The following is a 144,179-nucleotide window of genomic DNA, read 5'->3' as shown; positions in this document are numbered from 1 at the left end:
TGAAACAAGGAGACATGAGGATGGTTCTTTTATTAGTCAACCTCATTAAAAAATGAAACAAATCCCCTTTTCAAAATTCAAAGGTAAACCTTCATTCCAACCACCAAGTTGAATGCAATGAAGCTTCGGGGGCACCCTCCTTTGACATGCGTTATTATGATGCTGGGGGCATGCAAAAGACCGAGCAGTTTTAGCAAGAGTTCATGCTCGTTAAAAAATAAATGCACCTGTGAGCAAGCTTCTTCCAGAGTTCAAGCTCATCCAAAAAAAATGAACCGGTAAATAACCATTTGAGACCATAGATTCATCAGCCATAAAAGCCTTGGTCGTGTTTGTGCACCGTCACCTCCACTTTTCATTTGGCCGATCATTCACATCCACTTGATTGTTCACCTATTTTGAGGAACAGCTGCGAAGAGTGATCCCACTTAGCCATCCTTGTAATACTGCCGTGATTGGAAAATTCCAACCTGTACCTGGAATCTGCTGCTATCCCTGTTTATCACTCGTTCCTCAAAAGACGAGTCTTCTTTGAGCTCTTTTCACTGACTCGTAAAATATGAAAAGTTTGCCGAGTTTTGGCCTTCTAGCTCGTTAAAAGGACCGGAAGAGCTATCCCTCCTCTAGATTTTAATCTTTTTGGACCTGAGGGATTAGTGCACAAAAAGATCGAGCGCTTGTCTAGTTCGACTCGATAAAGATATCGAACATTCATCCCTTCTATATTGTTTTATACTTTTTCGGACTTAAGGGATTAGATGACGAAAAAGGACCCCTGGAGTCCACTTTATGTACCCTTTTCAGACTCTCTAAAAATGAAAAGGACCGAGTTGTCGTTGTCGCTGGGCTCGTTAAAAATATTAGATAGCGACAAACTTGTCTTTAGACGAGAACGAGTTTCCCTATCGCTAAGCTCATTAAAAACATAGCCATGGGCTTGCCCGAAGGGCAGGTTATAGAACAAGCATATGTTATCCTCCTCAAGCTTGACAAAAATAAAGAGGTACTGGTCAGAAATGACTGGGGAAAAATTGGGAAGAACCTCAAAGCTTAATGGTAGCAGGTCGCTCTTGAACATGACACTTTTGCCTCCGTAAATATCGGGTTGGGTTATTATCATTCACCGGTCCCTTCACCATGGTCTCGCCATACCATCCATACATGGGGTAATGCTACTGATCCATCACATCAGTGTCGTTATATGTTCAAGAGATGTCATTCAGAAAGTGTCAACCGGGTCCCATCGACTACCATACATCATCTTTCATCCTTCCATGACCGCCACCCTGAATCATATTTCACAGATCGTTTTCACCATCATCACTAGCTCTGTTCCATGTCACTGATGTGGGATTCATTAAGGCCCTCCTTTGACGGATCACTTCTTGTCGACATCAGCTCATTATCCAAGAAGTTGATCTAGGAACACCCCCTCAGTACTTTGAAGCTTGCATGCCTCAATGGCAAGTTTCTCACTTCCGGCGATAGGTATACAGTAATGACCTTCGACCGGAAGACTTTGCGTGGTGTTCGACGTCAGATCCTATATTCACGCCACGTGAATTGTGCTGCAGTACCTTGAGGGTCATCATCATTATCGGTGATTCCTCTCGCGCTTGTTAACGGTTTACATTATTGACTGGTAATCAAGCGATGTCTTTCCATGTTCGACTTCAAGAAATTCTCACATGGATCGACTTGTACTTAGAGTGAAGGTCGGAAGTTTGAAGACCCCGAATCTAGTTTCATCCATCCGGGCTGCGATATATATTCAGGAGATAAAAACATAGACATGTGCAGCAGATGATCATCCTACTAAAAGGATGATAATTAAAAGCAGAGAATTATCAGTCTATTATCAGACGATCGTCTGTTTATGTACAGCAAATGTATTTATAAAGCTGAGCATGGGAAATGCCCGCATCAGCTAGATCATGAAAAGAAAGTATGAAAAGATAATGTATTGTATTGTATTTTGTTACAGGTCACCTCCCGACGATTGAATGAACTTCGGATCCTCCTAATAAAGCATTTCACCCGATAAACGACCTCATACTTTAGGGGGCAACTGTTATAGACATTTTTGTGCCTAACAGCATGGAGCATGAAATGTCAATAATCTGAGGGATCCAAAGTCCCTAAACATGTTGTTCTTACCCTTAGAGGAACAAGGTCAGCAAACCACAGCACTACAGTTCAGTTCTCCACTAAAAACACTCAAAAACAGGTCAGTTTTGGATCATTGCAGCTGCTCCACTAGGCATCTGCGCTGCATAGCAGGTACAACAAAGGCTACCTGCGTTGCAGAGCAAGTAGGACAAAGGCTACCTGCGCTGAGCGTACTTGGACATGTGGAGGAATCTTTTCTCAATGTGCCAGTGCCCAGGAAGCTTCTAAATTGACACTTGGATCAGAAGATTCGCCTAATGATGAGTTAAGAGGTTCTAAAACTCCAAGTGGAAGGCAGAAACTCTGAGTGAAGGACTGAAGAACAACTGGAGTTGAAGAGGACAACAAGTCACACATCAAGCTGACTTATCTTCACTCCAAAACTCTATATAAGGATCTCATCCCATGGGATCTGGAGGCCAGAATTTTGTGCAGAGAATTGCTGTTGGTTTACAGTTGAGAGTATTGGGTGATTGCTTGAGGGAGGTGAAGAAGAGATTTCTCTCCGTCGGGAAGGTGATGCTGGATTGGACCTCTCATGGTTGTATCACCGCCTGAACCTTACTTCCATATATTAATAAAGCATTTGAGGTTTCTTCTATTCGCATGTGTTTCAATGGTGTATTGTCTTACTTGCGTCTTTGATTTATGCTAATCCTTGAATCGATTATGAATGCATGCTTCTTGTAGTTTCCTTTTCTTGTCTTATTTGCAGGATCTCGTGTAGCTGGGCCCGTGAAAAGACTTGGAGCTGGGAGCAAGCGGCAATCAAAGGAGATTGGATCGACCATTTGCGCAAGACATCGGTAAGTGGATCTCTTCCTTTTATCTCTTGCATGTCATAAAGAAGAAACTTTAGATAGCTTTTCTTTCAGCTGTTGCTAAGGAACTGTCACCCTTAGAGTGGGTTAGGGTCATTCCGAGTTGGATACTTTTCCCCACAACACATGGCATCCTAGGTCCATGTGTCACACTAGAAGTGGTGTCGAGCCAACGTCAAGGCAACCTAGCCCTACCATGTCATCCAGTGGATCTATTTAAATTTATTTTTATGTTTAATTATATATATACACACACACACCTAGACACACACCCACATATATATTTATCTCAAAAATCACATGTAAACAATACCCACGTACAAATTGCGAAAATACTAACAGAATAGCCAATGTGTTGATGGTTTCATTGGTCATCGATCAAAAGTAAAATTTGATCAATATAAAATTGTATCCATTTCCTTGGCTATTCATGGCCTCATTGTCCTTGTCAAAGACATAATTTGTACATTATGAATTCATTTACTAAAAATCCCACTTCCTTGAAGAAGATTTACCCTAGCATTGAAATTAGTCCAAGGAATTTTATGAGCACCAAAAGAATTAAATTCCCTTTAAGAACTCTTAAATTTATGATAAACACATCCTCTACACCAAGATTATTAAATTTTGGCAATGAATACATTCTTACCCAAATGGATTGAAACTTGATCGTATATGCAAATCCTTGAACACACACATGTAATGTGTAAAACAATTCTTACTTCTAAAAAGGGAGTTAATATATATATATATATATATATATATATATATATATATATATATATATATATATATATAGATATATATATATGTATGTATGTATGTATGTATTTATGTATGTATGTATGTATGTATATATCGAGAGAGAGAAAAATAGGCATACACTTCCCTAAATAATTGATCAAGCTACAAAAAATGAAGAACTTACCCATGTTGATGAAGAGATAGGGAAAAATTAAATGACAATCTTTTAGGATTTAAAATCAATATATCAAGGATTTTAAAATTGATTTTCATTGAGACCATATAATAAAAAGGGCACTAGGGCTAGCCAGTCTTGAAAACACAATTATAAAGAAGACCTTCAAGACCTCTTGACCTCAAATTAAAATATATTCTAGTTGTATGATCACCATCATTATCCCCATAAGGTTATTCATAGTAAGCATCATATTAGCAAGGATTCAAGGTGTTTAATTCAATTTTTCAAATAGTCTATACAAGTTCATAGATTCCTTAAAAATTAATTCAAATGTTGAATATGTGAAGACTTGTTTAATACTCATCATGAATCTTAGGATTTTCTCTTGTATTCACATTTTAAAGTCCATTTGAATAGGTTTCCCTTCAGCAACATGTCTAATAATTCTTTAGTGTGGCTAGTGCAAGTCCATCCCTCAAATTTGAGACCCACTAGGGTCTTCCATTATAATTCAAACATCAAGGGTGCTCAAAAGGTTAAGAGACAAAGTTTTCTCTATCCTTATTGCTATACATTCACATTTAAGATGCTTGTTACATACTTATCTCCAAGGACAATAGGTGGACAAGACACCTTAAAATCCTCTATCATCATTTTCCATTTAGAAATTTTTCTGCATAAACCACATATGTAAATTCATTAAGTAGTATGACTACTCATTAGAAACCACATTTCTCAATCATCATTTCCATGTCAACAAATAAATAATCACATTTCCAAGTTAAAAATTCAAATACTTATCTTAAAATTACTTACTTTAGGAAACTAGTCTAGGAAGGAGCCTTTTCCACCCACCCATAGGCTTAACTGCACCTCTGCACTCTATAGTTGGCCACCCTCTAGCTAGGCCATGATACCACATGTGTAAAGCTATAAACACTCAAAAAAATTGGGTTTGTAGAAAATTATCCTTCATTTATGTGAAAACATTAAAAAAAAATGGAATAAAACTATGTATGATAACAATAGCACAAGAATCATAAAGTAGATCACATCAACAACACATATGACACATAAAGTTTTAAGGTGGAAACCCTTCAATGGAGAAAACAACCATTCTTATTCTTCTCTTCTTAATTTCGTTTTTACAAAAGTTCGTTGAAGCCCACTAGAAAGAAGCACCCACTCCCTTGTCTATTTTGCTAACACCTGCAAGCAGGAAGCACCCGTTGCCTTCTCTATTTCATTAACAACCACCAATAGGAAGAACCTACTCCCTTCTTCAATTTGTTGTAACCCACTAGATTTAGGAACTGACCCCTTTTAATCAATGTGGACCTCCCTTTCATCAATTTTCAAACTAGCTCAACTATTTTCTAAATAACTTCAAAAATTAGTATAGGCTTCTTCAACTGTGTGACATAATCACTGGAACAATAACATCAAGATAATCTGGTCACTGTATTACCAAACGCTATCATCAACATACATTAACAATCAATGACCAATTTTCTATGAATCCTATACTCAATAAGGAACCATCAGCATACTCTTACTCTACCAATATTAGTAGCCTCAACCATACATAATAAAACTTAGTGACTAGAAACAAGTCTAGGTAATGTAGTGTTCAACAATACATCTCTCTCTATCTCTCTCTCTCTCTTTCTCTCTCTCCCTCTCTAGAGAAGATCATTCAGAACATAAATACTATAACATAATAAACAAGAACACTTTAATATCTAATCTCTATCATCAACAATAAATCTAATCCATATAACACTCAGGAACACAAATAATCTACAATAAATCCTTCACAAATACCCAACTCGGAAACATAAGAATCAACATTGTTTAGCCCTACAAAATCAACATATATATAAGCATCATAAAAGCATATATACTCTCTGAACAACAATACAAATGCTCTGAAATCAAGAAAATTAAAATCTAGGCCACAACAACTCTATCCAACACTTCTTCAAATCATAATATCAATGCATCTAGTACAAACCAAAATTTTATTCAATGCACCACACTATACTCAGGATTTCCACATCAATCACTAGACCAAATCAACTCATATGCACATGTATTTAGCCATTCACCATATTGAAGGCATTAGAAATCATTATTAGATAGATTCAATCCCACAACACACAATCTATGAGAAGTTAACCATTGGGAAATTACTCAACATAGAGAAAGGGTGACCATCACACAAGTTTAGGGCTAATTCCCACTTAATTACCATGTAATCAATCTGATCATCAAACCAAGTGCTTGATCTCACCTTCAAACACCAATAATTAAACCATATGGCTTTGATTGCTCTAGAGCACATCTTTTTTAATCATAGAATTGCCTCTCTAGACATAGAAGAAAATATACTTTTGCATACACCATCACCTCTGCGCACAATAAAGTATGAACAAACACAAAAAAAGTATTATGCTAGAACACATTCACAAAAATGTTGTGCCAAGAAAGTCCACAAGCGTGTTATGTCATAATTAATCAAAATATTTTCCACACTAGTATAAGCCAAACAATGCATTGCTCATATTGAACCAGAGGAAATACCTTTGTGCACCAACTCAAAGAAAATGAATATTCAATTCTTGGGAAGCATCATGTGTTTACATAAAGGCTGAGTTATATTAATTCATATCTTCTAACACAAATGTAAAATGAAGGGATCATTCTTGGAATAAACCAAATCAACTATTACAAACACATTAAGGATTTAATCTCCATATGTGCACTCGATCCCTCACAATCACCACTACTATGTGACCAAGTTTATGAGTATGCTTTCGCAAGACGAAGTTATGACAAAGATTGGATCCAATACCTATTCCAAAACAAAAGATGAGACAGTAGTTCACAATGACATCAACAGAGAGTTAGACCACAATATAACTCAATCTCAGATACATATGCCAGAACAAAATAAATGATTCAAACATTGATTACACCATCATCTCAATCATTCTGGTAGATTTCTTTAGAACCTTTTCTCCTTGTAAAACAAAGAAAAGAATTGGTCCACATATAACTACCACATAACCACTTAGTTGGATGCCATTTTGATGTGTGATGGGGTTATTTATATACAGCCTTTGTTAACCAGATCAGAAGAACCTAATGATTTACCACTGGAAAAAACCAAAGTAAAATTTGATGGTATTATGAACCAACACATAGCTACTAAGAGAAGGACCAAATCAAAATATATTAATTACATTCCATTATGTTCCTGAAGACCAAATCAAATAATTTAATCACTTCCAATTACACTGGGATATTTCTATGGGAGCGTTCGTTGATTTTATTTTTGTTTGCTACAAGATGTGAATACGAATTACCCATTGGTAATCTAGGTTGTGGACATTAATTTTCGATTGCTAATCCATGCTGCAGACTTTGATTTCTAGTGAATAACTAGCGTATGTTGCCTAATTTTGGGGAAACTCAAAATGTTTCCTCCTATATCATGAACACTTGCTTCAAGCCATCTGCAAACATCCTTCCAAGCACCTTTAGCATCAACATCATCTCAATCATACATCAAAATAATGTAGAAGCACCCGCAGTTGTTGACATCAATTCCCATCACACATCTAACTCAATTGTTGAGATTAATTCCAAAATCATGTTGTTAAAAATCTCCCCATCTCACATTGTTGGAAACGACCATTATCAGGTCATGTGAAACTAGTTGTTTCTCCCCCTTTGAAATTAATGACAAAGAATCAATGGTGAAGGCTCCCCCTGAGACTGCGCACCTAAAAGAGAACTCCCGTTGAGTCCGTGCAACTGAAACTCCTATGAGGTGATTATGGAAGAGAAGAAGAAAAGATTATCCTTTATAATTTTCTAATATACTCAAAAGATTCTCGGGAAAGACATTTTGTAAAGATATCTATGATTTGTTCATGTGTAGGGACATTTTCTAGGTTCACCTTATGATCCACGACTTTCTCTCTAAGAAAATGATATTTAATAGGGATGTGCTTTGTCTTGGAATGCATTGCAAGATTCTTGGATATACCAATGGAACTGGTGTTATCACATAAGATAGAGATAGGTTGAGGGAAGTCCACCTAAATGTCCTATATATTTTGAATCATACATAACAATTGTGTACAATATGTTGTAGATGTAATATATTATGCTTCAACAATAGAAAAAGAAATAGAGTTGTGTTTCTTGCTAATCCAAGAAACTAAGAATTATCCTAGAAAGAAATCTCCACCATTGGTACATTTTCCATCATCAATGATCTCGACCCAATATGCATCAATATAGGATTTAAGAGTCAAATATATATTCTTTAGATACCATATTTAAAAATCCAAATTCCCTTGTAGATATTTGAGTACTCTATTGACTTCTTTGAGATGTGTTTCCATAGGATTACCTTGACGGAGCCCCACCAAGCCAACTACATGCATAATATCGAGTGTTATTCTTGTGAGATATAGTACACTCAAAATCATGGATCTATATTCAAATGATTGACCTTTAGAGATTCATCATCCTTGTTAAGATTGCAACATGATACCATGGTTGTACATACATGTTTACAATCTTCCATCCCAAATTTTCTTAAGAGCTCCATGAGATCCTTTTTTCAAGAAAGAATTATATCGTCCTTTGTTTGATGTACCTATAATCCAAGGAAAAATGGAAATTCACAAAGTACAAAAATTTCAAATTCCCTTTGAATGGATTTTGAAAACCCTTGACTCATTGAGTCAACATTACAACCAAAGATGATGCCATAAACATATACAACTACTACCAAAATTTACCATCTTTCTTGATATATAAATTGTTATCAGTTGGACCTTTCTTGAAGCCATGTTGCTGCAAGTATTTGCCTAATCGATAATACCAAGCCTTGGGAGCTTGCTTTAATCCATACAAGGATTTCTTCAACATACATACAAGGTGTTTATCATTTACTAGTTTTAATCCTTTATTTTTCTCGATGTAAAATTACTCATCTATGTCCACATTCTTGAATGTAGACTTAACATCCATCTCATATAGTTTGAATTTGGGGAAACTAGAAAATGCTAAGAAAATTATGATGGCTTAAAATCATTCAACTTGAGAAATATTTTCTTCTAAATATATCCCCTCTTGTTGTGCATATCCCTTACATACAAGTCTAACCTTGTTTTGAATTACATTTCCATATTCATTTAACTTGTTCATGAATATCCATTTAATTCCAATTACATGTTTATTCTATGGCATTGGAACAAGATCACAAGTATGAATTTTCTCTATTTGATTAAGTTATTAATTGTATAGCTTCAATCCAGCATTCATCTTGACTTGCCTTATGAAAAAATTGAGGTTCAACTATAGATAAAAAAACTACATTTGTATGATAACATGAACTAATAAAATTCCTTCAAAATTTCACACCAACTTCTTTATTTTCTATAATTTGTCTTTTAGGGTGATTTCTCTACATATATCTAGATGGGTTATTTTATGAATCAACACCTTCTTTGTATTCTTCCTATGATGCTTCATGTTATTATTCCCATTCATTCTCTTTGATCGCATTTTTTGGAGATTCATCATTGTTGAATTCATCAAATTGTATTTGTCATTTGGAACATATGTACCCTTCATCTACTTTTATATCTAGACTTTCAACAATTTTCTGAAGTCTTTTGTTATAGAACTTATTGTAGGCATTCTAATATTTCGATTGATGTCAACCAGTTCTTAGTAGTGTTTTAAATTTGTAAGCATCCTTTCTATGTTATGTATAGGTTTATTGTGTCTTCTCTTGTGTTTGGATTAATGGCTCAAAGTTGCATTTACATACCTTGAATTTGAGATGAAAATTGAAAGGTGAAGGCTTATGAGGTGCATATGATGATGTCCTTACACCTACATAGGGAGATTGGTTATGCTTGGACGCTTTGTTATGATCATTAGAGACTTGACATGTGTTTTCAAAGGACCTACAAGCTCGGGAGGTGAGTGAATACTAGTATGAATAGTTTCTTGAAGTATGGAGCTAAACAAATTGAGGAAATTGAAGTCGTGTGGGGCTTATGGAGGTTTCCTTTACAAAAGTTGAGTATACATAGGTTTGCTTCACAAGAGTCACGTATATATCTTAAAAGTGATTTTCTCTATATTACGTGCACTCTTTAGATGTTTTATTGGTTTTTCCAATGGTTACTATACAAGACTCTTATTGCAAAGGTCAGAAAAAGGTTAACCATCATCTAGAAGGTGGTTAAAGAGGAAAAATATCTCTCATTCAATTGATATAGTGGCAGATAGAGTCAAGGACGAGAAATGTTCAAAATACTGGACCAATTCATGACTATATGAATAGAGATTTGTTGAGCTTGGTACTCCTTGCTAATTATTTTCTTAATCATTTCAGATCATCTATATATTGAATAGAGCTTCATGTTGGAGATGTTGGTTATTATATTGTTTAAGTGTGCATGGGAGAGGAGAAGGGTGTGCATGTTGTGAGAAACATGACGGAAAAATTCTGAAGTAGTTTCTAGGTGTTGGAGAAGGTAAAAAAAATCATTTTTTAGGTATATTTATGAGTGTAGATTGAGGAGACGGAGTAATAATAAGAGAACAGGTGTTTTTTCTCCACTTGAGGGTTTGCACCAGAAATACTTGTATCTCACGTGTTGAATTTTTTCATGGTATTGTGATTATGTTTGATGCTTTGATCTCTCCTTATGTTTTTTATATTGTTAATGGTTAAAAGGTTAATTAATTGATGAAAATTTTATAAGCGATCACTACTGATTCACCCCTCCCCCCTCTTAGTAGTGATATAAATTTCTAACACTTGTACCCTTTACATCTGAAAGAGTAACCAAGTAGAATATTTATGTCTACCCTTTCTTCGAAGTTGCCAAGTTTTTCATCATTTCTATTGATATAGCATTTTCACCAAATTATTTTGAAATACTTTACAAAAGCAGGTCCTCCATACAACAGTTCATCAAGCTTTTTATCTTTTTTTACCCTCACGTGAGATTTATTGAGGATATTAAAATGTGTTTTCACGTTTTACCCCCAAAAGGTGTGAGGTACCACTTATTCATCAAGCATTACATGAGCCATTTGATGAATTATATGATTCATTCTTTCAATAAGCCCATTTTTCTGAGAATAATTAGCTATGGAAAACTATCTTTTCATGTCATTCCATTCACAAATATTAAGGAAATCATCTAATATGAATTCACCTCCTTTTTCATAACTTAAGTACTTCATTTTTAGATCCATTTGGTTTTCAACTAAGGACTTCGATATATTGAATTTTTTAAATGCTTCATCCTTAAATTTCATCAAACAAAATTAGCACATTCTGTGTGGTCATCAACTAATATCGTTAAATATTGCTAACCTCGGGGGGATATTTTCCTCATTGGACACAATAAGTATGTATGGATTAGCTCAAGAGGTCCTTTTGATGAATATTCTTTGGCCTTGAATTTAACCCTTGATTTCTCACTGAATTGACATGATTTGTGGATATCATATTTAGGTGGGATAATATTGGGTATGTCACAAACAACACCCCTCTTGCTTATTTTAACTAGTTGATTGAAACTAAGATGTCCTAGCATCTTCTGCCATTTTCAACTTTCTTTAATATTTCCCAAATAACAATTTTCATTGTTACCTTCTAACACATATACATTATCTAAAGTTTTGGTTTCTTTGATCATGGTTTCCCATGTGTGCATCTATTTGACCACACATTCTTGTGACCTAATAATTACCATGTGTCCGGTTAAACATTTAGCTATCACTCTATTGATTATGCTTTAAGCTATCTATAAAAAATACATTTTGAACCTTGGTTTTTCCTATTAAGACAGTAATTCCTTTACCTCTCATATTTGTAGAAGAATTATTAGCAAAAGTAACATTTCCTTTCTTGATTTCATTAAAGGAAATAAATTTATTTCTATCACATGTCAATTTTTTTGAGCAGCCATTATTCACATGCCAATGGTTTTCTTGAATTATGGCTTATAAAGCCAACCCACACCTTTCTGATGATGAAGTATTAGTTTTCCATATTTTGGGGGGATTTGTATTCCTTTCATGCTAATGGGAAGATACCAATATGTGCTTTCATTCACTTGTCTCATGGCCATAATTATTGCATATAGAACATTAAACTTCATCAATAATAGGAGAAAATGCATTATTGAATCACTTCTTAGAATCTGTTGACTTATTCAGATCAAACTTGAGCCTTGCTTCTCTAGTCTTGATAGTTATGTATGTTAAGTAGTGAATAACCTTGTGGCCAAAATTATGACAGGAAAAATAGTGACCATAGAAGAAGTATGTGTACTTGGGAATATAGACTCTCCTTTTAGGGTTTGGTCCTTGGCTATAGAAATTATGCATAAAAGTTGGCACTAAACCTTGAAGTTAGTGATCTTAATACCTTTTGAAAACTTAGAGTATCCTAAAACTTATCACTAAGACCTTTCATAGTATTTACCATTTCATCTACTCTGAGAAAAACGTTAGCAACACTTTTATCCTCATGCATCTTCATATTTTCATAGTGAGTAAAATATGTTTGTATTTTTGCATTTTTTAGCTTTGTGTCTCATTCATAGCTATTAACCATCTTGTCCCACATCTCTTTAGAAATTTCATACTGGATTACATTTACAAATGCATATTTAGCAAGTCCTTCTCGGATAACATTGATGCCCTTAGCATTATTTTCGTACTTCTTCTTACCTTCCTCCTCTTTTGGATTGGTTCCCAAGAATCGATTCCCACTCTCTACCACTTCCAAAATATCTAATCCTTTAGACCTTAGATAATATTTCATTCTTACATTCTAGAATGTGAACTTTTTTCTATTGAATAAAAATATCTTGGTTGAAAATCCTTTGTTTTGACCACCCATTTTGTTGGATCTTCCTCCAAGTGATTAACCTATGTTTAGATGACACCTACTCTAATACCAATTGTAGAAAGACTAAGAAGGTGTTTGGGCGAGGGCATTGTTGAATCAATATTTAGTTACTTGTCAATAATTTTCAATCAATACTTAAGATCTTTTTCAATCCATAATTAGAAATTCAACATTAAAACTATGCATGAGAATAACAATAGAAGAATCATAACAAATATCACATCAGCAACACATAATACACACAAATTTTTAAGGTGAAAACCCATCAAGGGAAAAAACCACCATTCTTCTTCTTCTTTTCTTATTTTTTTCTTTAGAATATTTAGTTTTCACCCACCATCAAGAGGCATCCACTACCTTCTCTATTTGGTTGGAACCGACCAACGAGAAGAACTCACTCCCTTCTTTTTTTCGCTGGTATCCATTAGCATGAAGAACCTACTCCCTTATTTAATGTGTTTCCACCCACAAAATGGATACACCAACCCCCTTTAATCAACATGGACTTCCCTTTCATCCATTTTCAAACTAGATCCACTCCTTTTTCAATAAATAAAAAAAATAAGATATAGACTTCTTCAACTTTACAACACAATCACTAAAAAAATAACATTAAGATAATTTGGTCACTATATTGCCAAATTCTAGAAGTAGAATACATCAGTAATAAACAACAAATTTGGTATGAATCCTCTACTCAAAAAACAACCCTCAACACACTCTCTCTCTCTCTCTCTCTCTCTCTCTCTCTCTCTCTCTCTCTCTCTCTCTCTCTCTCTCTCTCTCTCTCTCTCTCTCTCTCTCTCTCTCTCTCTCTCTCTCTCTCTCTCTCTCTTCCCTTTCATCCATTTTCAAACTAGATCCACTCCTTTTTCAATAAATAAAAAAAATAAGATATAGACTTCTTCAACTTTACAACACAATCACTAAAAAAATAACATTAAGATAATTTGGTCACTATATTGCCAAATTCTAGAAGTAGAATACATCAGTAATAAACAACAAATTTGGTATGAATCCTCTACTCAAAAAACAACCCTCAACACACTCTCTCTCTCTCTCTCTCTCTCTCTCTCTCTCTCTCTCTCTCTCTCTCTCTCTCTCTCTCTCTCTCTCTCTCTCTCTCTCTCTCTCTCTCTCTCTCTCTCTCTCTCTCTCTCTCTCTCTCTCTCTCTCTCTCTCTCTCTCTCTCTCTCTCTCTCTCTCTCTCTCTCTCTCTCTCTCTCTCTCTCTCTCTCTCTCTCTCTCTCTCTCTCTCTCTCTCTCTCTCTCTCTCTCTCTCTCTCTCTCTCTCTCTCTCTCTCTCTCTCTCTCTCTCTCTCTCTCTCTCTCATAACATAAATACTCTCTTAGAAAAATAATAAACAATAACACTTACATCTCTGATTTTTATCATCGATAATTAATTTAATTTGAGATATATAGCACTTGGTAACAAAAATAGTCATAAATACCCAATTTAGTAGCATAAGAACCAAAATTGTTCACCGCTACAACATCAACATATATAAGGCTCATAGAAGCATACATACTCTTTGAACAACAATACAAATGCTCTACAACCAAGAAAATTAAATTCTAGGCCACAATAACTCTATCTAGTGCTTCTTCAAATCTAAACATCCCTCAATCCAATATAGCCCACAATTTGATTCATTCCACCATATTGTACTTCAGTGTATCTTAACAAAAAATATTCAACTATTTGAAAGCATCACATGTTTATATAGAGCTAAGTTAGATCAATGCATATCAACTAACAAAGATTTAAAATGAATCAAAATAAGGCATACTATCTATTGCAAATGTTCTAAGGAATTAATCTCGACTTTAGCACTCAATCCATCACAATAACCACTACCATGCGGAACTTTCTGTAATTATTCCCTCACAAGACCAAATTATGATTGAGATCAGATCCAAAACTTGTGCCAAAACAAAAGACACATCACAAATGTTGATTTTTAGGATCTTCTACTTTGATAATTACTTCCAATAATTACTTCATTAATTCATCTTGGTGTCGCATTCATCATTAAAAAATTTTACATAGAAAATATTCAATAATAAAACAATAATGAGAGTAGGATCATGAAGAGATAACCAAACCAAAGAGACACAAATTTTTACCCTAGGAAACCCCTCTTTTACGGAAAAAACAAACAACCCTATCTTAGAAAATAATTCCATTTGAATAAGATCTACCATCTAATTTTCTGAGTCAAATAAATTCAAACTTCCTAGAAAACAACCACAAGTCAAACCTGGTGAAACTGAGAAATTCTGATCTCCTAAAATTTCAGCATCTTGAAATTTCAAACTCATGTAGTTTCAACTTCCTAAAATTTGGGACTACCTCAGAGAACTTGGTTTGCCTTAGAAGAAACTTTGGTCTACCCATAAACTTGGTTTCTTATCTCTCTCTTTCCTTGACATGAATAGAAGAATATGTATATGAGATGAGTGATCTAAGTTGGTCTCAAATGAGGAAAGAAGTTTCCTTTATATAATAAATAAATGAGCCCAAATAGGTGTGTCAAAGGGTCAAATCAACTTGAACCTTTGGGACTAGCTAACTTAATCTTAGAGGCAAGAATAATTTGAATTTCAAAAATTCCTTTTTCATATTTTTGAAGCTGACTTGAAGTGTACATTTATATTTTATTTCCTTTCATATTTTGAGGGCTAAATCAATTTATGAAGAATGCGCATAGCTAAAAAAATTCAACACTCCCTCTTAGCTAGGGAGGTATTAATAATAACTACTTCAAACAATCTCTTATGGAAAAGTTTCTCTATCTCAAGAAATAGTTGAATGAGCTAGCTATGTTGATGTATCCATCTACAACATGTGGAAAACATATTACATTGGCATCATGGAAAGTAATCTAGTCACCAAATACATCCCCTTTGCAAATGGATCTTGTGACTTGTTGGCCAAAGGCCTTCTGTGGTCCCTCTAGCTAAATACCTTTTAGCCTTCTAAGGTAAAGACAAGCCCTTATTTCACCAATCCACCATGTTTTCACTTATAATTAGGAACCCCTTGAAACATGGTGAAACATTTGTCCCATTTACCATTCCCACATGTCATCACATGGTATTGAATGATAAATCACTTTCCCATTGATAAAGGCACTCACTCAAACCACCTCTGGAGAACTCTAGGCCTTGATGCTCTTTGGGACATTCTTCCTAGCCACATTACATGGCCCCTGGTCAATACCTTGACCTGTCAATATCTTGGCCTATGGAGAATATTTTCCCCTTGATGCTACAACATAGACCCTCCCTCTACTTGAGGGAAGCATTCTCAACTAATCTAAGCATGTCCCTGAAGTATACAAACTTCACCCTTAGAAAAAGGCTTTGTGAGAATGTCAACATCCTAGTCATCTATATAAATGCATTGGAGCCCCACTGATGCATTCTATATTATGTCCCAGTGTGGTGGTACCATTCCCTTGATGTGATTTGACCTATCATAATGGACATCTCCTACACCTGATCAAAATATCTCATGAATAACTTCCGAAGCCACGTTGCTTCAAAAATCGCCAAACTAACAACAATAAATTCAACCCTTGTAGTTCTAAGTGTGACAAATGTATACTTAATTCCTAGGTATAATCCAAACTAAATCATCATCTCAATGTTCTCTTCCTATGTTCAAAACTCTCTTCCCAATGTGAAATTGTATATCCATGTAGCTTCTTTCTTCACTGGAACCATCACCACACCTACTCAACATTCAAGAAACTCTTATTATGGTAGTCCTAGATTTTGCCACATTTCTAGTTCCAAGAAGTAATGATCCAACCAAGATCCTTCATCCTAAACTCAAAGGTCAGGTCCCTCTAACACTAAAGCAGGGCTTGACTACTCCCTCTATCACTAAGGAAAATCCTCCTACCATTATTACTCCCTTTGTCACATGAGTCCTTTTTCTCCCATATGAAACAATTTGTACGATAAAAAGATCAACCAATATTCTTTAGATATGCATATATCCAATAATACAATGCCTGAGGTCCATACAAATCCTTCTTTACTCTGTAAACATCATCTTCCCCCTCATATCTCAAAGGCCCGAGGTATCTCTATGAACACTTATTATTCCTCAAATAATCCATTGAGGAAGTGGTCTCCACATCCACCTGATGTAACTTCCAACTCATAGTATAATAAACAAAAATAATAGTTCTAATAGAAGTGTACCTGGCAATTGGAGCACATGTTTTTACATATCCCTCTCCCTCTTTCTAGGAGAATCCTCACGATTATTTATTTGTACTTTTATCTATTTTCATCTACCACATACTTGTATGTCTACTTGGATGTAACCACTAAATTTCCTTAAATGTCTACACAACCTTCTCCATGGCCTTCTTCAAGCTTGTTTTCCTACTTGCGCCCTCTGAACTAAAAGTTCTTCTCAGCATTATGCATGATAACAGTACAACTTATCCCTCTTGAAAATGGATAATTCTTGGAGAATCCTCTTGTCACAATATTTGATTCATTCTTCCTAATTATTTTTTCTATTTCCAAAGTCTTGGCGACCCTTACGATGTACGTACAACCCTCACTTGGAGGCCATGGAAGAAACTATTATAACCTAACAAACGAAACAAGGACAAGAGGATAACTAATCATAAAACAATAATGATCAAGGAAGATAGATAAAAATAACCTATATTTGGGGAATTTTCAACTTTACTTCCTTGTATAAGTTATTAAATTCCATCTGCAAACTCATCCTCCTCCTCCTCCTCCTCATAAGCATGTTTCTTTTCTTCCCTTCCTTCCATGAGCTAGTATTTCTTCATTTACCAGAATCATTGACTTTCAATACTTTAGTGATAGCTCTATGGTTTTATCCAAAAACCCTAAGGCTTTCTCAAATTTTATCCTTCAATATTTTTCTAGGGTTTACAAAGCCCTAAGACTATCATATCTTCCAAGAAAATGAAGTTATCAACAAAGTGATGTTATCAGTTAATCAAGGAATACTCTATTTCTCTCTTTGTTGACTAGTATTAAAAACAAAATATATAAGGGTTTATTTATAAATATAAGATGTTTCAATGTCTTCCATAGAAGTCTTCCAAGAGTACTCACTCCATCAACTAAGGAAAACAAATAATCTTGAATTAAATATTCCATCACCATGTCAAATATATGTATGTGCTAGTACTTTGAATCACATCATATCCAATGCTTTAATTATCCAAATTGTAAACAATCTTAGATTCTAGTAAGAATATAGTAAACACGATTTTTGAATCCATATAGATTTTAGGTTTGTTCTTAAATTTATTGAAGGAGGTTTGGAATTTTTTGTCAAGTTTTTTGTCATCTTAGAAAGTGCATCACAAAAATTTCATAGTATTCTTAGAAAGAAAGCCTAATCGAATCCTTTGTAATCTATAGATTCAATGTTTCTTCCAACCAATCTTGAAGAAATAACATTCATTAATAGTACTAATATATTTTCCTCAGTGATAGCCTCACTTGATTTTCCACAAGTTTGAGGAAACATTGGACTGACTGAGGTACTTTGGACTAAGGCATTTATGATTGAGGCACTTCAAAATCTTTTGTGGTATAGTCCTGAGGCCCTTTGACACTCTAATAGATGGATTGAGGCCTTTCACTCCTTTCTAGGTCTAACAATTATCCTCTTAATAGGTCATGGCCTTCATTCTTCTTATCTCAATTGCTTCAAAACAAGCTAACTTGGCATGCTCTTTCACCCATCCTCTGATACCATGTTGATTTTTAGGATCTTCTAGTCTGAAAATTACTTCTTGATTTCTTCATTAATTCATCTTGTGGCACATTCATCAATAAGTAATTATATATAAATTATTCAACAATAAAACAATAATAATAGTAGGACCATGAGGAGACAACCAAACACAAGATACACAAATTTTTACCTTTGGAAAATCCGCTTCTGGGGAAAAACCCAACAACCTTTTCTTAGTGAAATTTTCCAATTCAAAAAGAGATGCAATCTGATTTTTCAAGTCAAATAAAGTCAAACATTCCTAGAAAAATATCATATGTCAAACTTGGTCAAACTTAGAAATTCAACCTCCTATGGTTTCATCCTTCTAAAATTGTGTTCTTCCTTAGATGACTTGGACTACCTCAGAGAAATTTGATCAACCTCAGAAGAAACTTTCATGTGCCCATAAACTCAATCTTTAATCTCTCTTTCCTTCAAATAAATAGAAGAATATGTATATGAGACAAGTGATCTGAATTGGTGTCAAATGAATAAAATGAGTTGCCTTTATATATTAAATCAATGAGACCAAATAGGTGTGTCAAAGGGTTAGGTTGACTTCAACCCTTGGGACTAGCCAAGTTGTTCTTGGAGGCAAGAATAATTTGAATTTCAAAAATTCAATTTTCCTCATTTTAAATCCAAATTGAAGTGTACATTTATATTTATTTTTATTTCATACTTTGAGGGATAAATCGATTTATGAATATTGGCCATAGCTATAAAAAAAATTGAGCAACATAAACTTATTTCACCATGGTATCAACCATTGGGGTTGCATGCATTAGGTATGAAGTGTAAAATATAGTTATATCCACCCATATCCACAATCACATCAATACAAAGTCATATCAAAACATAACGTGATCTCCTATACCTATGAAAAACAAAATAAATAATTCAAAATATAATTACAACATTATCTTAATAATTATGGTTTTTTCCTTCAAGATTTTCCACCTTGTACCGGAAGAAACTACAAAACAAATTGACCCATGGATAACTAGCACATAATCACTCAATTGGATTCCGTTTTGATGTGTGTTGTAGTTATTTATATAATACCCTTTATTTCCTATATTAGACCAAACCAATGATTTACCATGGAAAAACCAAAGTAAAATTTGATGATATTACGAGCCAACACACAACCATTAAGAGGAGAACCAAATAAAAATATATTAATTTAATTCCATTATGTTCTTGAATACCAAATAAAATTTCTTCATCGCTACCAATTACCATGGGAAATTTCCATTGGAAATGTTATAGGTTATTTTGTCATATCTAGTCAATACGTGTTAAAACTAGATCAATCAACATCCATGAACACCTTGTCATCATCCCTACATAAAGCCCTAAGCATGAATCTCCCAAGTACCTTAGTCTCTAGGCTTAGCTACCTCATTTCAGTGCTTTAAAGCCCCATCACACTTTATCCCTTTAGGGACTTGCATTCAACAACATGTTGTTCCCTTTTGCACCTACTCTGACGAGTAGTAGGTTGTCCCTTGTTGGGGGTGCACTAATTCTAGAAATTCGGGAAAAATAAAAAAAATCACAAAGATTCCTCTTCTATAAGCTTCTAGGAGTTGTTACAACCATTTACCTTGGGTAAGAACTTCGAATCTTATGTCATCCTACCTTGGAGATTTCACCTCTTATCCCTTGAGCTCATCCTCCCATCAAGAGTGCATCTCAAGCCTAGATTGGTAAATGGATAATAATTCCTAAACTACCACACTCTCCTATAAATCTACAACCATCTACAACATTGGGGTTTGCTTTTCAAGACTAATCATACCCTTATGTTGTTTCTTTGATCATAAGAGAGATCATTTCCATGCATTAGGGTGACCTTGAGGTGGGCATTGTGACAAGGAAGGAAAAGTCAACTTGGGAAGATCTCTACAAGATAAATTTCCACTTTTGACTCTCTCCCTTTCATATTAATACAAAGGGTATTTATTTTTCCTATATGTGTTATGTTATTTTAAATTCATATGTTTCAATGTTATGTTGATCCATTGAATAGAGTGATTAAATACTTCTACATAGATGTCATAGATATTTGGCTTATGTTGATTGTTTATGCAAGTTCTAATTATAGCGATCGGAGCTACGATTAGATCTTACAAGAAAACAGGAGAGAAGAGCTTGTGATGAATCATAATTGATCATATTTATATTCTGTAATTTCTCTAAGGAGAACTTTATAGTATTTTCTTTTTGTTGTTCTAGACTATGCAACTAGGTCTAGGGAAGATACTTTTGTCTATAGTCGTAAACTTCGTATAACAAATTGGTGGCCATACTGGGGAATGATTCATTACCTTCGTGGTTTCCTTCACTTTATCACATGTTACACCTCTTGAATAGACCTCTAATGTCTCACTCAGTTTCAATTGACCCTAGGAATACCTTTCATTGAGCTGCATTTGATTTGGTTTATCAGAAACTCAATTTTCCTTGATCAATGCTCCCCCTAGTTTGTTGATAGAGCATTGTAGAGAATTTTGGATAACTGCCTACCTGCACTATAGCTCACCTTCTCTTATGTTTCACCTTCTATGATTCCTCTTTACCTGCACTGTAGAGCACCTTAGCCCTTTCTGCACCTGTTCTGCAGAGCACCGGTGCCCTTGAACCACCTGTGTTGATCCTTGTTTCATGTAAAAACCTGCCTTTTGTTGAATTTCTCTTTAATTAGCTTTGTTCCAGCTAGTTCTCCTTGTGTCTCTAAGTGTGTTTTAGTCTCTCAATAACCTTCATCTTTTTTCCTTTTGGTTTTTATAGCCTTTGTTGAGAATTTGTTTGGATTTTGCTTTGTTCTTGTCATTAGGTCATTAGAAAACTAATTGTTTGATCATTGGGTTGCTTGAAGGAATTGGTGATTCACTCATAGTTTTGAATAGTTTATGTTATCAATGATTAAGAATACATCTTAGTTTTCGTGTCATTTTGAAAATTAAGTGGAATTGAAAAGAAAAATCACCTTCCATTGCATATAAGGTTTTGGTTTTTATTAAAATAGTGAAGATGAGGAGATCGATTGTTGCATCATTTTTTTGTTGCATTGTTGATTGATTTATTCTTCCCCTAATTAGTTAGGACATTCATTGTTAAAAGGAAAATTAAAAGAGTTATTTTTATCACATTAGTTGCTTCATAGGTGTGTTCAAGTGACATCGAGTTTTGAGCCTTGAAATCTCAATCTAATTCAAGATCAATTCTAAAATTCACCTCAATTAGCCTAAAGATAATTTGAAACTTAACAACACACATAGAGTTCTAGGCTTGAGAGGTGTTCTGTCATCTTTAAATGTAAGAGATGTCACTTTTTTCTAGAATTTCATTCTTGGGGTGGTATTTCATTCCATGTACATAAGTGTATTTAATCATTCTCCATGTACCTCTAGGTATGTTGGATGGTGCTCCAGGCATGAAATGTATATGGGAACACTCGAATTGTATGGTTACACATTAGACAACACTCACACAGACTGCACTTCCACATACCATCGAGTATATTTTGGAAGTCCACCATAGGTTTATATTCCCGCCTTAGGTAACCGAGTCGATCAGCTTGTAAAATGTGATACATCGAACATAACATTCAGGGAGATTTCATGCACGTGCATAAATCATTAGTTTACCAAGGTGGTATATTGTATTGCATGGTGACCTAGTGATACTTTTTTCCTATTTTACTACTTTTTATATTTATCTTGTGTCTTTAATTTCTAAAATCAATTAATTGATAGTGGAATAACATCCTCCTCATGGAAGAATTCCTTACTTGATATTAGGTTGATATTAATGGAAATAGTTCCCTAGTCCACTAATCAAGGAAACCCCCCTGATGGGAATCCTCACCCTTTTCCTCCTTTCGGAAATATTGGTGCTCCATATATGGAAATGTTGTCCCTTCTCGGATTTAACATTATTTTTCTAGTTTGGTTGTTTTCGTCCCCTAGGGTTTCGAATGTCCAAACTGATCCTCAACCAAGAATTCCTCCACTTGAATAGCATCAACTTCAATTTGATCCTAAATTTGACCCTTTTCCTTCTTCACTTGTTGTTTCTTCATCCCTTTCTTCCTCATTTCCTGGTGAAAGGCTTGATACTAGTAACCAAGAAGCTAAGAAGAAGAAGAAAAGGATGACGAAGAAGAAGTAAAATAAGCAAGGGGCAATGAAGAAACCATTACTATGAATGCAACTAGTATGGTGGAACCTTCTAATCAATCCTGCAAAGTTAAATTCCCTTGCAAGTTATGTAAGGGTGACCACCTTCTTATAGATTATCCTGGTATTCACAATGTCTTAGAAGTGTGGTCGACCGGTTCACATTGGCTTTTTTCGTTAGCTTTTGGAGATCACGTTGGTGACAAACCATTGAATAGTGATCATAAGGTTCACAGAAACAAAGGTAAAGTCAAGTTTCACTATAGGTTATGTGAAGGGAATCGTCCTAATCATGTTTTTCCTTATATGGATGAAGCCTAAAAAGTGGTGGAAAACCTTATGACTTATCAACCTAATCTTCTGACTTGTTATCGAAATATTTCCCCTAATCCTCCACTAGTTGGTGAAGTGATTGATCAGAATCCATCTTCAGTCAATCTCACTCTCTCTGAAAGGAATCCCATGAGTCCATTCTTGACCAACCATCAGTTGAGAAAATGGTTGAATCGATTCCACCTTCAGTTGATCATACCTTTCTCATCGAGAGTGAAGTTCATACTACTTAGGTTCTTCTTGTTTCTTCACGTTCCAATGAACTGGGGGGGAGTTGCTCCCATTCCAATGGCATCAGGGGACAATTATCCTGTTCCCATAGCACATGAGGGAAATTATCACCTTCACAGAGTACAGGGGAGTAGTTCTCCCATTCCCATAGAACAAGGGGGAAATTCTCCTATTCCCACGACACCCATTCCAAGTAGTATGGTCGCTTCCTTTGATTGGAGTCAACTGGCAGGATATCGTCTTCCTCCTTACGTTCCTTTCCAAATCATAGTACATGCTTATAATCTTCCCGTACATGACACATTTATAGATGAAGATGTGTATGTTAGAATTTTGTCCTTAACTTCTTGGTAAGATTTTGGTTCTTCACAACTTGTGCCTATTAGCCAAAATAGGTTGGCCTTTAATAGAGGAATCAATCAATTTTTAGGGATCCTTCCCTATTTTCCTATTATGTTGGGAGGAAATACTATCTATATCAATGTGATGGTAGTCCAAGGCCCTTTGAATTTTAATTTACTCCTTGGGCGTGACTATTCTTATGAAATTGGAGCTCTTTTCTCTTCACTCTTTGGTGTCATGTGTTTCCCACGTGAAGGAAGAATCGTGACCATTTACCAAATTTCATTTGTTATTCCTAATTTGACTCCCAATCAACCAAATTCCCTAAATGTTCCTCATATGAATGTTGTATCTCCCCCACCACATATTAATTATGAGGCGACATGTTCCATGCCCACATCTACTGATGATCTAGTAGGTGTTGTAGTGCATCATTTACTGGGGGAATTGGAATATGATCTATCCATTAGATACTTTGATACCTTCCATATAGTTTTTCTCCCATCTATTGAGAACCTATTAGAATCCATGGCCTTTTGGGGGCCATGATTAGGTCACAGATCAAAGTTCCTTTTCTTGTGTCAATCTCATTAAAAAATGAAACAAGGTTCCATGAGATGAGTTCCTCTTCTTATGTCAAGCTTGTTAAAAAATGAAACAAGGTCTATGAGAAGAGTTATTTTGATGTGTAAATCTTGTTAAAAAATGAAATAAAGCCCCTTCAAATTCGAGCCTTTGATTAGATCTTGTAAATTCACAGTTGTGTCTTTCACTTGATCTTGTAGATGAACCTTCATTCCATCTTCCTATTAGTAAACAATAGTCTGCTTACGTGAATGGATGAACACTTGGGGGAATGTACCTTGAATTGACTCATTATTTTGGAGGCATGCAAACTTATATCAAGAATAATTTTTCCTTATTTCAAGCTTGTGTAAAAATGATACCATTCTCATCCTATTCTCGTGATTGCAACTTTTATCAGCCTTACTCTACTATATGAACATTGGTTTTCTCATTCCGTCATCGCCATCAATTGGCTGATCATATCGTTTCACTTGGTTGTTTTACCGTTTCTTGATGATACGACGTGATGAGTGGTCTTATTAGCCAAGATCTTGACCTTTACATGTTTTGAGCAGTTCCATGATGACTGGAACCAATTACTACCCTTTATACCACTTGTTCTTCTAGGAAGATTGATCTTTCAAATATTTTCAAACTCCTTAAACATGAAAAGATTGCCAAGAACTTACCTTTTCGAACTCGTTAAAGTAAATGAAAATATGTCTACTCAATATAAGTTTAACCCTTTTTTGGACTGAGATAAACTAATTATGAAAAAGGAATACCTTAGTCGAACATGGCTAAGAGGTTCCCTTCATCATTTTTTTCTGTCGTTTTGGACTCAAGGAACTATTTACGAAAAGGAACCTTTGGATTCTTCTTTTTCACTTCTTTTTTAAACTCTCTAAACATGAAAATTATGTTGAGTTGGACCTTCATTGGACTCGTAAAAACATCACACAGCAATGGAATCATCGAAAATCACAAGACCAAACCACTCATTCTCAGGGTTCATTAAAATATACTTAGAGTGGATTCATCTGAAGGATGAACTTACATATCAAGCATATGTTACCCTCCCCAAGCTTGTTAAAAAATAAAGAGGTAGCGACGATAAATGGTTGGGGAAATTTTGAAAATGGGATACTACACCTATTAATGGCAGCGAGTCACTCTTAAACATGACACTCTTTCACTTCATCTCAGTGGTTGTTGGGTTGGGAAATCTTCTTTTTCTTTTGATTCATCACACTATTTCAAAGCCTTAGCTTCCAGTTTTAGGTTAATTCTTCCAATTCCATTCAGTTTCGTTGATGTGTTCAAGAGAAGTCATTCAGTTGATATCTGCTACAATACTCTTAATCCTTCATCCCATTCTTGTCGTTCTTAAATAGTTCCACATCAACATCATGCTGTCTCAAATTAGATACCTATTTCATTTCATTAATGGGGGATACATCAAGGCCCTCCTGTGATAGGTCACTTCCTATAAACATCAACTCATTATCTAGGAACTTGACTTAGAAACTATTCCTTAAGTACATTGTAGCTTGCATACATCAACGGAAAGTTTCTTCGCTCTCGATGACGTGTTCACATCATTATCCTTCAGCAGATAGATTTTTTGTGGTGTTCAACTTCAAATCATTCATTCACAACATATGGATTCTACTGCAATACCTAGAGAGCCATTAACATCACTAGACAATAATAAGATGGTGTCTACCATGCTCAACTCCAGCTTCTTTATTTGAATCGTTAGACTCGTACATTGGGGGATCAAGTGAATGAGATAGCAGACCCGAGATCTAGTTCCATCCATCCAGGCTACGATTTCATGATTACTGCAAGATTACAAAGCATGATGGCTATGATCACACAAATAGTCATTCAATCATGGATTCACAATTCATCATTACCAAACACAAATTCTTGATCATTTTACATGTAATGTTAACTTATGTGTTGAGTATGGGTATGCCTCCCTCAGCAAAGAAGTATCATGATGAAAATGTATTCTAACAGATGATAATATTGACCAGTTTTTCTTGATCCGAACTTGTCACAAGATAAAGCACTTCAGTCATTAATTGTAATTTCTAACTTTGTGCTTGAGGGGGAAATTTTTATAGGACATTTTTTCACATCTACTCAATAGGAATATAAACTAGATCAATTAGCATCCATGAACACCTTGTCATCATCTCTACACAAATCCCTAAGCATGACTCTCCCAAATCCCTGAGTGTTTGTGCCTAACTACCTCATTTCCATTATTTTAAGGCCCAACGCACTCAGGCCCTTTAGGGGCCTGCATTCAGCAACAAGTTTCTCCCTTCTACACTTTTTCTTATGAGCAAAAGTTGTCCCTTGCTGGGGGTGCATTGATTCTATAAATTCAGAAAAAATAAAAAGAATCTTGAAGCTTCCTCTTCTACACACTTCCAGGATTTGTTACAACCATTTACCTTGGATAATAACTTTGAATCCTATTTGATCCTACCATGGAGATTTCACCTATTATCCCTTGAGCTCATCCTCCCACCAAGAGTGGATCTCAAGCCTAGATTGGTAAATGGATAAGAATTCCTAAACTACCACACTCTCCTATAAATATACAACCATCTACAACATTGGGGTTGGCATTTGAAGACTAATCCTACCCTTATGTTGCTGCTTTGATCATAAGAGAGTTATCATTTCCATGCATTACGGTGACCTTCAGGTGTGTGTTGTGACAAGGAAGGACAAATCAACTTGGGGAGATCTCTACAATATGAGCTTCCACTTTTGGTTGTAAAGTCTCTCTCTTTCATATTAATACAAAGAGTATACCATTTTCATATATGTGTTATGTTATGTTTACATTCATATATTAATGTTATGTTGATCCATTGAATAGAGTGATCTGATAATTCTATAAAGGTGTCATAGATATTTGGCTTATGTTGATTGTTTTTGCAGGTTCTAATTGTAGTGATGAGAGCTGCAGTTGGAGATTATAAGCCATGAGGATAGAAGATCTTGTGATTAATCACAAGTAAGTATGTTTCCATTCTCAAATTTCTATAAGGAGAACTTTATGGTCTTTTCTTTTTGTTGTTCTATACCACGCTTTTAGGTCTATGGAAGAAACTTCTCTCTGTAGTCATAGATTCCATATAATGGAAAGGCATGTTGTTTTCATTTTGCATGTTATAGGACGTGGACGTGAATTACCTATTGGTAATCTAGGTTGCGAATGTTGATTCCCCATTAGAAATTTGGGTTACGGACCCTTATTGCTAGTGAAAAACAAACGTTTGTTGCCTAATTTGGGGAAAGTTCAAAATGTATCCTCCCATATCAATAACACTTGCTTTAAGCCATATGCAAACATCCCTCCAAGAACCTTTAGCACTAATAACTCCTTAATCATACATCAAAATCATGTACAAGCATCCACAACTATTGACATCAATGCCCATCACACAACTAAATCAACTATTGAAATGAATTCCAACACCATGCTGCCAAACTTAACTAAGTTCCAAAGTTTCCCTAGAAATATTTGGCATGCAAAATTAATTTTTAGAGAGACCAAAACGCACTCGTATTGATCCAATTCAAAAGTGACAATTTTCTAGGTGCATTTGGGCACCCAAAACTCAGTATAATCATTTAAAACACCTGAACAAACTATCCACTCATGAATGACAACATTTTACTCATGAATTTGTTGCCCCAAGAACTCTTGCACCTTTATTCCCTCTATCAATAGCTAAATTATCCCCTTAGATGTCCAATCCACATTATTTCTTCCATTTTCAAATTCAAAGTTTGGAATAAAATTTTGAGTGATGTTTTTCCAATTCAATAACAAGGAAGCTTAATTTCTTGTAACCCCCTTACTAGTTCCCACTCATGGTATCATAGTGTGTGATGGTGTTCACATTCCCAAGTAGTTGTCTATCATTTTTATATCAAGGAAATATTTACATACACATCATTTATAAATTGTTCAATTTTGTCGATCTTTTGTCGCTGCTACAACACCCTCCAAAACTTCACTACATTCAAATTTTGGAGCCTACCAATCTGTCATATCAAGTGTCACTTTGGTCTTCATGTGTCATTCCAAGTCATTCCACATGTTTCAAGTTTTCTTGATCATTCCTAAGTTTCGACGCATTATTTGGAACATCTCTAGTGCACTTCATGGTTTTAACACCTTTATTTGTTGTAAAATGACACTTTTGGCTACAACCACACACACTTTGTTTATTGTACTTGGGGAGTGTTTTTAAATTGCCATTTTGATGTGTATTTCTCACTATTCACTCTTATCTAAGTTTTATTGATAATTTGATATGTGTGCACTTGATTTTATGTCTAAACTCATTGTGCTTGCCCTTTGTCTTATCTTTCAAACTTAGACAAAATTTGGTTGCACAAGTTAGGCCACTAGGGCTAGGTGAGTGCATGGCACACTTTTAAGCCTTAGTCAAGACCCCTTCCTTATTCCGAAGTCTACCCTGCGCCCTCCAAGAATGCATAACACACTCCCAAGCATATTTCCCCTTCATTGTTCTAAACTGTGCCCTTAAGAAATCATTCCTCCTTGTTGAGCACATGCACACCATCAAAGGAACATCATGTTTCCTTCAACCTTCATACTTGCACCATGCGTCCTCTTTGTCTCCCTTGAGAATATAGCGTAGTTGGGAATTTCTAAGCCTAACCCCTTGAGCCTTCATCATTGTGCCTTGTTCCCTCCTAGCTTCTCTTAAACACACAATGTACTTGGGAAGGCCTACACTTCATCCCTTCAGCCTCTGGCAATGCACCATATGCCTAGAAGTTTCCTTTGTTCTTCTCGAGCACACTGTTGAGTAATGAACAAAAAAATTGCATGACACATGTCAGAATAGGATATTTTTTAGAACTGTGTTTTATTTCAATGCGTGATCTCAATTGCAAGTATTCCAGAACAACATGGAAAAGATACATGAGGAGATAAGGCAAAGAGAGTAGTCAAAGGAAGCATTCAAGAACTAAGAACACATGATGAGCAAAATTGAAGAACATTGAAACCATAATGATTGAAGTAGCCCAAAAGGAATCCATATCATCAAACACCCTTTGGAGGGTGAAGACATCAACAAAATGTAAGTTGCACGCAAGACCGAAGATACAAGTGGAAACATTGTCACCTATCAAGAAAGTCCATGTCATGAGTTAATATGAGTCCAAGTCATGAATGTTAGTGATTTGTCATGTTCTAGTCAGAGATGATGTGGAAATAACAATGTATTTATGTAATTATTGTAAATATAAAGAAGTGGAAGTCCAAGAGTCATGTATGAACAAAACACCCATATGAAGAAGTCCAAAAGACATGTGATTCCAAAATTCATATGTAATTCCAAAATTCATTTAGAATTCCAAGAGTTATATAGAAGTCCAAAGGTTATTAGAAGTTGAAAAGTGATCAGAGAAACTCAAGAGTCATGAGGATTTGAAAGGTCATGCTTGAAGTTATAAAAGGAGTCTCATTACTCAAGAAAAATACTTTTCACCTTGGCTTCACCCACAAGGCATTAGAGAGAAAGAGATAGTACTTTTGAGGAGCAAGTAGTGGCTCTAATGCTACACTATTAGAGCTAGTGATGTTCATTGTACTCATGTATCTTGTAAATTTTTCTTAATAATTGAAGCCATTGGGTCAACACATTTTCATGCATGGATCATGGATGTTTTGAGACTATTCTTCTAATGTTTGTGGTTTATGTTGGCTCTCATATGTAGTAATTTTTTTACTACATATGAGTAAAGTAGTAAAATAATTGATTTTATGGAGCAAGTAGTGGCTCTAATGCTACAATATTAGAGCTAGTGATGTTCATTGTACTCGTGTATCTTGTAACTTTTTCTTAATAATTGAAGCCATTGGGTCAACACATTTTCATGTATGGATCATGGATGTTTTGAGACTATTCTTCTAATGTATGTGGTTTATGTTGGCTCTCATATGTAGTAAAGTAATTGGTTATGTTGTGATGATTTTAATGATCGTAGAATCTATGTGAAATATTTCACTTGATGTCTAATGATTCTTCCTTGTTTATGTGTGTGTGTCTCCACTAGATTAGTACTATTACTTTTACTTTAGAGGCTCACTTTTCTTCCTTGCAGTGAAAGAACCTTGATACATCTACAATCGAGCATTCCACAAGGCACACTCTCTTTCTCATTCAAAATAACTTGTGTGCTACTAACTTGTGCTAATTTCTTAAGCTAAGGCAGGTCTCTAAGTTAATGGAGATCAGGCCATCTTTCTAGATGGCACTCCTACACCAAACGGTGTGAGGTCTAATTGGGAACCTGTATCGGGGAGATACCCTGTATGTTGGCAGGTTCCAACATCATCAACACCATCATAACAATGACATTTAAATGTTGGTATAAGAAATGACTAAATAATTATTTATAGTAATACTAGGGTCTAAATGTGTTTTCTACAATATTTTATAGCAACAAACCCATTTAGGCATTTTGAATGTTCTTCAAATCACATTCAAACATGTTAGTTTGGAATTTTTGCTATAATTATTTTCAAGGATGTTTGAGACTGTAAAATATGGATCATTTTAACCAGAAACATTGGGGAACATGTAGTTCAAATTTTAGAATTCTATTCACTATACTTTATGAGATATATTCTATGAAAATTGTGATTTGTGAAGGGTCCTAAAACCAATTCTAAACAGATCATCTTGTAATTTTTGTGATATTTTTTTTTGGTAAGTTTTAGATGGTAAAATTTGGACCATATTGATGCATGGTATTGGGGAACATCTAGTTAAAATTTCATATTTTGGTTCACTATGCCTTTGGAGATATATGTTCTAGAAGTTAGGGTTTGTGGAGGGTCCTAAAATTAGTTTTGCGCTAGTGAGATTAGTATTTTTCTATAACACTTTTTCTCTTATACCTTTCACTGTGAAATTTTTGTGTTAGGTAAAAAAATTTGAATTATATTTGATGAATTAGGCGTGTGGCAAGCTATACAAGTTTTCTTTTAGGAAGAGGCCAAAAATCAACAAGTTTTGGGAAAGTCACCATAACTTTCACTAGGCACATCAAGTTTTTGGTCTGACATATGGAATTGCAAACAAGACATACCATAGTATTATACGATGAAATTTCATACTCATACGAGATCGAATTGCATAAATACACTAGAATCAAGGTCCCTAGTCTAGGAAACGCTCCAAATTAGTGTTTTAAAATATATGTTAACTTAAAACTACAATGGATTTTTATTGGGGTGTTGATTAAGGTGATTTATTTAAAATGATTAGAAAGAGAAAACATAGAAGAATATATGTGATGAGGGATTATAACTATTTTATATCAATATTTTTAATATATTTAAGTTGTGATATAAAAGTTTGGGATAGAAGTCAATTAATAAGCAATGGAGATACATAAATTTAGTGAAGATGAAGATAAAGATGCAACCAATTTGTAGAATGGTTGAAAATGGTAAAGGAATATGTTAATTATCCTTTAGGCGAAAGTCATTATTTTATTTATGAAGCTCATGAGTGGTGGTGGAGTTTTGACATTGATACAAGATGGAACATTACACAAGAAACATTTGAAAAATTATTTTTCCAATAAATGGATAAAGGATACAAAAATGGAGTCATTGTATAAAAACACAAGATGAATTAAAATAATCTAAATAAGAAAGGTGATGAGATAATTAAGATACTAGTGAAACACTTATTAAGGAGCTTGAACAGTTAAAATAGGGAAGAAGTAGCAAGGGGAATTGGAAAAAGAATGACTCAAGGGAAGAATTAAAAAAGAAAGATGAAGAAATATATAAAATACAAAATTATAATAGAAAAATATTAGATTATGTCAAGTGATTGAAAGAAGAAACAAAGTTTTATCAAACTCAAGAAGAGACAAGGATCATAGATGAAAAGACTACTAAAAGGTGTGTAGATGATATTTGTAAGAATATTGAAGAATCCTTAGATAGAGATGTGGTAAAATCAAAAATTCATTCTAAAATTGAAGAAGGACGTCAAAATTTGATAGATGAGGTCACATTGCAGTGTCACAAAGAGAAATAATACAAGATTCAAGAAGGTCTCTAGAGTATAATTGAAGATGTTGAAATCTACATAGAGGATATGCATGCCAAATAGGTTGGTATTATCTCCAAGGCTAGAGTAATCAAATATCAGGAAGAGGGAATATAGGAGGCCATTATCTTTGAAAAGAGGATATAGGAAATGGCTATGTTGAATAAAGGAAATTCATGAAATGTGAGACCATATTGACATCCTAATTATGAGGAAAACTTTCAAGGAAGACAAGAAGATGAATATCAACATTATTAAGGAAGAAAAAATGACCGATATAATCATTCACATGGAAGAAGATGAAATACTCATCAATATTCATGGAATGGGGCATCACCAAATAATTATTCAATAGGATGTTATCGAAGACCAACAACTACTACAAATTGGGGAAGTCACAACAACAAGACATGGAATGAAAGGAAAGCAAATTATTCAACACTCAACCATCAAGAATTAATAGTAGAAATAATTGTATTTGGATGGATGGTTGATCATCAATAGCAAGAAAATGTAGGAATCTAAATAATTCCTATTATTTGGTTTCATCACATCTAACACCCTTAACAACAGATCTTTGAGGACAAAGTTTTTTGAAGGACGATACTATGTTATAACCTTAAAGGGGGGCTATATTGGGCTAAATATATATGGTACGACCCAAAATGGGCATATATATGGGGTAAATGTGCATGTATTATGTAAATGTATATGTAATAGGGTCATCCCAATAATGAAAGGACCACATGTGCAAGGTGTGGATAGATATATATTGATATAAGTATTCATTGTGGAGGACATGGACATATGATTTGGATCTATGAATTCATTTGGATATTTGGAGGATTTTATCCTATTATTATCTGTATTATAGTCGTGCTCTATGCTCACATTATTTTACGTGGTTTATGTTTCTAATTTGTATGTCTTAATATCATAACAATTCGATTATCTTAATATCTCACAATTCAAAGTTTTATAAAATTTAATTGGCTTGTTAATTATTGATTTAATACTCTATCATTTAATCTCAATCATGTGATACTATGGTCTATAATTTCGAGGTGATGCATCAAAGGTATTAAACTCAATTGTTAATGGCCCATGATATTATTGAATGAATTTTATTGGATACACTTATCAATTTGACTATTCTCAAAATTCATTCATGGTAATGAGTAAATGAGTAAGACACAACAACTTTTTTCAAATAACCACCTTATCGTATTAACTAACCATTAATTTTTATGTGAGGTGGGAAGTACTAAGAGACTATGGTATTATGTTTTAGGGTAGCAGAGGTTAAAAAAAATATGTGCTCATGTTGGAAGGGGGCTGGAGTAGCTCGGAAAGACAAATGCTCATGAGAAGAGGAATAAGAACAAAGATGAGGAAGAGATACTAGGATTGGATTGAGAAAAAAACATAACGCGAAGAGGAGGAATATCAAGAGGAAGATAAAATAGAGGAGAATGATAATGTAGAGGGTGGAGTAAGAAGATTGATGAGGAGGAGATACAAGGGTTGGACTAAGAAAAAACCATAATATAGAAGAGAAGGAATATAGAAAAGAAGATAAAATAGAGGAGAATGATAATATAGAGGCTATAAAGAGGAATAGGAAGAGGAGAATATGAAAGGTAGATGAAAATAAGGTAAATTTAGTTATGTAAATTTGAAGAGAAGATTCATAGTAGAGGCTTAGTGAAGAAGATGGAATTCTAGTAAGCTTAGTTGGGTAAATTGAGAAAAGAGGAGAAATCATAATGAGAAGAAAGAATAGAAAATAAAATACACAGAGAAAAAAACAAACTTGAACAACAGATTGATAAAAATAATGTGTATTAATTTGTTTAATTTTTATAAAAAATGTTAGCCTAGAAAAGGCTTAGACCATCAAGTTTTGTAAATACAAAAACTAAGTAGGCTTTGAACCCATTTCTATATTTCCAAAAGTTTCCATATAGGCTTATAAAGAAGATTTCATAAAAGATGACGTGGTTTAGTGGAAAGGCATATGGACCCAATTCTATGAAGGAAATTTCTCATTTTATGTGTATTTTATGTTTACTTTATGTTATATTTTCTATGTGTTTGAATTGTTACACCTTAGAGTTATTTCTTCTGATGATTTGACAACGTATTAAGGTCACGGTGGTGTTTGTGGTGAATGAATTCTATAAGGGAGTAAGGTCCACTTTACATAAAGTAACCTATGAATGATTGAAAAAATATGTTTGTAACTTTATTGATTAAACTTGGCAAATGATTCGAATTCCATATAACCAATTTGACTTTTTGTTATATCCCCTTGGAAATGGGTGGTTTGGGAATTATCAATACCACAATGTAGGGGAACTTTATGCTTTATACTAAATAGATGGTTCAATCTAGTAAATTTCAAAAAGTTTAGAAAAACCTTCGAAGAAATCACATTATCCAAGGATGGTCCATGGGAAAAAATATTTGGCCAGGCCTCCCCTTTCAAACCATACTGGTAATTTCCAAAGTTCAAAGTTTCCAAGACATGTTCTTCAAAGTATTTGGAAGGCTGGGAGGTGCTCAAACCCTTCCTAGATCGGAATGGTCACTCCATGGAAATTGGGTTAATAAACATAGTGTTTGGTGTTCCACATTGGGTTTGGTTGAAGGAAAACCTTTTTCCTGAATCCTCATAGTTCTTGGCCTTGTAGCTTTTTTAGAAAGGCATTCAATGTCCCAACTATTTGCTTCACAATTCCTCCAAGCTGGAGTGGATTCCATGACTTAATATGATGAAAGTATTCATGTTGAATAAAAACTATCAAGATTATTATGAATCACATTCAAGCTCTCATCCTAAACTACGTTCAATTCAATCTTGGTCTCCCACTGCATTACATGTAATGGCACAACTAGAAATGGAGCAAGGCCATAATGTTCACAAGTTAATGCCAACCATGGGCTAGAAGTGGCCATGAACCAAGACTTTCCTTCAAGGCCACCTTAATAAAATTTCTCATTGAATTGAAAACAAATAGTTGGGATACTTCTCCTAAAAAGTATCTAGAACCTTATGATTGAACATAAAAATGGTCTCTTTTCCAAGAGATTTGTGATATGGAGTCCCCCTATTGATGGAAGATCAACTTATCTAGGGGTGCAATGCCCATGGTATTTACATTGTGGGCACATTAAATACTTGAATCATCTCTTCTTGTTCTATTCACTTGCTAGGAAGGCTCAAGCATTGGTAGAAGTTATGTTAGTAATTCTTGTCAACCTCCCTACCTTTGGAAAACTACCTTGCTAGGTCCATGAGTCTTCATGTTTTAAGGTTGCTTACATGATTTTTAGATTTGAAGTACTCTTCTAGATTTGGAAACAACATGATCACTCATTGTTTAATGATGATGCGGTGTCTCACGAATTTTCTTAGTATGATATTACATTGATACATATTAACTCGATTGAATAACATAAATTCCCATGCACCATAAGCAGGTTCTGTTGAACGCACTTGGAATTTAGCCTTCTAAAGTATCCATGCCACCAAACTTGTTGCGACTCTCTCTCTTAGTTGGGCTTGATGGTATCTTAATTTGTTGACCCAAAGCTTTGGTTGCAACTGACCTTGATACACTTAGCAACAAAAAGAGAGAACATGCAATTAGACACATAAATCTTTGTAAATAGACAAGAAATTCTCCACACCAACATTAACAATTTCAAGTGGAGGTCATTAAATCAACAAAGTCAAAATGTGAGGAAGACCTATACAAAATGTGAGTAGTATCCTCTTGGAATCAACAAAGTCAATATTTAATATATTAAATCTAAAAGCATAATTATGTTATTTAACACTTCAAGTAATCAATATTTAAAGTTTTTCTTTACTTATAATAACTTGATTTTATGTTGAAACATATACACTTACTTTTAACAAAACCAAATGGATTTCATACTTTTTACTCATAGAATGATAAATAAGTGATTTGACTATAAAGGCATGTATATTCTACCCCTCTAGATTTGAATCTATAACCTCTTAAAAAGAAACATATGCTTTCTTTTACACAAGTGACTTTAACAAAACCAGCATATGATTTCTATATTTTCTAACTATAACCTGAAAAACAAGTAATTTATCATTTATAAATAAGTGATTTGACTATAAAGACATATATACTCTACCCTTCTTTAGATTTGAATATATAACCTTTAAACAAAAACATTAAAATCTTAATAATGGAAACACAACATTCCTTTAGTATCTCATGGTCGATCACTTTTGAAGGAATGGGTGTCTGTTTTTTAGTGTTTTATGGCATCCATCTACCTTGGAGTTATTTCATGCATCTGGTTGAGAGTAGATAATGGGAAATCCTTAAGTCGATCCCAGATTCCCTGAATATTCAGGAATCGCATTGACATTTCCTAAATATTCGGGAATCGCACTGACATGGGCACGGTCAATTTTTTGACCGCGCCCATGTCCATCCAATTCCGGAATATTCTGGAAAACTGCAATCAACTTAAGCTAAGTGGTAGATAATGTGGGCGTGTAACACCTCCTATGGATCACCAATTAATTCAAGGTTATGTGAGTAGATTAAAGAGAGCATGCCCTATAAGCAACGGATGCCTCGACGAAAATCTTGAAAGTCATCCTTGAAATTCTTGAATAGAAACAACAAAGGTTGAAGTACCACTTTCACATCCATTAAAATACTGTTATTCTCTGAAAGTCTCTTTATTTACGATGAACAGTAAAGGTTTCGTTCCTACCTAGCCTCAAATTCACTAATGTGCCTACCTAGCCTCCAACTCACTAATGGTGACATCATTTATGGAAGGAACCAAATGATTCTCTGTAGAGACAGGCGACACGGATGATGCGGTGGCAAATGGCCGTGACTGCTGAATCCCACTGCCAGAGCTGCCGGCTGTGGATCGTCCATAGGAGCTGTCACCACTTTTCACAAATGCGGGTTTTGTCGGATTTGCTAATGTTGCAGGAGCACTGGAGATCATCAATATAACATTAGCGATTGTTGGGCGGAGGCATGCATCAGCTTGGGTGCATAGAAGCGCAACCTGAATGCATCTTAAAGCTTGCTCATGCCTGATTGTTTCGGTCAATGTAGAATCTATCATATCTGGAAGGCACCCTCGCTTGTATAATCTCCATGCCTGCATCACAAACATCCAAGGCAAATGCATACTCACTTAACATCTCCATTGTCAGCAACCACTGTTTCTCATAGAAAAAAGTAATCATGAATTGATGTCTTACCCATTCTAATAAGCTTTGCATTTCATCGGGAAATTTTTTTGCAGTGCTTTTCCTACCGCTCACGATCTCAAGGACTAGCACTCCAAAACTATAGACATCAACCTTTACTGATAGTTGCCCCCGCATTGCATACTCTGGCGCGATATAACCGCTACATAATCCATTGAGAAACTCCTCAAATAAGTGTGGTGGTTGTGGCTAAATCACACTTTTGCATACATGCTTAACTGCTGATAAATTGCATGAGGGAAGGGGAGAGGGTAATTGCATACTATGGCGCAATATAACCGCTACATAGTCCATTGAGAAACTCCTCAAATAAGTGTGGTGGTTGTGGCTAAATCACACTTTTGCATACATGCTTAACTGCTGATAAATTGCATGAGGGAAGGGGAGAGGGAAATGTTCTTACTATGTTCCTGCAGCTTTTGTTTGGATGTGAGTCTCGTGTTCAGGAAAGAGTCTTGCTAACCCAAAGTCTGCTATCTTCGGATTCATTCCCTCATCAAGCAAAATTTTGTTTGCTTTATTGTCTCTATGAATCATTCGCAACTGTGAATCCTCGAGAAGATAAAGAAGGCCCCGAGCTATTCCCATTATGATGTTATAGCGCTTTTGCCAGTCAAGATGTCTCTTCTTCTCTGGATCTGTATTTGTATTTCAAGAATATCAAATTTCGAAAATTTTAAATAATCAATCTCATTAATTCATGAAAAATTGATCATCTTCCCCTCGTCCAGGAAAAAATGTTGGAATGGTAATTTCAACTTGCAGATTTTTTCCTGCGATGCGATCCCATCGCATATCGCATTTTTCCCTCGTCACCCTTCACTGCATGCTTGATTGTCTGCGATGCGATATTTGTGATGCGATCGCAGATCGCAGATCGCATGATTTAAAGGTTATAGAGGCGGTGGCACATCCTTCTCTTCTTGCGATGCGATGGTGTGATAAGCCATGCATTAAATTCCAGCAAGATATTTTCAACCGTGTAATAAATGATATTTACTAGGGTTGGTAAATGTAGGTGAAATCTTAAATTTTACTATTTTTTTATTTTCACGGAAGTGGGGAAAAGCAACACGTATTGTAAAAGATATTTTGTATTGTTCATTGTATATATAAAAAAATATGCAAGAGTAGAGACGAGAGGAGAATATTAGCAAGAAGAACTCTTTCTTCTCTGCAACGCACAACAGTGCTGAAGATATATTCTCTGAGATAGTGAAATCAATTTCTGGAACTGAAGTTCCTGTTGTAAATCCCTCTGAGTTGAGGAAGACAATTCTGTAACAGTTTTTATTATTATTTTATATGATTAAAGATCCTGTATAAAACCAGAGCGTTTTTCTCTGTGTGTTATTTTGTGTGTTTGAAATGAACAAAAATTTCCATCATGGTATCAGAGCTAGTCTAGGCACTCAGTGATTCAAACACAGAGTTTGTTTTTTCACTGTAGGAGCTGTAAGAAGCTTATCAAGTAGAGAAGGTTTTTTTTTGCTGTCTATTATACAGTCAGTATCTCTTCTTTATTTTTCACAAGTTAAGATGGCAGATGCGGGAACTGGTTTGAAAAATCCCCAACTGCCACAGTTTAATGGGAAAAACTACAATTATTGGTCCATAAAAATGAAAGCATTGTTTGCTTCTCAAGGAATATGGGAGCTGGTTGAAACAGGCTATGCTGAACCTGCAGATGCAACAGCGTTGGCTGCTTTGATAGCAGCAGAAAGAGACCAGTTGAAGAGTGACAAGAAGAAGGATGCCAAAGCCCTCTTTTTCCTCTTCTAATCATTACATGAAAGTGTTTTTCCGCGAATTGCAGCAGCGACAAAGTCCAAGGACGCCTGGGATATTCTCAAAACTACCTATCAAGGAATGGAGAAGGTGAAGACTGCAAAGTTGCAGATGCTGAGGAAAGACTTTGAAAATATCAACATGAAGGAATCTGAAACAATAGATTCATTCTTCACTCAGGTTATTGGGTTGATAACCCAGATAAGATCCCATGGTGAGATTCTTGAAGAGAGAAGGATTGTAGAGAAAATCTTGAGAATTTTACCCTCAAGGTTTGAATCTATTGTGGTAGCAATAGAAGAAACAAAAGATCTCTCACAGTTCACAGTAGATGAGCTGAGTGCTTCTCTTTTGTCTCATGAACACAGACTGAGTAGAGGAACAGATTCCTCTTTTGAGCAAGCATTCAAGACTCAGATGTCTTTTGGCCAAAGAAGAGGTCAAGGAAGGGCAAATAACAGAGGTCGTGGAAGAAGCCAAAACAGAGGCAAAAACTATCCTGCTAGCACAAGCGGAAGGAGCTGCAATCAGAACCAAGATGAAGGTTCAAGCAAACAGCAAGCTCATGGACAAAGGTATGATAAATCCCAAGTCCAATGTCATTATTGTAAGAAATATGGGCACTATGCCAATGAATGTAGGAAAAAGCAAAGTGACATGAATAATAGGCAGAATGCAAATTTTGCAAATGAAGAAGATAAGAACCCAAAGAACGTAATGTTAACATGTAACATAGCACAAGACAAACAAGAAGATTTTTGGTTCTTAGACTCAGGTTGTAGTAATCACATGACTGGTAATATTGAAATGTTTGCCAATCTGGATGAAAATGTGAAATCTGAGGTAACAACAGGGACTGATGATACGATATCTGTCAAGGGTAAGGGCAGAGTCAGTATCCGAGCAAAAAATGGAGAACAGATGACTGTGCCAGATGTATACTATGTACCTGGTCTGAAATGTAATCTTTTGAGCATTGGACAGCTCATAAACAAAGGTTACAAGGTGTTCTTCAAAGATGATCTGTGTACAATCAGAGACATACCTCCAAGTAAGAAGATCATTGCACAGGTGCAAATGACCAGCAATAGAATGTTTCCTCTCAAACTCAGGGCAGATTTGAAGGAAGGAAGAACTATTGCGGCTGTAACACAAGAAGTCTTTCAGGAACAACTGAAAGATGTGAATTGGTTGTGGCATTTGAGATTTGGACATCTCAATTTTGGAGGCCTGAATCTGTTGCACAGAAAGGGAATGGTAAAGGGATTGCCATTAATTGAGAAACCCGACAGCCTTTATGAAGGCTGCATCTTGGGCAAGCAACACAAAGAAAGCTTTCCAGCAGGAAAGAGTATAAGAGCAAAAGCACCATTGGAAATTGTTCACTCCGATGTGTGTGGACCGATGCAAACACCATCATTTGCCGGAAATAAATATGTTTTAACTTTCATTGATGATTACACTAGAAAGACATGGGTGTATATGCTGAAATAGAAGAGTGAAGTGTTTGAGAAATTCCGACACTTCAAAACTCTTGTTGAAAAGCAGTGTGCGCATTATATCAAAGTGCTCAAAACAGATAGAGGAGGAGAGTACATCTCCCAAGACTTTCTGTGTTTTTGCAGAGAAAATGGCATACGAAAGCAGTTCACCGCGAGGTATACACCTCAGCAAAACGGTGTTGTTGAAAGAAAGAATAGGACCATTCTTGACATGGTCAGAAGTATGTTAAAGGCAAAACACTTGCTGCATGAGTATTGGGCAGAAGCTGTTACTTGCGCAGTTTACATCTTGAATAGATGCCCAACTAAAGCTGTCATGAACAAAGTACCAGAAGAAGCATGGAGTGGTCAAAAGAAAACTGTCACTCACGTGAGAGTATTCGGTTGTGTAGCATATGCACATGTACCGGATCAGCTAAGGAAGAAGCTTGATAGTAAGGGGGAGAAGTGTGTCTTTATTGGCTATTGTGATGAGTCAAAAGCATACAAACTCTATAATCCATTAACCAAGAAATTGATCGTAAGCAGAGATGTGCAGTTCATTGAAGATGAAGCTTGGGATGGAAGCTTAGAGAAGACAGTGAATGTGAAGACAACTGTGTCTCATGAAGAAGAAGAATAAGGGACAACAGTAAATAATCCTTCCTTGGTGGGTCCTCCTCCACCACAACAAGTACAACAAACCACACCACAATCTGGAATTCGAACAGCCTTGAGAAGTCAAGGAAGTGCTTCTCCAAGCACACCACAGGGATCAGTAATACCCTCAAGTTCGGATGGAACTCCAAGCACACCAAGAAGACCAAGATTCAGAGATCTGAATGAGATTTATGAACAAGGAGAGGTAAGTAACAATACCGGTCTGAATTCATTATTCGCTTTATATTGTCATGTTGATGACCCGGTCCATTTTGAAGATGCTGTAAATGAAGATAAATGGATTGAAGCAATGAATGAAGAAATTGGTGCAATTGAGAAGAGTAAAACATGGGAGTTAGTGGACCTCCCTGTAGGCAAAGATGCCATTGGAGTTAAGTGGGTCTACAAGACCAAAAGCAATGCTGAAGGTAAGATTGACAGGCACAAAGCAAGACTTGTTGTGAAAGGCTACAAGCAGCAACAAGGAAAAGACTATGACGAAACCTTTGCACCAGTAGCAAGGATGGAAACAGTCAGAACAGTGTTGTCTATTGCGGCACAACACAAATGGAAGATTTATCAGATGGATGTTAAATCTGCATTCCTGAATGGAGTGTTGAAAGAAGAGGTTTATGTTGAACAACCTCCAGGCTATGAAGTTGAAGGCCAAGAGCATAAAGTCTACAAGCTGAAGAAGGCTCTTTATGGGTTGAAGCAAGCTCCTAGAGCATGGTACAGTAGAATAGATGCTTATCTAATTGAAAATGGGTTTGAAAAGTGTGATGGTGAACCCACACTCTACATAAAGGAGAATGATGGTAAGATTCTTATCGTTGTTCTATATGTAGATGATTTGATTTTTACAAGCAATGATGCTTCTCTCATTGCTGATTTTAAAGCAGTCATGAAAAGTGAATTTGAAATGACTGACTTGGGCTTCTTAAGATATTTTCTTGGAATTGAAGTAGACCAAAGTGAAAATGGCATTTTTATTTCTCAAGATAAATATGTAGAAGCGGTGTTAAAGAGATTTAACATGCAGAACAGCAAGGCAGCTGTGACTCCAACTGTAGTGGGGTTGAAATTGACCAAAGAAGACAACAGTAAGGATTTTGATCCAAAACTATACAAGAGCATAGTTGGCAGCCTTATGTACTTGACTGCAACTAGGCCGGACATTATGCATGCTGTGAGCTTAATCTCCAGATTTATGGAAAGACCGAAAGAGACTCATTGGCAGGCAGCCAAGAGGATTCTAAGGTATGTGAATAGAACGAAGGGGTTTGGTATTTTATACTCCTCTTCTGAAAGTTTCATATTGACAGGTTACACTGACAGTGATTGGGCTGGAAGTGTTGATGATAGGAAAAGCACATCAGGATATGTGTTTCATATGGGATCGGGAGCCATCTCATGGGCTTCCAAGAAGCAACCAGTTGTGGCTTTGTCAACAACAGAGGCAGAGTATGTGGCAGCAATAGCAGCAGCATGTCAAGCAGTATGGCTGAGAAGAGTTCTCAGAGATTTGTGTCATGAACAGGAAAATGGCACAACCATTTACTGCGACAATAGCTCGGCAATAACATTGTCTAAAAATTCTATTTTTCATAAAAGAACAAAGCACATAGACACCAAATTTCACTTCATACGTGAATTGGTTAACAATGGTGAGATTGTTTTGCAGCACTGCAGAACAGAGGATCAGTTCGCTGATATCTTGACAAAACCATTGGCAAAGAAAAGCTTTGATCATTTCAGGAAATGCCTGGGTATGCAGAAAAAGCCCAGTAGTTAAAATTAAAGGGGAGTGTTGGAATGGTAATTTCAACTTACAGATTTTTTCCTGCGATGCGATCCCATCGCATATCGCATTTTTCCCTCGTCACCCTTCACTGCATGCTTGATTGTCTGCGATGCGATATTTGCGATGCGATCGCAGATCGCAGATCGCATGATTTAAAGGTTATAGAGGCGGTGGCACATCCTTCTCTTCTTGCGATGCGATGGTGTGATAAGCCATGCATTAAATTCCAGCAAGATATTTTCAACCGTGTAATAAATGATATTTACTAGGGTTGGTAAATGTAGGTGAAATCTTAAATTTTACTATTTTTTTATTTTCACGGAAGTGGGGAAAAGCAACATGTATTGTAAGAGATATTTTGTATTGTTCATTGTATATATAAAAAAATATGCAAGAGTAGAGACGAGAGGAGAATATTAGCAAGAAGAACTCTTTCTTCTCTGCAACACACAGCAGTGTTGAAGATATATTCTCTGAGATAGTGAAATCAATTTCTGGAACTGAAGTTCCTGTTGTAAATCCCTCTGATTTGAGGAAGACAATTCTGTAACAAATTTTATTGTTATTTTATATGATTAAAGATCCTATATAAAGCCAGAGCGTTGTTCTCTGTGTGTTATTTTGTGTGTTTGAAATGAACAGAAATTTCCAACAAAAAAACCAAAATGACATACCAAACAGGAAGGTTTCAAGACTTTTGTTTGGAAAATAATCATAAACAAGCAACCTATCTGGTCCCTCGGCACAACACCCAAGCAACTTTACAATATTTCGGTGTTGAACATTGGCCACAAGCTTCACTTCATTCATAAACTCTCGTTTGCCCTGTCTAGACGTTACAGACAGCTTCTTCACTGCTATTTCTTTTCCGTCTCTCGTTATTCCCTGAAAAAAATCATTCCCATTAACAGCCTAAGGAAGAAAAACCTTCATTGATGTCAAGTCATGCAACTTCATGGGTAAAAAACAATAACAGATACATACATACCTTGTATACAGGGCCAAACCCTCCCTCTCCAAGCTTCTTGCTTTCATCAAAATTATCCGTTGCTTCTATGAGATCTTCTAAGGTGAACAGAATTTGCTCCTCCTTCAGTAGCGTCGATTCTGGATCACTCTCACGTGTTTCTGTGTACACCCAAAATAAGAATTTATTTTGATAGCATAAGTTTGGTCGTGCGAAACAGAGGTTAAAACTGCAGATTCTACCTTCATTCTGCGCACGGGTTACTGGCCTCTCTGAGATGGATAGTTTCATTTTCCTCCACATGACAAACAAACAGACCATGAACGCTAGAAGCACGCCTCCCGCAATCCCCAATATGATGGGTAATGTTTTTGAAGAGGAACCTTCTGTAGAATAAGATCATGGAATACATGATATTATTATATACAAAAGCTTAAATTACAAACAAATTGTATAATCTAGAAATCGTAAAATTGAATGCAGCAGCGAGAGATTACTTGGCTTGGTGCGTGAAGTGCCATTCGTCAGAGGAGCCGGCGCAGCGCCCGAGGAGAAGGCAAAAAAGGGATGTATTTCATATCGGACCCTGCAGCTTCCGAGCAGTGCTTGAGCTCCTTGGCTCATAAAATCGAGGTGATTAATCGCGGTTTGCAAACAAGAATTGCAGCTTCCGAGCAGTGCTTGAGCTCCTTGGCTCATAAAATCGAGGTGATTAATCGCGGTTTGCAAACAAGAATCGCAGTCCATGATGGATATATCTCTCCAACACTGAACTTGACTGTAAACGGTGCGAATAGAAGAATATGTAGCTAATCCTTCAGCGAATCCGTTGTTTGCAGAATTGATAGCCTCATCAGACAGGTTGGAAAGGAGATTTGAAGTATTGTCCCTAAAACTTTTTAGATAACCAGTACTAATATTGTTATTGTTCCCAAAAGAAATCCCATTGGTGTCTAGGTGTGAGAAGAAACTAAAGTTATCTTATCGTAGGAAGCAGTTATCCAGCCATACTAGACCGCCGACGTAGTTTCCGCAGAGTTGTAGAACACTATCGTTTGCTAATTGCTGGGAACAGATTGAACAGTTTTGTTTAGATATGTTACCCATGCACTGGAGGAGGCCATAGATTCTGTTGGGAGTTTCTCCATACGAAGAAGTGTTGAACCCTATTTGAGGTGTATTCTTCACTAGATCCCCCATTACCCTATTCAAATTGCTGGAAAATGTACTTCCATCAGCGTGAGTAAAAGCATTATTGCATATATGCTGTGGCGAATCTGATAAAACCAAAGTAAAACTGCTAATGAATAATAAGGCAATGAAATGAAAGAGAATAGTTGCCTGTTTACAAGAATTAGCGAAGTATAAACAAGTATACTTGTGGAAGTTCCTCATGATCATCAGATTCACAAGAGAGTTGTAAATCGATGTAATTGCCCTCAAAACCCTGAACTAGGAATTGGAACACTGAGAGCATACAACATTCCCAAAAGATAAACTTTCGGAAGTTAAATTCGCTGCCTACAAAGCTTGCTTGCGTCTTCTTGAAGAGGAAGATGGGTCTTGGTTTCAGTGGTGTGGGGGTAAAAGTTAATGTAAACTAAACCTCAAGTATACGTTCAGACCAGAGCCGATCAGCATGGAACAGTTAAGTTCTCAGCTTTTCAGGTTGTCTCCCAACCACACTATAACACACTCTTTGATTCTTTCGTTTACATGAATTCCTTTCATGAAGTGTATAACGTATGCTCATAAACATTCTTTAAATTAAGATTAAAATAATAATATTAGTGTAAAAAATTTAAATTTGTTGGGGATTTTTTTGGTAAAATCCCAAAAACAAACAAACTGAACAGACACAGAGACAATGCTCACACACAGAGACAATGCTCTTTTTCTGCCACAGGATCTTTTGCACACGGAAGTTTTAAAAAAATTCTGAGAAGAGAGTATTACACACACACAAAAGGATTTGTATTCATTAAAATATAATGCCTGATACAAACTTCATCCTCTTTCACTCAGAGCGATTTACCAAAAAGAAATTCAACAAAAGTTACACTGTCTCCAAAATCCCTTTTACATTTACTGGTGTAAAAATCTTTTACATATTCTGCTGTAAAAACATTTTACATACGCTGCTCCAAATAAAAGAACACTATGTGCTCCAAAACTTGACTGTTTCTACATTGCTCCGTTTCACCTTGCATTACAGAATGGTCAACACATAAAAAAAACATTACCAATACATATGCATTCCCCTTGTTTTCTCCTCGCACTGCTGTGCAACACCGAAGTTTTTTATGAAAGTCAACTAGACAAAAAAACGTATACATATTCATATGTATTAACAAAAACGACTACCCATTATTACTTTACGTGCCGTAGAGAAAAAAGTTAAAAACTTCTATCAACTTTCTAGAATTCATTAAATGCCTTAATAAAAATCGGCGGTCAACCAAAATTGATTTTACTCCACGCAAGGTTATTTAATGCAGGCTCGAATTCATCTTGGAATGATGGACGACTGACAAAGATTTCGGGAGCCCACTTCATGTTGAACATTAGGCTCTGATAAAGCTGTACGAAAGAAAATATGCTAAGGACGCGTGGCTAAAGACAATTGCATCGGAGTCGATTGTCCGGAAACAACTTACTGACCAAAGGTGGTCCGATATGCTCTGGTGGTTTCGCTGAAGCGGTTTTGGCAAATTAAATGTTGCTTCACGGGTCAACTCATGCGCGGTTGAAATTTCATTTTCAACACTCCCCTTTAATTTCAACTGTTGGGCATTCAGTCATACCCAGACACTTCCTCAAAAATTCAAAGCTTTTCTGATCCAATGGCTTTGTCAAAATGTCTGCTACCTGTTCTTAAGTCCTGCAATGTTCTAAGACAATTTCTCCATTGTTCACCAATTCCCTGATGTAATGAAACCTTGTATCAATGTGTTTCGTTCTCTTATGAAACACTGAATTCTTTGATAATGCAATAGCTGAGCTATTGTCACAAAAAATCACTGTTTCTTTTGCCTGCTCTTGGCCTAAGCTCCTCAACATTCTTCTCATCCAAACTGCTTGACATGCTATTGTTGTAGCTGCCACATATTCAGCCTCTGTTGTAGACAATGCTACAATGGATTGCTTCTTAGAAGCCCATGAAATGGCTCCTGAACCCATATGAAAGACATAACCGGAAGTGCTTTTCCGATCATCTACACTTCCATCCCAATCACTATCTGTGTATCCAATTAAATCTGAACATTCTAAGACATTATATAAAATTCTAAACCTTTTAGTACCTTTGACATACCTCAAAATTCTTTTTGTTGCCTGCCTATGTGCTTCTTTTGGTCTCTCCATGAATCTGGAAATTAGACTAATAGCAAACATTATGTCAGGCCTAGTTGCTATTAAATACATAAGGCTGCCAACAATGCTCTTGTACAAACTAGGATCAAAATCCTTGCTGCTGTCCTCTTTGCTGAGTTTTAATCCTATCACTGTGGGAGTGATTGCTGCCTTGCACTCTTGCATGTTAAATCTGCCCAACACTTCATTTACATATCTTTCTTGTGAGATAAAAATCCCATTTTCATTTTGATCTACTTCTATTCCTAAGAAGTATCTCAGCAAACCCATGTGAGTCATTTCAAATTCCTCTTTCATGACTGATTTGAAATTTTCAATGAGATGATCATCATTACCTGTGAAAATAATATCATCAACATATAAGACAACAATTAGCAATTTACCATTCTTTTCTTTGATGTAGATGGTGGGTTCTCCTTCACACTTGTCGAATTTATTATCCAATAGATAGGAATCTATCTTGTTGTACCATGCTCTTGGCGCTTGCTTCAGCCCATAAAGAGCTTTCTTCAATCTGCACACTTTGTGCTCTTCACCTTTCTTCTCATAGCCTAGAGGTTGTTCAATGTAAACCTCTTCCATTAACACTCCATTTAGGAATGCTGACTTCACATCCATTTGGTAGACTTTCCATTTGTTTTGTGTTGTTATGGACAACATTGCTCTCACAGTTTCCATTCTTGCAACCGGTGCGAAAGTCTCCTCATAATCTCTCCCATATTGCTGCTTGTATCCCTTGACAACCAGCCTTGCCTTGTGCCTTTCTATCTTGCCTTCAGCATTGCTCTTGGTCTTGTAGACCCATTTAACTCCAATGACTTCTTTACCTTTTGGTAGCTCAACCAAATTCCATGTCTTGTTTCTCTCTATGGCATTAATCTCTTCATCCATAGCTTCTATCCATTTCCTATCCTTAATTGCATCTTCGAAATGAATAGGATCATCAACATGACAATATAAAGCAAACAAGGAATTCATTCCTTCATCATAAATATCACTTAAGTTTCTGAATTTCTTACCTCTTTCATTCGGTGTGCAAGTGTTTGAAGATTCACTTGAATTTCCTCCTTGTGGTGTGCTTGGAGAAGCACTTTCGTTTATCCTCAATGGTGTCTCTTGTTGTCCTTGTGTTGGTGTTGCTGTTTGGGGATGTATTTCAGCCATCTCCTCATCATGAGACAAACAGTTTTTAACGTTCACTGTTTTCTCTATGCTTCCATCCCAAGCTTCCTCCTCAATGAATTGAACATCTCTGCTCACAAAAAACTTCTTGGTAGATGGGATATACAACCTATAAGCTTTGGATTCCTCACTGTATCCAATGAAAATACATTTCTCCCCTTTGCTATCCAACTTCCTCCTTAGCTGATCTGGAATGTCTGCATAGGCCACACATCCAAAAACTTTCAAGTGGGTGACACCTTGCTTTCTCCCACTCCATCCTTCTTCTGGCACTTTGTTCATCACTAATTTTGTAGGACACCTGTTCAAAATGTAAACTGCACAATTTACAGCTTCAGCCCAATAATCATTTGGCAAATTCTTTACCTTCAACATGCTCCTCGCCATATCCATGATGGTCCTGTTCTTCCTTTCAACAACTCCATTTTGCTGCGGAGTGTACCTAGCTATAAACTGCTTGTGAATTCAATTTTCTCTACAAAACCGTAGGAATTCGTTGGAGATATACTCACCTCCTCTGTCAGTTCTCAAAACTTTGATGCGCAGCCTGCTTTGGTTTTCCACAAGTGCTTTGAAATTTCGGATTTTTTCAAACACTTCACTTTTGTTTTTAAGGAAATATACCCAAGTTTTTCTTGTAAAATCCTCAATGAATGTTAGAAAATATTGGCTGCCTGCTAATGATGGAGCTTGCATTGGTCCACATAAATCTAAGTGGATAATCTCTAAGGGTGCCTTTGCCCTTATTCTCTTCCCTGATGGAAAACTTTCTCTGTGTTGTTTTCCCAATATGCAGCCTTCACAAAGGCTGTCCGGTTTCTCTATCAATGGTAATCCTCTTACCATTCCTTTCCTACTCAACAAGTTAAGACCTCTAAAGTTGAGATGTCCAAATATTAAGTGCCACAACCAATTTTCATCCTTTGGCATGCTTTGGAAAGCCTCTTGGGTAACTGCTGCAATTACATTCTTGTTTTTCAAATCTGCCCTTATTCTAAGAGGGAACATTCTGTTCCTTGTCATCTTCACTTCAGCAATGCATCGTTTGTTGGGTGCTATATCCATGATGGTGCACACATCATTCTCAAAGAAAACATTGTAACCTTTTTTAACAAGCTGTCCAATAATAAAGAGGTTACATCTCATTCCAGAAACATAGTAGACATCTGCTATGGTTTTCTTCTCACCCTTATTTGTAAATATTTTTACCTCTCATTTTCCCATAACAGAAATTTTGCTATCAGTTCCTAGTGTGACTTGTGATTTTACATTCTGATCTAGAGCAGAAAAGAGGGCTATGTTTCCTGTCATATGGTTGCTGCAACCTGAGTCTAAAAACCATATAACTTCACTGTTTGTTTCAGCCATGTTACAAGCTAACAGTACATTATCTTGGTTGATGTTTTCCCTAGTAATATTTGCATTAGATCTATTGTTCATATCATGCCGCTTCTTCCTACATTCATTAGAATAATGCCCATATTTTTTACAATAATAACATTGGACATTGGATTTTTCATACCTTTGTCCTTGAGCATGATGTTGTCCCCTTTGTTGGTTGCTGCTTTGGCCTTGGTTCTGATTTGGATTGCTGCCTCTTCCTTGAGAATTTGCTGGGTTGTTCCTTCCACCTCTGTTTTGGCTTCTGCCTCTTCCTCTCTTGTTTCCTCTGCCTTGACCTCTTCCTCTTCCAAAGGGCAACTGGGTCTTGAAGGCTTGCTCTAGAGATGAGTTTTCGTTTCTACTCAATCTTTGCTCATGTGTTATCAGTGATGCATGAAGCTCATCAACTGAAAATTTTGAGAGATCCTTTGTCTCTTCTATGGTGGTGACAATCACATCAAACTTTGAGGGTAGGACCCTCAATTTTTTCTCCACAATCCTCCTTTCTTCAAGGGTTTCTCCATGAGTCCTTATCTTTGTGACCAGACCAATTACATGTGTGAAGAAAGAGTCAATATTGTCTGACTCTTTCATGTTCAGATTCTCAAAATCTTTCCTCAGCAACTGTAGTTTTGTTGTCTTCACTTTCTCCATGCCTTGATAGGCTGTCTTGAGGGTTTTCCATGCTTCATTGGATGTCTTAGCTGCTGCTATCCTTGGAAACACACTCTCATGCACTGACTGGTATAAAAATACAAGGGCTTTGGAGTCCTTCTTCCTATTGCTCTTCAGCAGATCTCTCTCTGCCTGTGTCAAACTGTTAAACTCTTCTTCATCTCCTGGTTCTTCAAACCCATATTCAACAAGTTCCCATAGATCTTGTGAGGCAAACAGGGCTCTCATGGTTATTGCCCAATAGTCATAGTTTTTCCCATTAAACTGTGGGAGTTGGGTGTTAAACATACCCATACTATTGCTTGTGCTGGCCATTCCTTGCATTCTTAGCTATGGTTTAAATTCTTGACTGTGTGTTTAACATACTGACTGTTTCTTCAACAGCTACAGAATTTTTTTTTTGAGAAATACCTGGATCATTTTGCCTGAGACTTCACTTTGCTGGAGAAGATTTACTGCTGCAACAAAAAACTCCTCCCTTCAGCTTCTTTAACACCTTTAAAGAGCCTAAACCTGCTCTGATACCACTGTTGGGGATTTTTCTGGTAAAATCCCAAAAACAAACAAACTGAACACACACAGAGACAATGCTCTGTTTTTCTGCCACAGGATCTTTTGCACAGAGAAGTTTTAAAAAAAAATTCTGAGAACAGAGTATTACACACACACAAAAATATTTGTATTCATTAAAATACAATGCATGATACAAACTTCATCCTCTTTCACTCAGAGGGATTTACCGAAAAGAAATTCAACAAAAGTTACTCTGTCTCCTCCTGAGATTTTACACTACTGGTGTGTAAAAATCCCTTCTACATTTACTAGTGTAAAAATCTTTTACATATTCTGCTGTAAAAACATTTTACATATGCTGCTCCAAATAAAAAAACATTCTGTGCTCCAAAACTTGGATTGTTTCTACGCTGCTACATTTCACCTTGCATTACAGAATGGTCAACACATAAAAAAAACATTACCAATACATATGCGTTCCCCTTGTTTTCTCCTCGCACTACTGTGCAACACCGAAGTTTTTTATGAAAGTCAACTAGACAAAAAAACGTATACATATTCATATGTATTAACAAAAACGACTACCCATTATTACTTTACGTGCCGTAGAGAAAAAAGTTAAAAACTTCTACCAACTTTCTAGAATTCATTAAATGCCTTAATAAAAATCGGCGGTCAACCAAAATTGATTTTACTCCACGCAAGGTTATTTAATGCAGGCTCGAATGCATCTTGGAATGATGGACGATGGAGAACATAAAACCCCATCGGACGACTGACAAAGATTTCGGGAGCCCACTTCATGCTAAACGTTAGGCTACGATAAAGCTGTACGAAAGAAAATACGCTGAGGACGCGTGGCTGAAGACAATTGCATCGGAGTCGATTGTCCAAAAACAACTTACTGACCAAAGGCAGTCCGATATGCTCTGGTGGTTTTGCTGAAGTGGTTTTGGCAAATTAAATGTTGCTTCACCGGTCAACTCATGCGCGGTTGAAATTACATTTTCAACAAAATTTATATCCAATGATATGATATATTAATATTTGTATGGGTATGAATGTAATTAATTAACTATGGTTAATTAATTACCTAGATAATTCTTATTTAATAATTAATAATCAATTTATTAATTATAATTATAATTAACTATTATTATTAAATTATTATAGTTTTTATTATGAATTAAATTAATTAAATTAGTTTAATTAAATTAGTTTAATTAAATAAGTTTAATTATATAAAATTAACTAAAAAACTAACTTTATTGAATTTAGGCTTCTGTGATCCATATCAAATTTTTGAAGAGTTTTTCGGCGAAAATTACATATAGATATTTTGTCGACGCGTTTCGTAGATGCTTTTGTCTATGCGTTTCGAACCAACTAGTGTGGTTCATGGCCAGGACAAGTTGAATGAGCAGATTTGACTTTGCACATTAAATAGATAGGGAAGAATATCCAATGACCCAATTTTCTAGACAAGGTAACGGCTAAAATGACAACAGCTAGATTTGATTGAAACGGCTAGTTTGACTTTGATAAAGGGTAAAAACTTTATTTATTTAAATAAGTTAATTGGGTTATTAATATTCTTATTAAATAAATGTAAGTCGACCATTTTATAAATATATATTAGAATAAGTAAAACTAATATATTATCATAAAATAAATTAATTTCAAAAGTTTATTATAAATATTTAAAAATAGAGTGATCTATAAATATTTAATTAAATTTTAATATAAGTTAAAGGGACATATATAAATATATATTAAAATAAATTAAGTTAAAATTGTTAGAATAAATCAAACATAAAATACATTAATTTAAAATTGTTAGATAACAAAGTTTTTATATAAATATTAGTTAGTTATAAAAGTTAAAAATAGAGTAATAATTAATTATATTTTAATTAAAATATAAGTTAAAGGAACATATATTTATAAATAAAATTAATTTTATATTCATAGTCAAAGAGTTTTTAGAAATATAAATATCAAGTGTTAGAAAAATATTGCAATATTTGAAATTAACTAATAGTCTATTTAAATAGTATATTAGTTTTAAATTAATTAATTATAAAATAGATTAGTATTAATTAATTTTATAAATTAATTATAAAATAAATTAAGTTTAAATTAGTCATCAAAGAGTTTTTAAATGAATAAATATTAGAGAATTCAAGTGTTAGAAAAATATTTTTATAAATTAAAATAAAATTAATTTTATATTCATAGTCAAAGAGTTTTTTAGAAAAATTACAATATTAGAAATTAATTAATAGTCTATTTAAATAGTATATTAGTTTTAAATTAATTAATTATAAAATAGATTAATTTTTAATTTAATTTTATAAATTAATTATAAAATAAATTAAGTTTAAATTAATCGTCAAAGAGTTTTTAAATGAATAAATATTAGAGAATTCAAGTGTTAGAAAAATATTACCATATTAAAAATTAATTAGTAGCTTATTTAAGGGAGGGGAAGAAAGGAAGAGAATGACTAGGAGGAGAGGGCTGGGACCCAACAACTACTGATCTTCCAGCCATCCTCTCTATTGAGATTGTTCGGCCTTTTTTCAATCTCAAGGGCTTCCCTAAATTTCCGGTGATGGAATTGCGACACTCTAGCAATCACACTAGCTTCCTCGATGCAGACATGATGATTGGTTTTCTCCACGTGCTCCACAATAAAATGTTAGATCATCTTCATAATAGCGGTAGTTATAAGAAGCTTCCCAAAAACCCGTTAAAGAAGATCTCCAGGATTGTGGCCCTTGCCATTAGATCCAGTAACTCAGTGAGTCCCCTGCACCATAAACTCATTGAGAGCAATCCTATCACGCCTAGAATCTATGGGCTCCCTAAAATTCATAAGGAAGGAGCTCCCCTTAGGCCCATTGTCAACACCATTGGAGGTCCTACCTATCTTCTTGCAAAGTTCCTTGCCTTGAAGCTTAAACCCTTAGTTGGTCGTACAAGGTCCTTCGTTAAAGACTCGGCTTCCTTTATTGAGGAGCTCAAGGACATCAAGCTGGACTCTGGATACATTCTTGTCAGTTTTGATGTTGTGCCATGGATGTGATCAACCATCTAACTAATCCTGATACCACTTAGTTAGTTGAAATCTGCCTCACTTCGACCTTTTTCAGTTTTGAAGGTGAGTTCTTTGAGCAAACCTATGGGGTTGCCATGGGCTCACCCCTATCCCTTGTAGTTGCAAATCTTTTTATGGAAGATTTTCAATCTAAAGCTCTAAACTCAGCCCGCCTCCTGCCCAAGCTTTGGAAAATATTTGTAGATGACACTAATGGCATCTGGTCTCACAGAAAAGAGGAGTTAGATCTCTTCTTCAACCATCTAAATAGTCAATCCTCGGCCATTAAGTTCACTAAGGAACAAGAAGTCGATGGTTGCCTCCCTTTCCTTGATATTCTTATCTCTAAGAATAAGGATGGTTCCCTCTCCCACTGAGTTTTTCGCAAGAAAACTCATACGGAGAAGTATCTTCATGCTAGTTCCCACCTTTTCCCGGCCCAAAAGTTGGGGATTCTCAACACCCTTGCGACTCGTGCCTTAAGGATCTCTGATGAAAAGAGCTTCGAGGAGGAGAAATCCCATCTCCTTAATGTCTTTGTTGAGAACGGTTATAGCAGACACTTGGGACAAAAGGCTTTCCTCAAAGCTACTAAGAATTTGTTAACGAGAAGAGGACCTAAAGAACGGATTCCTGGTGTCCATCTTCCGTTTGTTCAAGGGACCACAGACAAGATTGCGAGGATTCTTAAGAAGCATAATGTCCCCACAACCTTTAGACCTCTTAACACCATTCGTAAGTCCCTCAGATCTGTGAAGGATCCTATCGACCCCAAGGACATGAAAGGGGTTTATATTATTCCTTGTTCATGTGGGACCCCCTATATTGGTGAGACTGGTTGCTCCATTAATCAAAGGATTAGTGAGCACGTAGCTGACCTTAAGCATATGAGAACCAAGTCTTCCGCTTTAGCAGAGCATGTGGAGAAAACCAATCATCATGTCTGCATCGAGGAAGCTAGTGTGATTGCTAGAGTGTCGCAATTCCATCACCGGAAATTTAGGGAAGCCCTTGAGATTGAAAAAAGGTCGAACAATCTCAATAGAGAGGATGGCTGGAAGATCAATAGTTGTTGGGTCCCAGCCCTCTCCTCCTAGTCGTTCTCTTCCTTTCTTCCCCTCCCTTAAATAAGCTATTAATTAATTTTTAATATGGTAATATTTTTCTAACACTTGAATTCTCTAATATTTATTCATTTAAAAACTCTTTGATGATTAATTTAAACTTAATTTGTTTTATAATTAATTTATAAAATCAAATTAAAAATTAATCTATTTTATAATTAATTAATTTAAAACTAATATACTATTTAAATAGACTATTAATTAATTTCCAATATTGTAATTTTTTCTAAAAAACTCTTTGACTATGAACATAAAATTAATTTTATTTATAAATATATGTTCCTTTAACTTATATTTTAATTAAAATATAATTAACTATTACTCCACTTTTAACTTTTATAACTAACTAATATTTATATAAGAACTTTGTTATCTAATAATTTTAAATTAATGTATTTTATGTTTGACTTATTCTAACAATTTTAACTTAATTTATTTTAATATATATTTATATATGTCCCTTTAACTGATATTAAAATTTAATTAAATATTTATAGATCACTCTATTTTTAAATATTTATAATAACCTTTTGAAATTAATTTATTTTATAATATATTAATTTTACTTATTCTAATATATATTTATAAAATGGTCCACTTACATTTATTTAATAAGAATATTAATAATTGAATTAACTTATTTCAATAAATAAAGTTTTTACCCTTTATCAAATTCAAACTAGCCATATCTATTTAATGTGTAAACGCAGATGTGCTCATTCAACTTGTCCTGACGATGAACCACACTGGTTGGTTGGTTCGAAACGTGTTGACAAAACTATCTATATGTGATTTTCGCCGAAAAACTCTTCAAAAATTAACTTTATTTAATAATTAATAATTAATAATGAATTAATAATAAATTAATTAACAATAAGTTATTAATAAATTAATAATTAATTAATTAATTAATCAATTAATTAATTACTTACTTTATAATTAAATATTTTAATTTAATTTAATTTTGTAATATTTTTTTCATTAAATAGAAAAGAAAAATGATATAGCTACTTTTAAAATAAATCTCAATCTTGTACTATTAAATATATTTTATGGAGATTCCTATAAAATACATTCTTATTTCCTTCTATTAATTATTAGTTATTAAATTAAAATACTAAGAATTTTGTTCCAAAATAAATTTTAACTTTTATAAATATACATATACTTATGGAGTTGTAAAATAAATACAATAATTCACTTAATTGGAATCACCAAGTTAGCCGTCAAAGAAGGGTAGGGATTTGGAGTTGTAAAGTTATTATAATATTCCACTTAATTGGAGCCACGAAGTTACAGGTCAAAGAAGGGTAGGAAGTTGAAATAATTTCACTTTAATTCAAGGTGTTTATATATATAATTTCAGTATTATTATGAGAGGAAAGTGAAATTAAGGTGATATTTTGATAGCGATATAGTTTAATAATAAATATAGAGAAGGATGGATAATTATGATGCTCTTTTGACTTTGAACTTGTTTGACAATTTTTTTTAAATTTATTATATTATTATTATTATATATAACATAAAATTAAATGAAATGAAGAGTTTGGAGGAAGACCAAGAGTCCCCATGAAATGTAAAGTGAATACACACTTGCTTTGTATATATGAATGTTTGATTTAATGGAAGATCAATCAATTGTGAAGTTAATTTTTATGTGAGACAATGGAATTAGAATAGGTCCTAACTCTATGATTCTTGCTTAAAGAGCATGTATCTCTCTTTTTTCCTATAAATCTTCTTCTCTGTTATTCTAAGCTTTGCTCGCTAGTAGTTGTGAGCCCATCGTACTTGTTTCCAACATTTGGTGTGCATGTCGAGACACTCCTCTATTTATTCTCATGCACTATCAAATTATTTTTGACACATTTGATTCAACTCCTCATCCCTCTCTCTCTCTCGACATTGAAGAAACCCTGGTGAAAGATATTTCTCTCTCTCCCTCCCTCTCATATCCATAACTCATTGTTCATGCACATTATTATGTACATTTTGACTTGTCCCACACCCATTTGTAAATCCTAGCATTTGCTACGCTCTTCAAGCTGGGCTCTTCTCATCCGTATACATAAAATCTTCCTCTTCAGAGTCTTTATAATGTGAGCACCCCATCTTGGCACTGTTAGGATTCCAAGAAACTCTCCTAGGTTGTAGCTCGGATAAGCCTGGTAACATATAAATTCAACTTATTGATGCAAATGGATGAATCGAAGGAATGATGCTTGCCCAAGCCAGATAACCACTTCTATTCTGTTTCACTCCAGATATGCGTGAACACCCCTAGACTACAGGGCTTTAGATCAACAACTACTCACAGTTTAAGGGTTGGGTGAATATGGAGAATACTGGCCACACCAGCAGATACACAAGACCATGTGATGGCTGGTTAAAACCAGTAAAGAAGTCTGCAAATCTAATCTCCTAATACACAGACAGGATGACAGCTCTCTGGCACTAGGTGAAGAGAAACCCGAATAACTTATTCAATGACACATACATGAGTTTAACACAAAGATAGGGTGACAACTACTCAAATGCTAAACATAAAGAGCTCAAGAACACAGCATATCAGGCACAGCTTGGAACAAAAGAAGAATGAAAAATGAGCAATTAAGAGCAAAAGAAGCTTGTATTAGCTAAAAATGAAGACGAGACACTGCAAGTGTCAAAATAGTTATAGTCTCAGGTGGACAGATCCAACGGTGATCAGGCGGCGAAAGCGCGAAGCGGTTATCGGGCAGGGATGGAGGATTAAGCGGTAAGTGGTATTGATCGCACCGCCTTTGGGCATTAGGCGGTAAAAGGGTGAGGGCGCGCAATTCCATTCAACACGTGACATGTAGTGGTGGAGGAGAGAGAAAACCATTCTCCATCGTGCGCTATCGTTCCATCACTTTGTGGGCGCGGGGAGAGTGACTGTCATTGGATCTTCAGCGAAGGCGATCAGACGGCGGGGGGAAAAGGTCATGCAAGTCACTTTGTTGGGAGCGACAAGAGTCGTTGGATCGGGGGGGGTGGAAATCAACGGTTGTGATTGAAAGAGGGGTTTACGAGTGTGCAGGGTTGTACAGATAAGGTTTTATGGTAATTTTTAGGCCTTTACATATAGCGATATGCGACTGCGATCGGATCGCATCGCAATATCGCATCAGCGGAAGCCAAAGGGGTGCAACCTTTACACACACATGGATGCAACCTACGATAGCGATTAAACACAGACCCAATAAAGGGACTAATCATTTTTTTAGGACTAATGAAGGGAGAATGAGTGGGGCAAAGGGAAATGAGAAAGTGACTGTTATGAGATTATTTTGAGCATGACCAAGGACTGAGCTCACTTCCAACCTTTAGAAAATCATCATCATATGGTGGGGTAACACTGGCTCCTTCTGGGGGTGAGATCCTCCCTGTGAGGTCTCAAGAACTGCAAACCGTTGCCTTTCCTTCAACAACCAGATCAACAAAAATTTCCCAGTGTTCCATTGGACATGGAGTATAATTTGGCCTACACTAAAACTGATAAAACAACATATTTACAACTTTAAGGCCTGAAGACCTTAAACGACATAACTTTTCAAGAATCACCCATTAACTGGGCCATCAAAGAATGTGTCTCCTTCCATACTTTGCAGCATGAAAGTATTGTTCCCTTGGGTCCGGGTGATAACAAAAGGTCCAATCCACAGAGCGTCAAACTTCCCATGGTTTCCTTTCTTCTCTTTCAATGCATCCCACTTAACCAAGTCTCCAACCTGAAAATTGTCTATCTTTGCCATCCTGTTGAAGGCTTCCTTGATTCTTCCCTGATGTGCTGCAGACTTTTCAACTAGTTGTTCTCTGATTTGGTGCACTTCTGCCAAATCACAAATCCTTTCTACCAGGTCTTCTTCCTCAGTGTTCTCTTCTTGCAAGAACTTTTCCATAGGGAGGGTTAACTGTATTGGGAATACAACGTCAATGCCATATACTAGCTTGAACGGAGAATTCCCTGTGGATTTCTTGGTGGTCACTCTGTCAGCCCATAGTTCACACTTGAGCTTAGAATCCCAATTCTTTTTGTTGTCTTCCAATAGCTTTTTAATTATCCTTATTAGGCTCTTGTTGGAAGATTTTGCTATACCATTGCCTTGAGGGTAGTACGAGGTGGAATGAACGAGCTTAAGGCCCATTGAGTCACACATGTCCACCAATTCTTTTTCCCTAAAGGCTGCTGCATTGTCTGTAACTAATTTATGTGGATAGATGTTACACTAAAAAATGTCACCATGACTATTCACAGTTAGGATGACTCTATCAACAGTCATGCTACCCTCTTAGGCAAGTCTTATGCCTCTGCTTTCCATGTCAAACTCCAAAAAAGAGAGAAAGTCTTTCTAAATGTATTTATCTCTGGGGACGCAGGTTCTCTCAACCTTACCTGCGGGGACGCACCCAATGTTCACAAAAACTGCGTCTTTGGACGCTCTGTATGTAAAGGTGCAGGTGCGTCCCCCTGAAAAGGTTAAAATGCGCAAGTTTCATCTTTAAAAAGTCACTTGTGGTCATTTCTAGATCATTCTAGAAGGTTGTTCGACGTGTATTGAGCGCCTCCAGATAGTTCATGCACTCCTACCAAAGAGGAACTTATCCCATCAATAGGGGAGCTATCCCATCCAAAGAGGGGATTATCCCATTGATGGTGGACCTGATTAACTTCCTCTTGAGCACTATAAATACAGGCATTGGGCCAGAAGGAGAAAAGGTTGAAAGCTATACATTTCTAAGGGTAAATGCTGCAGGAATTAGGACTCCCATTTAGAAGCTTGTGAGGAGAGATTGCCATCTTTGCTTGTTCTATTTGGAAGTGGGTGAGCTTTGTCAAAGTAAAGGAGAACTCTTGATGGACCCTGGGAGGGACTTGCACAACACCAAGGCTCAGGTTGTATTTGTTCCTTTTGTTACCTATTAATGCAAATGAGTCCATTCTTCTCAATAACTTGTTATTTATGAGTTGTTTCATGTACTCCTTGGTCTATGTGTTAAATATGTTTTCTTCTATGAGATTATCAAGTGCTATTTAATCGTTTGATTGTTAGTGTATGCAGGTTTCAAAGTGAAGGAGGAGCTCATCCGGATCAGTGGAGCTGGACTGCTACAACAGCGTTGGATTACAGGTAGGACCTAAACACTTGATTTCCCATATAGTAAATGCATGTTTAGAGAAGGATTGCTCTTGTTTGTCTTGTTTGTCACTAGAGAGTCTTAGGCTCCTAGGGAGGTTGGTTGTGTCCGCACAATCGACTCTTTCTGCCTGACAAATTGGAAACTCCACTGGGGAATCCATTAATGTGAAAAGTCTTTTCCTTTGTGTGAACTTTGCTCTGAGAAAATTGGTTTATTTTTCTGGTTTTGGCTCTATGACTTTGTCTTTGGGTGGGTTAGCTTAGGATTAGATTCATTTTGGTTTTTCTTGAGTTTTTCAGTAGGACGCACCCTCTGAGTGTTGCACAGTGCGTCCTCGGACGCACTGTCGCTGTGTGCATAGAGCGGGCCTGCACCTGTGCTAACGGGTCGCCTGCGTCCCCTGCTAAAATTTTAGAAAATTCCATTTTTTGCATTTTTGCTCTTAGATTTTGTTTTTTCTTAGTTTTTACTGCCCAGATTCATTAGTCCCTTGTCAAAGATCTTCACCTGAACTTGTTTCGATAGCATTGAGTGTTTTAGTGGATTTCATCGAAGTTTAAGCCCTAGGGTTTGATTTTTGAGTAGGTCTTGTAGTGACTTTGGCAGTAGAAGTTGTCAAGCCTTAGATCTCTCTGGTTTTGTCAGCATTCTAAGAAGTCAGACCTGTCCTAAAGTCTACCTGTGAGAGCAACTTACCATTGAGTTGTCTCTTTGGGAAAATTTTGAAGTGCTTGTTGATTAAGTCTTGAATTCCATTTTACAAAAAAAACAAAAAGATTTGAATTTTGTCTTGACTAGTCTTTTGATTCTGCAGTAGTTGGTCCTTGATTTGATTTTGGTCAAGTAAAACAACCTAGAATCATCTTTGTGAGCTTTTGCCTTGTTAGGTTTGCTTAGAGTAATTTCCCTTTTGATTTTCTTGTGAGTCAAGTTTTCATAGATTTTATAGCTTTCGAGATTGTTTTTGTTCAGATAGGTTTATATGCTTAAGTAAAAAGAGAAAATACAAAAACATCTCCTTTGAAAAGCTTTGTTTCAAGTAGCTTTGAAAAGTTTTGAAAGAAAAAGAGTTTTTCATGCACGTAAGGAGTGGTCATGTTTGTATGCTTGAAAAGATAAAGAGAATTGTTTCTTTGATTGTCTTTTCTAAGGAAGTGGTTTTCTATAAAATTTGCATCTCTCAACTCTCTTAGTTAAGAATTTCATTGAAAAAGGAAAGTAGCGTAAATCATCTTAGGTGCATCTTTGTAGTGGTTTGAGTCGAGTCTACACACCATTGGTTTCACTTTCACTACCTTTTGTCTTTAAAGAAAAACCATAAAATTAACGCTTAAAGTAAAATCGACGTAGTAACTTTTATTTACTAGGGCTCTGAAACACCAATTTAGATCAGGCTAGTGTCTTGGAGTAGGTGAGTAATTAACTCTCCAAGACAACAAAACCAAACAAGTAGCTTATCTTGTGATAGAATAAATCCAATTGTCTCACTTGTACTCTGGGAAAGCTCCTCTTAAAGGAGAAGCACGAGCTCGTGTCCGAACCAGTGAGGGGATCAATCCCCCCTCATTGGGAACGACGCCAGACACGCACGTATTACAAACGGTAAACCTCGGATTAACCATTGTCAAGGAGCCAGGGGTCACTTGTCGGTAAACCTTGGATTATTGTCAAGGAGCCGGCAAGGGGATTGAGCTTGCTACTCTGCCCTTGCGTGCTGTCGGAGTTTAGACTGTTCCCCCAGGTGCATTTGTTGTGGTTGGTAACCTTAGTGACCATTATCTTTAGGATTCTACCGAGGTGACGGTGGAGGGAAGGTCCCACTGTACCTGGAGCAGACGTCGGCTAGACTCACTTGGATTTTCTGGGGGGTTCACTTCACTCGAGACGGTTAAAGTGGAGGAACTTGGTCCAGTCTATTCATTAAGCAGGTTGCCGGGGTAACTGTTCCACCCGCCACTTCTGTACTGAATCCAGCGATGTTGGGCTTCATCACCAACTAGCGCTTTCGGTCTGGAAGGCTACTGTTTGTGCTTGGTTTGACGCTCTAGATTCTTTAGGCGTGTGATTCAAATTTGTTTGGTTCTTTAGAGACTTTAGGTAGTTTGATTTGAAATTTTATTTTGTTTTCGTGTGTAGTAGTTAAAATATTTTTAGCTGTGGCAGAATTACTGAGACAGTCCCGTAGACTTCGGGGCCAGTCTCCAGAAGTTGTTTCTGTGGCCGAATTGTTGAGAAGATCCCGTAGGCTTAGGGGATCACCTCCTCGAGACGACCCAGGTAATCTAGAAGGTTTAAAGGTCCTTGTAACTCCTCCTAGTGGCAGTAGAGTAGGTTCACTCGAAGAAGGGGAATCTTCCTTGGTAGTCCATTCAGCTTACCAAGGCTTAGAGACAGGTTATAATCCTGAAGCTGTTACAGTTTCTGAGCTTGTTGGTAGTTTTTCGTCTGCCAGTGATACAGGCGAAGAACTAGAAATATCTGAACCTGTTACCCTGACTTCTAGTGTTCCTGATTCACCGAGAATAGAAAGAATTATCACCGAAAATCTTCCTACTGGTTTGATTGCTATCGAAGAACTTGCTCCAGAGGAAGAAATAGGCGTCTCTAATCCTGAAGATCAACTTACTATTGATCTAAGGGAGCGTGAATCTATCTTTTACAGTCCTCCTAGAAGTACTACTTGGTACCTTTCGTTAACCAATTATTTAGACAACTTTGGGCTAGGTTTTTCTACACCTCGTACTCCTTTTCCACCTGGAGGTATTCACATTCCTGTAAATATGGCTGGTCCATCGTCCGTGTTTACTCAAAGTCCTGAATCTTTCTTACATGGCGGTCCTTTTGTTCCCACTGGGTATCAATCTCTTTCTGGTACCTTTGCGGGGGCATTTCCTCAACCCGTTGATCATGGGTTATTAGTTGGAAACAGTGGTAATGTACCATTGGGTGTAGGAGACATTTACATGATGTCAGGTTCAGTTCCCGTTTCCCAACCTCAAGGTGGCCAATTACCGCCTGGGGGGCAGCCTCAGTTAATGTCTGGGGGGCAACCTCAAGGTACATCATTTGTGTCTGGGGGGCAACCTCAAGGTCAGTATGTGCCTATGGGGAAATACATACCTCAAGGTCAACCCCAGCCTCAATATGTACCCCAGGGTCAACCTCAGTATCAATATCAACCTCAAGGATGGCAACCTCAAGGATGGCAACCCCAAGGGTATCAACCCCAAGGGTATCAACCTCAAGGGTACCAACCTCAAGGTCAAGGTCAACCCCAGTATCCGTATTTACCTCAAGGTTATCAACCTCAAGGTCAATACTCAGGTCAAGGTTATCAACCACCTCAAGGTCAATCATATGGTCAAGGTATGGGAACTGCACCTTACAATTATCAATCCTATCCTCAATCCGGCTATGGATCTCAGTATCCTCAACCTGTTACGGGTCAATACCCTGGAATGTTAGTGTGGGATCCGTCACAGGGTCAACAGGTGTTGCAGCCGAGTATACAGTTGGTACGTCAAGCTGGACAACCCGTAGTTTCTGGTCCACCCCAGCAACCGCAACCTGTCCAGTCAAGTGTTCAAACTTCTGTAACCTCGGTAGTTACTCAGCCGCCAATTGCACCTAGTACTCCATCTCAAACGGCTGCTGCAACTACTGCCACATCTACCATACTCACTTCTGGAGTATCGACGGCTCCGGTTTCTACTGTCTCTGTAACCACTCCTCAGACATCTTTACCATTGTCTGGATCTACGATTCAAACCACGGTCCAGATGCCTGCAGGTGAGCCTGGTATAAGTACGGTTGTCACTATTCAACCTCAATTTGTTCACCAACCGTACCAAGGACAGTACCAACCTGGGAGAGCTGTCCAACAACCGGTTTACCAATATCAACCGTATCCTGGGTACACTTATCAACAACCTCAACAACCCCAGTACGGTCCGTTTAATCTTGGTTTTCCAGGAGGATATAATATCCCAAATGCGACTCCTGTTCCTTGTTATCCCGGATATCCTCCTCCTGGGGCCGGTATTGTGACCCAGAGTTTTAGAGATCCTAACCGGCAGTTACCGTTTATCGCAACTTTGGATTTACCAGACTTGACGCGCCTAACGAACGATCCAATTCAATATCTTCCGTTCTGGCCGCCAATGCCAAATAAGTTTCCCAGCGATATACCCAAGTTCGAAGGTAAGTCTGGAGAGGATCCGTCCAATCACGTGATGACTTACCACCTCTGGTGTGCTTCAAATTCTATCTCGGATGATTCGATCCGCTTACGTCTTTTCTAGCGTACACTCATTGGTCTCGCGGCCAAGTGGTACATTGAGTTACCACGGGCCTCTTTTTACAATTTTAGCCAGTTAGCTACCTCGTTCTTAACTCACTTTCAGTTGCCGGTCAGATACGATAACGGCACGGAGTTATTAACTTCACTAAAACAATCAACGTCCACGTATATTTCTGATCACATTCATGAGTGGAGACGTCGAAGAAGGCTAGTGAAAGTTTTTATCCCGGACCAAATCTTAGCTGAATGGTTTGTTAAATCATTATTACCGAGGATTACTAAAGATGTAGCTAAGGCCGGAGTAGTTACTGAGGAGCAAGTCATTGCTCAGGCGCAATACCTTGACTTAGTTTACACTCAGTCGGGTACGTTACACGAGAAGATTCTGGATCTTCCAAAGTCGAATCAAATCGCTGCTGCTCCTTCGGGATCTCATGCCATTGATGGTATGATTGGTATCGTGAATACAAAGAGCAAGAAGAAGTCTTCCAAGGCTTCCACTACTCCTATTATCACTTTTCCCGATTCCCCGACAGGAGAGTCTTCTCCTGAACTTACCGCCGATATTCACGCTGTAGAGTCATCTACGGCCAAATCAAAAAACGGCGGAAAGAAGAAAGGAAAGAAGAAGACTAAAGCAGACAAGGCTCCGAAGGAGAAAACAGAAAAGTCGGAAACCAATGACGAAAAGCGCAAACCTCGATATCCTTGTCTTATTTGTGAAGAGGATCATTTTACGAGAGATTGCCCTCATTGGGCCGAGGTTGTGAAAATAGTCAAAGGTTCTCCCACTCCTGCTGTGTTAAAAAATCCATTTCCGGAGCAGGAGAATAAGATGATAGGTTCTTCCTCCAATGCCAGTGAAGAACCCATTTTGATGATGTCTCATGTGATGATGTCTCATGGTAGTAAGAATCTTGTTGATGGTAAGGAAGCAGAATCTTCTCACTCTAACCCATCAACCTCAGCTCCTGGTTCCGATCCACTACAGATCGAGAAACCTAACCCGGACTTAGTAATTAAACCGCCCGCCAAGGGTGTACTTCGAAGGTCTGCTTTCAATCCACATGCGAGAGCAGCCCAGAATTACAACATTGTTGAGGACTTAGCTGTTTCACCCTCAGCAATGTCGGCGTTAGAAGTGCTGCAATCATGCCCAGCACAATGAAAATTACTTTTGTCGGCTATAGGAGCTGTTGATGTTCAAGACCCGAATCTAATAATCTTTGATCTAGAAAATAGTACACCGCGTCTCCCCCATCAAATGGCTTTCCAAATTCCAGTGATAGTCAAAAACAGGCCTATTCATAGGACTGTGATTGATGAGGGAGCTTCTACATGTATTATTTCGATTCAATGTTGGAGATCCCTTGGTTCTCCTTCGTTGAACCAATCCCCCACCATCCTTAAGGCCTTTGATGGCCTTGGGTTCCATCCGTTTGGTATTCTACAGGAATTTCCTATAGGGGTAGAAGGTAAAACCGTTAGTCTGGATGTGGAAGTGGTTGATGCCCCTCTAGACTACAACCTTCTTTTGGGTCGAAGTTGGTCATATGCTATGACGACAGTCGTTTCATCGGTCTTCAGAGTAATTAAGTTTCCACATAATGGTAAGATCGTGACTATTGATCAGCTGACATACTTTTCATCCGACCCAGCCTCTTCAGAGAGTATCCAGCATGTCGGTAAGATGACAATCCCTTATAGGGACGTTGGTGTAGGTTTAGTTAAGGATTCCGGTTTACTGGGAACTTTTCCTCTCCCTCCACTCAGCGTAGAACCTTTATTTGCAACAATTCATATGATTACATCAGAAAACATTATTTATGATGATCCTTGGATTGTCCCATCTGACTCTGAGATAGACTCGTTCGGTGATGTTATGCCTTTGAGTCCATATGAAATTGCTTATGAAGCCGTCATGTCTTTTACCGACTCTCGTTCAACCGAGATCGACCAAATGAATGTGGTCAGTGAAGAATCACTTTTCACCTCAACCTTAGAACGGATAGCGTTTCCCGAAGTCGTGTCATCTGACGAACAACTTCGCGAAATCCTAAGTGTAGACGATCTACCATGGGAAGATCTCCATCACAGATCTTCGTTTTTACCTAAGGATGATGCATTTGAAAATGATTTTTCATCTATCTTTACCGCTGAATATGTCAAAGACGCTCAGGATCCAACGAAACATTCTGATTCAGAGTTGAATTTAGGGAATATTTCTCGTACTATTCCCATTGATATTTTAGTGAAGCCCGGAATTGAGGAGAACATTCATATAGGTGCCGCATGTACAGAAGATGAAATCCAAACTTACAAGGCCCTATTCCAAGAATTCCGCGATGTGTTTGCCTGGTCTTACGAGGAAATGCCGGGAATCGATCCTATCATTGTTGTTCATGAAATAAAGACCTACCCGGATGCTAAACTCGTCCGGCAACGGTTGCGTCAGATTCACCCTCGAAAAGCGGCTGCGATTAAAGCAGAAGTCGAAAAGTTGTTGAAAGCAGGTTTCATTTATCCGATATCGTTAACGGATTGGGTATCGAATATTGTTCCGGTCAACAAGAAACAAGGAACAATAAGAATCTGTATCGACTATAGGGATATCAATCGAGCTTGTCCAAAAGACAACTATCCTACGCCTTATATCGATCAAATTATTGATGATTGTGCCGGAAGTGAAATGTTTTCCTTCATGGATGGTTTTTCGGGCTATAATCAAATCAATATTCTACCTGTCGACCAACCAAAAACAGCATTCATTTGTCCATGGGGGACATTTGCTTATTGCAAATTACCTTTTGGGCTTAAGAATGCCGGGGCCACTTTTCAACGGGCAATGTCTTACGCATTTCATGATATCAAGCACATTGTGCAACCGTATCTCGATGATTTGCCTGCTCATTCATTACATCGAGCTGATCACCTTGTCCACTTACGAGCAATCTTTATGAGGTGTAGGCATTATCGAATTCGGTTGAATCCCCACAAATGTGTTTTCTGTATAGAAACAGGTCGATTGCTGGGATTTGTTGTTTCAAAAGCCGGCATTCGCGTCGATCCCTCGAAATTCGAAGCTATCATCAAATTGCCTCCTCCTTCGAGTTTGCGCCAACTCCAAAGTTTGCAAGGGAAAGCGAACTTTTTACGCCGATTCATCCCAAACTACGCCGAGGTCACTAAAGGTTTTACACGGTTGTTGAAACAGAACGTTCAATTCTTTTGGGACGAGATTGCCCAACAATCTTTTGATGCACTTAAACACGCGTTGACCCATGCACCGTTGTTGCATCCTCCCAACTACAACCAGGACTACTTCTTATACCTCGCGGCTTCGCATTCCACCATTGGAATGGTGTTAGTTCAAGAAGATGAATTCGGAGCGGAACATGTGATATATTATCTCAGTAGGACCTTAAATCCCAATGAGCTAAAATATTCGCATGTGGAGAAATTGGCCCTGGCAGCCGTTCAAGCTGTCCAGCGTTTTCGTCACTACATTCTTCTTCGTAAAACTACAGTTATTTCGGATTGCAACCCTATGATTTACATTTTGACAAAACAACTGCTAGGGGGAAAGTACTCTAAATGGATCGTTATCCTGCAAGAGTTCGACTTGGAGTTCGAGAAGTCCAAGTCTAAGAAATCCTTAGTTTTTGCGGAATTGATGTGTGATTTCCCGCGTACTGACACAGAGACTGTGGCAGAGGAGTCCATTGCGGACGAATCTTTGTTTCTTATCAGTACTTTAGATCCGTGGTACGGGGATATAATCATCTATCTCCAAACCCAAACCTTTCGGCCTGAAGCTTCAAAGGCGGAACGTCGAAAAATTCGGTTTCAATCCCAGCAATACAAAATTATTGGAGATACACTTTATCGCCGGGGGCAGACTTAGTTTTTCGACGTTGTTTAACTCACGAAGAGGCTGAGAGGGTTTTGAATGATTGTCACTCTGGAGCATGTGGCGGTCATATCTCTGGGTATGCCACAGCTCAGATGGTGTTGCGCGCTGGTTACTTCTGGCCATCTATGTTTAAAGATTGTATCATTGCAGTCTGGAACTGCCACAACTGCCAAGTGTTTGATCAAAAGATGCGCGCACCACCTGCTCCTCTCCACCCTATAATTGCCGTTGGTCCATTCGCCAAATGGGGTATTGACTTTATTACTTGTAACCCTCACTCGGCCGGGGGGCATGCGTATATCATCCTTGCGGTTAATTATTTCACTAAATGGGCCGAGGCGATGCCTACATTCGACGCAAGCGGCAAAACAGCTGCAGTTTTCGTATTCAATCATATTATAACTAGGTTTGGTGTCCCACAAGCAATCATTACTGACCATGGGAGCCATTTTCGAAACATCATGATGACTGAGCTTACAAGCCAGCTTGGTTTGCGCCACGATAGCTCTACTCCTTATTATCCGCAAGCCAACGGTTTGGTTGAGTCTATCAACAAAGTTCTGGTTATCATGATCCGACGAACCATTGGTATTCATCGGTCGAATTGGCACAACATGTTATTTTCGGCGCTATGGGCATACCGAACCTCAGTGAAAACTTCAACAGGGTTCACTCCTTTCCAGCTAGTTTATGGCTTGGAAGCTGTGTTACCCATTGAATGCGAAATCCCATCACTTCAAATGGCTGTCGAATTACTCCTATCTACTTCCAAAGAGGAGAAACGTTTATTGTACTTAGCTAAATTAGATGAGACTCGACGTGACGCTGCATTGGCAATCGAGACTCACGCGAAGCGAATGAAAGCTCAGTATGATAGAAATGTAACCCCTCGAAGTTTTTCGGAGGGAGACCTAGTGCTATTATATGATCAAGCTAACGATAACTTAGGTGCTGGAAAATTCGTTCCTATGTGGCATGGACCCTATATTGTAAAGCGAAAGCTAGCAAAAGGGGCTTATGAGCTGGTAGATTTTGATGGGGACTCTTTGGGTAAACCCAGAAATGGACTTTACCTAAAGAGGTATTATGCTTAAATGGTGGGTATGGAGAAGTTTTAGTTAGGTTAGGTTTTCTTTCTAGCTAGTATGTTTGTTATTTAGTCAGTGTGCTTAGCTTAGCGTGTGTGTTTTTCGTCGTTATTCTGGCTTATCTTGGTTTTACTCTTGATATTGCAGATGTCGACGGCTCTCCAAACATACATTGGATTCGCTGATGGTGCTTGTCGTAGTACACGGAATATCTCTTCCGCAGCTTGGGTTATCTATTCACCCTCTGACGAGTTAGTTTCTATGCATGGGGTAAGCCTCGGTCAAACAACGAACAACATTGCAGAATACAGTGCAGTGGTTGAATTATTATCCGAATCTATTTCATTTGGAATTTGACGTTTGATAGTGAGGTTAGATTCTGAACTTGTTGTATTACAGCTTAATAGAGTTTATGCCATTAGGAATCCTGTGTTATTAAGGTTGTTTTTGAGAGTGCGTCTCTTGGAACGTGAATTTGATTACATTGAATATCAGCATATTCCAAGGTCTTTAAATACATTAGCAGATGCAATTGCTTCTCGAGTGTTGGACAGACATTTACGATAATCATGCAAGTAAATTTAAAAACATTTCATCACATATGTTAAACAAGATAAGCCGGTAATAGTGATATATATATAGATAGGAGTGTGTCAAAAATATACATCGTCTTCGATCATAGGTTGAAAAACACCTTATGATCGGCAAAAATGATAAAGTACAAAAAGTCAAAAATGTCGCATGTGTCTACAAAGTGACTAGCCAATCACTGGTGGTGCTCCCTATACGACACTACTGCACGGGCTACCTTACGCAAAAATCTCCTAAACGGTCCAGGGACTGCGACTACATAGCGCTGAAGCCTGATAGGAATATCATCCATAGTAGTCTCAGGCATATCCGCCGTCAGACGCTCTAGATCATGCTCCAACTCAGCTAGTACCTCTGCAGCCGCGTCCTGTGGGGCCTGTACCGGTGCAACTGGATGTCTCCTCTCAAAAGGCCGGAGGTTGGCTGGGCGCTGTGGACCAACATCTGCATTTTGAAAATTTTTACTGTCAGTTTTGAGATGATATATATAAAAAAAATAAAAATACATAATTTGAAAACTTGTGAAAAATAAAGTACCTCTGTCATCCCATTGTTCTCCCTGTGGAAGAACCATGTCCGGATCACCTCGAAAATATACTCCGGCATACAGAAAGTCCTGGATCGAGAAAACCTGGTCCTCTAACCAGTGAAAGTAACTATCAGAAAATCGAACAACTGCTGCGCCCTCATCAGGATGCCGGGCCATCACCGCAACCCATCGTACCAGCTTTGGCTCCCGAGGACCCAAGATATCAACAGTGAGTTGCTGAGGGATCAGCATCGGAACTCTCTTTAAGGCAAAGCTCATGACTAAAGGCCCATATCCAAAAGTTTTCAGTCGTCCGTTCTTTGCCTTAGTCAGTTGGCTCTTCACGTTAGCCGACACAGCATCACACCAGTTGAAAATGGTGCCTTGGTAACAGTCAATTGCCATCCGCATTTGGGACCCAGAAGCAATGTGTAAAGCGGCTGCGCCGCAAATTCTGGTAACCGTGAACGCTATAACTTTGAGTTCACGCAGAGAGATGTGTTTGATTTCCACGCCTTTCGAATGGTGTGCACCGGGTGTGCACCAATCTTCCCGGAGACTAACAAGGGATTGGCCACCCGGCCTAGTCCCGGCTAGATTGAGTTGCTCGCCTCTATTTGGCAAGCCAGTGAGAAAGTATACATCAGAGGGCTCTATCTCGAGCTGGTGCCCTCCTATGTAAAAGCATTGCTCTTGAACGTTCCATCTCTCAACCAGCCATTCTAAGAATCTCACCTGAGCCCTCATGCCAGGTATGGCCCAGTATTTATATAGCCCGCATTCTTTTAGGGCATCAATGGAAGGTTGATGTTCAATTGCAGCTAAATCAACGTCCTCGTGCTCTCTTTCTCTCCAATCCAACATGGTGAGTGCCCTACACACCAAGAAACAATGATTAGAACTGATTTGGGGAAATTTGAATGGTTATTTGTGGAGATTGGGGTTTCAAAATCCGCCTTTCACGGAGGACGCACCCCGCGTTTACAACACAGGGCGTACGGACGGAGCTGACCTGAAGGTGGGCTGTGTCCCCCGACCATTTCCTTGTATAGGAAAAAGTCGGGGGACGCAGGTCACCCGAAGGGCACCTGCGTCCACCGAGGGGCGCATTTTGAAACCTAAACCCCCCCAAAAAACAAAACTAAAACCTAAAATACAATTTTAATCGGATGAAATTGAAGAGTAGGATGTTGTAAAATACCTGGAGGAGACGGCGTTCGATTCTGACGGTCGGATTTTCCGCAGCGACCACGGGAAGTTTCTTGCCAAAAGCCCTTTTCTCAACCTTAACAGTAAAATGGTAAAAATGACATGGTAAAAAGTCTTTTTATAGGTTTTTTGGATGAATTTGTTCATTTTTCACCATGGAAAGATGTTTTTCGATGTATTTTTGCCTATCTTAAATAGGTATGAGTAATGTGTTGCTTTTGTGCAGGACAAAGGGACTTAGAGGGAAAATTGTCATTTTTCACGAACCAAAATATCAGAGTCATCTTTTAAGCCCTTTTCTGACTCCTAAAAAATGAAAATATTGCGGAGCGTTTCTTTTACTCGTTAAAACGGAATTAAAAGACGGTCCCCTTATAGCTCTTTTCTGGCCGTAGAATCAGGAAAAGATTGCCGGGTTTTTGTCATTTCAAACTCGATACGGAAATAAAACGACGTGTCCTTGATCGCTTTTTACTTTTCAGGTCAGTGACACTAATTATGAAAGTACTCCTTGGTCGCAAGATCAAGCGGTTCCCCCAGGTATTATTTTATACTTTTTCGGGCTTGAGGGACACAAATCTACGAAAAAGTTCAACTTGGAGTCTTCTTAAGTTTTTCAGACTCTCTAAAATTGAAAAACGCCGAGTTTCTCCTATACTGGGCTCGTTAAACATTTCACAGTAAAGGACCTGTTCAATTACAAACAGGAACGAACCACTCCTTCCTAGGGTTCAAATCAAAACTAGGTTGGACTCATCCGAAGGATGAGCTTATAATCAAGCATATGTTATCCTCCTCAAGCTTGTTAAAAATAAAGAGGTACTTGCCAGAAATGGTGGGGGAAAACAGAGAAGAATGAGCCTATTTGTTACCTTTTGTCTCAGAAGAAACTTTATTACCACTCTTGAACACGACACTTTGCATTCACCTGGGTTGGGAAATTCTTTACCTCACAGTTAATCAAACCACTTTGAAAGTCTTCAGCCGGGTTCCGGGGATTAACTTTGAGTTATTCAGCACCAAGCCATTTGTCATGTCGTTATGTGTTCAAGAGGTCTGCAAACAAGACTTTCATCTGCAAAATACTTGTCATCCATTTGACCATCCCTGAGTCAGTCTTTACAGCAACATTTCTTCAACTTGAACAATGATTTCGTGTTGCGGGCTTGCCTGCAACGGGTCACTTTCTATCGACATCAGCACATTATCTAGAGAGATGACTTAGAAATCGTCAGTACCTTGAAGTCTGCATGCATCAATGGCAGGTTTCTCGCCTTTGACGTCAGTTTACGTCATTGAATTTCGATCGAAGGATTCCGTGAAATGTTCGACATCAACTCATTCATTCACATCTCATGGATTGTACTGGGTACTTTGAGAACCATTGACATTACTGGTGGTCTCTCTCACGCTTGTTAACAGTTTTCATCATCGACTGGTAATCAAGTGGTTTGTACCATGCTCGACATCAACTCATTTATTCGCATGGCTAGAATCGTACCAATTCGGGAAGTAGAAATGAAGACCCTGGATCTAGTTTCCACCATCGAGGCTGCGAGGAGTTTTGTATTCATTATCTAAGTAGACTAATCATAAACATATGGTTGCGCCCATACTGTGTCTACAAAAGTCTATGATTATGATGTACTGCAAGATCATTCCTGTATCAGAGTAGTTAGACTGTTAGTTAAAGTTTTAAATATGAGTATGGGAATGCCTACCTCAGTGATGATATAATCTTATACATGTATTTTGTGTTGAAAATTGCAGGTTCTGACCAGGCTCTCCACGAGATAATCCTTGAAATGATAAAGCGCTTCACCCTTCCTAGATAATACAAAACCCTAATCTATTTCAGGCTTCGCACTTTAGGGGGTAATCTGTTACACTAAAAAATGTCACCATGACTATTCACAGTTAGGATGACTCTATCAACAGTCATGCTACCCTCTTAGGCAAGTCTTATGCCTCTGCTTTCCATGTCAAACTCCAAAAAAGAGAGAAAGTCTTTCTAAATGTCTTTATCTCTGGGGACGCAGGTTCTCTCAACCTTACCTGCGGGGACACACCCAATGTTCACAAAAACTGCGTCTTTGGACGCTATGTATGTAAAGGTGCAGGTGCGTCCCCCTGAAAAGGTTAAAATGTGCAAGTTTCATCTTTAAAAAGTCACTTGTGGTCATTTATAGAGCATTCTAGCAGGTTGTTCGACGTGTATTGAGCGCCTCCAGATGGTTCATGCACTCCTACCAAAGAGGAACTTATCCCATCAATAGGGGAGCTATCCCATCCAAAGAGGGGATTATCCCATTGATGGTGGACCTGATTAACTTCCTCTTGAGCACTATAAATACAGGCATTGGGCCAGAAGGAGAAAAGGTTGAAAGCTATACATTTCTAAGGGTAAATGCTGCAGGAATTAGGACTCCCATTTAGAAGCTTGTGAGGAGAGATTTCCATCTTTGCTTGTTCTATTTGGAAGTGGGTGAGCTTTGTCAAAGTAAAGGAGAACTCTTGATGGACCCTGGGAGGGACTTGCACAACACCAAGGCTCAGGTTGTATTTGTTCCTTTTGTTACCTATTAATGCAAATGAGTCCATTCTTCTCAATAACTTGTTATTTATGAGTTGTTTCATGTACTCCTTGGTCTATGTGTTAAATATGTTTTATTCTATGAGATTATCAAGTGCTATTTAATCATTTGATTGTTAGTGTATGCAGGTTTCAAAGTGAAGGAGGAGCTCATCCGGATCAGTGGAGCTGGACTGCTACAACAGCGTTGGATTACAGGTAGGACCTAAACACTTGATTTCCCATATAGTAAATGCATGTTTAGAGAAGGATTGCTCTTGTTTGTCTTGTTTGTCACTAGAGAGTCTTAGGCTCCTAGGGAGGTTGGTTGTGTCCGCACAATCGACTCTTTCCGCCTGACAATAGCCAAACCTGGTGAAAATATTTTCTGTCAATAACCTTATGACCACATGGCGATCAACCTTTCTGGTGGGGATGGCCTCAATCCATTTAGTGAAGTAATCAATGGCTACTAAGATCCATCTGTGCTGGCCACAGGAATGTGGATTTATTTCCCCTATGAAATCCAAGCCCCACTGTTGAAAAGGGGCACTGGCATGTATTGGATTTAAGGGCAGGGACTTCAATTGTTGTTTCCCTTCAAATCTTTCGCACCTGTCACAAGCTTTAACAAATGAAAAGACATCAGAAAACAAGGTGGGCCAATAGTACCCAGCTCTGAGGATCTTGTGCACTACAGTTTTCCAATAGTGGTGTCCTCCACACATGCTGGAATGAAACTGCTGCATGACCTCCATGGATTGCTCTTTGTCCAGACACCTCAAGAGAATTCCAGAGGGGTCCCTCCAATAGAGCAGGTGTTCAAAAATGCAATAGTTGGCTACTCTTAACTTGATAGTTCTGGCTTGGCTTGAACTAAGGCCTAGAGGAACTTCTAGCTTTAACAAGAATTGAGCAATGGTAGAATACCATTCCCAAGAAGCTAGATTTTCTGCCAATGACTAGTTTTTCCTTGGTTCAACTGTTTCTTCTCCTGTCTAATCATCCTCTGAATTCGTGCTCATCAAATTCATGTCCAGCATTTTGCAATTTTCTTCATCCATTAGTCTAGCAAGGCCCTGACCTCTGGCAAGCTTAGTGGGCTTCAGTTCTATGTTGAATTCAATAAGCTTTGCAATCCATTTAGCCCTTCTTCCATCAGCATCTGGCTGTGTTAGGACATCTTTTACTGGAGCAGAGGGTACATGTGCAATTATCTTGAAATGCAGAATGTAAATTATGAAATATTTCAAAGATTTGATAAGAGCATAACCTGTTTTTCAATGATGTCATACCTCAGCTCAACATCCCTTAAGGTTTTGCTGAAAATTTCCACTGGATGCTTTAAACCTTCCTCATCTGTTTGCAATAAAACTGTTACAAGGGTGTTACCTAAGGCAAACGAAAATATATGGAACTCCTTGCTATAATATGGGCTAATCAAAGTAGGAGCTTCCATAATAGCTCTCTTGATGGATTCAAAAGATCTTCTTGCTGCATCAGTCCATTTGATTTCTGACCCCTTCTTCAACATGGAGGTGATGTGTTTTACAAGTTCTGAAAAATTCGGAATAAACCTCACAAAATTTATCTTGCCCAGAAAGGACTGGATATCTTTCTTTGATCTCAGGACAGACAAAATCTGTATTGCTCTTACTCTTTCTAGGTCAATTTTGACACCTGCAGCAAAGACAATGTGTCCTAACAGCTTGCCTTCTTCCAAAGCAAACTATGATTTTTTAGGATTGACTGATATCCCAAACCTTCTGCACTTCAAAAATACTTTCTTCAGGTAATGCAAATGATCTTGATGGCTGCTGGAGTATACTGTTATATCATCTAGGTAGATAAGGACAAACTTATCCTTCTCTCCTACAAATGCTATATCCATAGCTCTCTGAAAGGTGGCTACAACATTCATCAGCCCAAAAGGCATCTTGGAATACATGAAGGTGCCCCAAGGAGTGGCAAATGCAGTCTTCTCCTAGTCATCTGGATGTACAACAACCTGGTTATACCCTGAAAATCCATCCAGGAATGACATCACTTTGGCTCCTGAGATGTTCTGTAGCAAATGATCCATCTTAGGCAAAGGATAATAATCCTTTTTGGAATAGTTGTTCAGGTTTCTGAAATCAACACAGAGCCTCATTTCTCCACTCTTCTTCCTCACCACAACCACATTTTCTACCCACTTTGAATATCTCAGGGGGACTATGATTTTGGCAGCTAACAACTTCTTGATTTCTTTTTCGATCAGGGGGAGGAGCAAAGGACTTATGCGTCTCAGTTTCTGCTTGAACGTGATGGTGTCTTTCTCTAAAGGAATCTTATGTTGGATGATATTTTTGTCATAAGTTTTCAGGTCACTATATTCCCAGAAGAAAACATCAGCAAATTGCTTCATTAGGGTGCAGTATTCAGAATTTTGAGTAGCAGACAGGTGGGTGGACAGATTTATATACTTTGGATGATCTGGGCCTCCTATGTTATGCTTACGGATTGAAGATTGATCTTATTTTTGGGCAACCTTATAAGGTACATCATTCTAGTCAAACAACTTTTGTAAGGGAACTAGGCCTTTAGGTATATGCCTACAACTTTAGGTATATTGCTGGGCAGCTGGACAATGTTGTTTTTGCCAATTTTGTTTCTAAGATGGGGCCGGGGACTTTCTTCCAAGGCTTCATTCTCTTGGTCAATGTGCATTTCAGAGAATTCATCAATGACTTGCAGAAACCTATTTACCTCATCATCATCTTCAAAAACTTTCCAATGCTGGACATTCTTAGGCAAGGACGGTCTATATTTCATCTGAACTTCATAAAAGAGTCTGGGAGGCATGGGAGGGATAAACATGCTGGCATACACAATAAGGAAATCAACGAGCTGGTTTTTTACTCTAGGGATATAAGAGATACAAAACCTATCAAAAGAATCTTTGAGTCTCCATACCTCATCTCTGTATGCTTTCAGCCTTGGGTGCTTTGCTTGAAATGTTTTGTTCACTTGCTTAATGATAATATCATCACCTCCAAACACCTTTATGTTTCTAATTCCTCTGTCTTTAGCTGTGTTAAGGCCCAATATCAGAGCCTCATACTCTGCTATATCGTTGGTAACTTGGAAAGTCAGCTTAAAAGATGGATGTGTGCTTTCTTTTTTTGGAGATATCAACACCACGCCTACTCCTGCAGTTTCATTTGAACATGCCCCATCAAAGAACATCTCCCAAACCTGACTTCCTTGCTCTTCCATGGCCTGACCTATTTGTTTCTTGAGATGCAATGAGGCCTCCTGGGATTCTTTAATTTGAAGAATACATGCTCCAAAAGTAGTGTCCATAGCAAATATGGGATGATTGGTAGGGTTCTTTTCATCATTGATAAAGTAGGTTAGTTGTGCTTCTCTGTACAATCTTCTGCTTTCCCCTCCAAAAACTGGGACAATAGCATAAGATAAATCATTTTGTAATGTTCTACCCAACCTCTTAATCCACCCTCTAGAAAGTAGCATACCAAACTTAGGGGGAACATCTGCTACCACAATGTCCATTATCATGCTCTTCATGGGTAGCGGAGTTAGGGTAATAGCAAAGTATTCGATTAATCCCAGACATTTTACCTTTCTTGAATCAAAGGAGAATAGATCATGATAAGGTTTGGTAATATCAAGTCCTAACTCTTCCATGACAGCTTTGGGAATCAGATTATGGCTAGCACCAGTGTCCAGCAAGCAGTTATGGAGGGTTTTGTCGTGAATGGTCAAGGAGACATAAAATGACGGGGAGCTATTATCAGAGGGTTCAATCATTGGGCTAAGCACAACTGCAGGCTTATCATCTTGCAAATTTACATAGTCATGGGTGGCTTGTGAGGCTTTTAGCTCAAGGGCATCAAGGATAAGCTTTCTAAATACTTCACCTTTTACAAGTTCTATCAGAGGCATAGATATTTTTAGCTTCTAGACCTCCGATTCAAAACTGAAAGGGGAAGGGAACTTGTTAGGGCCTCTTACCTCTTGAGCCGGTGCTTTGAGGATGACTAGATTAGCTAGTAGTCCTTTCTGTTTGCTGCTCTACTGCTATGTAGGGCAGTATTCTCTTTGACATTACTTGCTCTTGGCCTTAGATTATATCTTTTCCATTCATCAGTCTGCAGAACAGCTTCTCTGTCCCACTCTTGATTGGTCTGGTCCTAGAGTAATAATTCGTCGTAGGTAGCTAATGTCAAAAAGGCAACATTGCCCTTGTCTTCCATGCAGTGAATCTCATCCTCTTCATTGAACTGTTCCTCCTCCATGACTACATTCTGAAAAGGAGTCTTAACTCTTTGTTCTTCATTGGTCTTCTTTCCTCTCCAAATGATCTGCAATTGATCATTTGCTCTTTTGAATGGATTTGGATTCCTTGGAGTAAATGTGTTTGGAAGCCTTGATTTTCCAGAGCTCTGCTCAACCTTTAGCTTAGATATTTTAGCAGCCAATGACTCTATCATTTTAGTCATTTTTTTCTATTTTGGGTTCTGAAGATGAAAAAGAGGTGGAAGCTTCACCTCTTTGCCTCCTTCTGTCAGCATGACCCTTGAGCCTTTATGCAGCCATGATATTAGATTCTACCTCTAGGGCTACGTCCTGCATTTCAGCCAGCGTGGCACATCTTCTTTCTCTCAACATCAAGCAAAATTTAGAGTCAAATGCATTAGCATAAGTGAGTTTTGCAGAAGTGGGGGTAGGCTTTACCTCAGCTGGTATCTTGCTATACATACGATTAAATCTTTTATTAAAATCAAACAATGATTCCCCATTTTCTCTCTTGAGGTTTCCAAACTCAGTATGGTAGTATAGCAGGTCTTTCTTATCTCCCCAATGCTTTAAAAACACATCATCTAATGCTTCAATGTCTGCTATGGACCCAGGGGTCAACTCTCTAAACCATTTTCTAGCCTCTCCATCAAGGCTCTAGACAAACACTCTCATCCACACATCATCTTCACTGATATCAAGGTTATCAACATAACTATAAAAAGATTCAAGGTGCTCTTTCGTTGTTACTCCTTCTGTACTAATGAATTTAGACATGTATTTCTGGTATTCTCCTACAGGCATGGCATTCAAAGGAACAGGCAGGACCAGGGGTCCATACCTAGCAGCTATGATTCTTTCCATCTTAGTAGGAGCTTGCGGGCCTGCCATGACTGGGGTAGGTGGATGGATACTAGCAGTTTGAAAGGTAGGGAGTTGTGAAATGAATGATAGGCACAAAGGAATATGATGCATTGTATGGGAGGCTTTATTTGGACTTAGATCTAAAGGGGAACTTATTGAACAAGGAGCTTTATGAATCTCTGGGAAATTTTGTTTACTGATAATACTAGGCTCTATATTTCAACATGAATATGCTCAGCTACAAGCCTCTCTGGCAGAGATACACAAGATTGTTTAGGCTTACCTGATCTTGATGCTCCTTTCTGTGATGTTTTTCTTTGCTTGATAATCTTTTGAGGGTTAGGCATTGGGTCAATGGGCGATTTCTGAGGATTTCTTCGAGTATGCCTCACAAACTGAGCCAGAACTGTAATGTGGAGTCGCCAAAGGTTGGTCCTCTAGTAGAGTCACCAGATAGATGATTACAACCATAAATGTGTCCAGACTTTGTCTATCATCAAAGCTGGAACTGTTTTGTTCTCCCATGGAAGTTGAGCTTAAATCTCCTCTACCCGGCAACGGTGCCAATTATGTTAGGATTCCGAGAAACTCTCTTAGGTTTTAGCTCGGAGATGCCTGGAAACATATAAATTCAACTTATTGTTGAAAATGGATGAATGGAAGGAATAATGCTTGCCCAAGCCAGATAACCACTTCTATTCTATTTCACTCCAGACATGCATGAACATCCCTAGACTACAAGGCTTTAGACCACCAAGTACTCATAGTTTAAGGATTGGGTGGATATGGAGAATACTGGCGACACCAGCAGATGCACAAGACCATGTGATGGCCGGTTGCAACCAGTAAAGAAGTCTGCAAATCTAATCTCCTAATACACAGACAAGATGACAGCTCTCTAGCACTAGGTGAAGAGAAACCTGAATAACTTATTCAATGACACATACTTGAGTTTAACATAGAGATAGGGTGACAACTACTCAAAGGCTAAACATCAAGAGCTCAAGAATACAACATATCAGGCATAGCTTGGAACAGAAGAAGAATGAAAAATGAGCAATTAACAGCAAAAGAAGCTTGTATTAGTTGAAAATTAAGATGAGACGCTGCAAGTGTCAAAATAGTTACAGTCTCTAGAAGTTGAACCTTACATCAAAATATCAACCATCAACCCTGATTACATCTTGTTTTTGGGTATATATAGAGTTTCATTACAAAGGCACTTGGCCAATTTAGGTATGGAGGGGTCGTAATTGACCACCAACTACATTTAACTACCTGATGGAGTCTCTGAGTGTGTTTTCTTGCTTTAGTGGGTGAATCTGATCTTTTCAGGTGCTCTGTTGTCCTCTTAGGTGGCTAGAGTGTTCGTATAAGATGAAGTCCCATAACTGCTAAATGCAGTTACATGCTCATGTTCTGTCCTTTTTCCCTTCGACCATACTGTCTGTTAAATGTGGTTGTTGAGGAGCAACTGTGACTGGTACTAGAAGGTCAGCCACCTTCGTCCTTCAGGCACACGGAATGGTCAAGGGACGTGGACTGCATAGCGAGTGGACGAGTTGGATGAAGGAGCAAGGTTGGCCGTCAGATGGGGAGGATAGACGGTGGAGATGGCTTGGCGGGGGATATCGGAAGAAGCGCGAGCAGAATGAATGTGGGCCATTGGATCTCAGGTGGACAGATCCAACGGTGATCGAGTGGCGAAGGCGCGCAGTGGTTATCGTGCAAGGAAGGGGGATTAATCGGTAACTGGTATTGATCGCACCGCATTTAGGCGTTAGGAGGTAAAAGGGTGAGGGCGTGCGATTCCATTCAGCGTGTGACACGTAGCGGCGAAGGAGAGCGAAAACAATTCTCCATCGCGTTCTATCATTCCATCACTTTGTGGGTGCGGGGAGAGTGACTGCTGTTGGATCTTTGGCGAATGCGATCGCATGGCAGGGGGAAAAGGTCGTGCAAGTCGCTTTGTCAGGCGCGACGGGGGTCGTTGGATCGGGAGGGGTGGAAATCAACGGCTGTGATTTAAAGAGGGGTTTATGAGCACGCGGGGCTGTACGGATAAGGTTTTATGGTAATTTTTAGGCCTTTACATATAGCGATATGCGATTGCAATTGGATCACATTGCAATATCACATCGGCGGAAGCCAAAGGGGCGCAGCCTTTACACACACATGGATGCGACCTGCGATAGCGATTAAACCCGGACCCGATAAAGGGATTAATCATTTTTTAGGACTGATGAAGGGAGAATGAGCGGGGCAAAGGGAAATGAGAAAGTGACCGTTATGAGCTTCTTTTGAGAATGACCAAGGACTGAGCTCACTTCCAACCTTTAGAAAATCATCATCATATGGCAGGCTAACAGGCACTACTTAAGATCTAAACTTTTGTGGGGAAATCCCTCCATGTCCCACCTAATGCATAATTCCAAGCTTTCTCTTCCTACCATGGGAGGAATTCCCTTCACTCCTACATATTTTGGATTGTCTTCATTATGCTAATCAACATCATGAGCATTGCATGGTCAATGGTTAGGAATAATTTTCTATCTACTCTCATCACTATGTATTCTCATTTGTATAGCTTGCATGCCATCAAATCAATTCTTAGAAGATTCCATATTCCCTAGTCACTTCCATCAAAGGAATTTGGATAGTTATTTCAATCAAGAAAATCCATTATCGACTAGTATAAAGTTGTGCATTGTAAAGAAATCTATGATAAATTTGTATAGAGAAAAAAAATCCCTTCATGGTGTTTTGAATAAGCTTTAAGTATGGTGAAATCATCTCAAATGCTTAAAAGTTTCTACTACTTATAAAACCAATTACAAACCATCAGTTTTATTCCCTAGTTGATATTCTAAATAAAGATTAAATGTTGGCTCCAATGTGTATGTAGTAGCTATTGAATTGGTGCAAAATCATTATTTTCGAGAAAAATTGTTGAATACAAGCATTTCGAGTTTAAATCCAGTGTCATGTTCTAACATTCACTTTTTGTTGTTTCTGTAAATTGAAAATGTATTCTCTAATCTCTATTTTTGGCATGGTTCTAAATAGCAAGAAGAACTACTAAGAGTGTTCTAGAAAGATAAAAAACACTCTAATATTTAATGATTTGTGGGATGACATCCGTGGAGGAGAAACTAACGCCAGTAAAGGAGAGGAGGAGAAACTAATATACACTTACATCACAGAAGGAGCTAGCAATATGGAAGAACAAAAACAAGAAAGAATATGGAAAATTGATTGCAATAGACTTAAGTGAAGAGGTGAGCCATCATATTTTTTTCCATTGAATATTCTTATGGTGCTCTGAAAAGATTAAAGGATTTGTATGACTCACACACAAAACTAGAACTTGTACAACTGCAGGTGAAGCTCTCCATCCTAGAGTTGGAGGATGATGATACCATGGATTCAAATTTTAAGATCAAAGTCATTATGCATGACATAGGTGTCATTGTAGAAAACATAGAACTTCTCCTCACAAACTTCATCAAGGTCATCTACCTTGCATATTCTCACTACCTTGAATTCCTGCAAGCTACTAATCAACTAAAGTCCATTACATTTTACTCTTTAGTGGAGAAAGTTGTAGAATGTGAGGAAGCCTTTGAAAAAAAAAAGACAACTTAGCACACTAGAGAGACTGTTTTCCTTCCTCATAAAGGGAATAATCAATCACATGATTCTTTTAGAGGAGATCTCAATAAAAGAGGACTTGGAAGAAATAATTCTAGAGGTTGGGGTAGATACAATCAAGGTGATAGATATGATCTTCATTATTTGTATTAAAACAAAATTGGATATTGATGCAAAGACATCTAAAATTATCTAGAATTAACTAGGAGAAAATCAAAGACAAACAAGATTAAAAAGAAGACCAAGGAAAAACATTAGATTCCACAAAAGGTAAAGGTTGGAGGTGACGTCGATAATTCAAATTCAAGTGAGGTAAATGATATGAATGTTTCATATGGTTGTGAATTGAATATATATACTAACTTTGGTTCAAGTTCCTTTCAAGAAATTGCATCTTATGATGAGTGAAAAGAAGCCATGCAAAATGAGTGTGATTTTCTCATCAAGAATGAGACATGGAAGTTGGTCGACCCTCCACTCCAAAACAAATAAATTGGCTTCAAATGGGTCTACAAGAACAAGTACAAATTTGATTATTCACTCGACAACACCCAAAGAAATGCTCATGGAAAAAGGATTTGCATAGAAAGAACGAAACGATCAGCATTCTTCTTTACTCCCATGGTAAAATGGGTCACCATATATACTTCATTTTATTTGGTAGCACATAATGGATGGAGAACTCATCAAATGGATTGTTAGAAAATTATATATTACAGAGCAATGGAACACATAGAATATTGCATAAATATAAACACAGAAAATGCATAAAACCAGAGAGACAGAGATATATGTGGTTCACCTAGTTTGGGCTACGTCCACCCCGAACAACCAGTCCTTCCTTTCTATTATCCAGCAAAATGAAGAGATACAACCTACAGCAGATCCGCTGTAACACTCTCTTCGCTCTCAATCTCCTCTCTCTTTCTCACTCAGAATACAGATCTACATAGATGCAATACAATTCCCTCATATATAGTGAGGGGTTTCCTTCTAGGGAAAAAAACCCTAAATTAAACATAACTTCTACCGTTAGATCTCTGCTTAATGAACAACCCAAATTGACTAGAAATTACTATACTTTTACAAGGAAATTTTACATCTATTCTTAGCTTTGGAGGCGCTACCCCCGAAACCCCCCGCCATGCGGGGGGGGCTCCCCAAAGGTCACAGCCACCCCCCATGGACCCCCCGTGCAGTGAATATTTTATTGGCGGCATTGCTTCCCCATTTCAAACTAGGGTCCAATGCAGCGATACCTTTGAATACAGAAGATAATTAGGCTCCACACCCAACAATCTCCCACTTGGAGATTGATTATAGCAACTCCACCGCTACTTCATTTGCTAGACAATGACTCCTCTTTGGACCTAGTTGTTTCTCATCTTTTTCATCATACTTGAAAACCAATTGAAACTGATCAAATTCTCAGTTTCTCCCTGGTTACAAATTTTGTTAGTATATCTATAGGATTCTGGCTAGTGTGTATCTTTTCCAGCTTCAGCTCTCCATCTTCCAACACTGATCGTATGAAATGGTACTTGAGCTGTATGTGTTTAGTCCTGGAATGAAATGTTGAGTTCTTTGCAAGATGAATGGCACTTTGGCTATTATTGTATAACGTGCCCATATCATGCTCCTTACCCAATTCACCCATGAACCTTTGTAACCAAATCATTTCTTTACTAGCCTCTGTAGCAGCAACATACTCTGCTTTTGCTATTGAAAGCGCAACAACACTTTGGATTTTTGAAACCCAACTGACAGTTGTTACACCTACAGTAAATACATATCCTGTAGTGCTCCTCTTGTTATCTCTGTCACCTGCCACATCTGCATCAACATATCCCTGTAGAGAAATGTTTGAACCACCAAAGCATAATGCTTGATTTGTGGTACCTTTCAAATATCTGAGAATCCATTTCACTGCCATCCAATGTTCCTTTCCTGGATTGTTCATGTACCTGCTTACAACTCCCACTGCATGTGCAATATCAGGCCTTATGCAGACCATTGCATGCATTAAGCTTCCAACTGCTGATGCATATGGAACTTTAGACATATAATCCATGTCTTCTTTGGTCTTTGGGCACATTTCCTTACTAAGTTTGAAATGGCTAGCAAAAGGTGTACTAACTGGTTTTGCATTGTGCATATTAAATATTTTCAACACCTTTTATATGTACTCATTCTGAGACAATGTTAATTTGCGATTTTTCCTGTCTCTAGTTATTCTCATACCAAGGATTTGTTTTGCAGCTCCCAAATCCTTCATTGCAAATGAATTTGCCAATTTTCTTTTGAGAACATTTATTTCCTACATGTTAGACCCTACAACAAGCATCTCATCTACATACAATAATAATATAATGTCGCTGCCATCATTTTGCTTTTTCAGATAAACACAATGATCATAGTGTCATCTAGTATAACCTTGTTCAGACAAAAACTTGTCAAATTTTAGATACCACTGCCTTGGAGCCTGTTTTAAGCCATACAAGCTCTTCTTCAACCTGAACACTAGTTTCTCCTTCCCTTTTACCTCATATCCTTGTGGTTGCTGCATATATATCTCTTCCTCCAAATCCCCATGGAGAAAGGTTGTCTTTACATCTAACTGCTCAAGATGCAAATCTTCAACTGCTACTAGACTTAAAATAGTTCTGATTGAAGTCATTTTAACAACAGGAGAAAATATTTCACCAAAATCAATACCTTTCTTCTCTGCAAACCCCTTCACCACAAGTCTAGCTTTGTACCTTTGCTTTCCTCCATCTTCTTCCTTCAGCCTGTAAACCCATTTATTCTTCAATGTAGATTTTCCTGTAGGAAATCTGACTAAGTCCCAAGTCTGGTTATGCATTAAGGAGTCCATTTCTTTGTTGGAAATAATACTGAGAGGGGGGGGTGAATCAGTATTATCAGATCAGTAAAAACTTTCCAATTTCATACTCAGAAACATATACGCTACTTCAATTAAGTGAACCCGCGTGTACATGCTACTGTGTCTAATGAAACTCGCGTATATCCAGATATCTTATAATTCAGTTAGCTTAATCTTCAGTAAATGCATCAGAACATTATTAAGCATATTAACAGTAAACAGGAGCAGAATAACAGAACAGAACATCACACAAGAGCCACACACATGAACACCATGATATAAGGTGGAAACCCAATGTGGGTGAAAACCACCTGCTGCAATTCGTCTCTTTCTCTTTAATAAGAAAACTTCTTTTACAATGTACTGGTGTAGTCCTTTACCAGTACGTAGGCTACAACCTGCAGAGGGCTACAACCCTCTCTCGTTTTCCAACTACTTCTGGAAGGGAGCTACAACCCCCTCAGCTCTTGTACTAGCAGATCCATTTACTAGTACGTAGGTGCTGACCCTACAACCTTCTTTCCTTCAGGGACCACGTTTCATCAATTTTCAGACTGGATCCAAGAGTACAAAACAAATATTACCGCAATACAATCATCAACTTATACTTGCATCATAATTCATTAAACAACCCAATACTGAATCACTGAAACCCTGTCATCAAGAACACAGAACCCAAACCAGAGCCCAGAACTCTGCAACAACCACCAGAATCAGCAGCAACCTGAAATATCAAATCTTATTATGCATATGCTACTTCACTGTACCAAAACCGCGTGTATACGCGCTTTCACCAAAGGAAACCCGCGTGCAGATCTAGAAATAGTTTCTTATGCCTTCGCTGTCAGATCCGACCCTTGCCAAGCATCCCGAACAGATAAACAGTAATACCAGATCTTCTCACTTCGTCAGACACACCTTGCTTCACTCTTTGCCTAATGATCTTCTCCTTATATAGCCTTAGGCGCTTCACAATGCCATGAGCCAAAACCATATCAACACAATACCATCAACTTCAAAACTAGGGATCGACACGCCCGTCAAGACACAATGGTCCGAAACCATAGGCACAACTTCCAAGGACTAACCGCCATGGACCAAAGGTACTTTTCCACATACACGCGCTTTTGATGAAGCCAACCTGCGTGTACACGCGACTTGGGCTTAACGAACCTGCATGTATGAACTTTCTTGCCATGCTGTACTAAGATCTGTCCTCTGATTAAGTTGCCATCACCTGTACCAACCTCTGAGCACCTGTACCAACCTCTGAGTGAGTTGCCATCAAGGACAACGCTTGAATCATAATGCCAACAATCTCCCCCTTTGGACTTGATGGCAACCACCACACCAAGTCACTCTCCCCCTTTGACATCAAGGGCAAAGGGCGGATCAAGATATTCTTTTCTTTGGTATACCTTCTACTGTCCATACTGCTGTCCATACTCCCCCTGAGTACCTGCTGAAGTTTCTGATTTAGCTCCCCCTTTGTATATGCCAAGTTGTATCAATCCATCCATGCTCCCCCTGAGCAGATGCAGGTTCTAAGACCAGCCATTCAGATCTGTACCATAAGCATCAGCCTGCAATATTATTCCTTTGATCAAACAACAAGATGTATCATTTAGTTTCATCAGCAACCATAATGCCAACAATGAATTATTTGAAGTATATGCTCCCCCTGAGTGTGAGCCAACCATGACTGAACCATTTCCTGAGTCTGTTCTGCTCCCCTTGAGCCTGAGCCAGCCATGACTGAACCTGGGTCTGTTCTGCTGCCCTTTCTTCATATACGCGACTTTGCAGCCTGTAGATCGCGTATATACGCGACTTGTCTTCATTATATCAGCGTATGCAAGATGGAATACTGAATTTCATCACTTTCAGATTCCCCTGTGTCTGTTATGTCAGCTGTCTGAATTATGCCACACCTTTCTGTCTCTGTCTTCTTCAGTTCCTGGAGCTGTGATGATGTATAGTCCTCTTGTTTTGAATTTTGAAATCTGCTCCTGCATTCCCTTGCTTTATGCCCATAGTTATTGCATGTATAACACCTTACATTTTTCATGTTCCTTTTATCGCAATCAATTGCTTTGTGTCCATATGCATTGCAGGCAAAGAAATATCCTCTGAAATACCTGGGATGTGATGATCTTTCTTGAACCATTCTACTTCTACATCTGGCTGCAACATGTCCAAGATTATGACATACATAACATTCAACATTATTCAGTGGAGGAAATAATCGTCTATCACGTCCATAGTTAGGAGTAAAGGATCTTCCTTGAGGAATTTCTTTCCTTGGTTGTTCCTTGAGCATTTCAGACTTCTCATTAGAGTTTCTTGCCTCACCTTGTGAACTGGATTCACCTTCAACATATTCATGAAAACCAAGACCAGTCTTGATAGCAGGAGACCTTTGACTATTAAGAATATCATCCAAGACTTTAGTACTATCTTGAAATCGTAAAAGCTTATCCTTTTCTTCTATTTTACCTTTCAAGATATTTACCTCAACTTGATGTTGTTCTTCCTTTTTCAGATACCGATTTCTTAGGTCTTTTTCAGCTTTTCTTCCTTCTTCCATTTGTCGCTTTAGTTTGGTCATTTCATGTTCTTGATCTTCAAGATCTTCTTTTAGAGAGAGGATATTTGATTCAAGTCTCTGAATAGTTGTGCTCTGATCCTTTACTATATCCTGCAATTGCTCCCTTACCCTGGTTTCTGTCTCCAATTGTTCTTTTAATTTGGCAACTTCTTCAGTTTCTGCATTCTTCTCTTCATGAGCCATGAGACTTTTAATATCTTCGCTATTATTGGATGAAGCATTCTTCTTCTTATGTGCCATGAGACTTCTAATATCTTCACTATCATTGAATGAACTTTTAATATGGGTATAATAGCTTCTACAATCTTCTTCAAATATCTTTCCTTTATTATGAGGACATCTAGCAGCATAGTGACCAACTCTACCACATAGAAAACATTTGAAAGGTAGCTTACCTTTGAACCGTCCAGTTCCCCGTTCAAGATTCTTGACAAAATTTACCTCATCTTCTTCTTCTGACACTTCGAATGCGGCCTCTGGTGGTACCTCTTGTCGCATTTCAAAAGCAGTTAAGATCCCGTGAAGCTGTGACATGGTGATTTTCTGCACATTCTCCTTTTCTTCTATGGCAGATACTTTAGAATCAAATTTAGTAGACAGAGATCTCAAAACCTTTTCAACTAAGACGACTTCCTCAAATTCTTCACCCAGATCCCTCATACAATTCACAATCTCATCCATACGTAGGAAATAATTAGCTACGCTTTCATTACTACGCATCTTAAGAGTTTCATACCGGATTCTGAGAGTTTGAAGCTTTGCTCTTTTTACTTGATCATCTCCTTCGTAACTTCTAACGATTTTGTCCCATATTTCCTTCGCTGATTTGAAATGCATGATCTTCATAAATTCTGATTGAGTCAAACTACTCAATAGGACAGTAACCGCTTTGGCATTGAGCTCATATTGCTTTTTCTCTGCTGGATCTGTAGGAGTTGCTGATGGGAATTTGTATCCTCCTTCTACGATTCCCCAAACTTCTGCTCCAAGTGATTGTAGATATGCAGTGGTTCTTATCTTCCAGTGAGTAAAATTGTTCCCGTCAAAGACTGGTGGCCTGATGTGTGCCTCTCTTTCTGGATTAGCCATTCTGATGGATCTTTTCCTTCAAGCAATCAAGCTTCCTCTGAAGGACCTGCTCTGATACCAATTGTTGGAAATAATACTGAGAGGGGGGGGTGAATCAGTATTATCAGATCAGTAAAAACTTTCCAATTTCATACTCAGAAACATATACGCTACTTCAATTAAGTGAACCCGCGTGTACACGCTACTGTGTCTAATGAAACTCGCGTATATCCAGATATCTTATAATTCAGTTAGCTTAATCTTCAGTAAATACATCAGAACATTATTAAGCATATTAACAGTAAACAGGTGCACAATAACAGAACAGAACATCACACAAGAGCCACACACATGAACACCATGATATAAGGTGGAAACCCAATGTGGGTGAAAACCACCTGCTGCAATTCGTCTCTTTCTCTTTAATAAGAAAACTTCTTTTACAATGTACTGGTGCAGTCCTTTACCAGTACGCAGGCTACAACCTGCAGAGGGCTACAACCCTCTCTCGTTTTCCAACTACTTCTGGAAGGGAGCTACAACCCCCTCAGCTCTTGTACTAGCAGATACATTTACTAGTACGTAGGTGCTGACCCTACAACCTTCTTTCCTTCAGGGACCACGTTTCATCAATTTTCAGACTGGATCCAAGAGTACAAAACAAATATTACTGCAATACAATCATCAACTTATACTTGCATCATAATTCATTAAACAACCCAATACTGAATCACTGAAACCCTGTCATCAAGAACACAGAACCCAAACCAGAGCCCAGAACTCTGCAACAACCACCAGAATCAGCAGCAACCTGAATTATCAAATCTTATTATGCATACGCTACTTCACTGTACCAAAACCGCGTGTATACGCGCTTTCACCAAAGGAAACCCGCGTGCAGATCTAGAAATTGTTTCTTATGCCTTCGCTGTCAGATCCGACCCTTGCCAAGCATCCCGAATAGATAAACAGTAATACCAGATCTTCTCACTTCATCAGACACACCTTGCTTCACCCTTTGCCTAATGATCTTCTCCTTATATAGCCTTAGGCCCTTCACAATGCCATGAGCCAAAACCATATCAACACAATACCATCAACTTGAAAACTAGGGATCGACACGCCCGTCGAGACACAATGGTCTGAAACCATAGGCACAACTTCCAAGGACTAACCGCCATGGACCAAACGTACTTTTCCACATACACGTGCTTTTGCTGAAGCCAACATGCGTGTACACGCGACTTGGGCTTAATGAACCTGCGTGTAAGAACTTTCTTGCCATGCTGTACTAAGATCTGTCCTCTGATTAAGTTGCCATCACCTGTACCAACCTCTGAGCACCTGTACCAACCTCTGAGTGAGTTGCCATAAAGGACAACACTTGAATCATAATGCCAACAATCTCCCCCTTTGGACTTGATGGCAACCACCACACCAAGTCACTCTCCCCCTTTGACATCAAGGGCAAAGGGCGGATCAAGATATTCTCTTCTTTGGTATACCTTCTACTGTCCATACTGCTGTCCATACTCCCCCTGAGTACCTGCTGAAGTTTCTGATTGAGCTCCCCCTTTGTATATGCCAAGTTGTATCAATCCATCCATGCTCCCCCTGAGCAGATGCAGGTTCTAAGACCAGCCATTTAGATCTGTACCATAAGCATCAGCCTGCAATATTATTCCTTTGATCAAACAACAAGATGTATCATTTAGTTTCATCAGCAACCATAATGCCAAAAATGAATTATTTGAAGTATATGCTCCCCCTGAGTGTGAGCCAACCATGACTGAACCATTTCCTGAGTCTGTTCTACTCCCCTTGAGCCTGAGCCAGCCATGACTGAACCTGGGTCTGTTCTGCTGCCCTTTCTTCATATACGCGACTTTGCAGCCTGTAGATCGCGTATATATGCGACTTGTCTTCATTATATCAGCATATGCAAGATGGAATACTGAATTTCATCACTTTCAGATTCCCCTGTGTCTGTTATGTCAGCTGTCTGAATTATGCCACACCTTTCTGTCTCTGTCTTCTTCAGTTCCCGGAGCTGTGATGATGTATAGTCCTCTTGTTTTGAATTTTGAAATCTGCTCCTGCATTCCCTTGCTTTATGCCCATAGTTATTGCATGTATAACACCTTACATTTTTCATGTTCCTTTTATCGCAATCAATTGCTTTGTGTCCATATGCATTGCAGGCAAAGCAATATCCTCTGAAATACCTGGGATGCGATGATCTTTCTTGAACCATTCTACTTCTACATCTGGCTGCAACATGTCCAAGATTATGACATACATAACATTCAACATTATTCAGTGGAGGAAATAATCGTCTATCACGTCCATAGTTAGGAGTAAAGGATCTTCCTTGAGGAATTTCTTTCCTTGGTTGTTCCTTGAGCGTTTCAGACTTCTCATTAGAGTTTCTTGCCTCACCTTGTGAACTGGATTCACCTTCAACATATTCATGAAAACCAAGACCAGTCTTGATAGCAGGAGACCTTTGACTATTAAGAATATCATCCAAGACTTTAGTACTATCTTGAAATCGTAAAAGCTTATCCTTTTCTTCTATTTTACCTTTCAAGATATTTACCTCAACTTGATGTTGTTCTTCCTTTTTCAGATACCGATTTCTTAGGTCTTTTTCAACTTTTCTTCCTTCTTCCATTTGTCGCTTTAGTTTGGTCATTTCATGTTCTTGATCTTCAAGATCTTCTTTTAGAGAGAGGATATTTGATTCAAGTCTCTGAATAGTTGTGCTCTGATCCTTTACTATATCCTGCAATTGCTCCCTTACCCTGGTTTCTGTCTCCAATTGTTCTTTTAATTTGGCAACTTCTTCAGTTTCTGCATTCTTCTCTTCATGAGCCATGAGACTTCTAATATCTTCATTATCATTGAATGAACTTTTAATATGGGTATAATAGCTTCTACCATCTTCTTCAGATATCTTTCCTTTGTTATGAGGACATCTAGCAGCATAGTGACCAACTCTACCACATAGAAAACATTTGAAAGGTAGCTTACCTTTGAACCGTCCAGTTCCCTGTTCAAGATTCTTGACAAAATTTACCTCATCTTCTTCTTCTGACACTTCGAATGCGGCCTCTGGTGGTACCTCTTGTCGCATTTCAAAAGCAGTTAAGATCCTGTGAAGCTGTGACATGGTGATTTTCTGCACATTCTCCTTTTCTTCTATGGCAGATACTTTAGAATCAAATTTAGTAGACAGAGATCTCAAAACCTTTTCAACTAAGACGACTTCCTCAAATTCTTCACCCAGATCCCTCATACAATTCACAATCTCATCCATACATAGGAAATAATTAGCTACGGTCTCATTACTACGCATCTTAAGAGTTGCATACCGGATTCTGAGAGTTTGAAGCTTTGCTCTTTTTACTTGATCATCTCCTTCGTAGCTTGTAACGATTTTGTCCCATATTTCCTTCGCTGATTTGAAATGCATGATCTTCATAAATTCTGATTGAGTCAAACTACTCAATAGGACAGTAACCGCTTTGGCATTGAGCTCATATTACTTTTTCTCTACTGGATCTATAGGAGTTACTGATGGGAATTTGTATCCTCCTTCTACGATTCCCCAAACTTCTGCTCCAAGTGATTGTAGATATGCAGTGGTTCTTATCTTCCAGTGAGTAAAATTGTTCCCGTCAAAGACTGGTGGCCTGATGTGTGCCTCTCTTTCTGGATTAGCCATTCTGATGGATCTTTTCCTTCAAGCAATCAAGATTCCTCTGAAGGACCTGCTCTGATACCAATTGTTGGAAATAATACTGAGAGGGGGCGGTGAATCAGTATTATCAGATCAGTAAAAACTTTCCAATTTCATACTCAGAAACATATACGCTACTTCAATTAAGTGAACCCGCGTGTACACGCTACTGTGTCTAATGAAACTCGCGTATATCCAGATATCTTATAATTCAGTTAGCTTAATCTTCAGTAAATGCATCAGAACATTATTAAGCATATTAACAGTAAACAGGTGCAGAATAACAGAACAGAACATCACACAAGAGCCACACACATGAACACCATGATATAAGGTGGAAACCCAATGTGGGTGAAAACCACCTGCTGCAATTCGTCTCTTTCTCTTTAATAAGAAAACTTCTTTTACAATGTACTGGTGCAGTCCTTTACCAGTACGCAGGCTACAACCTGCAGAGGGCTACAACCCTCTCTCGTTTTCCAACTACTTCTGGAAGGGAGCTACAACCCCCTCAGCTCTTGTACTAGCAGATCCATTTACTAGTACGTAGGTGCTGACCCTACAACCTTCTTTCCTTCAGGGACCACGTTTCATCAATTTTCAGACTGGATCCAAGAGTACAAAACAAATATTACCGCAATACAATCATCAACTTATACTTGCATCATAATTCATTAAACAACCCAATACTGAATCACTTAAACCCTGTCATCAAGAACACAGAACCCAAACCAGAGCCCAGAACTCTGCAACAACCACCAGAATCAGCAGCAACCTGAAATATCAAATCTTATTATGCATACGCTACTTCACTGTACCAAAACCGCGTGTATACGCGCTTTCACCAAAGGAAACCCGCGTGCAGATCTAGAAATAGTTTCTTATGCCTTCGCTGTCAGATCCGACCCTTGCCAAGCATCCCGAACAGATAAACAGTAATACCAGATCTTCTCACTTCGTCAGACACACCTTGCTTCACTCTTTGCCTAATGATCTTCTCCTTATATAGCCTTAGGCCCTTCACAATGCCATGAGCCAAAACCATAGCAACACAATACCATCAACTTCAAAACTAGGGATCGACACGCCCGTCGAGACACAATGGTCTGAAACCATAGGCACAACTTCCAAGGACTAACCGCCATGGACCAAAGGTACTTTTCCACATACACGCGCTTTTGCTGAAGCCAACCTGCGTGTACACGTGACTTGGGCTTAACGAACCTGCGTGTATGAACTTTCTTGCCATGCTGTACTAAGATCTGTCCTCTGATTAAGTTGCCATCACCTGTACCAACCTCTGAGCACCTGTACCAACCTCTGAGTGAGTTGCCATCAAGGACAACACTTGAATCATAATGCCAACATTCTTCTTACATGGCTACCTCCCACTTCTTCCTGCTTTCAACCTGCATTGCTTCTTCATAACATTCGGGTTCACCAGAATCAATCAACAATCAATCAACTTGTCCTGATGATGAACCACATTGGTTGGTTTGAAATGCGTCAACAAATGAAATATCTTGTGATTTACGCCGAAAAATATCTCATAAAAATAAATAATATAATGAAGGAGAGTATCGTTCACGGGGTATACTTATCCTGGTAAATCTTCTAACACCACTTTCAGGTGTTTGGGGTGCCTATTTCTGTTGTGGTGGTTGCGGTTGTTGTGGTTGTTGGTTATTATTATTTTCAGACACCTTTACTTTTTCAGTGATCTCATCAAGAACTACGTATTCCTTGTTTTCTTTTTCCTGTTTCTTTTCCTGCAACTAATTCTTATATAAGACTTTTTCATTGAATATTACATCTCTGCTCCTAATGATTTTGTGATTTTCATAGTCATATATAAGCGATAACCAAAATCATTAACACCATATGCAATAAAGGTACATTTCTTTGATTTTGCCTCAAGCTTTGTTCTATTTTTTTTATTAATATGGACAAAGGCCTCACAACCAAATGGCTTTAAAAAAGAGTAGTTTACCTTTTTACTTGTCCATGCTTCCTCTGGAACACCACCATCCAAGGAACTTGAAGGCCCTTTGTTTATTAGATAAACAAGAGTATCTATAGCATCTGCCCCAAATTGTAAAGGAAATCCTACATGCAATCTCATGCACCTTGCATGCTCCATGATTGTTCTGTTCATCCTTTCTGACACACCATTTTCTTGTGGTGTTCTTGGAACTGTCTTATCTCTGCAAATTCCATGCTCTGAACAATACCTATCAAACTCTTTGTTGCAATATTCACCTCCATTTTCTGATCTGAGACACTTCAATTTCTTTCCTGTCTCAATCTCAACCAAAGCTTTCCATTTCTTGAAAGTATCACATACATCAGATTTATTCTTAATACAATAGATCCAAGTTTTTCTAGTTGCATCATCAATAAAAGTAACATAATAACGAGAGCCACTGAGAGATGATACTTGAGCAGGTCCCCATACATCTGTATGCACAAGCTCTAATTTTTCGATCTTCTTTTCTTTCCCAACTCTCAGAAATGTGACTCTCTTCTGTTTTCCATAAAAGTAATTCTCACAGAAGTCCAAATCAACATTCTTCAAACCCAGCAACAAATTCCTTGAGTGAAGAATCTTCATCCCCATCTCACTCATGTGTCCGAGCCTATGATGCCATAACGCTGCATCTGCTCCTTTGGAAGTTAAAGCATTAACAGAGTTAGAAATACCATTGCATAAATACAATGTACCAACCTTTTCACCTTTTGCTATTACCAAGGCTCCTTTGTTGACCTTCCAAGCTTTATCTATGAAAGTTGTCACACAACCTTCACCACCTAACTGCCCTGTTGAAATCAGATTTTTCTTCAGATCTGGAACATGCCTTACCTCCTTTAGTAGCCATTGGTTTCCATTATTCATCTTTCATACCCATTAGCATCTTTGTTTTTCCGCCCAATGGTAGGTACAGATCTTTCTGATACAGATAATATTCCATCTGCATCTTCCACAGCAAGAAGTTTTTGTCATTAAATTTCTCGACCCTAAACTTACCATCTTCCACCATTGCTCCCACTTGAATAAGGAACCCTAAGTTTCCTGTGAGTTTATCAGCCAAATAGACCTTCGGCTCTGATACCAGTTGTTAGAAAATTATACATTACAGAGCAATCGAACACATAGAATATTGCATAAATATAAACACAGAAAATGCATAAAACGAGAGAGACACACATATACGTGGTTCACCCAGTTTGGGCTATGTCCACCCCAAACAACCAGTCCTTCCTTTCTATTATCCAGCAAAATAAAGAGATACAACCTACAACAGATCCGTTGTAACACGCTCTTCGCTCTCAATCTCCTCTCTCTTTCTCACTCAGAATACAGATCTACATAGATGCAATACAATTCCCTCATATATAGTGAGGGGTTGCCTTCTAGGGGAAAAAACCATAAATTAAGCATAACTTCTACCGTCAGATCTCTGCTTAATGAACGTCTCAGTTTGACTAGAAATTACTATACTTTTACAAGGCAATTTTACATCTATTCTTAGCTTCGGGGGCGCTGCCTCCGAAACCCCCCACCAGTGGGGGGGGCTCCCCAAAGGTCACAGACGCCCCCCTGGACCCCCCCCGCAGTGAATATTTTACGGGTGGTGTTGCCACCCCATTTCAAACTGGGGTCTAATGCGGCGATACCTTTGAATACAGAAGATAATCAGGCTCCACACCCAACATGGATGTGGACATTACTTTCTTGAAATGAGACTTGAATGTGAATGTCATCATTTTTGAACTGGAAGGATTTTCTATGAAGGGACATGAATAGAAAGTATGTAAACTCGCCAAATTTTTACATGGTATGAAACATGCATCACAAACCTAGTATGAATAGTTTACCGAGCATCTTCTAAAATTCAATTTCAAGAACTTTCATATTGATGATGCAACTTTGTTTGTCAAGAATGTTGGTAAAACTGTATAACTTTCTAGTGTATGTAGTTGATCTATTGATAACAAGGAACAATGAAAGATATATTACATCTATAAAGAAAGAGTTGAAGAAAGGCTTTGAGCTCATAGATTTCGAACATCTTCTTTATTTTCTTTGTTTTTTTTTGTTTTTTTTTTTTGGTTGTGGTTCATAGGCATCTTGGTCAACGAGTGGTCGCTATGTCCATGGAAAAATATGAGTTGATCGGCCCCGAAGGGAATCTAGCCCTGTGGCCCACTAGCAAGGCCTAACCCCAAGGGCTTCGGGCAGAATGGACCCTGTGACCTCCCGAACGACGAGGCACTAATTTTGACCAACTGAGCTAACCCTTGGGGCTCGAACATCTTCTTTATTACTTAGGCATTAAAGCGAATTAAATTCAAAAGTACATATTCATTTCCAAAAATAAGTACATAGGAAAATTGTTAAACATGTTTGACATGGTTGAATGTAACCCTCTCTCTATTTCAATGGAAGAGAATTTGAAGTTCACATCAAAAGAAAGGAATGAATTTGAGGAAGCAACGAAGTACAAATAGTTTGTGGGAAGTCTTATCTACCTTCCCAATATTGTACTAAATATTTCATTTTTTGTTGATATTATTTCTAGGTTAATGCAAAAACCTTGTAAAGGACATTGGTTTGTTGCAAAAAGAGTGTTAAAATACTTGAAGGGAATTGAATATTTTAGGCTCAAGTATTATAAGGTGGATGACTTCATCTAATTGGATATTTTGATTCAAACTTTGATGAGCAGAAAGAACATAGCATGTTGACTTTGAGCTATCTCGTGAATCTTGGATCAGTTGTTGTCTCCTTGAGGTCACATAAATAATCAATTCCAATAAATTCTACAACAGAGGCAGAATATGTGGCAGTTGCAGAAGCAAAAAAAGAGATTGTGTGCCTTAGGAAAATACTTGAATATTTGCAGAAGAAACAAGTGCATTATGCTCCTCTTTTAGTTGATAACATTTCTACAATCAAGTTGGAAAATAATCCCAAATTCTATGATTAAAACAAGTATATAAACACAAAGTACGATGTGATTCGATATCATGTAGAGGCCAAGACTATTGAGTTGAGACATTACTTCACAAATTAGTGCTTTGTAGATATCTTCACAAAAAGCACTTAGAAGAGAAAAAATTGAAAAGTTTAGATTGATACTTGGACTCATGAATGCCCCTTTGGCTTAAGGTGGGGAATGTTAGACCAAACTCCTTTGGGGTTATTATTGCATATAATATAAAAGTAGATTAAATGAAGAATATTAAGAAAAACAAGAGTGAAGAATAGAATGTGAAGAAAATAGCCACTTCCTCTTGTATATATAAGTTTTTGAGTTAATGGAAGAGTTAATTCCTATTCCTAATAGGAGCCACTAGAATGGTCAATGGTTTGGTTCATCATCTTCTTAGTAGAATGTAACTAAGTCTCCTAAGTGGTAGGAGGAGCTCTAGGGTTTGTTGCATGGGTGTTAAGGTGGATTTTATAGATTATGTTAATGGGGCATTTTATGTCATCTTTGATTAAGGTGATTCAATGATTTACCCAACATCAAGCTTAGCAATTTCTTTCATTTATTAATATTATTAATGAAGTAGTTGATTCTTTACGGTAGTTGGTTGACCTTTTGATCCTATCAATTCAATTGTTGATTAGGATATCAAGTTAGCAATTAAAACAATAGAAAAGATAAAAAAACACGAGGAACAAAATATACTTTAGATTAATGTATTTAATACTTTGTTTTTCATTTAATATTAAAAATAAAGCAAACCTAAATTCAACTTAATTAATTATGAACAAAATATTTAAATTTTTATATATTAAAATATATATTAACTTATTTAAAATATAAAATATGGAATTATATATATTTTAATATATAAAATATTAACTATTTTATTATTAGATATATATTAATTTTCAATAAAATAACCAAAAAAAATATAGTTTAACCAATAAAAATTATATTTATGTATTTGATGATGATGAGATATATATATTGTATATATCAAAATTACTAATAACAAACCATTTAAACGTCAGTTGTCCTCAAAGATTTGTTGACCCTTCACTAACGTCATATCTGTCTAAATGCATCCCCTAAAAAAACATTGAATATCAATATCAATTGCTCCTTCCGAAAATGGCTCCTTCGTGCTCGCTGAATCCAGGTACTTTATATTGGTATAGGTGGCGAAAAAGAGTGACAGGTTGTAATATTCGTGATAGCTGTAATCCTTACCGAGGCTTAATTAGTATCATCAAACCATGTTTATTATTGCAATTTAATATGTTCTAACATGTTCAGTCTACTGAAGCGTGCCACACTAACAATAAAATAAGGAAAAACAACCCGACGGATAACCCTAATTCTAAAACAAATATGACTCTACAATTAGGTGAATTTTTTTAGTATTAAAATAAGGAAGGACATGCGTGTAAAACATTTGATAGTTTTATAATAAAAATGCACGAGAGAGCACCTCCATAATATTATTCAGTGACATTGTGTTTGAAAGATTTTATAATTAAAAAAAAGATGAGATGCATTTAATTATTTATTATATAATTTATGTATATATTAGTTTAGATCCATCTTAATCACTGATCTGGCAATTATTAAGAGGGATTAAATATTTTGAGGTGCAAATTTCTTTTAGAATGCAAAACTTAAAAAATAATTGCAACTCAAGAGATTGATCGGTTTACTACACGATAGATTGGTGGTTAAAATCGATATATATATATATATATATATATACATATACATATACATATACATATACATATATACATATATACATATACATATATATATATATATATAAACCGACCAAATCTGTCACGCCGCTACACCTGCGGTAGTCTTTCAACCTCTTATAGCGAGGTGCGGCACCACTGAACACTTTCTTTTCACCAATACTTATGTTCGTGGACTACGCCTTAACATTCCATACTTAGTTTTATTTTCGTTTCCAAGTATTATTATGTGTTCCTGTATACCAATGAATACCCATACACATTCATTATCAACAACATTAACAAGAGAAATGCACAACAGTATAAAGGGAGGGGCAACTCCCTATAATATGAGTCTGCCCGAATATCAATATATGCATAATTTTCCACTTTTACAGGTATAGACTAAGTCCTTGGGAAAGCCCAAATTATACTTAGCCAAATTTCCAACTTCGGCAAACTCGGTTGCCCCACTCGTCGACACCTCCGCACGGTCGCCGCACGACTCTCCAACCCGTCGTTCACCTCATCGCACGTCTTCATCGGTTCGCTCTTCGTTTGGTCGCAAACACCCAAACCGTGTACACCTGCCCACACGCAGTCCCACTCGCCAACCTTTGAAAAATGCTTAAATTGTGTGAACAACACGTAGTACTATCTGCCCAACTCTACGACATCTGGTTCCAATCTTCGTTCACCTTTGTGCACACTTGCACGATGGGCGGGCGCTCACCTAAGCCACCAAGACACCCATGCCAAGACTTAGCACAAACGGGCACCACACGTTCACCTTGCATGCCTCACCCGACCACCGGGCGCACCTTTGCCTGCACCTTCGCCCAACACCAAGTGCAATGTTCTATCGTGCGACTAGCCCAAGGATGGGCGCATGAGAACTGTGCCTCCTCCTTCTCGAAATGCGCACTAGAACCTGCGCACTACTCACTTGTGCGATGTCTTCATGATCGAACGATTTTCGATGTTGGAAATGCTCCAACGCATTCGCAATATATATCAACCATAACGTGTGGGTGGGCTGCCCAGGCGACTGCCCAACCAATGCCTGCACACCCCTCTCCAATGCCCAATCACTCCATGGTTAAGCCAGCCTCTAACCACATCACAAGTCGTTCAACTGAGGGTATAAACACCATCGCATATCGTTGTTACTTCATTTCGTCGCATATTGTCGCAAAGTGTCGCATAACCGCAGCTCGCCCGTGCACACGCCCGGGTTGCCCGGCACCCAACCGCGTCACACAACCGGGTGGAACTGCATGACGTTACATCCTCCTCCAGCTGAAGTCGTTGTCATCCTCAACAACATATCATCCTGGTAGCCATCCACCAAGATCATCAATATCCATGATGTCAACTCCCCCACATACTGCAAAAATCTCTGCATCATATGTAGAACCATTGTCTCTACCGTGTCTCGCCCTGGTAACCAATTGTCACCAAGATCACCATACCAAGGTATACACCTCATCGGTATGTCATACATCAGAGATCATCTCAATCCATGACCATCGATCACCCTGTCACAATCTCCACATGCTGCTCTCCATCGTGGAAGGCTGGTCCCTCCATCTCAAGCTACATGCTCGCTGCAACATCTCGTGTCGACCTCATCATGTGTCGTCATGTGAACCGCTGCCATGATACTCTAACATAATGCTAACACATCTCTGCACACTACTATTCCCCATGTTTAAACTAGTTGGGTAGCTAATCCAACTGTAACGCCCAAACCATGAGAATGCACATCTTCATGCCACCATCAGTTGTTTCTCAAAACATCCTACCACATCCTCAACTCAATCAACAATCCATCTCCATATAAGTATAAGCTATGCTCAGGTCCATGAAGTAGTCCTCATCTTATCTGCAACATGTTGTCCATGATGTTTGGTGTCAACGTGCTACATGAAATCAGCCACATCTATCCCAACATCATCATCCATATGTGTATCTCCTCCATATGAAGAGACCATCCCATCAAACTGGCTCTCGTTGTGTCACATCCAGGTCCATGAAGCATCCTCCATCATACCTGTAATGTGCCATCCCTAAAGTCAGCCATAGAAACAAGTATACACATGTCTCATCTATCCATGTGCTGCCCATGATCCTAGATCATTCAGCTCCCATGTGTCAAAAGTGGTTGAGTCTCGGCTCAACCCATGCCCAAGTGTTGCTACCAAGGCATTATCATCATTGTAACTCAATCACTCCAAAGTGTCTCGTATCGATCCTCCACATCAAGTCACTCTTCCAAGCCACACCCATGCATGTACTCGGAAGTATGCACCTGCATCAAAGTCTCTGACCTCAGCTCCTCAATGCATTAGATCATCCAAGTCCACCATATATGAAGTCCCCAAAAGTCACAACAATCTCATGTCATCATGAGCTCCATAAACCATCCCCAACCAACATCTCAGCAAGCATACAAGTCTCAGCCCAAAGGTCTCTGCAAGATGCCTCAGCTCTCCATGTAGTAGGAATGCTCCATAGTCTACTCACAACTCCATCCAAGTCCATGGCCTTGTTGTACAAGGTGCACAACCTCTCCATTGGCTCATAAATAATAAGTCTCCATGTCATATCAGCAAATCTACCTGCACAACATCCTTGCCTTGGCACTCCTCATTGGATGCCCATAAGTGACACCTCTACAAGTGCTCTTGCACAATGTCCATGCATAAGGCTGCCATGCTCCATGTCTCCAACCTGATGTCCATGACTAAGTTGTCCATGTAGTCCAACCAAGTAGAACCATCACAACAATCGGTCATCCTCACCCAAGCCTGCTACCTTCGGTCTAGTGAACTTGGTCACCCAACCATATCATCATCATCACAAGTCCCTTCCATCATAGCTCCCCCCACTGAAGGTTCCACCAAGACTATCTCTTGGTCTCGGCCATGAGAAGTCCACCCAAGCATCATCATACCTCAAGTGTGTGCCCTCCAATCTGTCCATGAGTCATGTCGGGCACTTAGCCAAAGTGGCTAAAGCATGACCCAATCCTCCACAACGATCATCATGTTCCTCCCTTGTCACAGGCCCTTGTACCTTCTACCATAAGGTCACAAACAACCCCAACAAGTCCTGCAACAATCAACAATCCTTGCCCTTCATCATCATCATGAGGTTCCTCCAAATGAGTATCCTCATTCATCCATGTCTGCAAACTGCACGATCCTGGTCCAACTTGATCAATCTCAAGTTCATCCTCCATCGTTGTCACATCTGCAACATCCTCAATCATCACGGCTTCCTCCTCCTTGATAGCACAATCTGCAACTTCACCTTGCCCCATTTTCCAACCAAGTTGAAGAAGTTCGTCTTCAAAATTCTTTTCCAAGACTTCAAGTTCCTTCCGAATCTGGAGATTCTCTTCTTTCATCCTCTTCAACCAGTATAAGGTAAGCAAGAGCTTCCCTTTGCATTCTTCCAAACCTGCCATGCCTTGTCGTTCAGCTTGGCCCAAGCACTAAGCTTCACCTCTGCTAAACCTGTTTCACCATTCACCAGCTTCACCAAGTTCCATGCAACCATGAACCGTCCCTTGTTCCACTTGTATGTGAAACTAGCTTCCTTCACCAGCAAGTACCTGCTTCCAGTGTCATCAACTGTCAAGCTTCCAAGTGTACCCACACCTGCACTTCGTCACGAGCAACCCTGCTCTAACACCAGCTCCAACCGAGCTCTGATACCAACTGTCATGATAGTGTAGTGCGATCATTACTTCTTCATCAACCCATTCATCAGCCTGCTCAGATACCAACTGTCACGCCCCTACACCTGCGGTAGTCTTTCAATCGCTTATAACAAGGTGCGACACCACCAAACACTTTCTCTTCACCAATACTTATGTTCGTGGACTACGCCTTAACATTCCATACTTAGTTTTATTTTCGTTTCCAAGTATTATTATGTGTTCCTTTATACCAATGAATACCCATACACATTCATTATCAACAACATTAACAAGAGAAATGCACAACAGTATAAAGGGAGGAGCAACTCCCTATAATATGAGTCTGCCCGAATATCAATATATGCATAATTTTCCACTTTTACAAGTATAGACTAAGTCCTTGGGAAAGCCCAAATTATACTTAGCCAAATTTCCAACTTCGGCAAACTAAGTTGCCCCGCTCGTCCGCACGGACGCCGCACAACTCTCCAACCCGTCGTTCACCTCGCCGCACGTCTTCGCCAGTTCGCTCTTCATTTGGTCGCAAATGCCCAAACCGTGTACACCTACCCACATGCAGTCCCACTCGCCAACCTTTGAAAAATTCCCAAATCGTGTGAACAACACGTAGTACCACCTGCCAAACTCTACGACATCTGGTTCCAACCTTCATTCACCTTCGTGCACACTTGCACGATGGGTGGGCGCTCACCTGAGCCACCAAAACACCCATGCCAAGACTTAGCACAAACTAGCGCCACACGTTCACCGTGCATGCCTCACCCGACCACTGGGCGCACCTTTTTCCGCACCTTTGCCCAACACCAAGTGCAATGTTCTATCGTGTGACTAGCCCAAGGATGGGCGCATGAGAACTGCACCTCCTCCTTCTCCAAATGCACACTAGAACCTGCGCACTACTCACTTGTGCGAAGTCTTCATGATTGAATGATTTTCGATGTTTGAAATGCTCCAACGCATTCGCAATATATGTCAACCATAACGTGTGCGTGGGCTGCACAAGCGACCACCCAACCAACGCCTACACACCCCTCTCCAACGCCCAATCACTCCATGGTTAAATCGGCCTATAACCACATCGCAAGTTGTTCAACCGAGGGTATAAACGCCATTGCATATCATTGTTACTTCGTTTTGTCGCATATTGTCGCAAACTGTCACATAACCGCAGCTCGCCCGTGCACTTGCCCGGGTCGCCCGGCGCCCAACCACGTCGCACAACCGGCTGTAATTGCAGGACGTTACAAAATCTCTTGAGTATATATATATATATATATATATATATATATATATATAGATATATATATATATATATATATATATATATATATATAGATATATATATATATATATATATATATATATATATATATATATATATATATATATATATATATATATCAAATTGTATTTTTGAATGCAAAAATGGATTCAATTCCTTGAAAATCTCCTTGGTCACTTGGATTGGGTAGACAACTCAACTTAAACTTGTGATTCCTACAAATCTTTGAATTTCATACAAAATTGACAAAAAAAAAACCTAAAAGAGGACTAAAATGAAAAATATCTAAACTACTTGAAACTTTTTATTTTTTTCAATTATTTTGTATAATATATACATTGTTGTTTTGTTTAACCATATATATAGTTGATATTGAAGTATTTTTCTTAATATGGGCATTAAATTTATTTTTTATTAGTAATATTTTCTAAATGGCAGATGTTAATTTTATATTAAGAATTGAATGAATTATACATCTAGCTCTTACTATTTTTATTTGGAACTAATCCAATTTTTTTACCATCAATTGCCATTTTTTGGTCAGTTAAATATTTTATAACTGTTAACCTTGACATAATTATTTCTTTTACTCTGTATCTATGAAACTAATCTTAAAATAAATTTGCTCTATAGGAATTCAAATAGTTTATTGAATTGTTTTGTAATATTCTTAAAAAGTATAATAAATATAAATAGTCAAAAGTGAAAATATAAAATTATTTTACTTTTAATTACTTTATATCTCTCTAAAATTAATATAAAATTGTGTTATTTTACATGGATATTTAAATATTTTATTTATGGCTAAGAGCGAGAGTTAAATATTTTACCACATCTCCTACACATCAAACATGTTTATTCATTTTTTTTATTATAGCCCACATATTTATTTTTTATTTAGATAATATTTTATTTTTATTTTTAAAGGGACATGTATCAATTGAGTATGGACATAATCCCACACGAGGCTCATATTGGATTGTAGAATATGCCTCTTGACACAATAGATTATTAGAAATATATAAAAGATAAGCAGAAAAATGAAAATTTTAAAATGGTTACTCTATATACATATAAATAAATTAGCATTTCTAATATATCTATGCCATAAATTTTGTTAAATAAATATTATGTTATTTTATTTATTTATTTTTGTATGTTAAAATTAAGCAAGAATAAATTAAAAATTAAAATAGTTATCTATATTATTCATCACACATACAATAATAATTTATTGATTTTTTTTTGGGAAAAAAAAACTTTAAGATTAATTTTAGAAATGTGATTTTATTAAATAATGGATGCTCACAATTACAAAGTTATATTATGTTTACTATTTTTTATCGATAAAGTTGTATTTACAATGCTTCACAATTTTGGTAATCATAGTGAAAGCCTTTATTTTCTAAAGGACCTTTTCTCTCCATTCTTGGTCACTCTCTTAATTATGATCCCTCAATTGACATCTTAATGAATAATGAATTGTTCATGTAAAAAACATATCTTAATCCTAACCATAACACTAATTAAGAGGATGTGATTACTATGATGACCCAATATCCAAGGTGTCGTTATGGAAATGGGATCTAAAAATTTCAATCTTTTCAACTTACGTAAAACCTTAGTTTGGCACCACCGTTGCGTTCATCTTGTCAGGATGATTATGGTGATATAAAACTTTACCTCAATCTGACCTTCCGATTAATATATGTGAACATTACAATTCTGGCAAATTAGAGAGTGCCACATCATCATCCCGACTACGTGGAAACCACGTGGCTACACCCACATGGATAATCTCCTATTGCCACTTGGAATTTATTTAATGATTTTTGACTCCACAACCCCGCACTTTGCATCAAAATGCAATTCATTTGCATATAAGCATGACCATATATATATATAGATATATTACCAGCCACTTGACGGTCGTCACATGTCGCCAATATTCCCATCTCTTAGGCTCCATTACCTGACTACTTTCCCGTTTTGCACCTTTACAAACCGTCGAAGGTTGACCCTTCGATTTGTGCCATTTGTGGGATCACACATTTGCGCCAATGGCTAGGCTGTCAGGCTCGCATGTCTACAAGAATGGCCTGAGATTACATGATCCCATACCTTCTCAAATCTTTGTCCCACATGCACTCCCAGAGAAGTAACCTCCAAGCTTACGTTCCCTAGCGGGTCTACATTGTTGCACCATAAATAATTTTGATTGGTCCTTTCACCTATGACTTCAGTGGTCAAACTCTTGCCATGCTAAATCGGCCTACGTCATCTAGGTATTCCCCTCACACTAGATTTTTATGGGCTTCCAAGAATGAGACCTTCGGGCTAACGTCATCCTAGGTCTCCCTTTGATCATTGATTTATCTTCTTGATCTCAACCGACCATTACATTGGTTTCGCAATTGATCATGTATCACAACCATATGGGCTAGTGACTTGTTCTTCAAGCCCTCCTTCCCGGAGTTTGATAAGTCCCACTACGACCATGAAGAAGGTTTACAGGGCTAAGGATATGGCTTTCACTACGCCATTTACAAGGTATCATTTACGACCATGTATTTTCCACGGTTGTTCTACCCGAGACTTGGGCCATAGTAAATATACTCGAGTTTGGATTCAGTTGTTTTATAAAGGGATTCTCGCACCTTTAACTATTGCCACAGTTGGGTCGGGGAAGGCACCTCTCTTTCATATATTGACACAATACTCTCCCACACTAACACACAATTTAATTTACAAATGCTACCAATGCTTACATGGGTGTGTTAAAATTGTGCTTATAGAGAGAGAGAGAGAGAGAGAGAGAGAGAGAGAGAGAGAGAGAGAGCCTACTTCATCTAGGTATTCCCCTCACACTAGATTTTTATGGGCTCCCGAGAATGAGACATTTGGGCTAACGTCATCCTAGGTCTCCCTTTGATCATTGATTTATCATCTTGATCTCAACCGACCATTACATTGGTTTCGCAATCGATCATGTATCACAACCATATGGGCTAGTGAATTGTTCTTCAAGCATTCCCTCCCGGAGTCTGATAAGTCCCACTACAACCATGAATAAGGTTTACATGGCTAAGGATATGGCTTTCGCTATGCCATTTACAAGGTAGCATTTACGACCATGTATTTTCCACGGTTGTTCTGCCCGAGACTTGGGCCATAGGAAATATACTCGTGTTTGGATTCGATTGTTTTATAAAGGAATTCTCCCACCTTTAACTATTGCCACAGTTGGGTCGGGGAAGGCACCTCTCTTCCATATATTGACACAGTACTCTCCCACACTAACACACAATTTACTTTACAAATGCTACCAATGCTTACATGGGTGTGTTAAAATTGTGCTTAGAGAGAGAGAGAGAGAGAGAGAGAGAGAGAGAGAGAGAGAGAGAGAGAGAGAGAGAGAGAGAGAGAGAGAGGCTCTCCTTCTTGAGCTTAGAAAGATTGAACTAGAACTTAATGGAAAATTCTATCAGAAATATTTAAAACAAGATAGGGACTTGTCCATTCAAATTTAATGAGATCCCTAAGCCATTAGTGACTCATAGTCATTAAAAGATCTAGAGGTATATTAATAGAAACTAGAAAAGCTAGCTCATGGGAGAAAACATGGCACCACACAATGCCCATAACTTTTATAGGAACTCAACATTCCATAGTTAAACACAAATGTCATTCCCCATTAGATTTACAAGCCCAAACCACACATTGTTTGAGCAATTTAAAAAATGTCTCGGAAACAATTTAATCAACTAGGTGAACAATAGATTACATACCATGCTTCATACATGATTAGCACCAATTCAAATCAGAAATGCAAACATATTTTCGTGGTGATTAAAGAGAATGAGAGACACTTATCTTATAGAGTGCATAAGTGTTCCAAATGAGAGTGGGACATCAAATATCCTTCCAACCATAGACGAGTTGCAACCAAGTCTTTCTTGGAGTTGTCACCCCTTAGCCAGATTTTAGAGCTTGAGGTTGAAGTGCTAAACCATGTAAGGTCACTAATCCCAGTTGAAACATGACCTCCAAGGTAATCCTGCCTTCACCTACCAACCAATCAAATAATCAAATGCATAGGGACTTGCTTCCCTCAACTGTTCTCAACAATATTTTGTTATCATATCTTAAATCCTGATCTAAATAATTTTCATCACAGGGGATTTATTATCACAGAGGATCACCTCTTTGAACCATGAGAGAAATATTATTATTTCATGGGAAGGTTCCTTTGTGCCAAGATATTTATTAGTTAGTAGGTTCTTCAAACCACAAGCTTCCGAGTGGTTTCTTTAGCTCTAAGGAAATCCACCCTTGGTGTTTTCGTTAGCCCTAGATAAGCTACTAATTGATTACTAGAGGAGGATGGCTCAATATGAAATTATGAGCACGTTATTTAGTGCTAAGTTTTTGTTAGAGAAATAGGTTCTTAAGACCACAAAATTCCTAGTGGTTTCCAAGGCAATCCACTCTAGCTCACTATTGTTTGGAACATAGATCATGTCCCTAAATCTGACCAAACTGTATGTTGTAAGGTGATAGTCCACATCCTGATCACCTATACCCTATTGTAACTTGTGCATAAGCTCCATGTATCTGTCATCATGCTAGCCTTCCTATGACATTTTATCTTGTAAGTCTATCCCATAAGAACTCATAGATGCTATGTGACTCACCTATATTCTCCTGCTAAGAGCATCAACAACCCTATTCTCTTTTACTTTGATGCACCTGATCTCAAAGTCAAACTCATTGATATTGGCCAACCATCTAGCTTGCATGGCATTTAGATTCAGGTGGTCAAATATATACCTCAATCCACTGTGATCACTCATCATTACAAATCTCCTTCCAAAAAGATAGTGCCTCCACATCTTCAAAGAATGGATGATTGCTTCCATCTCAAGATCACGTGTCATATAATTATGCATGTGCTCATTCAGTTTTTGTGACTCATACCACACTACCTGTCCTTCACATATAAGGACTCCACCAAGTCCTATCTTGTAAGCATCTTTACACACCACAAACTCTTTGTTTTGATCTCTCATCTTTAACCTTAGAGAATTTATCAACAACTTCTTTAAGTTCTCAAAACTTTTTTCACATTCCTCTTTCCATTCAAATTTATTACCTTGCCTCCGTAGTGACATAATAGGATATGAAATCCGAGAGAAGTTCCTGATGAACCTCCTATAGTAACCTTCTACCCCCATAAATGATCTTACCTCTTCCACATTTCTAGGAGCTACCACTCCTTGATATCCCGTATCGTCTCTAGATATATTACTATACCTTCCTTCAAAACCAAATGTCCTAAGTAATGTACCTCTATCTAAAATTAATAAAATTCATTTATTGAGCTTGACATATAAATGATGCTCTCTTAGCAATCTCAACACTGTTGCTAAAAGTTCGGCATGTTATTCCTCATTCTTAGAATATATCAAGATTTCATCAATGAATACAATAAAAACCTTGTCTAGATAAGGATGCAACACACTATTCATCAAGAACATAAAGGTAGCTAGATCATTAGGCAAACCAAATGGAACTACAACAAACTCATAATTCCCACACCTGGTTCGAAAAGTTGTCTTGTAGATGTCCTCTTCTTTAATGTGTACATGATGATATCCAGATCTCAGATCAATCTTCGATAACACTCTTGTTCCCTTCAACTGATCGAACAAGTCATCAATCCTCGACAATAGATACCTTTTTTTTATGGTCACCTTACTGAGCTACCTATAATCAATGCATAACCTGAGAGTACCATCCTTCTTCTTCAAAAACAATACTAGTGCACCCCAAGGATATACACTTCACAAATTTATCCCTTGCCAAACATTTCCTTCAACTCTAAATTCAACTCTACCAACTTTGGTGTGCTCATCCTATAAGGTGCCTTCAATGCTAGTGTTTCCCCTAGTACCAACTCAATAGAAAATTCCACTTCCCTATGAGGCAGAAACTCTGAAATATCTGTTGGAAATACATCTTGAAATTACTACAATATCGTGTAATTGCTCAATACCTCTCCATCATCATCCTCCTTACCTTTGTTACTAGAAATTTTCACTACAAATAACACACGCACTTTTCTGTGATAGTGTTTTTCCTGCATAGTTGTCACCATTCTCACTGATGTTTCCTTCTTCTTACCCTCCAAGATTATTTGTTCTCCATTTTCATCCAAACACTCAATGGCTTTGTCATAACAATCCACCTTAGTCCTGTGAAGATACAACCATTCCATACCCAAAATAATATTATACGATCCCAAAGGAAATACATTCAAATGTGTTGAGGTAGGAATACCATTCAACTCAAATGCACAAGCTCCTACCCAATGATGAACTCTTTTCTTTGTACCTGTAACCAACTGCGTTAACCAAGATTTTTCATGCACATTTTTTATTCAAACCACACTTTTCCAACGTTACAGGATTAACATAACTATAATTAGATCAAAGGTCAATCAAAATAGAAACAAATTGAGCACAAATCTTACTGTCCATATCGATAAAAAAATGCCTAATGATCTACCTATATATTATCCAATGCTGCATATATATGAGGAATTCTCTACCCAACATCCTGAATAGTATTCACCTCATGTGCACTATAAATCTAAAACCTACCACCCTAACTCTGCTGATATTCCTTCTTAAGATGCTCCTCACGAAGTGTCCAACACTTCAACTATACTGTATCGTCACCTCTATTCTGTTGCCCTCCATGGTGTGACCCATGTCCCTGTTTAGCCATGTTGAACTTCTTGTAAGGTGCCACATTCTCTTTCTCACCTACATCGTGAGGTCTTGTTCTTCTCGACTGCCATTTATCTTTTGATTTATTGTTCCCTTTCCAACATTCTTACAACTTTGTTTTATGCTTTGATTTCTCATAACAATGCTTTAGTTTGCCAATGACTTCCTCAAGTGATCACGGTTCATCATACTCAATCCAATCTCTGAATTCTAATGGAAATCCACTAAAAAATATATGAACCTTAGCCTTTTCATCCTTAAGATACGATACATACCTCAATAACTCTAGGAACGTTGTCATATAATCCTCATCTATCAACGATCCCATCTTTAGTTCATAAAATTCCTTAGCCTTACTGTCAGAATACCTCTCTGACAAGTATTTCTTAATAAAGAGTCTCTTGAATGCATGCCAACTCAACTCCCCTGTCTTGATGTCTCTTACCCACTTCATATCTTCCCACCATATATTATCTTTCCAATTCAGGCCAAAGATAACTATTCTGGCCTTCATATTCTCTGTGAACTCATGCAGCCCAAAGAAATTCTTCATCCCAATTAAGCATGATTCTGCATCTTTCGTCTTCTTCAAATCCCCATCAAAGGTAGGTGGATTTGATTTCTTAAAGTCATCCAAAAAGTATTTTTTGTCACTCCTGCTATAAGGATGATAACATTGATGATTATACTGCTTGTCTGAACCATAACTAGAATATAACGTATGTCCATCACCTCTCATATCTGGAGTATCCGAAATCCTACCATCTTTGACCATGTCATCCCTATTAGACCTATGCCCACCATGTGATATACTTCCATATGCTCCATTAGTCTTATCCTCCCTCCCATGGCTGATCCGAGGTGGTCCCTATATCTACAATTCTGACAAACTCAGAAGGATTATTGCATTAACCTTTGCTTATCTCTCATGTGCCTGAATGATCCTGTCATTATATACCTTGCAACTCCTTATTTCTTCCTTCAAACTTCTCAATGTGTTTGCTAAGTTAGAAGAGTGCCCAACACCATGTTACTCATATGATTCATAGGGGGAGTCTCATGAACTGTTTTCTACCATCTTGCTAGTCATCTTTGATATTCTTCCTGCAAGTATACCACGTTAGCTAAACCAAAACATAAACATAATAAACATTCCTCAGTATAGTTTGTTGGGGGGGGATATCTCATCTGCAAGATCAACTAGATTATAATAATACATTTATAATGATAATCATATCAAAATTTAAAAGTCATTTCAACCATTATCTAGTTATCAATGCATGACCATACCAAACACATACCATGACCTCATGCATGACAACTATCACCATGCCAATGTATGCATAACAATATATGAACACTGACACGCATAACCAATGCATCACCGACATATACTCATGACGACAACATATAATGACAACACCATCCCCTTTTCACATGGTGACACCCCTACAACCATGACCAACACCATGTACACACAACAAGCATATGAACAACAAGCATATGGAACACATATTCAACTGACGTGAATGCATGACCACCAAACACCACACATCCAGTCCAAGGGGTGAACCATGCTCTGATACCACTTTGTAACACCCTCCTCCCACATTTACCCAAGCTACCTGGTCCACTGGGGTAAACATGCCACGAAAGGCTACTATGATGTGATTAAACTGCCCATGTAGATTTAAGGAAGTGGAACCGACGAAAAAAACGAATATGACCTTCAACACATACTACTAAACCACCTGGAGACAATCAACCCTTCGAGGTGCCTAACCCCTTAATAAACTCAACCTTTCACCAATATAGCACCATAACCACTCCCTTGAAATGCATGCATGTGACTATAGAACTCCAGTCGCTCCCAAAGTAAGGACAAGCCTATGATTGTGGACTTTTCTTAGCTAGTTTTGTGCCAGCGACCCTAGATTTTGTGCCACATTTTTAGGGCCAAGACTCAAGCCACTACCTAGAACTTCATGAAACTTTAAAAAATAATAAATAACACTAAAAAAATGGTAGTAATGAAAACATTTGATCAATGAATTGATTGGAACCCTACTATTCATGACAATAATTTCGTCAAACATGTCAAAAATATGCATTCTAGAGGTCATAATAACATATCTGAGAATAGGGGTCTCATACTTATCTAAGAATCACTAAGAAGCATTGATGCCTTATCAAAATAGTTGTATTATCATCTATTAGGGCATATATTCATTGTACATTCATTTACTAAGAAAAACATGATGAGAGCCATACATCATGATAGTCATAAAACATACTCATACCAACATATAACCAACATAAATAACAAGGATACAATTTCCATAAATACCACATATGAATCAATACATTTACACATGAAACACCAAGGAGAAGAAACTCTTATTAATGAATGCATAAGCCAACTAGGTTTGGGACTTCCACCTACCACCTGATCATAGATTAGCTAAACCAAACCTTTCTTTCAGCCAATCACCCCTATGTCATATTCAAATCATGAATGTGGTAATCATAACCAAATTCAACTAGGGCTTCCCCAGGTTAAACCACCTCATCCTCATCGATAGAACCAAGCTTTACTGCAATCCCCATTGGATCACTAGGACCTCCACAAGCATGGATGCCACTAGATTTCTCCACCTACACCATGTGTAATTTTCCTATCTCCTTGTCTCTAGGCTTAACCGTACATTGCTCCATACCAAGGTCAATGATCTGTAGGCCTAATCAAGACTCCACCCTCCAAGCTTTACTATATATCTCGCCATTCACCGACCAAGGATTCCTAGGTCTGATTGAGGGCACACACCTCTAGACTTTATCGTATGTCCCTCCATTCACCGGTTGAGGATTCCTAGGCCCACCGAGGCACACATTAGATGGCTTTACCATAATCCAAGTTTGGTTTAGGAATTACTAGGCCATGTGTTATTTCTTTCAGAGATCCACCTCACTCAATTTAAAAACCATTCGACAATCTATCTCAACCAAATGCAAGAGAACCCATCACACCATGATTATCCAAAAATGGAAAATGAAGGCTAAAGTACACTAGTACACCTGGAAAACCCATGCCAATGATAGCAAGAGAACCAAGAACAAACATGCATAACCACGCATGCCAAAACTATCAAGGAAATCATACATGCAACTCAATACCTGCAAAGAATCGTGTTGTAGCCACTTGATCCTACTCTTCCTTGCTTGATCTTTGCTTCCCTTTTCCTTCTTTGATTTCCTTGATCCAATATTGAAGTGCTCCAAGAAAACTCTAAGTGTCCAAGAGTGAGAGAGAGGGAGAGTAGAGAGAGAACTCCAAATGTGAACTAACAAAAGGTAACACTAACAAAAGGTTACAAAGTGATCCTCAAAAGCCTTTTTATTAATGAGGCCTCTATTTTCTTCATTTTCCATTATTTTCCTTCATTTTTCTCCTCACATGTAACATGTGCACTTTCACCTTCATTTTCTCATAATTTCCTTTATTTTCATAAATAAAATGCCAATTAATGCCACTTTTCCTTTCCAAAGCCTTTTCCATTGCCTTTGTCAATTTCCTTAGCCATAATAAACCAAATGAACACCCACACTAGGATTTCTTTCCAAACATTCATCTTGGAATATGTGTCCCATAACCGTGGTTATTATTTTACCTTCATTAAATTTTATTACATGAAATTTTGACCAGCGATGTTACAAAGAGAAGCTCATTTTGAGCCACTTTCATGGATGCCATCTCGTTGTCCATTATACCCATGGGCCAAACTAGCCCACTTCGATGTAATAATACCATTCATTTAGTCATGGATAATGATATGTTAATTACAATCAGAGTTAGAGAGCTCGTTTTTTTGTTGTTTCTACTCACACAACAATTTTCAACTTACACGTAATTTCCTTTTTGCTTGCTATTGTATTCAGGAGCAGTATTCCAATGATGGAATTTTTTGTCCCATCTTCCCATTTTCAGCCTTCCTCATCTACTCATGTTCCTTATTTATGCATAAGGCCTCCTTGGATCCCTTACCAGAGCCCCGTGGCTTTCCTTCCATGCCAAACCAATGTTCCCGAGGCCCCCAAAGCATGAAGATGAAAGGAAAAACCCAAAGGAAAAGAGGGAAACTGTAAAAATAAAGAAATTCATGACAACAATAATAAAATCACCAAGAAAAATAGCATGGCCATGTGCCATCCAATAGTGAAAGGGAAAATTCAAGAATAAATCATTCAAGGAACACAAAAATAAAATATTCAACAACATAACAACTCAATCCCAATGAGGTTTGGTGTCCCACAATGGATCATGATTAAAAGCTCATGAAATTTCCAACCATTCCTTCCTATTACACCATGCCACATTACAAGCTTCTTTTACATCCACTTAGTCTAGCTATACTGCCACATGCATTCAGTTGTTGCTTTTATTCATGCAACTTACACATTAGTTTCTACCATACCATGTTACCAAGCATGTTTTCCTATGACTGCACACACATCTTAGTCATTCGTTAGTCACATGTCTTCAAAATATAGGACATAGATTGTATCTCATAATAATTTCCAAAATCAAATTTTTCATATACATGAGCATATAAGTTCTTTTATAGTCATGCCTACATAGGTTTAGAAATGAAATTTCTTTTATACGAAAACCATCAACATCCAATACAGTTAGCCTCTTTTCATAGGCCATCAGTTCATGGCATCTAAAATATCATATATATATATATACAGATATATATATATATATATATATATATATATATATATATATATATATATATATATATATATATATATATATATATAGATATATATATCTACTCCATTCATTTTCCCTATCTTCAATGCCTGCTTGTTGGCAAAAGTCAATGAAATTCCTGTAATCTTGAAATGGGAGAGAGCCATATTGTTCCAATTTCTTGATCTGAAATTCCATCCATTGTTCCTTAAGGAAGATGACATATTATTTGTATGGCTTCCTACAGTAGATGGACTCCATGGAAAATCTTTCCATGGCGGAATTTTGTGTTGAAAAAATGTAGCAAGAAAGGCTCAATTTGACTTTAGCCTTAGTCAAATTGAGTAAAATAGAATTTCCACATCAACAAGACAACTTGGAGGAAGTTAACTAGTCTGAAATGGATCTTGTCACTCATTTAGACTAGTAAATTCGCGTTAGAGGGCTTGATGTTCAATTATGCATGTGTGATTGCTAAACTTTAGCAATCCAGTTCATTTATTTTAGTTGTACATAGTTAACTGACCCCTAACTATTGATAGAATCAGTTGTAGGTTAGTTGTGCAGTGGGACAATAGTCTAGCTCATGGGTATTCTAGTTAACTGATCAATCAACCCAAAATAGCTAGTATAAGCAAAAAATTTAAGTTCCTTAGCTCAAGTGGATATTACAAGGCACTGTAACAAGTAGTAGTAAACTAGTTTGAGGGTACAAGTGTTGTATGCAGTTAGATGATAAATCCTTGGGAATTGCACAATAAATTGGAGGTAATTCCTAAATAATAGGGGCTAATTTCCTGAGTTGTGCAAGGAAATATGAGACTTGATGAGAAAATAATTGGCTAAGTGTTGACCAGAGTTTGTAATTGAGCATAGAGAATAGTTATTCTTTTGTAGGTTGAGATCAGAGCTAGAGATAGAAAGTGGAATATATTCTATATTCATCTGATTAATGCGAAGAAGCTTGAGGGTTTTTTTCCCCAGGTGGGTTCCCCTAAAAATCACTGTGTATTTATGGTTTTTCTTATTGAATTTCTATGAGTTTTGTTCTAAATTGTGAATTTGATTTCGTAGATCAGTAGAGTAGAACTGCGTCTCTTGATTTTAGATTAAATCTCTTGAGAAGTTGTAATTGTATAAACTTTATACATGGTATCAAAGACCTAAATTCACATTATAACTAGTATTTTGAACTTGTCTCTCAGAAATTTCGAATTTGCAGCTTCTATGAAGAAACTTTTCTTCCGGATCGAGAGAATGTCTTTCAATGGACTCAAATTTCATAGCCTCAAAGGATCGAATGGAAGCAATGCTCGATGATAATGTTGTGTTACAATATGTTAATAGTAACATTGCAAAACCCCAGTAGTCGGATGCACAAAAATTATCCCAATTGAAGAAGGATGTTGCAAACACCAAGAGAATTATTTTGGAATGTGTGAAGGGACCATGTGGTCTCAAATATACATGGAAAAGAGACACAATTTTCTATGTTGAAGACACTAAATGAGCTATTTGAAAATAACAGTGACCAGAGAAAATTGGCCCTATAATAAAAACTTTGAAACATAAGGATGGAGAAAAGTTATACCATTCCATAATATCTCTCCAGATTTACACTAGCTCGAGATAAGCTTGGAGGGGTTTGGGTGAATGTTGAAAAAGATGACCTAGTAATCCTAGCTCTTCTAGGACTTCCAAAGTCCTAGCACAACTACCATGACTCTCTAAATGGTAAGGAAAAATTATCGAATTAGAAAATGTTATGGTCTTATATGATTCAAGAACAGTTCTAGAGGAATACCAAAGATGCAACTTCGTCCTTAGCTTAGGATGAAGAGAATTTTGTCTTAGTTGGAAGGGGAAGAAGTTTAAAGCGAAGAAGACCCAAAGAAAACTTGAATTCAGTTAAAATAATGGCAAGAAGAAACACTTGAGAAAGATAAAATGCTTCCACTACCATGAATTGAGGCACTATGGAAACAAATGTCTGCACAAGAAATCTACCAATAAGCCCTCAAGAGGATCATCAAGTGAAGCACAAACTTCAAAATTCAAATTAGAATTCACCCTAATAGCATGCATGTACAACATTGTTATGGGGACTGTATGGTACCTTGATTCCGGTGCCTCGTTCCATATGACAGGGTGTAAGGAGTTTTGCAGTATCCTAGAGGAGAAGTATCTCCATATGCATATCAAAATGAGGGATCATGGTAGGTACAATGGTATGGGAATTGGTACTGTCACCTTTAAGAGGGAGAAAGCCTCTCCCTTTTCTTCAAAGACGTTAAGTTTGTACCCGAGCTAAAAAAGAACCTGATCTTTGTAGCAATTTTGGAGGATCATCGCTATGATGCAATTTTCAGTAAATGGAAATCCTTTTTGAGGCAGATAGCTAGAAGGGAGGTGAAGTAGATCACGATTCAAGTGAATAACCTATACAAAATAGAGGTGGGAGATTACACTACATTGAGTAGCAAGGCTGATAAAGTGCCTATTATAGATGTCGGTGAACTCCGACATATGAGATTGGGTCATCTACATCATGGTGCCTTGAATATCATGCAACAAGTTACCACAAGCCTCCATAAAGGCTCCCTTGACCAAAAGGATGTTTACAAGGGCTGCACATTGGGGAAATATGTGAAATCCGGTTTCCATGATCGTGAGAGTAGAGTAGATGCAATCTTGGAGCAAGTCCACTCTAATGTTTATGGACCCTTTTATACATCTTCTAGAACACGACATAAGTACTATGTTATTTTTATTTGATGAATTCTCTAGAAAGTGTTGGATCTTCTTGATGTGGAAGAAGGATGTAGTTGTCTCCAATTTCGTTGAATTCAAGGCACTGGTGGATAAGGAGACTGGGAAGAAGGTGAAGGCTCTTAGGAGCAACAATAGAGGTGAATTTGTCTCGCATGCCTTCAAGGATTTATGTGTGAAAGAAGGTCTTAGAAGATACCTTACAACACCCCATGTTGTCTTAGTGGGTCCTGACCCATGTTTAGAGTTAGTTTTGCCAAACAAATCCCTACATTACTGGCTCTTTCGGCATCAATCCGTAGAGCCTGGACTGAAGTCTCACTCGAAGCAGTATGGGAGGATGATGGAACCAAGTTTATGCATCAAGGGATTAGTGTAATGTCATTTTATGACCTAAACCTACCTTCGTGTAGATTGATAATCCTTTAGGTCTTATCGTTAAAAATTCCTTTAATCAACCTCTAGACCTCCACAAAGTTCTAGGATTGTCTTTCGTAGAACCTAAATAGGTGAATCAACCACTAAAGTGCATCTGTGATTACTCCTAATCCTATGTTTACTGAGATTGGCCTAAGTGTTGAGAACTTTAACATGCAATAAGATATGCTTCACATAAACATTTTATATTAAGTGCATTCACATAACAACATCAATGATGTAAATTCGCGCATCAATACAGTATTAATTCATAAACCCATCATTCATTACATCATAAAAGCGCATTCATTCATAATATAAGTAAATGGACAAAATGCAAGAATTTATGGAATAATCTTTATTAATACTTCAGTTCTTCTTACATACTTAAGACTTCCCTACACACTTAGCTGCAGGGATCCAAGCACTCAGCTGTGGACTCTAATCTAGGCCTATGTGCACACAGCTGCAAAGCCTCTCTTCTACTCTAAGACTTCTTCGTTCTTTCTTCTACTGACCCATTACATTCATCTTCCTCATCAATACTACTACCTTAGACATCCTAAGACACACCTTTTTATACAATCCCATGGTCCACAGACCATGGGTAGATCTTCAAAAGCCGAATCAACTTACATAAAAGAAGGGCAAAACCCTTTATGAAACTTTACTATCTACACACTCCATGACCACAACTAGCAGAGAATTTACATTCTATACAAGAAAACTTGGGCTCTTTTACCCAAAACTGAACCTAGGGGACACTGTCCCAACAGACCCCCAACACAAAGATCATGACTCGCCCTTGAGTCACTCTGCTAGAGTGGAGATCTTACTGTGGAGACATCCCAACTCTACTTGTGCCACTTCTACCGCAATCATGCTCTGCGTGGTTGCCTATTTGATCTGCTCCACCAGCTACTATGTTGCTGGTTCTACAGAGTCTTCCTTGATTTTATGTTGCGTGCTCTATAGGCTTGCCAACCTCACCTGAATGTTGGTGAAGATAAGGTAGGCCTCATCTAGCCAAGGCCCCAATCTAGCCTTGAGGACTGCCTCTTTCCTCTCCACTGCCTCCACCTGCTCAAGTAGTTGTTTCGCCTCCTACAGCTTGGCCAATCATTGTGCTATGGCAACATTGCACGTCGTCGCTCTCGCTTCATCATACTACTGCTGCAATTGATGGGCTTCTATATTTAACCTATCTAGGTTAGGATCTTCCTACAGAGCCGTGATTACCTCCATGGATTGCTTGAAGAGCTCGGTGCAATCCACCACCACGGCATTCAGTGGCTTTGCACTATTCTCTAACCTCTGGCGAAGTTGATGGTTGTGACTTCAACTTTAACTCTGTGATTTTCAAATTCAGTTCAAACTGAACCTTGGCCACTTATGTCTTGGTGTCGCGCACACCTATAGCCAACTTCTTGATCTTCACCTCCAATGAAACTTCCTCTAGGATATGTAGTTCAGGGACTGTTCTCCATGCCTCAACTACCACGGCTGTAAGCTGGTCATTTTACGCTTGAACTTTCCTCTGCGCCTCTAGCGTTGCTGATTTCTCCAAGAACATTTGTTCATTGTTGACTTTGTACTCATTTATCAAGCTTAGTATGCATTACTCCTCGACCTTAACCTCTGCTATCGCACCTGCCTATAGTGTGTGAAGAAACTCATTGGGGAGTGCGGCAAGGTTAAGGCCAATATTCTTGAAAGAGTTGAAAATAGCCTTATCAGTGGCCTCCTCCACGCTCAAAGCTCCATTAGGAAATGCAACTACCCAGAGGTCCAGTGACCGAACCATCACTGCGGCTTGCGTGGTTCCCGGTTCCAAACTTGTTGATGCAAAGTTGCTGTGTCCTGCACCTACCTAGATTCTAGTCATCTGGATCTATATCTCGTGCAGTTTCTTTTGGATGGTACTTAGTGTCTTCTTTTATTGTTTCTAAAACTGTTGCAGCAGTTCTGTAGTAGTATCCCACACCTTGTCTCCAATTTCATCTAGGTCGCCATCTGTCAAAGTAATTAGATCTAGTGACAGCTTGGTGGTTTTTGTCTTCTTCTGTGGTCCTTCCTTTTCCTTGATCTGAATTTGAAACTACTTGAAAATGCTTAGTAAGGTATTCAATTTAGTAAATATACTTGTGCAAAGGATGTACATGTCTTACAGTTAAAAGCAAATGAGTATTGATGTAGTTTATAACCCTTTTATGTGTAGTAGGATTAATTCATTTATTCTTTTAACATACTAAAATAGATTTGTTCTGAAAGAAAACTCAACCACAGATGCAATAGCATATGATGAAGCAGTTCACCCCTCCTGGGCTACATTTGCTGGGTCCAAGGCTCCCAAATGGGCATGTCCTTGATTTGATTAAAAGCTCAAAATGATTGTACAGCTGAATACAAGTCTTAATATGTGAAATGGACTGTAAAAATGGATTCAGAATGCTCAAATCAGTCAGGAATGACTATTGGTTCTCATCCAATGGGTACCTGCAACCCGATACAGCTCTCACAATGTTGGGCCCTAGTGGCTCCTAAAACTTCCACAGAGAAAAAACACCTGAAAATGACCTCTGATTTCTCTCTAACCTATCCCAATGGCTCTAGAATCATCTGATTAGTCAAAATCAAAAAAAAAATCGTCTCAAAAGGCCTTTCCTAGCCAAAGTTATGGCTCATTTACTCCACTGCCTGTTTGGCCCTGAATTGACTCCAGTTAACTTTAGTTGTCGGGCAGTTAAGGCCGCCAAAGTTGGCGGGACTACCAAAATTGGTGCCACCACCAAAAATCCCGCCAAAGTCACCTTGACCGCCAGAGCTAACTACCAGTGAATTGAAGTCTGGTCACGGGGGCGCGGTTATGTGCCTTGGATGGCGCGCATACCACTCGGTTGACGGTTTTGATGGGCGATTACCGTAACCCCCAGTGTTGTTTGTGACCAGAACTATTGACCACTGAGTTTAACTGTTGGGGTTTGGTGTTAGCCATGGCTTTCGGGGCCTGGTTATATGGAGAGGGGGTTGGCCCCCTTTTGGCCTCGCCAAAATCCGTTTGAAACTTTAAATAAAGTTTTGCCCGTAAACATTACAAGCTCTGCCCATTTGGTGTAATGGTAAACTATTGCTCTGTTCGTCGGTAGGTCGTGGGTTTGACCCACCGACCCACTATTGAAAATTTATATGCTGAAACTTCAATCACCTTGCGGCCACGTGGTGGCCTCCGGGCTTGCCACGTGGCAGCATCTTATTGGTTGACCCAAACAGAATATTCTAGGAATATTTTGAAGAATATTCCAAGAATATTCTAAGGAACATTCTCTGGAATATTTTATTTTAATTTTTTTTAATTCAAAATTAAGGGTTATTGGGCGATTTTAAAATTGACATAACTTCTACATACGAAGACCATTTTTTGAACCATTTGCGGCACTAGAATCAGGAGGACGAGATCTATCCAGTCGTTTAGGTTTGAACTAGTTCTGAGGACTTTCATTTTTGAGCATTTTTTGACACTTGGGACATCAACCCTTGATCATGCCTCTCCATTGGGAAGCTTTTGGACCCCAAAAGCCTTCAATTACTTGTTAAAAAGGTGAGGGTATCGATCCCTCACACTCTCCACCTCCATCCACTTTGTCGTGTTCGGTTTGTTGCCTTTGAGACCAACCCAAACATAATCAACATTTCCCCTCCTTGAAGTGTGTGTCCTTTTGTCAAGGATAGCATCTTATTTCAGCTCATCCAAAAATTCTAGCGAGAAATCATCTATAGATGGCAACAAAATATCACTTTCATAATCAACAATCAAAAGAGGTTCATACAAACGTAAATTATCCACATTGACAATAGAGTACATTTGCACATATGAATGAAAATCTAGTTGAAAAGCATTATTTCCAACTTGTTTAAGGATTCTGAATGGACCATAATGAATAGGCTTCAGCTTTTTACCTTCTCCTTGCATTCTTTCCTTACTAATGTGTAGCCATACCTCATCCCCTTTTTGAAACTTGTGATCGACTCTATGCTTGTCATGTCTCTCCTTGTACTTGCCTTGACTTTTTTCAAGTTGTTCTTGAATTTGCTGATGTATTAGCTGAATTCTTTCAATGAACAAATGAGCTTTGTCAATGTCACTATGTCCCTCAATGGTGACATCCTTCTCAAGAATGAAATCAAGAGGTGACTTTGGCAAGTAACCCAAACAAACTTCAAATGGTGAGGTGTTTGTGGAAGAGTGCTTGGCACGGTTGTAAGCATGTTGTATGTAGTGCAAATGTTCATCCCAAAGCTTGGGATGCTTGCTGCAATAACCTCTCATGAGGTGCACAATGGTTATCTTCACTACTTCTGTTTGGCCATCTGTTTGTGGATGGAAAGCAGTACTCTTCTTCAATTTGGTGTCCATCATCTTCCATAGATTGGACCCAAAATTCCCAACAAATCTGGAATACCTGTCACTAAAAATGGAAGTAGGCAAGCCATAATGAACTCATACATGTTGAAAAGATAATTCAGCAATTTGTTCAGCAATCATAGTTTTCTTACATGGCATAAGTATACACATTTTGTTGAAACGATCAACTACTACAAAAAGATAATCATGTTGCTTTCTAGACTTTGGTAAACCTCCTACAAAATCCATAGAAATACTCTCCCATGGTCTAGAAGGTACCAGCAATGGCATATATAATCCAAGATTCCTATTACTAGGCTTGCTTGTAGCACATAATGAACAACCTCTAATGAACCTTGAAACAAAATCTACCATGTGAGGCCAATAACAATACCTCTGTAGATGTGCAACTGTTTTGCTTACACCGAAATGTCTAGAAATAAGAGAAGAATCAGCTTCTCTTATGACACTTATTCTCTCCCCCTATGGTATACACAACTTGCCCATATGAAACGAAAAATTGTTATGCAAGTGATAATCATTCTCCTCAACATGATTCCCTTTACTCAAGTTAGCATACACATCTTTAAAATCAACATCAGATGCATACTGTTCTATGTAACTCTCATGTACAATGGAATCATTCTTAATTAAAGTAATAGCACCAATAATAGGCCTTGAAAGCATATGAGGAACTTTATTCAAAACACCTTTCTTGTACCTTATTACCAAGTGGAACTGTTGCAAGAAGCCCATCCATTTGAAGTGTCGTGACTGCTGTAACTTGCTTTGTGATTGCAAGTACTGTAAGGGCTGATAGTCGGTATGTATCACAGTTTCTTTGCCCATGAAATAGTGTTTCCACTTTTTGACGCTTTGTACCAACACATACAAATCCTTATCATATGTAGGATAATTTACAACAACACCATTAAAATTCTCAGAACGAAATGCAATAGGCTTAACATGTTGTAGAAGAACTACTCCCATGGCATAATCACTAGCATTGGTTTGAATCTCAAATGGCTATCTCAAATCCATTAATGCAAGGACCGGAGCTGAACTAATATTCTCTTACAAAGATTCGAAATCTTTTTGCTGCTTGACTCCCCATTGGAAAGCACGCTTCACACTTGTCACTGCATGCATAGGAGCTACTATAGAAGAGGAGTTAGAGATGAACTTCCTCCAATATTGAGCTGCACCCAAAAAACTTCTTACCTCTGTAATGGATTTGGGAGTAGGCCAATTCACAATAGCCTCAATCTTAGTAGGATCAATGCTCAAAGAACCTCCTCCTACTATGTGTCCCAAATAAAACAAAGAAGTCTTTACAAATTCACACTTTGACATTTTAAGAAATAACTGATTCTTCTTCAAAACATCAAGTACTTTCCTAACATGCATGACATGATATTCTCTAGACTTGCTGAAAATTAAGATGTCATCTAAGTAGATAATAACGAAATCATCAAGAAAAGGATGCAAGACATCATCCATTACCCGCATGAAAGTTGCAAGTGCATTGCACAAACCAAATGGCATCACAAGCCACTCAAAGAGTCCTTGTTTGGTTTTAAAGGTTTCCTTCCAAATGTTGCTTTCTTCAATTCTTACTTGATGATGTCCACTGCGCAAGTCTAACTTAATGAAATATCGAGCATCTTTCAGCTGATCTAACAAATCATCTATCCTTGGGAGTGGGTAATGATTCTTTACCGGTATCTTGTTCAAGGCCCTGAAATCTATACACATGCGCCAAGCGCCATCTTTCTTTGGAATCAATAAAATCGATGACCCACATGGTGAACTACTTGGCCTTATGAAACCCTTGTCCAACAAGTCCTTTATTTTCTTCTTGATTTCAACATTCTCCATAATAGACATGTGATACATGACTATTTTTGGAAGAGGACAATCTGGATGTAAATGAATTTCATGTTGAATCTCCCTTTTAGGAGGCAAACCTGTTGGTTCCTGAAACATCGCATGATGTGCATCAACTACATCATATAAATTTGATTTAAGTTTGGGATCACAATTGTCAAATGACTCATGATTCAAATCAACCTTAGGCTTGATCATAAGAAGAACAAAATTATTACTTGAATTAACTAACCTTTTTACCTATCCCGCATTTAGCATCGCTATATTTTCCTTCTTGCGATGTGCTTTGACAATGTACTCCTTGCCATCTTTGAAAAGATGATATTTATTTTCATGGCAATGGAAGATAGCTTTCCTGTCAAATAAGTAAGGACTTCCCAAAACAATTTGTTGGGCCGCCAAATTAACATCAATTTTCACTCCATTTTCACCTTTATCCTCATTTTGTCACCTCATTTCATCATATTATCATTACATAACCCTATATTTCCATTACCATATGAGTTTATATTTTCATTTTCCAAAGTTATTAATTTCATGTATTTAGAGTGAATTTATGATTTAAAGTTAGAGAAATAACATGTATTTGCTTATACCTAAAAGTGGCTTGAGTTTGATGACATGTGTAGATCATTTGGAAGTTTCCAAGGCACCCTTATGTGGCCTCCCAAGATCAAATTCGAATTTCAACTCAAGAGGTGGACCATATTCCAAGGAGAAAGATCATGGAGATTTTGATGTGTCATGGGATTTGTATTTAGTATTTAGGGATAAGTTGAGACAAGTATGGGTCTAGTAGATATTTAAGGGATCTACATTTATTGAGTAGATATCCCTAATTCATGTATAAATAAGAAGAGCATCCTTCAAAGGAAAAGGAGGAGGGAGAGAAAACAATTATCAGTTATTCATTAGCATTAGATTTATGTTCATTCAACATGAATAATACCACTTTCTCCAAATCATGAGTTATGAGTGTTGTTTGATTCTTAAGGTGTGATAGTTGTTCATGTGTGCTCATTGAGGAATGGAAGGATCCCCATACTGAGATAAGTACACTTTGTTGTAAAGTAATGTTGTGAATATACTAATTTTAATTATGATGTTCATCTTATTTATTTGTTGTAAATACTTGTAGATCATTTCAATATGAATTCATGTTATGGCCATGTTTTGTTGTGTGAAGGTTGATCTCCTTTCAGTAGCTAGTTTTGATGTGAGAAGGAAAACCAGGAACTCCTAAGTTAGGAGTCTCTTCTCCATGAGCTAGATTAAATTGAAATAAGATTTAATTTCTCATATGCTTTCCTAGATTACATTTATGTGAATATTGATTCCCTTTCAGTATATATTTTTTTATGTGAGAAGGGAAATCAAGTCCTCCTAAGTTAGGAGACTCTTCTCCATGAGCTAAGAATTGAACTGAAAACAATATTTACTTGCTTTCATTTATATGCTTTCTTTCTTGCTTTCTTAGGTGTTTGGTAATGTTATTATAAGAAGATTGTAGAAGGACAATCAGGAATCTTGAACAAGAGACTCTTCTCTATCTTCTAAAGTAAAATAATTCCATTGATCAAACATTTTTTTTATGCTTTCATAAAATAGATCTGATAGTTTAGATTTGTAATATGCATTTCCATTCTAAACAAACTTCCTACACCTATTTCATCTGAGGTCCCATTTATTTTGGTTTGCTTCTAAGTTTACGATACCCCAGATTGATAAATTAAATGATAGGGATTTAGCAGACAACTAAATCACCCAACATTTTGGCGCCGTTGCCGGGGAAGAAAACTTATATGTAAGCTAGTTAAGAAGATTGTTTAGGAAGAATTTGTATTTAGGATCATTTAGGGTTAGTTGCATTTAGGAATTTTCATTTAAGTTTATTCTCATATAGAAAACATAGAAATAGAACACAAATAAAGAAACCCCCATTCACTAAAAAAAAAAACAAAAAAAAAACACAATAAAAACAATGAGTATAAGTTTGGAACAACTCGCTCAGATCCTAGCAAGTGTTAGGATCTCCTCTTCTTGCGAAGAAGAGATCTTGACAGCAGCCAAAAGCTTAACTACTCCTCTAGAAGAAAACAATGAATTAACATTTGAAGAATCATCCTGTATATCTAATGATGAACAATTATTTGAACAGGAAATTGAGGAGGACGAAGAGAACTTGCAGCATGACCTGAATCAGAGTGGAAATCACGCCTATGAAAGCCTTATTGACAAGTGGTTTCGATGGTTTCAAAAAAGTACGAGGTTAGATCAATTTTTTTTTTATTTCATTAGATCATACTCACAAAAACTAGGTTCGGTCATCCTTGTATATTATCATTTTAAAATTGCAAAATTGAAAATGAATATATTTTTACTACTATTGCGTGAATGGTTACATTGGAAATTTAATTACACGTAATAGTTTGTAATTTTCAATTAGCATAGAGTAGGTAGGATCATATTTTATGTTTCAAATAAGTATGCTCTCCTCCTGCATTTTCACACGATCTCGAGGATCAGAAAGTAGAATGTTTATAAATGTTTTCAAGGTTGCAATATAGTTGTATCCATTTGCTAAAAAAATTATCCTAAATCAATAAAACAAATCCTAGAATGTTTTAGGATTAGAATAAATTTAAAGACTTTTTATAAGATTTTGATTTTAAAACAATATAAAAAAAAAAAAAAAAATTCAATTTCTTTAAAAAAAAAAAAAGATTTTGATTTTAACATAAAAATTCTTAGGAATAAATTCCTTTTTATTTTTATTTATTTATTTAAATTTATTTTGGTAGTAACATGAGAAGCCATTGGATAGTGGTAACTTCGACATTTTTGGTTGAGATTCAGATGACCGCACATTCCCTCCTGACTTGTTTTTGCTACTACTGTTGTTGGTAACTGTAGATCTTTCTTTTACTTGCTTCTTTGCAGTTCCAGTGACAACCTCGTATATTGTTGGAAGTTCATTCATCATGTTAAAAAGCCGCTTCCGGTCATTTTTGTCAAACCCAAATCATGCACCAAAATAGACAGAAACTGCAAGTAGCCAGGAATCACTGTGTACAGCAACCAGTGATAGCCAATCTTTTTCTTGCATCCCATCTCTTGCAAAGTTTATTCCCAAAGCTGGCTCGGGAAGTTCAGGAGGCACCTCTTCTGCAGGTAGATTAACTTCCCATGTTTCATTTGGAAATCCATAAAGACATAGATTGTCCTTATCTGGATCACATTGCTGATAAAACTCCTCCACATCCGTAGTGAGGGCTTTGATCAAGCCAGCTCGACGTGCTTTGAAATCTTTAAAAACGTCATCGACAGTGCACCGAACGAAACCACCGCCTTCCATTTTTCTTGTCGATACTATGGAAACCCTAACGAGGCGTTTCTGGCCCTAAATTTCTTCTGCAAGAAAATAAGAGAATGATACACGAGCAGTCCAAGCTTCGAATTGCAAAAGCGCATCGTCCGACAACTACAAGCTGTGAATTCACAGGCGGCAGTATGAGAACAGATCAATCATGGCCGACAAGAAGAGATAACAAACCCTTTCCCTCGCAATCCCTTCTCACACTTATCTCGGACAGAACACAGAGCCACGGAGGGTTTGAAAACTGAAAAAGAATCAATTGATGGAGTGACTGATGATTGATGGCAAATAAATAGAGAAACTTAGTTATGCCTGCCTTTTCAACCAAGTTACATCTCCTGCATAGACTCACCCAGTCAGAAGCCATGAGAAGAGTCACAACACTGGATCGATCTTATCCACGTCGCGTCTAAAGCAACATGGCCGCATTGAGCGTAGGTAATGGAGATCTTAGCGAAAAAACCTAAACTGCTATCCCTAAAATCTTATCATTTCGATAATGGTATTTCTAATGAGGGACATTCGCCAGAAATTGTGTGCATTTGCTAAGTTTAGCAGGAAAGAACACTCGAAAATCCATGAGCAAAATCAGGTTTCAGTTCATAAAATTTGGAATAGATCGCGCCAATTCCTCATGCAATCTAGCCCAATTATTTCATTGGTTATAGGAGATGAGGAGAAGTCACTTCAAGCTAGAAAGCATCTGATGGAATCTGGCTTTCATTTGTTGCAGTAAATATGTTGAAATCGAGCCCCAAATCTCCTCTCGACGTATTCAGGCTAAGCAACATGATGGAGAGATTGGGGATACGCCCTCAATATCTCGACACTGATTCTCTGATATCCAATGCGTGCCATAAAGTCATCAAAGATGAGTGCAAGTTGAAGATCACCAAGGAGATGGCAAAGCTTGAACAGAAGATCGTTCGCATGATATTAAGTGGCAAAAGGGGACGAATTGAAGCCCAATTCCTGCAATTCTGTGGAAGTTGGGGGACATCACATCTGTGTTGCCACCACGGAGAAGTCGGAATCCGACTACCCGCGTATGGAAATGGCATGGCCATATCATGCTTTACAACGAAGAAAAGGGTTTTCGCCTTGAGTACATCTACGACAATTACTTCCAGCGTAGGCAAACGAAAATGTTGAAGCCGAAAAGGATGCCAGAACTTGGTTTGGCGGGATCTGATTGAGAAGGCCGATAAGGTCAATGCTCATTAATGAAACATTCAATCATATTAGCTATTCTAGGTCGATCTAGAGCGAATTCTGATTTGATAAAAATGAAAGGCTTGCCATCGAAACACATGAGACAAGTTCGTTGGATAAATGTGGGTGAACAAACATTCGGTTCAATAAAAATACAAAACAAATTGTTATATATATATATATATGTATATATATATATATATATATATATATATGTATATATATCTATATATATATATATAATTTCAAAAAAATAAAAATAAAAACAAAACAATTAAAAAAATTGCAAATGGACATTTCATAAGAGCTGAAAACATTTTAATGCAACTCTGTCTTGTTGGAGTTAGGAACTAGCGCGCAAAGGCAACAGGTAAAAAAATTCATTTCATTTTATTTTGGTTGCTAAGCATTCATACTCATTCTTGCATTTTATATCTTTCAAAGAGCTCTTAAAGTTTTCATGCAGGATTTGTACTAAGCTTTTACAGGCGTGCGAAGATCCAAGTTCATGCAGATGTGATCTCGAGAAATCACATTCATCATTGAAAGCTTGGAGTTAATTAAATATGTTGTGACATTTGTCGCTACACATAAATCTTTTGCATCGTGATATGTTTACCTACACTTCTCCTTCAAAGCCTCATCAGTCATCCATGTTAAAGTCCATTGATTCATTGCCTTATCCATCATGACTTCATACATGTCTACTATTCCTAGACGCATACATTTTTTTTTCCTTCTTTTCAGTTCATATTTTTCCCTCACAAATAAACCAGCCATCTCTCTACATTGCCTTGTTTTCCCTGCCATAAAAACTGTTTCACCATAACATCTTGTATCTATAGTCCTACCAATCATTTGTACGAACTCGCATTGACTGATGTGGGATTCCATAAGGCCCACCTTTCAACAAGTCTTGACCCATCGACCTCAACACCTTATCTGGGACAAAGACTAGGGTCACTATTAGTACCTTGAGGCTTGCATGCCCTAATAGCAAGTCTTCTCGCCAATGAACAATGGGAATACATTAATGTCTCTTGTTTGTTGGATCTTGCAAGTGGCTCGACATCAGATCATTTATTCGCGCTTCGCAAGATGTACTTGGGTACCTTGGAACTCATTGACATTAATGGTTAGTTTGCCTCGCATTGGTTAACGACATTCATCAATGGTCGGTAATCTAATGACTTCTTTCCATGTTCGACATCGACACATTCATTCACATGGAAAGAATTGTGCCACGATATGGGACGAGATGAAGACTATGTGATTTAGGAGTAGATTCAACAGATTAAGTACTAGTAATAAAGGATCCACATTCGCGACGTCATCCATCATATATGCAACCAGGACACATATCACATTCTTGTATTCTTCATTCCATGATTCAACAGCAGAAGCTACACTTTTCTACATATACACAGTTTGTCCACTCAGGTAAGTAAAGGTATGTTCTTTTCTAGCTTTTTATCATACAATTCCTTCAATACTAAAATTATAATTTTTGGAAAATGTTTTACCATGTTCATATTCACATCCATACTCCATTATCACCTTCCATATGTCATATATTACCTTTCTACACATATCATCCTAACCAACATACTTTTTCCAAACAACTACTATTGCATTATGATACAAATGTTACATGTTTTGCAAATAATGATCAAAGAAAGAATGGTTGATTAAATGTTTTCAAAGTCTTTTGATGCAACACAAAAACAATGAAAGTATTGTTGCACAAGAACCAATACTAAACAAATTTTGGTTGTCACACAAGAACCAACCAAAATAATATGTTGCAATCAATTGTTTTTAAGAGAGAAGACTTTGCAAAAAGGAACAAAGTTGTCAAAAAGAAAATTATGTGAAGTTAAAAAAAATCGATATCAGCCAAAGTTCATGTAAAAGCAAGACAATTCAAAAGATCAAATCATGATCAATGTAATAGATTGCATGAGGACATGCAATAACTTAAGTTGGGGGGTATGTTGGGCCACCAAATTAACATCAATTTTCACTCCATTTTCACCTTTATCCTCATTTTGTCACCTCATTTCATCATATTGTCATTACATGACCCTATATTTCCATTACCATATGAGTTTATATTTTCATTTTCCAAAGTTATTAATTTCATGTATTTAGAGTGAATTTATGATTAAAAGTTAGAGAAATAATATGTATTTGCTTATACCTAAAAGTGGCTTGAGTTTGATGACATGTGTAGATCATTTGGAAGTTTCCAAGGCACCGTTATGTGGCCTCCCAAGATCAAATTCGAATTTCAACTCAAGAGGTGGACCATATTCCAAGGAGAAAGATCATGGAGATTTTGATGTGTCATGGGATTTGTATCTAGTATTTAGGGATAAGTTGAGAAAAGTATGGGTCTAGTAGATATTTAAGGGATCTACATTTATTGAGTAGATATCCCTAATTCATGTATAAATAAGAAGAGCATCCTTCAAAGGAAAAGGAGGAGGGAGAGAAAACAATTATCAGTTATTCATTAGCATTAGATTTATGTTCATTCAACATGAATAATACCACTTTCTCCAAATCATGAGTTATGAGTGTTGTTTGATTCTTAAGGTGTGATAGTTGTTCATGTGTGCTCATTGAGGAATGGAAGGATCCCCATACTGAGATAAGTACACTTTGTTGTAAAGTAATGTTGTGAATATACTAATTTTAATTACGATGTTCATCTTATTTCTTTGTTGTAAATACTTGTAGATAATTTCAGTATGAATTCATGTTATGGCCATGTTTTGTTGTGTGAAGGTTGATCTCCTTTCAGTAGCTAGTTTTGATGTGAGAAGGACAACCAAGAACTCCTAAGTTAGGAGTCTCTTCTCCATGAGCTAGATTAAATTGAAATAAGATTTACTTTCTCGTATGCTTTCCTAGATTACATTTATGTGAATATTGATTCCCTTTCAGTATATATTTTTTTATGTGAGAAGGGAAATCAAGTCCCCCTAAGTTAGGAGACTCTTCTCCATGAGCTAAGAATTGAACTGAAAACAATATTTACTTGCTTTCATTTATATGCTTTCTTTCTTGCTTTCTTAGGTGTTTGGTAATGTTATTATAAGAAGATTGTAGAAGGACAATCAGGACTCTTGAACAAGAGACTCTTCTCTATCTTCTAAACTAAAATAATTCCATTGATCAAACATTTTTTTATGCTTTCATAAAATAGATATGATAGTTTAGATTTGTAATATGCATTTCCATTCTAAACAAACTTCCTACACCTGTTTCATCTGAGGTCCCATATATTTTGGTTTTCTTCTAAGTTTACGATACCCCGGATTGATAAATTAAATGACAGGGATTTAGAAGACAACTAAATCGCCCAACACAATTCTTTCTATATCAAACGGTACTACATCAAGTTCAACGGTGTCAATAAAATGTGCAGTAATTGCAAAGCGCAATATGCACTTTCTTAAGACTTGTAAGTTCGCATCCTTGCATATCCATCGAAGTGGATAAGGCTTTAGATGTGGAATGGTCTCAAGTTTAAGCTGTTTGACCAAGTCTTCTGATATAAGATTTGCTTGTGACCCACTATCAAAAAGTGTGTCAATCATAGTATGTTTTGAAACTACCCTCACATGAAACAATTCAATTCTTTCTTCCTCATTAGGAGCTTGTACATGACAGTTTGAGGTACTAGTGCTGGCTTGAGTTTCAATTTCTTTTCTCTTCAATTTTTTCAAACCCGTAGCTGCAATTTTGGTTTCATCCCCTAAATCTTGTGGTATAGATGCAGTAGCTGCAGTTTTCTATTTCCCTTTGGTTTTGTTAAATTGGTTTCTTTTTTGAGGATGCAGTTTCCAATAGTTTTTCTCTTCATGGCCTGCTTTAGAATAGTGTTTACAAATCACTTTCTCACTCTCCTATTTGACAAATGCATTCTTTTTGCCTTTTCCCTTGGAGGTTTTCTCTTTGTTTTTCCCATTGGGGGGCTTTATTCTACCCTCTTCAAATGTGTTTTTCCCCCTAGCCTACAAATGGGTAGCTTGAACACAAACTTCATCCAGGCTAGTAGGATTAAACATCAGAATGGTATGTCTAAGGTAGCTATGCAAGCCACCTATGTATTTCAACAAGGTTTCTTGGGTCTGTAAATCTACCCCTAACAAGAGAGCTCTTCTCCTGAATTCTTGGGTGTAGTCTTGGACATTTTGACCCTTAAGCTGTCTAAAATTTTGCCAGTTCATGATGGCTTTCTGCATGTGAGCAAGAGGATAAAATTGTTTTTTAATGGCTAAAAGAAATGCAGTCCATGTTAAGGTAACCTTACCAAATTTCTTGATTTCCTCTTTGGTCTTGGCCTCTCACCAAACCAATGTTGCTCCATCCATTCTCAAAGAAGCCAACTGAATCTTTGTGGCATCATCATGCATATTCTGAATCCTCAAGTAAACTTCCAACTGCCTAATCCAGTTGTCAAGATTTTCTGCATTCACTTCACCATTAAATATAGGTAATTAGAATTTTACATCAAGCTTCAAAAATGGAATTTTTCCAGAGGATTTATGCTTATGAACTGAAGAAGAAGAAGATCAGGATGTAGAGGAAGAAGGTGACGATGGGGGTGGTGGATCACCATTTCCTCCATGTCCTTTATTTGAATGATCATCATCGTTCTTACCTACTAAAGAGCCCTCTCCTTCATTTTGATATTTAGACCCTTCTTCCACCAATCTATCATTTCTTTCTTGGTACAATGTCCTCACCATTTTAGTCAAGTCCAAGAAAGCTTTTCTGAAGACTCTTTCTTCTTCTTTTGGATCCATGTCTACAAGAACTTATCCTTCCTTTTCAGACATTTTTGAAGCTTCTGTTGAGGCTCTTGAGGGTGAATCTGAAGGTGGAGATAATGGCACCCTAGCCCTCCTTGACTGAGGATTCTCTCGTTCTCTAGTCAATTGTCCTTCCCCTCTCTGAAGTTTCATCCTGGTAAGCATCAAAACTTGCAAAACAATCAAAATATCCTTGCACACAAACAATCAAAAGATAAACTAAACTAGAGATTGATTGAAAGAGTGTTTATCTACTTTGTAATTGTATAACAACAACATTTCGAAGGCTTCCTGGCTCATTTTAAGCTCTGTCTATAGTTTATTTGACTACTTTTAAGACAGAGAAACAACAAATATGCTCTGATACCAACTTGATCTGAATTTGAAACTACTTGAAAATGCTTAGCAAGGTATTTAATTCAGTAAATATACTTGTGCAAAGGATGTACATGTCTTGCAGTTAAAAACAAATGAGTTTTGATGCAGTTTATAACCCTTTTATGTGTAGTATGATTAATTCATTTATCTTTTTAACATACTAAAACAGATTTGTTCTGAAAGAAAACTCAACCATAGATGCAATAGAATATGATGAAGCAGTCCACCCCTTCCGGGCTACATCTGCTGGGTCCAAGGGTCCCAAATGGGCATGTCCTTGATTTGATTAAAAGCTCAAAATTATTATACAGCTGAATACAAGTCTTAATAGGTGAAATGGACTATAAAAATGGATTCATAACGCTCAAATCAGTCAGGAATGACTACTGGTTCTCATCCAATGGGTACCTGCAACCCGATACAGCTCTCGCAATGCTGGGCCGTAGTGGCTCCTAGAACTTCCAAAAAGCAAAAATACTTGCAAACAACCTCTGATTTCTCTCTAAACATTACAAGCTCCGCTCGCTTGGTGTAATGCTAAACCATTGCTCTGTTCATTAGTAAGTCATGGGTTCGACCAACCGAACCACCATAGAAATTTTATATGTCCAAACTTCAATCACCTTGGGGCCACGTGGCAGCCTCCGAGCTTTGCCACGTGGCATCCTCTTACTGGTTGACCCAAATAGAATATTTTGACAATATTCTAGGAATACTCTAAAGAATATTCTAAGGAATATTCTATTTTTAATTTTTTTTCAAAAAATTCAAAATTAAGGGTTATTGGGAAATTTTCAAATTGACATAACTTCTGCATACAGACACCATTTTTTGAACTGTTCATGGTGCTGGAATCAAGAGGATGAGATCTATCCAATCATTCAGGTTTGAATCAGTTCTGAGCACTTTCATTTTTTAGCATTTTTCGACACTTGGGACATAAGCCCCTGATCATTCCTACTCCCTGTATCGCTTCAATTGGAAGGGATTTCTCTCCTCCTGCTCACTGATGCCCTGCTCTAACAGCTCTTCCTCCTCCATTTGGGGCGAAGGATACTTCTAACTTATTTCAGAGCTGTGCTCCTCCTCCTCTGTCTGTTTCTTTGTGACGCACTCCACCTCTACCAAGGCCTTCTCCTCGACCTCTTTCTTGTGCTTTTTAGCCAACTATTGAACATTCTGTTTGGCCACATCCTTCTTCTTCTTCTCTGCAGACTTGCTAGTCCCTATGGCTAGGTCGGAAGGAGAATGCCACTTTGTGGGCCAGCGCTTGATGACTTCTTCAATAACGTCATCCATAGCAAGGTAGGGTAGGTCGAACCACTTTTGCTCAGGATCCTTTCGTGCCTAGATGTATACATGGTGGAAGTCAACTTTGAACTCCATGTACCCTGAGATTTTTTCAAACACAGTTGGTAATAACCATGACTTCTGGTTGATGGCCATGTGAATTCTCGCCTCCATCAACACCCAAAATACTTTGCTCTCTGTAACCCACGCAACCTCTTTCGTGGCCCAGAGAGATGCAAATTTCACGTCTTCCGGTAAATATTTCTCCACTAGAGGAAACTGGTTGTCCTCTAGAAACTCCCACACGATGAGCACTATCGAGAGAAACAATCACGAATAGTGGAATGTCTGACTCTCATCCTCTGCCTCTCTGTAGTTCGCGAGGAACTCACTACACACGTAGTGCACCTAATTACTGTATGCCCTCTGGGAACTTTGCTGCCAACGAAACCACTACTGCTGGTACCTCATCCACATGACACTTTCTCATAACCTTGCTAGCCAGAATCTGCATGGAAACCTTTACCGCGGGGTCAGTTATTTAAGTAATCGAGTACCCACACGGCTTCTTCAAAATTTTAAACTTTTCCTTCATCCTCTCAATGAAGTCGTGCTCACTCATCTTTCCGCCAAACGGCTTGGCTGGATTTAACCCAGAGTGTGGCAAAAGCGTGGTCCGATGGATCAACATATCGATGATGGGGATCGATGTGTTCACCCAAAAGCACCTGTCATGCACCAGGCACATAAACTTCTTAATGACGATCATGTTTATATTTGAGCGATGATAGTGGGGCACCCATAACAGGTTCAACAACCCTGACTTGTTTACTCCACGAATCCATTCCACAGGCTCCAACACGGTGACACCAGACTCTTTATAGAAGACCCTCTTCATGAAAGTGTCGGTAGCAAAGTGGGGAAACCGCTCATGGTCCACCAAATCCAATCTTTGAGCTTTAAGTGCAGGATCCGCACCAGGCGCAGACCTTTAAAGGTGATGTTCTCCGGTGACAAGGGTGTGTTAAGGAGGAATTGTCATGCATCTGGGTCCTTTGGGACCTTCACTTTTCCCTTGCATTGATGGATATACTCCGAAAACCTAGATATATTGTCCACCACCTCAACGTCTATATCTTCTGCACCCTCCTTAGCTTCTAGGTCCACCAGTTTCCCCTTCTCCTTCATGCTCACCTTTTCTTTCCTCTGGGCCTATGTAGCAACATGCTTGTTCGGTGACTCGCACACCGGCACTAGCTTCTTTTGCTTATCTTTCTTCAGTTTGGGGACCTCCCTCACCAGCATAGGATTCGGCCTAGGCGACCTCAGCACCGTATGCACTGCAGTTGGAAACTCCATAATCACAACCTATCGAGCAACTCCCTCAGAGGAAATAGCTTCCCTAATACTAGCGGTCTCAGCTGGTCCAGACATTGTGCTAAGAATAAGTCAGTGAGTGTCTTCAGATAACTTCTCAAACATAGAGGCAGCGACTAAATCTGCGTAAAGTTGAGGATTCATGAACACTCGACAGCTCAACACAGAAATTCTCAAGATGCAAAGTGTTTCTCATTGGATGGCCACACATAATTTATAGGTGAATTCAAATTCAAATTCGACTATTCCCCCCAAAATCAGTTCATAAATGTTAGATTGGCGGCGAATTTTGAAATATTTCATTCTTAAATTTAGCCTTAAATGTTTCCCCCCTACTCCTCTTAATCATCTCGTCACTTTCAAATCATGAACAGTGATGGTAATGGTCACTTTCTGGCTGTGCTGCGCGGTCTCCCCCCTATATCGCAACTCCCTTCGCGCTTCTTCTGGTACTGTAACACCCTTCTGTTTCAAGTAGACCCCCTGTCATTCAACTCTACAAACCGAGCAGTGTATTTTACAGTCTCATGCTTCCTTGCAGCTGCCTGGAGCACTAAGACTGTGCTACCGTCATGTAGTCATTAGGTCAGATCCTCGGTGTATGGCTTCAATTGGCTTCCATTTACCTTTCTTGGAAATGGATCTCCATTCAATTTCACGGGCTCAAATGCCCCACCGTAAGTAATATCTTTGATGACATATGGTCCCAGCCAATGCATTTGAAATTTTCCTGGAAACTTTTCAAACTTACTGTCATAAAATAAAACTAAATCATTTACCTTAAAGGTGTGTAGTTTGACGTTTCGATCATGCCATGCCTTTTCATGTTCCATCTGAACCTACTGATGGAATCCAACCAAAAATCTCTCTTCCTCGAGCTCTGCTAGTTGTGTGAGCGCTTACTCTAAGGCTCCACGATCTGTCATTCCTATAAAATATACTATTCGTAGACTAGGCACAATGTACTCCATATGCGTGACAGCCACTATGCCATAGACCATGTTGGGTGTGGATCTCGATTATCTTCTTTATTCAAAGGTATCACTGCATTGTACCCTAGTTTGTAATGTGGCAACAACGCCGCCTGTAATATTTGTGCTACAAGGGGGGTCCACAGGGGGGCAACAGTGATCTTTAGGAGCCCCCCCAGGTGAGGGATCGAGGGTAGTGCCCCCGAAGCTAAAAATAGAAGTAAAATTTCCTCGTAAAATGTTGTAATTTTGTAGTCAATCTAGATCATTCATTCGGTGGAGATCTAACAGTAGAAGTTATGTTTAATTTAGGGCTTTTTTCCCTAGAAGGAAACCCCTCGCTATATATGAGGGAATTATATTGTGTCTATGTAGATCTCTATTCTGAGCGAGAAAGAGAGAGGAGATTGTGTGAGAGCGAAGAAGGAATTACAACAGATCTGTTGTAGGTTGTATCTCTTCAGTTTGTTGGATAATATAAAAGGAAGGACTGGCTATTTCTCCATTGATGTAGCCCAAATTGGGTGAACCACGTACATCTATGTCTCTCTTGTTTTATGCATTTTCTGTGTTTATATTTCTGCAATATATTTTGTGTGTTCCATTTCTCTGTAATATATAATTTTCTAACAACTGGTATCAGATCCAAAGGTCTATTTGATTGATAAACTCGCAGGAGAGAAGGGTTCCTAGTTCGAGTGGGAGCAATGGAGGAAGATGGTAGGTTTAGGGTCGAAAATTTAATGACCAAAACTACCAGCTATGGAAGATGCAGATGGAAGATTATTTGTACCAGAAATATCTGTACCAACCATTGAGTGGAAAGGAAAAGAATCCGACGAGTATGATAGACACAAAATGGGATATTCTCGATAGAAAGGCACTTGGAACAATACAGCTTTGCCTCACAGCATCAGTAGCCTTTAATATTTCAAAGGAAACGACACTAGAGGGTTTAATGTCGGCATTGGCCAAACTATATGAAAAACCCTCATCCTCAAATAAGGTATTTCTGATGAATTGTTTATTTAATATGAAGATGTCAGAAGGTGGATCTGTTGCTAGTCATTTAAATGAATTTAATATAGTTACCAGTCAGTTAAGTTCTGTAGGGGTAACTTTTGATGATGAAGTTAGGGCTCTATTATTTTTGTGCTCATTACCAGAAAGTTGGAGTGGTTTAGTTATGACCATCAATAATGATGTCTCTGGATCTAGTACTTTAAAGTTTGATGATGTTGTCGGTGTAATCCTTACTGAGGAAATGTGACGGAAAAGCTTTGGTTAGACATCAGGTAATTCTTTGATTGCAGAGACTAGGGGAAGAAAAATGGAAAGAGAAAAGAACTCAGGATATCATAGTAGGTCAAGGAAAGGAAGATCCAAGTCCAGATAAGGGGTAGTGTGCTGGAAATGCAGGATAAAGGACACCAGAAGAATGACTGCAAGTCTCAGAAGGGAAAAGAAGGAGACACACAACAAGAAAACAATCATGAAGCGAATGTGACAAGTGATGTCTTGCAAGATGATTTAATTCTTTCATTAGAAAATATTATTGATGCCTGGATGGTAGATTCAGGGGCTTCATTCCATGCTACACCTGATAGGAAACATTTTCATGATTATGTTTAAGGAGATTTTGGACAAGCTCGACTGGGTGATGATAATCCCTATAAAATCATTGGAATGGGTACAACTTTCATAAAACAGCAGAATGGAAATCAACAACTATTAGAAGGAGGTGAGTCATGTTCCATATCTGAAGAAAATTTTAACTTCAATAGGGCAGTTGGGAGGTGAAGGTTTTGTGACTACTTTTATAGATAAAACCTGGAAGGTCATTAAAGGATCCCTGGTAATAACAAAAGGAGGAAAGGTTGGTACATTTTATTTATGCAATGGTATTTCAAATTTTGTTAATGCTTTAACCTCTACAGGAGAAGATACGACACTGTGGCATCAGAGGCTCGAGCACATGAGTGAGAAGGGGATGCAGATTCTTCACTCAAGAAATTTGTTGCGAGGTTTGAAGCATGTTGATTTAAAATTCTATGAGAATTGTGTTTATGGAAAATAGAAGAGTCAGATTCCTCATAGTTGATAAAGAAAAGAAGAGCGAAAAATTAGAGCTTTTGGATACAGATGTATGGAGACCTACTCAAGTATCATCTATTGGTGACTCTCTTTATTATTTTACTTTTATTGATGATGCAACCAGAAAAACATGGATTTATTAGATTCGAAATAAATCTAATGTATTTGATACTTTTAAGAAACAAAAAGCTTTGGTTGAAAATAAGATAGGAAAAAGATTGAAGTGTCTCAGATCAGACAATGGAGGTGAATATTGCAGCAAAGAGTTTGATAGGTGTTGTTTAGGGAATGGAATTCATAGAGAGAGGATAGTTCCAAGAACACCATAAGAAAATTGTGTATTAGAAAGGATGAACAGGAGAATCATGGAGCATGCAAGGTGCATGAGATTTCATGCAGGATTGTAGTTACAATTTTGGGAAGATGTTGTAGATATTGTTGTTTATCTAATAAACAGAGGGCCTTCAAGTTCCTTGGATGGTGGTATTCCAGAAGAGGCATGGATAGGTAAAAAGGTAAACTACTCATTTTTAAAGAATTTTGGTTGTGAACCCTTTGCCCACATAAAGAAATTAGAACAAAGATTGAAGAAAAATCAAAGAAAAGTCCCTTTATTGGATATTGTGTTAATGATTTGGTTATCACTTTTATGATTATGAAAAACACAAAATCATTAGGAGCAGAGATGTCATATTCAATGAAAAGGTTATGTATAAGGATCAGTTGCAGGAAAAGAAATAGGAAAAAGAAAACAAAGAATACATAGTGCTTGATGAGGTCACAGAAAAAAGTGATGGTGCCTAAAAATCATAATGATAATCAATAACAACAACCACAACAACAACAAGCACCTAAAACACCTGAAAGTGGTATTAGAAGATCTACTAGGATAAATAGACCCCCTGAAGGATACTCTCCTTCATTATATTATGTATTGTTGACTGATTATGGTGAACCAAAATGTTATGAAGAAGCATTGCAGGTAGAAACCATGAAGAAGTGGGAGAAAGCCATGAAATAAGATATGGACACCTTAGCACAAAACCAGACTTGGGAGATAGTCAGGTTTCCTACAGGTAAAACTACATTGCAGAATAAATGGGTTTACAAGTTGAAGGAATAATATGGAGGTAGAAAAAGGTATAAAGCTAGACTTTTGGTGAAGGGGTTTGCACAGAAAAGGGGTATAGACTTTGATGAGATATTTTCTCCTATTGTTAAAATGACTTCAATCAGAACTATTTTAAGTCTAGTAGCAGCTGACGATTTCCATCTTGAGAAATTATATGTAAAGACAACCTTTCTCCATGGGGATTTGGAGGAAGAGATATATATGCAACATCCACAAGGATATGATGTAAAAGGTAAGGAGAGATTAGTTTGCAGGTTGAAGAAGAGCTTGTATGGCTTAAAAAAGGCTCCAAGGTGGTGGCATCTAAAATTTGACAGGTTCATGTCTGAACAAAGGGTATACTAGATGTCACTCTGATAATTGTGTTTATCTCAAAAGGAAAAATGGTAGCAGGTATATTATACTATTATTGTATGTAGATGACATGCTTGTTTCAGGTTCTAACATGCAGGAAATAAATGTGCTCAAAATAAAATTGGAAA

At 37.7% G+C, this 144,179-nt stretch overlaps 2 pseudogenes; both read right to left on the bottom strand.

Annotated features, from left to right (window-relative positions):
* Nucleotides 1-37,263: 37,263 nt before the first annotated feature.
* Nucleotides 37,264-113,588, bottom strand: LOC149222950 (cysteine-rich receptor-like protein kinase 15; annotated as a pseudogene).
* Nucleotides 113,589-129,941: 16,353 nt separating this feature from the next.
* On the bottom strand, nt 129,942-130,414 carry LOC149222949 (PHD finger protein ALFIN-LIKE 8 pseudogene; annotated as a pseudogene).
* Nucleotides 130,415-144,179: the final 13,765 nt, after the last annotated feature.

Source organism: Pinus tabuliformis, chromosome Q, assembly GCF_031772625.1.
Source record: "Pinus tabuliformis cultivar Carrire ecotype Pingquan chromosome Q, CPIR1, whole genome shotgun sequence".
Lineage (NCBI taxonomy): Eukaryota > Viridiplantae > Streptophyta > Pinopsida > Pinales > Pinaceae > Pinus > Pinus tabuliformis.
This window is presented reverse-complemented; position numbering and strand designations above follow the sequence as displayed.